The sequence below is a fragment of the Juglans regia genome, chromosome 10, assembly GCF_001411555.2.
Source record: "Juglans regia cultivar Chandler chromosome 10, Walnut 2.0, whole genome shotgun sequence".
Taxonomy (NCBI): domain Eukaryota; kingdom Viridiplantae; phylum Streptophyta; class Magnoliopsida; order Fagales; family Juglandaceae; genus Juglans; species Juglans regia.
Genome location: NC_049910.1, coordinates 29,347,554 through 29,478,552, shown reverse-complemented (window position 1 = coordinate 29,478,552; position 130,999 = coordinate 29,347,554). Strand labels below are relative to the sequence as shown.

Below are 130,999 nucleotides of genomic sequence, written 5' to 3'. Positions count from 1 at the left end.
CAAGTCTATCTCTGCGTAGTTTTCGCTTGGTGTTTGAGAAGGTTACACTCTCTCTCTGAGTGGTGGGTAGGTTTGCATAGAAGAGGCAAAATGGTGTTAAAAAGTCTTGGTATTTGAAAGATTCTGATGGGCTATGTTTCGTTTTTTGAATTTTTTATTCGAGGTGTTTGTAGCATCACATTTCAATTTATGTTCTGTGACTTTTGGTGTATAACATTGTTGTTGTTGTTGTGGTTGTTTTTTTTTATTTTTTTCTTTCTATTTGAAATTTTATATGCCCGTACCTTTTTCTCAAGAGTTACACCTTGCATGCGCATCATTTTAAGCTAGGCTAATCTTTCATAAAGCTTTTGTTTGATGTCTTGCAATATATTGGACACAATCTCAATTAAAACAATAAATTAAATTATCGCTGAGAAAACAGGAGGTTTTATGCTCTGTGAATTAAATGCATTAATTCTTAACAGATTTTTCTTTCGAAACTTTTTAATTGCTATGTACCTCTTAGTCAATATTTAGTCATTGAGTTGCTTTGACATTCATTTAGAAGAGGAACCTTACAAAGATGGTATTGATTCTTATCAAAGAAGGCAATTATTTTCTACTGTGATATATATCAGATATTTGCACACATCACACTCACATATCAGTCATTGCTATGGCTAGTCTTAATATTTTCAAATTGAAGTCTCTATTGTAATATCAGCTTGTTCCTAAGATCTGTAGTTATAGAAAATGTATTTGGAAGTGCAATGAATTAATGGTTTTTATAAACTCTGTGGATACTTATTTATTCTTTAGAAACATTTCTTTGGAATGTATGCATGGTGAATTTGGTGTTCCTTTTTCATGGTTTGTGTTTTTCTCTGCTGAAATACATTTTTTCTCTTCAGTTTGGGTGACTGCAAAGAATATACTAAGAACTCAATGTGGCGGTTGCCTTCAGTTTGGGTGACTACTGAGAATAGACTTGAAGTTGTTATTTGGTGTGATTAAATCATTGATGGAAGACTATGTTATTGATTATTTAACTCATATCTTATAATTTTTTTTATTTTGTAATGTAATGTATATAATACAAAATAATATAATATGTAGTGGATTGCATTGTGTGTTGCATGCATATTACATGATGAATATTATATTTTTTTACATGCATTTAGATAAAAAGGTAATTAGTTTTTCTTTCTAATAAAAAAAAAGGTAACTAGTTGTTTCCAGGTTTATTTATTTTTGACATAAAATTTTGTTTTTTATTTTTTAATATATTTTTATTATTCTAGACAATGTTCAATATATTAGTATTATGGTTTTCAACATGACTTCTTGAAAATCTTTTAATAAAATATAGGCTTTCATGTAAAAATAATTATGCTTTTCAACTATATTTTGTAATGAAATATAGGCTTTTAGATAAAAATAAAATAAAAATTATGCCTTCAACATTTTTTTTTTAAAATAACATAGAGGTTTTTGGTAAAAAAAAAAAAAAAAGGGGTCATAACTAGGTTAACCCGATCCGGGTTTTGGCCCGGATTTGAAACCTGGGTTCTTGGCCGAGTATACTCGGGTACCCAGTCCGAAACCTGGATGAATAGTCTTAATGAACATGCACCTTTTTAGAGATAAATAGGAACACCCATATATTACAGATATGTAAACACTAAAGTCATCAAATAAAAAATCAAATACTGCACTTCATGCCCTTAAATTATCAAGGATTTTGCATTTTACATTTCAAATTATCAGATTTGAGGTAATGCATCCTTAAACTATAAATAATGACACTTTGTACACTTAATTACACCCGTCAAGAAAAATGAAAAATAGGTGACCTAACACGATCTTGATGATCAGATCATAATAGAAGGTCTAAAGTGTCAACTTTTAGTACTTTGAGGATATCATGTGTTAGTTTTTGTAATTTGGTATGCAAAGTCCGCAAAGAATAATGATAGCCTTCCCACTGGTTGACAACCAATTTAAAATTAGGTAATAAAAAATCTAAAAAAATAATAAAAAGTGATATTAAATTGAAAAAGAAACTTAATCAGTTGAACATAGATATTAAAGATCAAGAAGAACTATTTCCCTAGGAACTCATTCTTCTTCATTTGATAACTAAGAATTTAGTTATGATGATTCAGAATATCACTCAGAAACTGAATCTCTTAGTTCTCCTGAAATAAAGCTTGGTTGTAATTGTATTGATTCTTGTTGTAAACCATTGAGTAAAACAATCAATGTTTTAACCAAGGCTGAAGAACAAGAAAATCTTTTATTAAGTTTAATTTTCTAAATTACAAATCCTGAGCTTAAAGAAGAATATCTTCTTAAATTAAAGAAGATAATCATTCGTCAAGAACCAGAAACTTCTAAGAAAATGATTAGTTTTCAAGACACCTTGGTAAGATTTCAAAAGAAAAAACACAATGATGTTTCTACTTCTGATTTGCAACACGAAATAAATTTTGTTAAAAAAGAGATTGTTGAGCTCAGATCTAAGATTAACAATCTTAAGTCTGAAAATGAGATTTTGAAACAAGAATTTTTGTGTTTAAAGATTGACAAACAACTTGATCAGGATATTCTTTCTGACAATGAGCAAACGAATAAATCTAATTCTAGCCAAAATGACAAGGTTGGTGATAATCAGATATGTTTGATCCGTCATACTATTAATCTCAAATGGTTTTCACGAGTTACTATTGTTGTTTCTCGAGATTTTCAATTATCTGTTATTTCTATGATTGATTTTGAATCAGACTTGAATTGTATTAAAAAATGATTAATCCCTAGCAAATATTTTGAAAAATCCATCGAAAGATTATTTTCGGCAAATGGATCTCAAATGAAGATCAATTATGAGCTCAACAATGCTCATGTTTTAAAATTCCTTTTGTTTTAGTCAGAAACATGTCTAACAAAGTGATTTTAGGGATTCTTTTTATTTTATCTTTATATCCTTTTTTGACTGAAAAAGACGGTATCACTACTGATCATTTTGGTCAAAAAGTTAAATTCAAGTTTGCTTCTCGTCTTGAGATTGATATGGATAAATGTTTGAAATATTTGTTTTTTACAAAAACAAAACATTTGAATTTCCTTAACAGGAAATCAGATACAAAAAGATTTTTGAATAATTATCTAATGATTTGCTTCAATCCAAAATTGAAGACTTTAACAAACGACTTATTACTGATGTTTGTTCTGAATTACTCAATATTTTTTGGTATAGGAAAAAATTAATCGCTAATGCGATTAGTGATATTAGATGGTATAAAGATGTTTTCATTTCCAGAGTAATGCTTTGGGATGATAGCCAAAAGCCTTACTGGAAGGAAAAATTTATTGATGGTCTACCTCGTTTGTTTGCTTACAAAGTGAAGGAAGAACCTACTGATATTTCGGGATTTCTTAATTACGAAAATTACACATATGGTGATATTTTCAGTGTAATAAAGAAACTTGGTATTAGTATGTGCAATGATCAAATAATGCTTCGTGAACAGATGAAAAATAGTAAGAAAGCTAAATATGAAATGACATTTTTTTGTGAATAATTTGGCCTTCCCTTTATCGCTCCATCTAAAAGAAAGTATAAGCTTTTTACTAAGTTTTCTAAACCTCATGGAGGAACAATGAGAAAACCCCATGATTTTTATAAGAAAACTTCTAAAAAATATTTTCCTAAGAAAAAACGTTTTCAAAAACCTTCTAAAGGAAAATGTTTCAATTGTGCCAAGACTGGGCATTCTGCTGATAAATGTCCCAAGAAGCCTAATAAATTGAAAAAGAAACTTAATCAGTTGAACATAGATATTAAAGATCAAGAAGAACTGTTTCGACTCCTAGGAACTCATTCTTCTTCATTTGATAACCAAGAATTTAGTTCTGATGATTCAGAATATCATTCAGAAACTGAATCTTTTAGTTCTCCTGAAATAAAATTTCGTTGTAATTGTAATGATTCTTGTTATAAACCCTTGAGTAAAATCATAACAATATCAGGTTGTCTGATATTGTTGTTAATATAAGTATTTGCAACTAAAGACATTTTACTCATGGTATTGATGATTTCTTGTTCAGATAATCTATCAATATTCCATTTGTAAACTTTGTCAGCAGAGTAAGAGGATTAGTTTTGAAAACCTTTTTCTTCAAATTGCAAATCAGGAGGAGTAGGCCTTGAATACCAGTTATTCGTTAGACTCATTGGTTTGGGTCCATTTAAAGAAAATTTGGCAATTTAAAGTTTTAAATCAAAATCTTGAAAATTGTTTTCAAGTAAATCTATATCCTTTTCATCAGATGAATCATTGTCAGATGATTCTTCTGTGGTTTCTGTAGGAACCTCTTCTTTTTCATTGCTCGTCAGAGCACTAGTAGAAGATTGTTCTTTTTTGAGATCAGCTAGCATTTGATCGATTTTATCCAGTGTCTTGGCCTGTGAATCTTTAAAATCAATTTTAGGCCGATTATCTGGTAAAATAATCAAAGGTTTTTCAATATTTTTCAAACTTTTCTTTGGCTGATCTTTGGGAGGAACCAAAGGATTTTCAATTTTGAAAACATGATTTGAAATAAAAATAGGCTTTTCAACATTTCTTCTATCCTATCTAACTGTTGTCCGATCGTATGAAGAGCAATGTTTACAAAATTATTCTGATGAATAATCTTTTTTGTTTCTTTTATAACCTTGTCTTTCTCAGGGTTTCTGGAAACAGTTTCAGGGATTTTGAAAGTGGAAGCAGCTAGTTCATATCCTTTAAAAGGAATAAGTATTGTCTTTAAAAGCGGATGGCTAGATTGAATAACCAATTTTCCTTATTCCTTGACAAAATCAGTTTTAACAACATTTAAAATATTTTTAGAAACATAATAATTTTCAACAAAGTCGAAGAAAAGAATGTGCCTTTGTAGAACATTAATTTTTCTTTCCATTTTCGTTTAACACGTAATTTTTCAGCATCAGAAAACTTTGCATGGTAGGCTTTACGCCTATCACGATTTTCTTTTGAACCATACTCATTCACAAGAGCAACTAAATCAAACTTAAAAGGTTTGTTTAAAACAGTCAAATTATGATGAATGGAAGCAACAAGAGCAACCATATCCAAAGCTGTTGGTGATAAAGATGAATTATCTTCTTCTTTATCGGCTTCTTCATTTACGGATTTATTCTTAGAGGATTCAACTTTCTTGGCAGAATAAAAAGCAGAGGTAACTTGAGAGGATGTAGACAATCCTTTCAGTTTTAAAACAGGGTTATCAGGCTTGGCTATCTTGACTGAATCTTCAAGAAATTGTTTGAGATGTTGGTCTCGTCTTACTGGATTTTCAGAAATAGAACCAGTAAAAGAAGATCTAGATCCGGCAAAAGAATTTATTCTTAGGCTAGGAGTACTAGTCTGATCAAAACTAATTTTAACAGTCTCACCTAAATATTGTCTAATGTAATCAAGATTACATTCTGTGGGAATATTTCGAACATGAGGAGTTTCTTGTTCCAAGGTCCATTCATTGGGAAGGGAAATATCTTTCCAATAAATCATTTTTAGAACTTGAATATTAGCATCTGGGGTCGAACTCTGGATCAAGAGAGTTTTTCCACCAGCAAGTTTTGGAATGGCTTTTGGATTTAAATTCGTTTTTAAAAGACGATAATAAATCTGAAAAATAAGTGCAAGAGGTTTACTTTCCTCAAGCATGTCATAACCGAATGTTAAAATATTCAAAGTCAAAACTTTAAGAATATTTTTATCATCCAAAGCAAGAGTAAAATCTGGAGAACAATCAAAATGAACCGGTTTTTCCGAATGGGAGGATTGGATCATTTCAAGGATCCTAATTTCAAAATGATTGAATTTAGCATCACATAAACAAAATAGAACATATGCGTTAATGCCTTTCCTAGTTGAAGGTTTGACAGCAATCTGAACTGAACCAATGTGTAAATATTTGTAACCATTTTTTACAAAATCATTAATATTATCTTTTTTAAAAATGTAACATTTTTCTTGTGATTTTGAAAGAGAATAAATTTGTTCAACAATTTTAACATTAAAAGCAGTTTTGAAAGTAGTTTGCACCCAAGAGGTTCGGTAAATAGAATTAAAATCAATTTTTAGAATCTTCCATTATTCCAGAGCCGGAAAAATTGCCTATTCGAAAGAGCAATCTTTTTCATTAACAATGTATGGTGGCATAGTCGACCTGGAACTAATGGTTGAATTAGATCTAAACATTCTATTCATTTTGTTAATAAACAACGCCGACCTTCGCACTTTAGGGTCCTGCGAATACCATCCTTATCCCGACCAGACAACCTATACTGCCCTATACGCTCTCCGGCAAACTGGATCTTACCGAGGTACTAGACGAACAATAAGGAGATAAACCAGATAAAGTAAGAACTCAGAGTGGGGGTTGTGAACCAACAAAACTAATGAAATGAAGAGAAAATAAAAGCAACAATTAGATACCAGAATGGCTCTGATACCAAAACTAGACACGGCTTACGTGGGCAGTCATACCACGTTTAAGGCGCCGCCACCCCACATGGGCCGCCATCAGCACTGCCTTTAGAGCACATGCCAACAGAGGATCTAGCCTTGTACCAACTTATACACGCCTCTGCGCCCGCCATACAAGAGCCATTCCTTAATCCCCGTTAGGGACGTGAGAACTCTGGCCACGAGATTAACCCGGTATAAGTTTGAGAGCAGAACAAGAAAAGGGAGGATAGAAGGTGGAATGAGTTATGTCTAATTTCGAAGATAAGTTCTCCTTTTATAGATCAAGGAGTTTCTGTTTATAATTATTAAAATAAAATAGTAAAATAGTCCGTGAGTAAATAGTGATAGATACTGTACAATCACATGAAGCAAAGTCATCATTATGTCTCTGGCTTTTTTGCTTTTGACATAAGGTGACAAAATAAATATCATCATTGTGTCTTCCGTAGATCCTGTAGGTAACTGCTTTCGGCACAAGGTGACAAATGACAAGGAAAGGCTCGATCAGTCATTTTGAGACGGTCAGTCCTCTCAGAATTGCATCACTTCTTCGACGAGTTGGGTCCCCTCTTCTTGCCGAATCCAACCACTACAATCACCCGAAAAAATGAAATTTTTCCAATCAGAATCATAATGAAAAAAAGACCTCCCAAATCACAATATGTCTCGAAACCTAAACATTATATCCAGGTTGTTGCAAGACCCATATGTTAGAAAAAAAAGAGTATCAAGACTGAAAATTCATACTAACTAGCTAGTTTAAAGAACTACACTTGAGAAAAAAGATGAGAATGAGAGACAAACCGGCGGTGACGAATCGACGATTGTATTGCATGTGCTTGTGGGCGCGTCCACGAGGTTTCTTCTTCTTGTCCTGCTTGGCCACTTTGGGAGTTTGGCCTCTCACTTTTCCAGCCCGAGCCAGAGATCCATGTACCTTACCTGAAGAATAATTACCGATAGTTGATTGCTAGAGAGAGCTTTGGCCACTAGGAAATCGTCTGCAACTATATAGGGTTTTGAGAAGAAACTATACAGGGGAAGTTCGATTGTTCGAGTGATCTGGACCGGGCTTTTGAAGGCACATGGTACGAGCTTTCAATCTTTTATTTGAACCATCAATTTTATAGTTTTTTTTTTTTTCGTTCTTCCTTCAACATAAGATAATGGGCTTATTGATAATCAATAAGCTAGACCTTAGTTCATTTTATACTCAACAGTTATGCTTTGTTTAGGAATACAAATATTCTTAATTATTCTCATATATTTCCTTCCCAAACATTACTTAAATATAACACTTTTCAATTTCAAACATTCAATTTTTTCATCTAATTATTACTTAATTATTACAGTTTTTCTAAACTCTCAAACAAAACATAAGAAGCAACACAACTTTTTCAGATTTTAAAATAAAAATTATATTCAAATAATTTTTTAATATTTTTATTCAATGTTTACTCTGCTTTTTCAAAACCCAATAAACATCTTAATCAAACTATTTTATTACTATTTATAAATCATTTTATTATTATTTACAGGTATTATAAAATATTCTAAGTATCCAAATGAATTCTAAATTTAGGCAAATAATTTTACACTGACAGTCATATTTTTTGCTAGCCAAAATAAAAATATTATAAAGTTTATATTATTAGAGTATAATTTTTTAATATTATTTTTGTTTTGAGGTTTTAAAAAGTTGAATTATTTTTTGTATTTTGTTTATAAGCTTGATAAAATTGTAATGATTAGATAAAAAAGTTGAAAATTTGAAATTGAAAGTATTTGTGTTTGAATATTGACATAAAATAAAATGAGATGAGAGACTGTTGCTATTCAAACCAGACACTTTTCTGACAGAGAACTGCTAGGTATAGTCCCAGATAAAGGCTTGTGTGCGCACTATTATGGGGAAATGTCAAAAAAGTCCCTAGAGCTCAAATTTCCTGATTCAGCTTCATTCCTTCTCTCCAGTGAATCCTTCCCTCCCTCTACAACGATTCTGCCCGAGACCAGTTTCGAATCATCCTGGGTGTTCGAACATCAAGTGAGCATTTCTCCTCTTCTCCTTTTGGATTTATAATTGATTTTACATTGATATCTATTTTTTTTTTCTTTTGGCATTTATTTTTCTAAAGAAATGGTATAAACTAACGGTTGAGAGAAGCCAGAGAGATAGAAAAAAGAGGACTTTAAACAAAGATAAGCTTAGAGGGGGGTTTCGTATGCTCAAGATTTTAATCTCTCCTTTCCCACATTTTTATCGGCAACCAATGACAACTCACTCAATCTCGAGCCCTATACTTCCTATGTCCTTAATCAACTCTGTAAAGGGTCAGACTTTGCCTCTTTGGTCCAAAGGGAATGAATGGGTCAAAGTTTTAGACCATTCTTAACGTCTTGTATTGGTCCTCCTTACAAAAATAAAAAATTGAATTTAGAATTTTTAAAATATAACTGAATTATTTTGTGTAATTTTGATAATCTTGAACACCTAGTAAGTTCTAGTGTTATACGAAACTTATTTGCTTTTCTAGCTTAATATTGCCATATAGTGGGGAAGAACTATAATTCAAGATTTTTTTTTTTTTTTTAAATTTTTATGAACAAGATGGAGGAAAGTAGCAAAAGTAATTAGGCTGAACCCACCTCATATACTTGGCAAACGTTGTTTTCTGAAGATAAGTTTTTAGAACCGATGACGGGCTCTAATGCTGAAAATGAGGTGTTAGAGTCAACGTAGGGATGTAATGCTGATGATAATGTTTTAGAGCCAACGTTGGGCTCTAATGTTGATGAGGAAGTGTTAGAGCCAACGTCGGGCTCTAATGTTGATGAGGAGATTTCAGAGCCAACGATTGGGACGATTTTTAAAACTAAGGTAGAACTCATTGAGTACTACAAGAAATATGGAAAACAGGCTGGGTTTGGAATAATAACCCAACGAAATAAAATGGATCAAGATGGGAGTGTTAGATATGTAACACTTGGCTATGTGCATGGTGGGAAGGCAAGGAATCATAATACTAATCTCGCTAACCCACGTCTGACAACTAAGACTAATTGTAAGGCGATAATTAATGCAATCTTGGTTGGTGAGTTGTTGCACATTAATGCTGCTAAAAATGCACACAACCATGATTTAAGTCTAAGAAATGCAAGATTCTTTAGATGTAATCGAGCTATTGATGATTCTGTTAAGAGGCAGCTAGACATTAACGACAAGGCAGACATAGATATGGCAAAAAGTTTCAACGCTTTGGTTGTCGAGGCTGGTGGATTCGATAAACTACCATTTATTGAGAAATATGAACGAAATTATATTGACAAAGTCCGTCACTTTAGACTTGTCAAAGGGAGTGCTGCAACATTGAGGGATTATTTCATGAGAATGCAATATAAGAATGAGGACTTTTACTTATTGATGGATTTAGATGACGATGGAAGATTAAAAATATTTTTTGGGCTGATGCATGTAGCAGAGCATCATATGGATATTTTGGGGACGTTGTGGCATTTTATACAACTTACCTAACAAATTGATATGGTATGTCATTTGCCCCTTTTTTCGGTGTTAATCATCATGGAAAATCCATATTGTTGGGCACATGTTTGATATCAAGTGAAAATATTGAAATGTTCGTCTGGTTATTTGAAACTTGGTTAAAATGCATAGATGAGAGAACGCCAAAAACTATCATTACTGATCAAGACAAGGCCATGAAAAATGCTATTAAAATAGTTTTTCCAAACACTCGGCACATATATTGTTTGTAACATATTATGCGAAAACTACCTGAGAAGTTGGGTTCACATTTCCAATAAAACTGTGGTTTGAAGACTACCTTGCACAAATATGTTTATGATAATGCAACGGATATGACATAAAAGTTACGAGCAATGAATTTGCAATACACAAAAATGAAGACCCAGCCCGCACATGCACAAGCGAATATTGAGGGACATGATGTTGAGGTTGTAAGTTCAAAAAATGTTTTGAGTTCTCAAGTTGTTAGAGGCAAAGGGAGACCCCCATCAAAGAGAAGAGCACAACCAATTGAGAAGATTATGGGAAAGCGACGTACTAAAAAGAACCAATATGATGCCGGTGACAATAGAAAGAGAAGAAATGTATTCCATTCTTATCTCTTTTTTATTTTAATAGTATTTCATTTGTATTTAATATGTCGTGTTTTATTTCATTTGATTTTTAAGAAAATGTATATATTCAAATATAGGCAAAGAAACAAATGGAAGATGAAAAAATTACGAGTGACCCTACAGTTTTTATAGAGGCAGTGTTAGTGTTTGGCTCACAACAAAGTGTCATTTTACAAGTACACAATTTTTAAGTAAGTACATGTTTTTTTAAAAGTATTTCGAGTTTTATATTTGTGGTTGTGATTTTTACAGATGGATGAGGTGTTACAGATGGATCCTCAACATCATGACCAACGTGCTCAATTGATGAATTAAATCCTAATTGATGTTTGGGATTTTGAGTTTCTGATAATGTATTCTTAAATCAATTCATCCATTGTATAGTTTTGTATTTTGAGTTTTTTATGATGTATTCTCAGAGATGTTACTCTATGTTGGTTTCGAGTTTTTGATGATGTATTCTTAGAGTTGCTACTATATATTGGTTTCAAGATTTTAATGAATGAAGTGCAATTTTTACTATGTCTAGATTAATTGAAGACTGAAATTTTGAAGCATGGGCGACTAAGTTTGGAAACTAGTCAAATTTGAAACTGCATGTCAGGAACATTACCGATCATTATAGAAGCCGATCATATCCTTCTAAAATCATTATCCTAAGCATTTAAGTATATAAAGAAGCTGTTATATATAATCATACATTTAAGTATGCTTAGAAGCTGATTTTAACATGAGCATTATACATTTAACTATGTTTATTTCAATTTTCATGCAAGATCGCGTGCAAAGAATTTGCTTATGAAATATGGCTGCTGGACAGTGTAGCACATAAAATTTGGAAAACTCCAATTATTTATTGTAATATCACAAGTCTGGTACAGTGTAGCACATAAAATGATTTTAGACGCTTACAACAACTTTACAATTGACCAGTCTAACTTGACAACGCTTACAACACTTTACAATTTTACAAAGTTGGCAAAGGAGCTAAATCCCAACACAATATAACAATATTAAGAATAACCAATACTTTCTTTTGGATGTCCTCTACTCTTTTGTATACATCTCTATGCATTTATGTGTTTCCGTCCTCCCACCTCTACCCTGTTTTCTTATCACCACATTTAACAGGTGCATGTGCATGCCCAGAAATGTTTTACTCTTCTTAATCCAATTGATTATTTCTCATTAAAGGTGCCTCTGTCTTTGGCCATAAGGGTAGCATCCTTTCAAGAAATATTGCCGTTTACATTGCAATCATTATGGAAAAACTAACAATATATTTCCAAAATCACATAAACCAAAAAAGCAGAATGCCTGAAAAACTAACCAGTAATTAGGGGTGTAAATTCAAACCGGAAAGACAGGACCAGTTGATAAAAATTATATATAAAAAATAATATTTGTATTATTGTAAATATAAGTTTTATACAAAATATTATATATATTAATATATATAAGTTTTATATATTATGTATAATTATAAATTTTTATGTGAAATTTTTATATATAATATATATAATTATATATATTTACATATGAAATAATTTCTTATTATAATTTATAAATTATTACATAAAATGTTAATAATAAATCACTAAAAGTTTATAACTAATACTAATAGTTTAATATATATAGACTAATGACTATAGTTATACTTATAATTAATACTACAAGTTTTTACTAAAAGTTTATAACTAATACTAATATTAAATATATAGTTTATAATTAATTCTAATATATAACTTATAACTATACCAATAGTCTAATATTAATACTATTATATAGTCTAATATATTAATAAAAGTATAAAACAGTTTTTTTTTTTTAAATCAATTTTTTTTAAACAAATTTTTATTGACAAATTGTGAAACTTACATTTTAAAAACTGGAAAACCAAACCGGACTAGAAATCGGTAAAACCGGAAGTACCGGTTTAGGAGGGTAATCGGTGTGAAATCGGTTTTGAAAAATAAAAAACCGGTACATACTGGTTCGGTCCTACATTTTGTCCAAAACCGGCCCGAACCGGACCGGTTACACCCCTACCAGTAATGATGCTTAAAAATTATTTTTAGAAATTCCATATTATCTCCAAGTAAAATAACATGAAAATTAAGAGGAAATGGATTCATGTAAATTCACCAACCAGTCGAATGCAACATATTGTAGAATATAAATAGCAAAAAAAAAAAAAAAAAACAAGCATCTTAAAATTGCAAAAGAAAAAATGTAGGAAAAAAATCATAAGAGCAAGAAGATTCATAGAAACAAATGAAATAACGACATTGCTTTTTCGGACCTTCTTATAGGTGAGAGGTGATGCAAGGAAGTACACGCAATTAGTGTTCCTTTTTAGCAGTTCTTCTTCCAATTCCGACGAGAAAAGAGAATATTTGAGAAGTGAAACGTGAGAAAGAAATCGTAAGCTAGAGAGAGAGAGAGAGAGAGAGAGATTCCCAATGAAAAAGTCTCTAGGGTTTTCAAAGGAAGGGAGAGGGGGGAGGGCATGAAAGTTTGGGGATGAAATGAATCGTTTCAATTCGTGCCTGGGTAGTCCTCCCCTTGGGACTATACCCCAAATTATTCTTTTTGACAAATGAGATTCGAGCATAGCGGGGAAATGAACAAAATAATTAAAAAACAATATGGCATAGAATCCAAAAAATAATAATAAAAAAAAAATTATGTCATAGAATCTCGCTTTTGAAATCTCCTATTAACCAGCGATAAATGATACCCCACTTCACTTTACACAACAACCCTACGTGGCATTTACTTTTTATTTTTTAATAACTTTAAGGCGCTGGACTAAAAAGCCTGAAATTTTCATACCCACCCCGGGTCATTAACCTCGCCCTGTCTCCACCAAAATCCCGAACCCAAATCCGGTCACCACTGCCACTTCTTGCATAGGGACTTCTGGAATTATAGACAATGACAGGCCTCTATCAAGTATTTGCACAATTAGAAGGGCAATGACATAAGGAACTACAATACACACAGAAGGAACACATAAAAAACAAGTCACATATCTTTCATGTTCAGATGCTAAATCAATCCCCCATTCCACTTTATTCTCAAACTTCCTGTCGCTTTTCACTGCCTCTTCTAGAAGTTCCACAGCCTCCGTATATGAAATCCACTCAAAAGGGGTTGAACAAACCATTCATATACGCTCAATAATGAGAATGCAATATAAGAATGAGGGTTTTTACTTATTAATGGATTTATATGACGATGGAAGATTAAAAAATATTTTTTGGACTGATGCACGTAGCATAGCATCATATGGATATTTTGGGGACGTTGTGGCATTTTATACAACTTACCTAACAAATTGATATGGTATGTCATTTGCCCATTTTTTCGGTGTTAATCATCATGGAAAATCCATATTGTTGGGCGCATGTTTGATATCAAGTGAAAATATTGAAACGTTCGTCTAGTTATTTGAAACTTGGTTAAAATGCATGAAAAAGAGAGTGGCAAAAACTATCATTACTGATTAAGACAAGGCCATGAAAAATACTATTGAAATAGTTTTTCCAAACACTTGGCACATATATTATTTGTGGCATATTATGCGAAAACTACATGAGAAGTTGGGTTCACATTTCCAATAAAGTTGTGGTTTGAAGACAATCCTGCACAAATATGTTTATGATAATGCAACGGATATGACATAAAAGTTACGAGCAATGAATTTGCAGTATACAAAAATGAAGACCCAGCCCGCACAGCACAAGCGAATACTGAGGGACATGATGTTGAGGTTGTAAGTTCAAAAAATGTTTTGAGTTCTCAAGTTGTTAGAGGCAAAGGGAGACCCCCATCAAAGAGAAGAGCACAACCAATTGAGAAGATTATGGGAAAGCGACGTACTAAAAATAATCAATATGATGCTGGTGACAATAGAAAGAGAAGAAATGTATTCCATTTTTTATTTTAATAGTATTTCATTTGTATTTAATATGTCGAGTTTTATTTAATTTTATTTTTAAGAAAATATAGGCAAAGAAACAAATGGAAGATGACAAAATTACGAGTGACCCCACAGTTTTTATAGAGGCAGTGTTAGTGTTTGGCTCACAACAAAGTGTCATTTTACAAGTACGCAATTTTTAAGTAAGTACATGTTTTTTTAAAAGTATTTCGAGTTTTATATTTGTGGTTGTGATTTTTACAAATGGATGAGGTGTTACAAATGGATCCTCAACATCATGACCAACGTGCTCAGTTGATGAATTAAATCCTAATTGATGTTTGGGATTTTGAGTTTCTGATAATGTATTCTTAAATCAATTCATCCATTGTATAGTTTTGTATTTTGAGTTTTTTATGATGTATTCTCAGAGATGTTACTCTATGTTGATTTCGAGTTTTTGATGATGTATTCTCAGAGTTGCTACTATATATTGGTTTCAAGATTTTAATGAATGAAGTGCAATTTTTACTATGTCTAGATTAATTGAAGACTGAAATTTTGAAGCATGAGTGACTGAGTTTGGAAACTAGTCAAATTTGAAACTGCATGTCAGGAACATTACCGATCATTATAGAAGCCGATCATATCCTTCTAAAATCATTATCCTAAGCATTTAAGTATATAAAGAAGCTGTTATATATAATCATACATTTAAGTATGCTTAGAAGCTGATTTTAACATGAGCATTATACATTTAACTATGGTTTTTTCAATTTTCATGCAAGATCGCGTGCAAAGAATTTGCTTATGAAGTATGGCTGCTGGACAGTGTAGCACATAAAATCTAAAAATCTCCAATTATTTATTGTAACATCACAAGTCTAGTACAGTGTAGCACATAAAATGATATTAGACGCTTACAACAACTTTACAAGTGACCAGTCTAACTTGACAACGCTTACAACACTTTACAATTTTACAAACTTGGCAAAGGAGCTAAGTCCCAACACAACATAACAACATTAATAATAACCAACACTTTCTTTTGGATGTCCTCTACTCTTTTGTATACATCTCTATGCATTTATGTGTTTCCGTCCTCCACCCTTACCCTGTTTTCTTATCACCACATTTCACAGGTGCATATGCATGCCCAGAAATGTTTTTACTCTTCTTAATCCAACTGATTATTTCTCATTAAAGGTGCCTCTGTCTTTGGCCATAAGGGTAGCATCCCTTCAAGAAACATTGATGTTTACATTGCAATCATTATGGAAAAACCAACAATATATTTCCAAAATCACATAAACCAAAAAAGCAAAATGCTTGAAAAACTAACCAGTAATGATGCTTAAAAATTTTTAGAAATTCCATATTATCTCCAAGTAAAATAACATGAAAATTAAGAGGAAATTGATTCATGTAAATTCACCATCCAGTCGAATGCAACGTATTGTAGAATATAAATCGCAAAAAAAAAAAAAAAAAAAAAGCAGCTTAAAATTGCAAAAGAAAAAATGTAGGAAAAAAAATCATAAGAGCAAGAAGATTCATAGAAACAAATGAAACGACAACATTGCTTTTTCGGACCTTCTTATAGGTGAGAGGTGATGCAAGGAAGTACATGCAGTTAGTGTTCCTTTTTAGCAGTTCTTCCTCCAATTCCGAAGAGAAAAGAGAATATTTGAGAAGTGAAACGTGAGAAAGAGATCGTACGCCAGAGAGAGAGAGAGAGATTCCCAGTGAAAAAGTCTCTAGGGTTTTCAAAGGAACGGGGAGGGGGGAGGGCAGAAAAGTTTGAGGATGAAATGAATCGTTTCAATTCGTGCCTGGGTAGTCCTCCACCTGGGACTGTACCCAGAATTATTCTTTTTGACAAATGAAATTCGAGCATAGGCGGGGAAATAAACAAAATAATTAAAAAACAATATGGCATAGAATCCAAAAAATAATAATAAAAAAAAAGATTATGTCATAGTATCTCGCTTTTAGAATCTCCTATTAACTAGCGAGAAATGATACCCCACTTCACTTTACACAACAGCCCTACGTGGCATTTACTTTTTATTTTTTAATAACTTTAAGGTGTTGGACTAAAAAGTCTGAAATTTTCATACCCACCCCAGGTCATTAACCTCGCCCTGTCTCCACCAAAATCCCAAACCCAAATCCGGTCACCACTGCCACTTCTTGCATAGGGACTTCTGGAATTGTAGACAATGACAGGCCTCTATCAAGTATTTGCACAATTAGAAGGGCAAGGACATAAGGAACTACAATACACACAGAAGGAACACATAAAAAACAAGTCACATACCTTTCATGTTCAGATGCTAAATCAATCCCCCATTCCACTTTATTCTCAAACTTCCTGCCGCTTTTCACTGCCTCTTCTAGAAGTTCCACAGCCTCCGTATATGAAATCCACTCAAAAGGGGTTGAACAAACCATTCATATACGCTCAACGCAAGTCTTGGCAAACTTATCAGCCATGAAACTTCACATATGCCTCGGCACAATTCATATCATCCTACAAAAATAGACACTCAGATGTTACCTCTATCTGTAATATTTCTTACCATTCTATCACATAATTGCATATTCACTCTGAATGCTAAGTATATTTCAAGGGAAATTGAGCAAATGCGTTCAATTCATTGGAACAAATCGCATAATTTTGGAATTTCATTGCTCAGACAAGACTACTGACATGATTGGTATCATTGCAAAAATTATTTTATTAAATTATTAAAGGCAACTGGCCACGCCAAGATTTTCCACACAACAAACACCTATGCAGATATTCACTTGTAGGACATACCTTCAGTTCTGCAAATGCAATTTCAGGCTCCACCATCCATAACTCAGCCAAATGCCTTGAAGTTAGGCTTTGTTTACGAATACAAATATTCATAAATATTCTCATATATTTTCAAACCAAAAAATCACTTAAATATAAAATATTTTTCAATTTCAAACCTTCAAATATTTCATCTAATCATTACTTAATCATTATATTTTTCCTAAACTCTCAAACAAAACATAAGAAGTAATACAACTTTTTCAGATTTTAAAATAAAAATTATATTAAAACAATTTTTTAATATTTTTATTCAATGTTTTCCTATTTTTTCAAAACCCAATAAACATCTTAATTAAACTATTTTATTACTTTTTATAAATCATTTTATTATTATTTATAGGTATTATGAAATATTCTAACTATCCAAACGAGTTCTAAATTTAGGCAAATAATTTTGCACTGACAGTAAGTTTTCTACTGAAATTTCAAATTATTTTTTGTTAGCCGAAAACTTGACCAAGTAAGCTTGTTAATTTTTGTAAGATGTCATTGGTTTTCTCATTTAGGCCTCATTTGGATAGTGAGATGAGATGAGATGAGATCATATGTGAATAATAGTGAAATAGTTTGTAAATAATAGTGAAACGGTTTAAGTTAAGATATTTTATGAAATTGTGGGAAATGAAAGAAAAAAAAGTTAAAATAAAATATTATAAAGTTTATATTTTTTTAGGATAATTTTTTAATATTATTTTTGTTTTAGGATTTTAAAAAGTTGAATTACTTTTTGTTTTTTATTTATATGTTTGATAAAATTGTAATGATTAAATAAAAAAAATTAAAAAATTGAAATTGAAAAGTGTTTGTATTTAAATATTGACATGAAATAAGATGAGATGAGACATTCTTGCTATTCAGACCAAACCAGTCACTTTTCTGACAAATGAGATTCGAGCATAGGCCGGGAAATGAAAAAAGTAATTAAAAAAGATTATGGCATAGAATCCAAAACATAATAAAGAAAAAAGATTCTGTCATAGTATCTTGCTTTTGGAATCTCTTACTGACCAGCGAGAAATGATACCCCACTTCACTTTACACAATAGCCTTACGTGACATTTACTTGTTTTTTAATAACTTTAAGGCTCTAGACTAAAAAGTCTGAAATTTTCATACCTACCTCGGGTCATTAACCTCGCCCCGTCTCCCTCAAAAACTCAAACCCAAATCCGGTCACCACCATCAACACCAGTGTCGTAGGTAAGTCTCTCTAAAAATCCGGCCATCACTGTCTGCCCTCACCATGGGTACGTCTCTCTGCTCTCATTGTTCTCTCTCTCTTCCTCAAAATCCCAGTTTCTGCTCTCAATCATTGATCATTTTGTGTCTTTCTTCAAAAGTCCCATTTTGGAACTTGAGAGCTAGCCGAACAGAGGCATTTTGCACTACATTGCAGGTCTCTCCATCACTCCCACTTCTTTTTTGGTTTTTCATTTTTTTGCCGATAAACCATATATTCTAAGTATCCTTGGACTAAAGGTAATATTAGTTATTTTCTCTCAAATCATATATTTATGCTCATTTTGCCTTATTAGTAAATATTTAGTTTCAACGTTTAGAAGTGATTCTAATTTTGATTTTGGCCAAATTTTTTGTAGGATTCTTGTTTATTTATGTATTTATTTCTCATACAATAATTTATATTTTTTCACTTTTGGAAAAATCTTTATAATTTTGAATTTTGCAGCTATTTAAGTCCGGCTTATGGGCTTTATAAAATAATTTTGAATTTTACTGTTAATCAATATTTTTCAGAGTTTTATCTTTATTTGGGCGAATATTTTGTCTTCTCTGTGTTGACCATCTATTGAAACTAGCTGTCATAATTAATCTAAATTATGTTCGGCGTCAGTTGGCATCAGTGCTTCGCATCTTTTCTGAGGTGATATCTCATCACTTTCCATGGCTGGTGGTTGTGGTCGTGGTCGTCGTGGGCAGGTTCCGAACGAGGAAGTCTTGCACTATGATCATAGCGTTTAGGATGTGATGATTGAGGATTTCTAGAGACATGTTGCAGAGTTAACCCAGCGTCTAGCGGCGCAAGATATCGAGGATCGTGAGATGGAAGATCACGATTTTGATTCCAGTTTTATGAACCCGTATCACAATTGTGTTTTATTCTGAGAGTACTGTGGTAGGGAAGAGCGTCATGGGGACCTCGATTTCATAGTTGATTTATTAGAATTTCCTGATACTTTTCAAGTTGAAGGTTTCGTTGATTTATTGCATGAGATTGAGTGAATTTACTACCCTAAGGAGGAAGAGTTTGTGGATAGATATTCCTCAATAGGATATAACTTTATACTAATCTACGATACCTATCTTGATGATAATAACTTAGTGGATGAGCTAAATATTTTTATTAAAAACATAGATTGGTAAAGAAAATGGTGGTGAAGTTTTGAAGTTTGAATATCATGAAACAACTTTAGAGACAATCAACTATGTTCATTTTCTTGGAGTTTGGGACTTTTTTTTAAATTCTCCTATGCAAAATATTTTTTTGGATTTGAGATGTGAGAAAGAAATTTAATTTTGGAGAATAAGATGTTCAATATTATTTTATTTCAACTCAATCAAATCAATTTTAGTTTTTTCATGATCATCGGGACAATACAACAAAAGGAAAGACATATTCATCTAATTGGAAATCCAAAAATAGAGGCAAGAAAATTTAGAGTTCGATGATGAATTCTCTCCAACCCTATGAGAATGATGCAAACCCAAATCGATATGAGGTATCTAGGTCCAAATTCTACGTTGATTGCATGGAAGTACTACTTTAAGATGATGAATCTATACAAATATGGAAGGAAAAACTTAATATATTCCTTGAACTAAAGGCAATATTAGTTATTTTCCCTCAAATTATATATTTATGCTCATTTTTGCCTTATTATAAATTTTTAGTTTCAAGTTTTGGAAGTGATTTCGGTTTTGATTTTGGCCAAATTTTTGGTAGGATTCTGATTTTGATTTTGGCCAAATTTTTGGTAGGATTCTTGATATGAACCCACGGGAAAGGAATCTCTTGAACCCACAATCAATTTGAAAACTCTCCAAGAAAGCCAAAATCAAGTCAATGGATGGATAACCTAGACTCGATGAGAACTCGTTTCAAGAACCTAGATTATATTAAAATCTAGACCCGTTGAAGAACACGTCCCAAGAACCTAGATTACAAAGGAGGAACGCCACAAAGGTTGTGATTTACCTTTGATAAGTTCAAAAGTTCAATTAAGAACAAGAGTAGTAAAACTCAATCAACAAATAATTTCTTTCTCTTTGTTGTAACTATGTAGCAATTTTGAATACGCCACATTCTCTTTTCTTCTTCTTCTTCTTTCTGTTTTTTTTTTCGAATTTTTTTTCCTTTATTTTTTTAATTTTTTTTTCATTTCATTTCCTTTCTTTTCTTTTCTCTAATTCAACTATAAACATCAATATTCAATTGTGAAAACCAAGCAATTGAATTCAAACACACAAGCATGGACAATGAAGTAGAAGAGAATCAATGGAATGACACTCTAAGCAATTAACAAACTTAGAGATGCAGGAAACCCTAGAATTTTGAAACCCTAGGTGATGCAAATTTCAGCCAAACCCAAAACTCAAAGAATTTCGGTAGCCTACTTTTTGTTTCTATTTTTTTTTGGCAACCCTAGAACAATAAAACCCTAGAATTAAATTTAAGGATGCTAGAATTAAAAAATAGAATCAGACCTGATTGGAAACCTTACTCTGAATACTGAATGATATGAACCCTTAGGAAATGAATCCATTGAACCCACAATCAATTTGAAAACTCCCCAAGAAAGTCAAAATCAAGTTAATTGATGGATAACCTAGACCTGATGATAACTCGTTTCAAGAACCTAGATTATATTAAAATTTAGACCTGTTGAAGAACACGTCTCAAGAACCCAGATTATAAAGGAGGAACGCCACAAAGGTTGTGATTTACTTTTGATAGGTTCAAAAGTTCAATTAAGAACAAGAGTAGTAAAACTCCAACTCACAATGAATAAATTCATCAAATTTCATAAACTTCTTAACATGAGGCAATAAAGAGTATTTAAACTAAACCCTAATGAAAACCCTAGCCAAAATAATGCCCTATCTTCCAAAAATACCCCTGAGTGAACAGTAGTGCGTCTACAGTATGGCGCTACAGTAACTCGGTTATAGTAACCTCTTGAAACCCTAGTTCCTAAAAAGTAACTTTCCAAATAAGCCATTGGCCAAAATACAAGGCCTTCCCAAAAACGTTAGTTCATAAAAAATAATAACTTTCCCAACTTGCCCCTGAATAGGTGCCCCTTTAAGTCTTTCTCATAATAAATATAATTATTCTAAACTAATAAAATATGTCCTTTAAATGAATTAAAGAAGTTGGGCTCTTGCTAGAGTCGTCCCAAGTGGATTGTATCGCTTCGTTGATCCTCTTGGCTCTTGATCTTGTGATTGACCTATCTGGAACTTGCAAAAGATCTTTAAGACTGGACTCACTTTGGTTCCCATCAATTCTGGTTTATTTATATATTTATTTCTCATATAATAATTTAGATTATTTCATTTTTGGAAAAATCTTCATTATTTTGAATTTTGCAGCTATTTAAGTTAAGCTTGTGGGCTTTATAAAATAATTTTGAATATTACTATTAATCAATATTATTTAGAGTTTTCTCTGCGTTTTGGGCGAATCTTCTCTTCTATACAATGTTGAGTTTTGACTCACGTTTTAGCACCTTCTTAATCAGTGCCGACGAGTCCCTCTCTCTCCTCTTTTTCACACATTCCTATAGCCGCTGTTTCACAACTGTCACTTCGGTTGCTTCTCAGCTTGCTACAGTGGCGCCTGCCTTTCTTTCTTCAATGTATGAGTCATGGTTACCTCTTCCACATGCTTCCTAACAGCCATTTTCTAGGAACTTGAGGAGTTTTCATCCCCTTGACTTGTCTTTGTGGCGCCCACCTTTCTTTTTCAAGGTGATTGGTGGTTGTAGCTTCTCTCGCATGCTTCCTAGTATCCACGTGCTGATGATGATTCAAGACAGTTGATAGGTCGGCGTATGTCATCCCTGGCCACCTCTGTCGGTGCCTCATTATTCTTGGGCCCGGCCAAACAGGCCTCTCACTTGGTGGGACAAGCCCACCAAAGGCTGTAATCTTCACTTTACCAAATCGATGAGCCTTCCTTTGAATTGTGGGATCTCGGCCTTTTGGACTGGGTCTTTTTACCCTCTCCAGTGGTGATAAGAAATATTAATGAAGGGTATAATACATTACAAAAAAATTCGAATTATGAGTTTTTTTTTTTTAGCTTGAATTATGGGATTAAGGGAACTTTAATAGTGTTGAAGTTCATAGGGTTGTTCAAGTCGTTTTTTAGCTGAGTTGAGATGAGTTGAGTTATTTATGAATAATAATGAGTTGAGATGATAGAGTGAGTTTTATAGGGCCCAACTAAGATGATTTTAGATGTGTTTGAATGTTAAGATGATGTTAAATATATTTATGAGAAGTTGAAAAATATTATGAGTCCTACATGTAAAGATGTATTGAGTTGAACAAGGTTGTGGGTTTCACGTATAAAGAGGTTTTTAGTTGAAATGAGTTTAGTGATTTGAAAGTTGAGTATTTTAATATTAGACTCAGCTTAAAATTAGACTAAATTGATCTCAGTTTAGTTCAAGTTTTAAACGGGAAATAACCTCCAAAAACGATAGTCATTTTTGTCAATGCGCGGTTTAGTATAAGAGCGGTGCTACTTTGCCGCCTGAGTAGCACCGCTCCAAGTGACCGCTAGGTCAAATTGGCCTTCTTATTTTTTTATTATTTTAATTTTTTTATTATAAAATATAAAAAAATATTAATACATTAATATTCATTTTTTTAATTATTAAATAAAAAAAATAAAATATATGAGATGTTAAAACGAGGGAGAAGGTGAGTGGGAAGCCCATCAATTTCGCTTCGGTGCTAACTTAGAGAGCGAGAGCGAACGAGTTCATTGGCGATAGAGGACGATGAATAAGCTGACCCGAAAATGGCGAAAGTCTCATGATGACAACCTCTCTCTCCCTGCTCTTGACGATTCTCCCGCCATGGACACCCAAGGTCTCTCTCTCTCTCTCTCTCTCTCTCCATATAAATATATATGTATTTTATTCATTTATTTTGTGTGCTTCTCCGTTTTGGTTAATTTTGTGTAAATTTCCGTTTGGTTACGGAGGAAACGGGCTAAAGAAAAGAAAGTACAACTTTTGAATCTGGAGAATCTTGATTTACTCCAAAAATTGAGTGAGAGATTTCTGGGTCGCCGTCAGGTCTAATTCTGTGCACCCAAATGATAAGCTGTATCTAAATTATTCTCGTTGCATAAGGTTCCGAAATCCCACCTATAATTATTATTTCAATTCCTGGAAGCTTCAATTTTTTGGTATGTAATAAATTGCAGAACAGGAGGAGTTGGTTCGAACATTTGAAAAGGCTCAAGCTCAACAGAGTCGTTTGTGGAGGGTATATCTCGCATCATTTTATTCTTTTTTTCACCAGCAAAAAAATTAGCTCAGTTTTTTTTCTTAAATTTAATAGCTTGATTCCAATTTGCGACCTTGTTTTGTTTTTGCTTTTGTTTTATTTAATGGTAGGGTGTGTTCGCGGCAATTCTCTTTTGTTTCGCCATATTTCTTTTGTACTCCATCTTCCAGCAGGCTTCATCTCCATGGGAACTGGTACGAAGTCGTTTCATATTGCTATGATTCCAAGCATTTTTGCTTAGTATGCATTACATTTTTATATAATCCTTCCCAAGCCGTTGATTCTGTTAGCTAGCATGGTATATTTTACTGAATCAGGGAAAGTAAGTATGTTAATCTAAGAACATCATCTAATAAGAGTGCTGGAGAATGCTATGTATTTATTATATCAAAATTTGTAGATATACGGAACTTGTTTGTTTCTCTTCCTCCCCTTCTTCTTCTTCTTCTTCTTGGCAGTACATGAGACTATTGAGTATCACGAAGTTCAAGCAAGGGGAACACTATTGCATAGCGCATCATAATGAATATTTCCTCTCAAAACTGGCATTTCAATTGAATTTTGTTACCCTTTTTTTTTTGTTTTTTATGAACAGCGGTATCATGCTTACTTCATGGAGGAGGTTGACTCATGGATAGTTATATCTGCAGGTTCATTTCTGTGTTTATTGCCATCTTTTTGCATTTGTTTTTGTCTGATTACATGTTATTTATTGTGGACCTCAGGTCTTCAGCTAGTTTTTGCGGGTTTTCTTGGGGGGGGAGGGAATTGTTAGTGTAATTCTGTCCCCTATATGGTTCTTGTGATAGCTTCCTCGACCTTGGTTATCAATCTAACTCTTCATTTCTGGTGGGGAACAGACAATAGTTTGTTTTGTGTTCCTCAACATACTATTTGAGTTCAATTTCTGCATTTTTATTATTCTCCATTCATAGGGAGGAGTTTTGACACCAACTGTTGCGATGTCACATTTTACATTTCAAATTATTTTTCAATATAACCCTGGTTTTAATTTGAACAGATTGGGTAGCTGTTTTAGCATGTTCATTTGCTATCATAGGACTGCTTCGTAACTCAAAATATCACAGGCAATGGATTTGGTACTCCTGCTATGCTGGCATTATACTGGCAGTGTTCTGGTTATATTACATGCTGAGGTATGTCAACTTCTCCGGAATGCCTTTTTGATGCATTCTCTATTCCCCTTACCAATGTTGGATTATATGATGACAAAAGCTCAAACCAGAGAATATTATGAAATTTTGCATAGGGGATTATGTCTATAAAATTTCTGGATTTCTGTCCTCTTTTATTTCTTTTGCTTGGTTGCCTTTCATTTTCTAACCAGGGCATCTTTCAATCTTCATTCAACCTAATATCAGTTAAATTTTCACTTTTCATTTCTGGACTTTGAGCTGCATTCATTGTGTTCAAACTTCTTATACATGGTACAAATGCAATTATCCTTAGTTGCCGAGTACAAATTGTTGCCATCTTGTTTTGCTCTTTGAGCTCTTTTGGCCTAGTGAGTTGCCCCTTTTTCTTTGAAGAAAGTGTGTTCTCGTGTTTTTTCTCATCTTGTTTTGAGAAGTTGAGTTGGAATGACCTGTTTACTTATCTGGTGTTTTCTTGGGTGGTAGATTGCCAAAGTTCCGGTGGGATGTTATCTGGCTTCCATTCGGACCTCTTAGGTATGTTGTCTTGGCATTTTTGTCCATTAAAATACCTTCATTGAGAAATACACTTTAGTGCATTTGAATTGCAGTGGAGCTGGAATCTGCCTCTACGTGGATTATCTGCTATCTGAGTCATCAGACGAAATAAGAAAGCTTCGAGGCTATATGTATTCTTATAAAGCTATTTAAAACGGAATAGTGGTAACCGTAGTGGGGTTGGAGTTTGTTTTCCAAAGAGGTAGAGAGAGAATACAGGAAGGCATGCACGGCCGATTTGGTGGTGCTATCAAATACTCGATGAAGCTTTTACTGTAAATATACAAAGTTGTGAAAGATTGCATAGGAGTGCTGGAATGTGAGGGCCTAGATTGTCCACGTGATCTTTTATTTGTTGTGTCTTATGATTGATGAACCTTTTTCTAACCCCTTACAACGACATTAATGTTAGACACCTTTTGAAAACGACGAGGAGGCAATATTCTAGTTCAGTGCTAACATCTAGTACATTGGTGGATAGACTGTTTCTGGCGCATATTAATAGTTTCATGCCCTTGGAATTTGAAATATGTTGGATGACCATGTTGGAAATAACATGGACATTGAGCATCCAATGCAGTTTCATATTATCTTGCTGCTAACTGCCAATTGAGGCCAGCCCTCTCCAACCTGTACTCAAAAGAAATGAGAGAGAGATGACATATATATATATATATAGGAAAAGTTTTCTTGCAAGTGAGTTTGTGCACCAAACCGCGCATCGATGCTGACATGTAATACATCCGTTTAATGAAACAGTATGAATTGAGATTAAAATAATTTTCGTGAAATAGAAAATCTTTTTATTCTCTCAAAATTTTCTTTCTTTTATTTTTCTTGTCAATAAAAAAAGTCATGTTAGTGTCGGTACGCGATTAGGTGTATCAAACTGCTTGACTTAACAAGACTATATATATATATATATATATAATATATATGTATATTCAAAATCTAACTTTGAGTTTCAAAGTTTAGGCTTGACAAGTTAATTGCCAATAACATGAAATTACAACAAAAGAAGCAAGTTCTATCGGTCACATATAATATGCTTAAAGTTCAAGCAAAGAGGTAGTAAGACACGTAAAACGCTACGAGGCAGATCGACTTTTTTCTATAGAAAAATTCTATAAATTACACCCTTATCCTACTCTTATCCCAATATAATAAGGTGTCATGGTTCTTCAACCATTGAAATTTTCTTTTAAAAAATATAAAAAATAATCCAAGTGTGATTATTCAAAAGTGTCAGTAAAATTTTCTGTATCATATATATACCAGTAACCAATACACGATTAGCTCATTTCAAAAAAAAAAAAAAAAAAAAAAATACACGATTAGCTGCTGATACTGTTCCATCTCGACCCAAATTTGGAGCTGTTTCGGATCATTCCAGATGTTTCGGCTGAATTTCGGGTATCTCAGCTGCAATGAGCCCATGAAGAAAATTCATTTTAGCCCTAATCAAATAAAATCTCATAAGAGCATCCTTTGAGAGGATTAGTTAAAAGTTAAATTTATTAAAAATTTAGTTATTAAATCATAAAATGTGATCGTAATGAAATAGTTAAATTCTAAATAACAGTCACTTTTAAAATAATTTCTAAATTTAAAAGGAACTGTTCATTCATCAAATACATTTTATATCAATTATTTCTCTTCATTTCTTTCTATCAATGTCTTTCTCCATTTCCATAATTTTTTTAACCCATAATTTAATTAGAATATGATTACTAATTAATATATAATATTATGAATAGTAAAATATGATAAAATTAAATAAATTAATAATTAAAAAAATTAAATATTTTTAAAATTATTAATTACTCAATACTATATAATGAATAAATAGATAATCTAATGTGAAGATTTGATGTGAATAACCAAAGTCAAATTCATCTTATGTTATTTTATTGTTATATAATGAAAAAATAGTTATTCCAATATGAAAACTTAAATGAATAGAATAGTCAAAAGTCAAATTTATCTTATATTTATAAAAAAAATATACTTTAGCATTAGCTAATCCATTGAGGATGCTGTAACATTAGCAACATCAAGAACTCGACCATGAAAGAGGCAGGAGGCTAGAGTTCCTTTCTCACCAAATACCATAGACTATCCATTTAGAAACAGAAACGATTTCATCTTATCTCATCTCATTATTATAATTTTTTCAAATTCTCACACAAAATATAATAAACAATTCAACTATTTCAATTTCTAAAATAATAATAATATAATAATATTTTATTTAACTTTCAATTAAAACCCTCTAATCCCATCTTAATATCCAAACTTGACTAATAACAACCAACATCAATCTTAATTCTTATCTGGCATTTACACTGTGAGTCAGTGGCAGCTTTGTAAATTTCTCTAAAAAACTTACAATTAGGTAATTGCGTATCATTATCAGATACTCGTTTTGCAGTCTTCATTTTACACTCCCAAGTCCCAAGTATTTAACCCTAACCTCAGTCCCGACCGCCGCTCCTCCGCAGCTCGCCACCCCCACAGCGGCCAGCTTCTCCCGCAGTCAGGCATCATACAAGGTTAGCCCTCTCTCTCTATCTCTCTCTATGTATATACATATACATATATATGTGTACATCTGTTTACAGCTAACATTGCCCGTTGTTGCAATTTCTCAGCCACCCGTGGCCACTCGGCCGCTCCACTGCCCACCACCGCATCTCAGCATCGCCTCTCCGTTCCTCATCAAATTTTAAGACAAGGTGAAATCCATTTGTTCCTCTCAATGTTTGGAGTCTAATGATTAATGAACACTGTAGTTTGACTTTGGTATTGATCCGGTTGTGATGGGTTTTAGACTTTGTGATGAATTCCGAATTTTGGGATTAAATGTGTATCAAGGAATGTACAACCTAACAACCTAAAATGTGCTCTGTTATTTCTGTAAAATGTGTGTATCAAGGAATTTTGGGATTAAATGTGCTCTGTTATTTCTGTAAAATGTGTGTATCAAGGAATGTACAGCAGGTCCTCTTATACATGGTTTTCCCTAACAACCTAACAGAATTGCCTTTTCCTAAAAATAGAATACAGCTCATTTATCTAAAGGTATTTACAATAAATGAAATAAAACAATAAGGGATACAAATGTAATCATCCCTTTTCTCTTTTATGCAATGTGTCTGGACGACTTGTATTGGTAAGGTGGAGGCAGTTTGCATCTTGATCATGGGCTTTGATATCTTGATCATGGGCTTTTGGAGCTGGGAGTTGGGCCTTGTGTACACTATCTAATAGCCCCCCGCAAGATGGAGAGTAGAGATTTACTACTCCCATCTTGGATAAGTGCAGCTGTAGGACATGGGCTGGTAAAGCTTTGGTGAAGATGTCTGCCAGTTGAGCGTGTGAGGGAACATGAGAGGTAATGATACTGCCCTCTTGAATCTTGTCTCTGATGAGATGACAATCCAGCTCTATATGTTTTGTTCTTTCGTGAAATACGGAATTGGCGGCGATGTGTAAAGCCGCTTGATTGTCACAATAGAGCAGGGCACCCTGGGGATGTGAGACCTGCAAATCAGTTAGTAAAAATCTGATCCAAGTAATTTCAGAACAAGTGGAAGCCATGGAACGATACTCAGCTTCAGCGGAAGAGCGGGAAACCACTGTTTGTTTCTTGGTTTTCCAAGAAATAAGAGAGTCTCCAAGAAAAATACAATAACCCGTGACGGATCGACGTGTGTTGGGGCATGAGGCCCAGTCTGAATCACAATATGCTCTAAGTTGTAACTGAGATGTGGAGGGCAATAATATTCCTTGACCAGGAGCTGTCTTGAGATATCGAAGGAGCTTGTGTGCTGTGGACAGGTGTGCAGTTGTGGGGTGATCCATGAATTGGCTCAAAAGCTGGACAGTGAAGCTTATATCGGGTCTTGTGATTGTGAGATATAATAAACGTCCAACAAGTCTACGATATGGAGTGGGGTCTGAAAGAGGCTGCCCAGAATCTTTACTCAGCTTAAAATTTTGTTCAAGAGGCAGTTTGAGTGGCTTACATCCAAGAGAACCCGAACCTGAAAGTATGTCTAATGCATACTTTCTTTGACACAAATGTATTCCTTTAGAGGATTGTGCAACTTCTAAACCAAGAAAGTAACGTAAGTAACCAAGATCTTTAATCTTAAATTGGGTGTGCAGAAATTTTTTCAAAGATGCAATGGAAGTTGGACAGTTTCCAGCCACAATAATATCATCAACATACACTAATAAGGCAGTAAAAGAGGTACCATCTGCTTTAGTGAAGAGACTATAGTCTGCCCTAGATTGCTTGAACCCAAAAGCAATAAGAGAAGAAGAAAACTTGGAGTGCCATTGCCTTGAAGCTTGTTTAAGGCCATAAAGGCTTTTAACAAGTTTACAAACTTGATGAGGTTCACTTTTAGTGTAACCCGGGGGTTTTCTCATGTAAATCTCCTCATCTAAATCACCATGGAGAAAAGCATTGTGGACATCAAATTGATGTAAGGACCAGCCTTGTATTGCTGCCACAGAAAGTAGAACCCGGACAGTTACCAATTTGGCAACGGGAGAAAAGGTTTCTGTGTAATCTATCCCTTCTAGTTGTGTAAAACCTTTGGCAACAAGTCTTGCTTTTAGCCTTTCAATTGACCCGTCAGAGTTGAACTTAATTTTGTATACATACTTGCAATCAATGGCTTGTTTTCCAGGGGGTAAATCAGTGAGAAGCCAAGTTTGGTTTTGTTCTAAGGCATGTAATTCAGCTTCCATAGCTTGGCACCAACCAGGGTGTTTTATTGCTTGTTTATAAGTGGCTGGTTCAGAAATAGTAGAAATGGAGGTTGAAAAAGTTCTAAAAGAAGGACTAAATTTCTGATAAGATATATATTTAGCTAGAGGGTGAGATGTACCAGTTATGTCTGTGCAGGAATTGGACAATGATTGGGCTGGCTCGTGGAGGGAGGCCTGCTTGCAGTGAAAATCTTGCAAGTATTGAGGTGCTTTCCGTAGTCTAGTGGACCTGCGAAGAAGAGGAGTGGGAGTGGAAACTGAAATTGGGGAAGTATGAATATGGGGGTCTTGGTGGGAGGGGAAATCAGATTGTGAAATGGGAGATGAAGGAGCATCAGGATTTGCATGTGCTGTGAGGTCAGAAGTAGAATGTGAAGCTGGAAAATCTAGAAAGTCAGATAAAGGCTTGGTGAAAACCAGATTTGAAGGGTCAGTGGTGGAAGTAGTGAGTGAGGGTAATGAATGGAAAGGGAAGATGGATTCATGAAACACAACATCCCTAGAAATGAAGGTAGTTTTGGTTTTAAGGTCAAGGAGTTTGTAACCCTTAATACCGAATGGGTAGCCAAGAAAAATGCATATGCGACCACGAGGATCAAACTTCTTCCTACCATGAGAAAGGGTAGAAGCAAAACATAGGGATCCAAAAATTTTCATATGAGCATAAGTTGGTGGAGAGTTAAATAAAAGCTCATATGGTGTTTTGTTTTGAAGAAGTGGACTAGGTGTTCTATTAATCAAATAAGTGGCTGTTAAAACGCAGTCATTCCAATATTCAAGTGGAAGACCGGCTTGAAACTTCAATGCACGAGCCACATTTAACAAGTGTTGATGTTTTCTTTCTACAATCCCATTTTGTTGGGGGGTGGCAACACAACTTTTCTGGTGAATGATGTCCTTGGTGTTAAAAAATTCAGTCATTTGAAATTCACCCCCATTGTCACTTCTTAAAATTTTAATTTTAAGATTAAATTGAGTTTGAACAAGATTGTAAAAGGTTTCAATACATTTTCTGGTTTCAGATTTATTTTGAAGGAGGTATAACCATGTACATCTAGTAAGGTCATCTACTATAGTTAAAAAATATTTGGATCCATCATATGCGGTTGTTGAGCATGGTCCCCATAAATCACAATGTATTATCTCAAAAGAATGGGATGTTTTATGTTGACTAGTAGGGAAAGGAAGACGACGCATTTTAGCCATTGGACAAATGTAGCAAGGCTTACCATTAAGAGAAGAGGTATTGTTCTTTACAATAGGATCAGTAATTAAACTAAGACAAGAAGAAGATAGATGACCTATGCGACAGTGCCAAAGGTCAAGGACACCAACATTGTTTAAAACAGATGCTGAAACAGTGGAAATGTTGTTGGAAAACTGTGAAAGTGTGGAGGCTAGACTTGAAGGAGAGACTTTAGTTTGGAGCAAGTGGTAGAGGCCATCCCTTACTTCACCCTTCCCAATCGTTGTCCAAGAGAGAAGGTCCTGGATAAAGCAGAAATCAGAAAAAAATATGAGGCAGCAAGTGTGAGAAGTAGCAAGTTTCTTTGCTGAAAGAAGATTAAAGGTGAAGGAAGGAATGCATAAAACCTCAGTAAGGCATATGGAATCTGTGACCTGAACATGACCAATGTGTGAGACAGGAACTTCAGTTCCATTGGGTAATTTCACAGATTGAGAAACAAGTGTTGTGGCAGAAGTGAGCATGGAGGGGCAGCAGACCATGTGGTCTGTTGCACCCGTGTCTATTATCCAAGGAAAAATGTTGGATGGTAGTGCATTGTGTGTGTATGTAGAGAGGGAAAAAGATATACCAGAGAAGGTGGAAGTAAGAGGTAACTTGGACTGAATCTGGTTAGCCGAATGATGAGTAGCAATGGAAGACTCCTTTGGTTGAAGCAAAGCTATTAGTTGCTGAAATTGTGCCTTAGTGAAACCCACTTTTTCATCACTGGTTTCCTCATGCTGTGGGAAAGGAGATATGGAGGATTGAGCAGAAAAAACAGCATTGTGGGAAGGTTTGTTGGAAAGTTTGTGGCCTTGAGGGTAGCCATGTAATTTGTAGCATTTGTCGGCTGTGTGACCAAACAAATGGCAGTGAGCACACAGAGGTGCTTCAGCATTGCCAGCTTTAAAGCAAGTTTCAAGTGTATGGCCTGTAATTTTGCAGTGAGTGCAAAATGGTCGGTCTCTTTTCTGGTTAGGCCATGGTTGGGGTGAGAATTTTTTAGGGTAAAGAGGCTTCTTAATGGCGAGGGCCATTGAATCAGGGGATGGTGGATGGTGGGTAAGTTGATGCTGTCTTTCTTGCTGTTGTATCAGTGAAAAAACCTTAGTAACAGGAGGTATGGGATCTAATAGCATGATCTGGTCACGGGCATTAGAATAACTATCATGCAAACCCATTAAGAATTGGAAAACACAGTCACGTTGGTAACGATCCAGAAGAGTTGACATTGTACCACAGTTGCAAACGGGAATAGGATCATAAATGGACAGCTCATCCCATAATGTTTTGAGTTTACTATAGTAAACACTTACAGATTCTTGTTCTTGAAGGAGGCTAGCAAGAGTCTTCTTGAGTTGAAATATGCGTGGTCCATTCTGTTGAGAGAAGCGGTGCTGGAGATCAATCCAGATATCGCGTGCATCATCAACGAACACAACACTTGATTTAATGGAAGAACTGATAGAATTTTGAATCCAGGAAACGACCATGTCGTTGCAACGTTCCCAAAGGGCAAGCAAGGGGTCATCTGGGTCGTGGGGTCGTGGGATATCACCGGTGATGAAACCCACCTTATTTTTGGCACGAAGAGCGCGACGCATGGCGCGCGACCAGGTGGCGTAGTTGTCTGCGGTGAGCAGGTCAGTCACAAGAATGACGGCAGGGTTATCGCCATTGTCAAGGCGGAATGGGTTGCCGTGGTCACTGAGGTTCAAGAAACGAGCCATATTGTTGGCATGAAAGGTGTTTGCATTTTGGTTTGAGTGAATTGAGTGAGAATCAGAGTGATGGGAGGTAGTATCGGCAGAGTGTTCAGAAAGTTTGGCCATGAAATTGTGCTCTCAGGCTCTAATACCATGTAAGTAAATGAATAAAATGGAGAAGAAGGCACTAACGTGCAGAGAGCAAGTGCACAGCAGGTGTAAGTAAATGAATATTCTCAGTGCTCTGTTATTTCTGTAAAATGTGTGTATCAAGGAATGTACAGCAAGTCCTCTTATACATGGTTTTCCCTAACAACCTAACAGAATTGCCTTTTCCTAAAAATAGAATACAGCTCATTTATCTAAAGGTATTTACAATAAATGAAATAAAACAATAAGGGATACAAATGTAATCATCCCTTTTCTCTTTTATGCAATGTGTCTGGACGACTTGTATTGGTAAGGTGGAGGCAGTTTGCATCTTGATCATGGGCTTTGATATCTTGATCATGGGCTTTTGGAGCTGGGAGTTGGGCCTTGTGTACACTATCTAATAAGCTTGCCCACAGCCCTTTGTAGATCAGTTTGTGTTACATAAAACTGATTAAATGAGAATCAAAATGGGGCCTGTTTGTGTTACATAAATCTGATTATTGCTGTGTACTTATTTGGACCAAGGTAAACAAAGATGGGGGCATGTGCTTGCTCTTAATTATTGTTTTTATTTTATTAAAAGATAAACTTTATATATATATATATGTATATATGTATTGTGTAATCCCGAAAAGGTACACCACTACAGATTGGTACTGAAATATTCCATTTCAGTATCTAAACTGTAGCAGCTCCCAGAACAGAGTTCAAAGAATAGAGTTAGTCAAGCTTTAAATATTTGGGTTTGAAGTAGGTAGTCTTAATCTTCTAAAAGCACATGCTGAGAATAGTAAATGACTCTGATATTCAATGAAATATCCAAAATTTCACTGCTTTGTAAATCCATATTCACTGAATGCAATGTGCCTGCCGACATTGGGGTTTAGGGTTCACGAAGCACAAAAGGAAATGGGGAGGAGGATATTGAATGAAGCTTTGAGAGCAATGGTGAATGCAGAGCGGAGAGGAAAAGCATCAGTGGAATTGAAGCCCATCTCCACAGTCATGTCTTCTTTTCTCAATATCATGAAAGATCGAGGTAAAGCTATAGCTTTATACTTTTATTGCCGATCTGGGTCTTGTTTTTTTGCTTTATATGGTTCTAATTCATGGATTCATTAGTTTTTTGGGAAAAAATTGCCTGGACTCTGTTTAAAGGGCTGATATGGTATCAATTCTCTACTTTGACAAAATGGTTGAGTTTTGGTATCAAAAAGAAAAAAAAAAAAAACTGATAAAAAAAATTTTTGTTGACCATCGATGCAACTTCAGTCTTTTTTTTCCCTATCCGGTGGTTGAATGGGAATCATAGCATATCCTTTCTTTAGTTTAGATCCATTTCAGTAAAGATAATTAACACAGTGTTTACTGTTTATTTTATACCGAACTGTTGTTGTTGTTCCTTGAGCCAAGCATGTAAGGTTTAGGAACTATGTTTCCATTGATCTTGAAATTATCTTTACTGAAATGGATCTAAACTAAGCTTCCACTTGAATTGTTATAATTTTTCTGAACTCATGACTTTCGTCATTATTTTCAATATCTTTGACGGAGGGGACATTGAAGTGGTTTGTATAAAGTGCCAAGGTAGGCATTCAGTCTTTAGAAATCTCTGGAAGCTTTTCTGGAAATTAGAGACTCTAGCTTAGCAGAAACTCAATAAATAAACAAATTAAATTATGGACGAATGGTTAAGAGTCTGTAACTACTTATAAAAAAAAATAGTCTGTAACTATAATAGAATTCATGAAACATCTTGGGTCAGGGTAAGTGGCATAGTGCAATTCCAAAGTTTGTACTTCTCATTGTATTCTACAATTTGGGCATCAGTGCTAGCTTTGCAAGGATATAAAAGGGGAAGATACCAGGAGTTGTTTCTTTGAAGGTCAAACTTTTAATTGTCTATTTTTGATAAAGGTGGGTGATTTTCTTCCCAAGATGTTATTTTTATAATTTGTAGATTTCTGGTTGTCCCAAGGGTCTCAACATATGATTTCTACATATAATTTTCTCTCATGTGCACAAATCTCTGTTGGGCGTATATGTCAAACAGCATCTCTAGCTGCTAAGGGCGGGTTGGGACACTTGGGAAATTTTTGAGCCGAACCATCTTACACTAGATAAGTGAACCTTTACCACGCATGGTTCAGAGCAGTTGCTATAGATTTTCATTTTTCTCCTCGAAGTTTGCTGAAGAACTACAAATTATTCCTGTTCCTCCATTTTTTTAGCCTATTGGTTTATCTTTTGCATGTTATAGAATGACTAGTTTGTTTTTTATGGGCCTATCCAGTTTCTTTAAGTTGTACAATTACTTGCAGGGTACATAAAGAATTTTCAGGTTTACGATCCACATAGAGTGGGGAGGATAACAGTTGAACTACAAGGCAGGATTAAGGATTGCCGAGCTCTCACTTACAGGCAGGATATCAAGGCGAGGGATCTTGAAGGTTACAGATTGCGTATGCTTCCAACACATCAGGTTCGTTAACATTGATATCCAAGAACCTGATTTTATTTTTTGTTATCATTTGACTGTTATAGCTTGCAAAAGGTTTGTGGAAGAAGGGCTGTCTATATGTTTTGTTTAATAGATCTTCTTTGCCAAAGGATGAAATTTTACTTTCTTCAAACTCGTTTCATTGTCTTCTCTCTCTCTCTCTGTGTGTGTGCAGTGGGGTTATGTTGTGATCACGACTCCAGATGGCGTTTTGGATCATGAAGAGGCCATTAAAAGGAATGTGGGCGGACAGGTCCTGGGTTATTTTCATTAGACTCCAACCTCGTCGCTTCGATGAAAATGGAAAGAGTTGCTCCAATATGATCGCAGCTTGCCTACACCAGCAAGAATTTGTCATGCCGGCTTCTTACTTCATTGCAATTTTGTATGTACCGATTAATGAGATGATGAACACAAACATGTTCCTTTCTTTCTTAATTTACTGGTGATTCAGTTACTAAACTGTCATAAAGCATGATCAAATTGGATCCACGCAAAGACCTGGTCCTATAATATGGAACAATATCATTTTCCCAAAGAGAGATGTGGCGTCTGGTACAATAGATTCCTATAGCAAATTGGTTGAAAAAAAAAAAAAGGAAAGAAAAGAATTTTAAGTTCAACAATTACCAACTGATATCCTGTACTTCCTTGAATTTAGTGGGGTCTGCTGTTGAAAAATCATGTAATTTAGACCCCAAATAAGAAATATGACTAATTTTTAGTTATTTTGACAATAAAACTGGCTTTGACATTAGCAATGCTAAACACAGAAATGGGTGAACCCATCTGTTTTATTAAAACCTCTGCTTATTCTGGTTTCTTAACCACAAAACAGTTCTTCATGATAAGTAAATGCTTACAAGTAAAAATGCAGAGAGGTTTGGAGAAAAAGTTCAGTAGAGACGAGTGCAGATTGCCATGCCATCACCTACGGAAGCATGTGACATTTGGACACGAGGATCAGCTGCCACTAATTTGTTGAACTCAATTATCGGCTGCTTCCCCAGTTTCAAGTGCTCTGGAGTCAACTCATCAGACATTATAACTGTTCCTAACCAGAGTGTGTTATCGTAGACAGCCACCCCACCCACTTTCAGTAGTTTCATCATTCTCTCATGGTAGTTCCAATTATTACCCTTGTCCGCATCAACAAAAGCAAAGTCGAAAGTCCCTTCATTCTCAGGCTGCAATACCAAATCCCCCCAAAATAGGGAAAACTATGATAGTGAAGAACTTACTGTGGGAAGTAAACCAACAAGCACAAAAGAAGATTAAATCCCGTTTAGATAGTGAGATGAAATGAGATGGTTTTAGATAAAAGTTAAAAATTAAATAAAATATTGGTAGAATATTATTTTTTAATATTATTATTGTTTTAGGATTTGAAAAAGTTGAATTATTTATTATATTTTGTGTGAGAATTTGAAAAACTTGTAATGATGAGATGAGATGAGATAAAACCATTTTTGTATTCAAACGGGGTCTAAACTGAAAAAAGGATCTCATCCCAAAGAATGGATCTGAAGAACCATGTCTTGACGAGGTTCCATGTTAAAAAATGCAAGAAAGAAGAAGATGAAGAAAGAAGCTCATGCTCACATTTTGTAATAGTTGATCAAGAGCTGGTACAGCCTCGGACTCGATGAAATCAATTTTATCTGCAACACCAGCTTTCTTAATAATTGGCAATCCAATTTCAAATGTCTCCCGATTTACATCTATGGCTATGATCTGTAAAAATACTGCAAATTGTAAGTACCTTGATAGTTTAGTAAAAGATACTGAAAATGATAAATTCAAACCTTGCCATCCTCTGGAATTGTAAGAGCAGTCAGGAGAAGAGAGTATCCTGTGAAAACTCCAACTTCAATAGTCTTTTTTGCATTCACCAACTTTAACAGCATAGCCACCAATTGACCTGCATCTGGTGAAGTAGCAAACCTAGCACTAGAAAATGACAATCGAATAATCTTTATGGATTATGAGAGATGAAGAAAAGGCCAATTGATGATTTGATGCTTTAAACAAGTATGACTGTTGGATCGGATGTCAGCCTGTGGAGGCACCATATGTGAGTATTGAATAAATTTCCCCTCGTTTTCTTCTTGTTTTTTGCCATAATACTCATTTTAGGACAAGTTGGACAATGAATTCCTAATTCTTACATTGATCGATGAGACTCATCACACCTAATCAGTGAAGAATTCAAGCACAAGTATGACTAAACCGGCGATCGAGCACATTTATTTTGCACTCTCAAACTATGATCACCCTTTTCGAATTGCAATCACATTTATTTTACAAGGCAAGCAGTTTATAATTGAAATCATCTTATCAGGAGTATGAAGTACTCCTAATTCTCTCATCATTTTTGGTTTTTCTTTATCAAGGGAATATTAGATCAATTGCTCTGAGGGGTCAGCAAGGAGAAAGAAGTAGCACCAAGTTAGATAGAAACGAGAACAATTACCGAGGGTGGCCAGCAGTGACATGCCTTAGCTCCTTGAGAGGTTCTGGTTCACGTGGGTACACACTCGTCTCCAAGATATACTGTGATATCATTGAGGAATGAGATGATAATTTTAAACAACAAAAGCAGACCAAGAAGATTATATAATTAGGAGAATGGTAGGTACCCGGTACAAATCTTCACTCTGCAATAAACCCTTTGAAAGTAATTCTTCTGTATATTGCTCCATTACTTCGATAGAGGTCTCTGAAATTTTATAAAAAAATATTAGGATTTAGGACTTTTGGGTTCGGGTTGGATCATGCTAACTCGATTGGCTGCAATTAATAAATGGGACAATATAATATAGGTCAATTTGCTATTTAACCTGAACAACTCGTAAACTAAAATTATGTTTCTACCAATCTAACCTTAAAACTTGAAAAGTACCCTTGTACTGCTGTGTGTTTGATGTTGAGATGAGATGAGTTGAGTTGAGTTGTGAGCAGTAATATTTTGTGGGTTTTATTGAGATGAGTTTAACTTTTTAAGGTTGATATGGGTTTAACTTTTTAGGTTGAAATATATGAAGTATGTTGATATGAGTTTAACTTTTTTATAGGAAATTAAAAAAGTGGAGGGTTTCATCAATGATTGGTTTAAGATTAGTTGAGTTTGGTTCAACAACCAAACATAAAATGAAGGAAAAATATTTACATCAGCCTACTGTTTACATCAGCCTCAACACACTTAGTGTATTGAGTTAAAAAAAAAAAAAATTGAAATCATGGTGTGTGGAGAGTGTAGGCTGATGTATATCATATCTCTAAAATGAAAAGTATTGCAGTAAAATGAATCAGATTTTAATATTATTTAAATGTAGATGTGAAATGAAAAGTAAGTTTATATTTATTAGTTATTATTATTGATTTTGTCAATAATCTTAATATAACTGTACATGATTGGCAACAATTTATGCTTATAAGATATGACTCGAGTCAATAATCTGGATTGATTTAACCCCTTCACATTACAAAAATCAAAATAGGTTAAAATAGGTGTTTTCGAGTCAACCCCACGTCAACAATTTATTAAAGGAGTTTTATGGCATGTTTGGAAATAATTTTTATTTTATTTCATCTCATCTTATTTCATTTTCTTCTCAAACATCATTTAAACACAAACTTTTTCATGTAGAATTATGAAGAACAAATAGAAAATGAGATTTGACAATATGGTGACACTCCCATGAGGATATTTATCCCGTAAGTTGGTGATGTGCAAATAGAATTGAGTGAATGAATTTATGCAACAATGACTCCTATTTATAAGCCAGCATACACCGGTTGACAAATGAGACAACCTTAAGAAGTGACACAACCTTTTGACTAAATCAAAAGGTTCTGTCTTTTAACACTTCACAAGTCATGCACAACCTTTCGACTAAATAAAAAAGTTGTCTCTTGACATTTCCTTAACCATCATCTCCCATAGGAACCATCACCATGGAAAGTGTGTCATTCCAAGGAATACATCGTTTGGTGATCACACCTCTTAAAATTACATTTCAAACTAATCGATTATTACAACTTTCCCAAACACAAAACAATTCAATTTTTTCAAATCTTAAAACAAAAATAATAATATAATAATATTTTAACTTTATAATATTTTATATTTAACTTTTTTTTCTCTACTTTTTCAAAATCCAATAAATACTTAACTCAAACGTCTATCTCATTACTATTAACAAAACATCTTACTACTACTCACATAATTCTCATTTCATTCCCAAGCATCACAAGGACATGACACAAACAATAAAACTAATGGATCAAATTAAGGTCGAACCAAAGCCCTATTAACCTTGCAAATGTCCAAATCTATGGTATAACTCAGTCACTTTTCAAAGTTATCATCTAGTCCACAACTATCTCATGCAGTTAGTCCATTCCAACCTAATGTTTTGCATATGGAAAGCCTTGCGAATTCTTCTTTCAATATAGTCAAAGTGGAAAACCTCAAGGCCGACTCGTGATGATTTACTCGATCTACATGTCATTATTTTGGTATTAGATTTCTGATCATGAATGTATCACTTTTCACTCGGCAAAACCTTATGCCCTTTTACAGAGCAAATTACCCTTGACATGGGGATGGACCGGATTAGCCATATCAAATATGTAATATGCAAAGTTTCCAGATGAAGTGAATGCTTGCCGAGATTATACATAGAAGTTAACAAAGTTTGAACCCACATGCAGATCTCTTTGTGAAAATGTCCTAAAACGAGAGAGAGAAAGAGAGAGAGAGAGAGAGAGTACCAATGTATTGTGGAGGGAGGAAATGGTGTAAAGTTAGCTAGGACGCTGAAATTGAGTAGGAGTTCGACCAGCACTAAGATTTGTTCATACACCTTCGGAACGAACAAGACGGATCCGTCCAGGTACGGGTGACAGGTACTGATAAGATTTGTTCATTAATATGGTACCCCCTACAACTACCCTTCTTAATTCTCACCTCTATCACCAACCAAACCTTCTTTTAAATTTTCTTTATCCTTCTTTTAAAAGCATATATTAATGAATGTATTAAAAATACACGTAATATATTTTTATAATATATTTCATAATAATATTATAAAATAAAGATATTTTTATAAAATAATGTTCTTTTTATAAGATAAAAATGCTCTTTATTTAAAATAGAATTATATAAAATATTGTGAAAAATATTATCCTTACATCATTTTCCAAAACAAAAAGGGTAGAGGATACAGGTGATGTGAAATCATTCAAAACGCTACTCTTTCTTGTAGCGTTTGCAGATTCCATGCTTGCCAGCGAAAAGGGGAAGATACGGCAGGTGGAACCTGATGATAATGACAGAACACCAAGACAAAGCTGGGCCTTGGATGAGTTGATGGCATGCAATTCAAATTACCATCCCTTTGGATAAACAACGTGGATGACTCGATCGGTAGCATGGATGTCGTCTACTGCGGGTGGATCCATGCAAAAAGATTTCTTGCCTCAAATCATTTCACCAAAAGATCTTCTACTAGCAAGCACGGAACCATGATTTTTTATGGAAAATACTAAACCCATCGAGGGTTTGTCCCCCTTTTTTTTTTCATAATAATTAAATAAGTATTTTTTTAATGATGATGTAATTTTGTTTTCAATATTTCAGGGTATAAAAATATATGTATAAAATAAATAAAAGCCAAATAACCTTCTCGAAAATATTTGTCAGGCTACCTTTGATAAGTGTAACACGACTCAATTTTTATTAGGGGCTAATGAATGTAAACCATAGAACATGTTTTATGGAACTGCCATGCAACAATGGATGTATGGGGGGAGATTAAAAGCCCTGTTTATAAGTGGCCAATAGGTGGTGGGGACTTTATACATTTGTGGATAGAAATGTGTAAAAAGATACAAACAGAAAAGTTAGAATAAATAGTGATGATAATGAAGAGTATATGGCATAGAAGGAATAATTTTGTGTTTGAAAACAAATTTACTAGCCCTGGTAGAGTTGTACAATTAGCAATTGGGGGGCTTGAAGAGTTTCGTAGTGCAAACTAGATAAGGGGGAAAAGTTTGAAACAGACTACAGTGGGTGTTAGGGGGAGAGTTGGAAGAGACCTGAAGGGAAATAGTTTAAAGCCAATTTCGATGGGGCTATTAATAAGGAACAACAGAAGATGGGGATGGGTATTGTGGTCAGGGATAGCAAGTGGGAGGTAGTAGCATCACTGTGTGGTTCAAGAGGGTCTGTAGATTCCCCTTTCATTGCAGAGTTTAATGCCCTTTGGAGAACAATGGATCTTTGTTCTGAAATGGATATCCAGGATGTGATAATTGAGGGGGATGCAAAGGAGCTAATAGATGCTGTCAAAGCTGAAAGTGAAGATGAATTGTGGAAGGGACAACTTTTGGAAGATATAAAGCACAGGTGGAAGAACAAGAAGCACTGGGATTTGAAGTTTATGTACAGGGAAGGGAACAAGTTGGCACACCATCTTGCAAAATTGGCTTTCAAGTTAAATGAAGAAAGGTGTTGGATAGAAGAAGTTCCTGAGCATATAAACCATTTAGTTCAAAAAGACAAGGTTTGTAGTGAAAATAATTTGATGAAGTGAAAACAAGTCAGTTCTTATTTCTAAAAAAAAAAAAAAAAAAGATGTGATTTTGTTTTTCTAATTTTCCTTTATATGGAGTTGGGATCAGCACCGATAGTCTCAATTTTTATTGGGGGCCAATCAATGTAAACTCAATAGGATGTGATTTTTTTTTTCTAATTTTCCTTTATATGGAGTTGGGATTAGCATCGACAGTCTTGGAGCCGGTATTCCCTAAATTCGATAGAATTTTGCTACAAGCAATCGGGGTGGGCAACCCCTAGGAAATTGGCTGCCATGTCAGATGAGAAAGCAAAGACAGAAAACTGGTTCATATCTCTTTTCGTCTCCTTCAATTTCAAGACAAAGAAAACTCTCTCTGAGAGGGTGCGTGACGCTCTGAGTGCGAAGGTAAATACAGATCGGGGGAATGAAAGAGTTGGTCAAGAGGTCTGGGAGAGTGACCATTAACCTGTGAGTCATGCGAGTGATGTTAGGGTCTTGGTGTAGACAAAGAAGAATTTTGGACATGTTGAGCCAGAGAAAAGAAAAGGGTATGGACGAGGCGCTGCTGAACAATGAACAATGACACCACATCTACTTTTTTACCAACCTCGAAATCTTGGTCTCTGCCTTCCCTGTCATTTTTTCCCACCATTTTTAGACTCGGCCTCTAGATTGTTGTCATTAACAGGTTTGTATTGCACGAAATTTTTTACTATTTTTATCTTTTAAGAGACTTGAATGCATTGTGTTTGGGTTTGGATCTTGTTCTTTTTCAACGTGTTTCAAGATTTCTTGAAAGCCCGTTCATGTTTCATGTGGTTTCAGGGCAAAATTTCGAGTCAATTTTATGTGGTTTTGTGTGGTTTCAGGGCAAAACCCATCTATGTTTGTAGGGAGGGGCCATTTCATTTTCCACATGGGCAACGGTTCCCCCGCGATTCCCTCTCCCGGTTGTATATAGTATTTTTCAATTTGATAACTACTTTATCGGAATTTGAATACGGATTCCAATTTCAATTTCGACTTTCGTAAGCTCTGATCCAACTTCAGCTCTAACTTATCGGAATGGAATCGGATTTAGACTTTTCTTTTAGCTTCATATTTAGTCAAATTTAAACAAAAATTTATATATAATAGATTACTTTTTTTGTTGGCTTTCAAATTTCAAGTTTACTAAAAACATAAAAAAATAAAAAATAAACATATTTCTCATATAAAAAACAAAAAATATATTTCTATGCTAGACTTATACTATAGTATCTAATTACATGTTATTATTTTATACTAGTATATAACTTATTTATAACTTATTTTTATATTAGAATTATTTATAGTGTCTAATTACATGTTATTATACTTTAGTGAATTAATAATATGTATTATTAGCTTATTATACTAGACTTATTTATATACTAGTGTATAATTTATTTCTATACTACACTTATATTATAGTGTCTAATCACATGTTATTTTACATTAGTATGGTAGTAATACTGTGATGTTTACATATATTAAGTTATTAGTCTATTTATATTATAGTATAAGTATATTATTTTATAATAATTAGTTCATACTAGTATAGTATTGAATTTTACTATATAAGTTCTAGTTATATAACTATACTAATAAATATGATCAATATATAGATAATACATATTTTTATAGCATATGTACAATATCAGAGTTAGAGTTGAAGTCGGAGGATAAAGTTAGAGTCAGATCGAAGCAGAGTCATGGGATAATGTCAGAGTTGGGGTCAGTTAGACAACACCTCCGACTCTGACTAGAAAATTAAAAAAAAAAAAAATATCTGGCTTTGACTCCAATGGTGCGAGTCAAAGCGGATTTGGATTCATAGTTGGTCAATTAACAATACTGCCAACTTCGACTCCAACTAGAAAACTAAAAAAAAATCCGACTCCGACTTCGACTGTATGGAGTCTAAGTAGAGTTAGATTTGGAGTATGATTTTCAACTTTTTGCACAAGTCTTAAGTAAAAAAATTATTAATGAACTCATTTAAAGTTGATTAAATTAATAAAAAAATCTATTAATGTTCCGCAAATCCATCACAATGCATAAATGAACATAAAAATTAAGAGAACAAAAAATAAATTTCTTTATTAATTTTGAGATTGAATGTTATAAAGCCTATATATAGACCAAGAATAGCCATATTACCCACTAGAGATTTGTTGCCTTCACCAAAATTGTTGTGTAAGACTATCTAGGTCCTTCTAGATCATAGTAACCCATCCCTCAATCTCTTACTGTCGAACCATGATGGGATCAATAATCCTCTCTATGTCCTGGATCAAAAGTGTATGGTACTCCTCAAGCAGAGATCGCATATTCGTGGTAGTAGCCCATGCAGTCTGTCTATCAACATCGGCATCAGTAGAAGCTGGATCACGCTCTGTGCCACTGTCTTGTGCCGCTGGAACATTAATGCGAGCCTTCCACAAGTGGCTCTCGCTCTTGCTAAAACTGATCTTGTTAAGGGACCTGATCTGCAATTGTCTTCGCTCTGTCATTAGCACACAACCCCCAATTGGACTAGGAGGTTAGAGATTATTAATGCATATGGTAGACTACCTCCACTTGAATACTATAGATCGGATACAGATGGAGAAGTATAAAGGCAGATCAATTGACTCTCCTCGTGCTATCCGTAACATAAATTGAGCTCATTCAATGCTAAAGTTAGTCTTGTGTTTCCTCGGATCAATATTATAGGATACAATCAAATTCAACATTCACAAAAATGCAATATAATCAACATGTTTGATCACCTTGCTGCCATCATATGGAGGAACCGAATCGTCATGCATAAATTAACAAATCTCATCGAGTGTGGGATCGTCATTTGCTGGAGCCTCATCCTCGATGGCATCTTCACCATCTGTCCCTGCAGCCAGTTGTTGTGCAAGGTATGCACCAAGCTCACAGGGGATCCCAAGAAAGTCAGCGATAATGTTTGCTGAGGTAGTAATACTCACTCCCCGAATAACAAACGAGAAGAACTCCTCGTTAGCCTTTATCTTACCCATGGCCTGATACAACTCACTAACCATGTCATGATAGACCACCCCCTCTACTGACAAATTGAGCCCCATCCTCTATCGCTAATAACAGAAAACAGGATTTGTCCATCCCAGAAAAAATCACAGAAGTCTTCTATAATGATCTCCCGCTTTACCAATATCGGCCTCCTAGTTTGATCACTAGCTTCACCGCTAGGTTGGCCCTCTCTCCCATGTTTTCTTACAATGTATGTCATTTAGTTCATTGTTCATAAAATAAATACACAATGAATATAAATAAAATGGAAAGTTCTAATTATATTATATATTGTGATGTTCGAATAGAAACTACCACATTCGAACATGAACTTCTTCATTGGAACTACCAGGTATTTAATTCGAACGCCAAATAATACCATTCGAACAATATCGATCGATGTTTGAATGGTTTATACCCATTCGAACAAAATCGGGACTTGTTCGAACGGTTAATACGGATTTGAGCGGATAAATATGTAGTTCAAACAACACAAATGTTCCGTTTGAATGGAGAGCAAAAACTATTCGAACGATTCGTTAGCTCAATTTTTAACATTCAAACATGTTGTTTCACGACCGAAGACAAAAATGTCTATTTGGAAAATTCTCATTCGAACAGCTTTGAAGTCATTTGAACGAGATCATCCATGAAGATCCATGGCTAAGTCGACTCATAACCGAATGTGGAAACCAACTATTCATCAATAATTGTTGGTTTTAAGCAAAAAAATTAACATGGAGTGAAGCCTAAACTTCACTCCAATTCTATGGCCAAATGCCATGTATGACGGCCGGAAAACATAAAAAAGGAGTCGGATTGGATTTGAAATCCGACCCTATTTCAACTCGTTTTATCCAAATTTTAAGCACATAGAGACGTTGTGTGATGGGCCATACCTCTTAGACGGCAGCAAATGGTTGATATATGGCGGAGTTGGTGGCATAAGACGGAGAATGGGCTTTGAACGACGGTTTGTGTGAATGGTTCGACATTTGAACTGGGTATTTTGTATCAAGTAGTCACGTTCGAATGCATGTTTTCCTGTTCGAATGAGATATATGTTTTAATTGACTTGTTTGAACATAAATTTGGATGTTCGAACAGAGAATTTAGTTGTTCAAACTATGTATGATCCCGTTTGAACACATAGATTCGTGAAACTTCTAGAATAAAATATAATGATTCATTTGTGTTGAGGATCCCAGTCCGTTCGAACAAACCTGTACTCGGTTTGAATGCCTATATAAGTATACTATATAATATAGTACTTAACTATATACTATACTACTATAAACTACTATATACTATACTACCATTAAACATATATATATATATATATTAGTCTACTATATATATAGTATAATATTTAACTATATATTATACTACTATATACTACTAGTACTATATACTAAACTACTACATACTACTATGTACTATACTATATAGTATATTACCATCAAACAAATATATAATATACTACATACTACATTATATACTACTATGTAACTATATACAATACTATATACTACTATATAGTATACTATCTAACTATGTACTATGTAACTATATATATAGTATATAGTTATTTTATTCTTGTCAAATTAATTGAGTTGTTCTACTTACCAATTATAAGATGTCAACTTATATGTTACTAGCTAGTGCTTATACTAGTGTTATCATACTATAGTAATTAAAATACTAGTTATATTATAGTACTATAGCACTAGTTATAATATTATATTATAATTAGTACTAGTCATATTATACTAGTTATAGTATAGTATAGTATAGTATAGTATTAGTTATATACTAACACTCATAATGTGTTATAACACTTACACTAACCAATTATATGATACTAATGTCCATTATACTATAATATAATAGTACTAGTTATAATAATTTATCTCGAAATTATTACTAGTCATATTATACTACTGCTAATATTATACTATACTGTTAGTAGTATACTAGCAAAAATATAATATCGTATATAGTGCATACAGGTGCACAAGTTATTTATTGGAAGGAAAATATTCCATTGAAATGGAATATTATCATATTCGAATAGTTTGGTAATGTGTTTGAAGAGAGACTCTATTGCATGATAAGTGTATTCGAATGAAAATGATTTGGCACATTTTTGGTGGGAAAATTACCGCCAAATCCATGGAATCTATCCCAATTCGAATGCAATTTTACGACATTCGAACGAAATTGAATAGGCGATGTCACATACGCAAACCAAAGTTTAAGGAATATGCTGAGGTATATTCTTTTCAATTTGTTCGAACAGAGTATAACTCATTCGAATTGTTCTTTGTTGAAATTAAGTGCGCGGAATATGGTGCCATTCTTAAGATTTCTCATTCAAACGGGAACATTAAACTTAAATCGCCCAGACTTCCTTTGACTTCAAAATTACACAAGGGTTTTCGTGGGCCTCGAACAGAGTTGGGGGAAAGATTTTTGCCTCTTAGTGTGTGTTTCAATCTTAGTGAGAGTGAGAGGTAGAGAGAGAGAGAGAGATTTCATTCTAGAGAGGGAGTGTGTTTTTCATTTGAAAGGTTTTTGTGTTGATAGTGTGCAAATCTAGTGAGATTTGTATATTTTCTTTTATCCAAATAGGACATTTCAACTTATATGTTTTTGTAGATTTATTTGTTAAGTTATTTGTATTGTGATTACCCTAATTTAAATAGAAACCAACTACGAATTTTCCTATTAGATTTTAACTGAAATAAAATATTAGTGTTATTTCCATAAATTACCTAATTGAAATAATATGAATTTACCTAAAACTTTTTAAATAGAAACAAACTTACCTAATATCGTATAAGTTTTTATGGAGTATTTTTGTTATTGTGTTTGCATGATTGAGTTCTTGTCTAATTGAACCTTAGACTCATTCAAGAGTTGTATCCTATTGTTCGTGAAAAATGTTTGGGTACAACTCTTGAATTGTCTAAAGTAAACAGTTTGGAATTCTATCATCTATATGATAGATATATTCAGTCTAAACTCTTAGGTTATTTTTGAGAATTTGGTTCAGTGTTTCCTTGCATTCTTCGGGTGTGTGATCCGAAAGTGTCTCACTTATGGATAGGGCTGAGCACTTTATGCTATTAGTACACTTGGAGAATTGTAGAGAAATGCTGTCGAAATTTCGACTGACATGAGAGTTTTGGAATGAGTATATATGCGATATAAATGATAGTGTCTCGAATGTACCTTACAAGCAGTGAATATGGAAAGACCCATAATTTTGTCTGTTACTTTGATTTGACTTTGAGTTTTTTTTGTAACGGTAGTCGAGTAATAGAAATACAATGGATAAGAGTTGGATGCTACTAGGTGATAGACTTGGTAGAGACTAAAATGAATATGCACAAGGGGTGAAGTTGTTTATAGAATTTGCTCATGGGGGTGCTCTCGAGATTTTATAAGATGTCCGTGCAAGAAGTGCAAGAACTTTAGTTCTTATAATTTGGTGACAGTGGAAGGGCATTTATATGTCAACGAAATCGACCATATATACTCACCGTAGGAGTTACTTGGCAAACCATTTTCGAATGGAATTAGATTTGGCACCTAGGCAAATCAAATCGTGGAAGACAATGACATCAACGTAAATGAGATAAATGTTGGTGTATCTGTTGATAGTAATGATAATTGAGAGGATATGGCGGAGATGTTAGGTGATCTTGGTGCTGGAATGTTTGGGGTGAGGGATGTAGAAGGGGTGCACTCGTCATCTGAGTCTAGCGCAGAATTTGGAAGATTGTGGAAAGATGCACAGCGAAAACTATATGAGGGGTGCACTCATCATGGCGTCATGGTAAGTTGTCTTTCACAGTGAGGTTGCTTCTTATTAAGTCTCTATGTCATATTTCTGTGAAGGTCATTTACATGTTGCTCGATTTATATAAAGAGGCTCTTCCAATGGATATCGTATTACCCCATAATTTTTATGAAGTGAAGCAATTGAAGCGAGAGTTAGGATTCAATTATAATACCATTCACACATGTAAGAATGACTGTATTCTCTTCTGGCAGCAGTATGCATAATGTAATGAATGCCCAGTGTGTTATAAATCAAGATGAACATTCGATAAGCGTAATGTACCCCAAAAAGTGTTAAGACATTTTTTGTTGATTCCTAGACTTCAAAGATTGTTTATGTCCTGCTTGATTGCGAAAGATATGTATTAGCATCACACAGAAAGAGTTAGAAATGAAAACTTTTTTTCGCATGCTGCAGATTCTTTAGAATGGAAAAAACTTGATACTGCGTACCCATGGTTTGCCAAAGAACCTCAAAATGTATGTCTTGGGTTAGCAACAGGTAGTTTTAATCCATTTAGCATCATGAGCACTTCTTATAGTACTTGGCCAGTCATATTAATGCCCCATTATTTGCCACCTTGGAAGTGCATAAAGGATCCATACTTTATGATGACTCTACTTATATCATGACCAAGATCACTAGGGAATGAAATAGACGTATATCTTCAGCCACTGATTGCAGAGTTGAAAAAGTTGTGAGATCATGGTGTCAGTACATATGATTCGGCCTCATCAAGGGAGTTCAAGATGCATGTTGTAGTGTTGTGGATAATAAATGATTTTCCAGCATATTGAAACTTGTCTGAGTGGAGCACAAAAAATAAAATGGCTTGTCCTATATATAATAAAGATGTTCAATCTCAATGATTGACAAATGGTAGAAAATTATGTTACATGTGACATCGTCAATATTTACCCCATGATGATAGATGACATTTAAATAAAGCGATATTTGATGGAAAGCTTGAGCGCAGGTCATCACCGCCAGAGTTGTCTGGGCTAGATATTATCACGCAATTGATGGATGTTTCAGAAAACAGATTTGTCAAGAATGCAAGAGCTCGAAAGAGGAAATGACAAGCAGTGGAGTTGAATTGGAAAAAAAAAACATATTCTTTGAGTTGTCATATTGTTCTACCTTGACACTGCGCCATAATCTAGATGTTATACATATTGAGAAAAATATATGTGAGAATATATTAGGTACTCTGATGTCAATAGCAGGGAAGACGAAAGATATAACTAATTTTCGTAAAGATTTAAAGGAGTTGGGGATAAAGAGGGAGTTGCATTTGTAAGATATTAGGTCGTCATATTATATGCTCCTTGGTTGGTATACACTGTCAAATTATGAGAGAGAATTTCTTTTTGAGTGGTTCATGAGAATCAAATTACCTGATGGCTATGCTTCAAACATGTCAAGATGTGTGCGAGCCTATGATTGGAAGATAACTAGCTTTAAAAATCATGACCATCATGTATTTTTGCAGCGTTTGTTGCTAGTTGGGGTGCTTGGAAAGTTTACTCGAGATGTTTGTGAGCTCTAACATAATTATGGGGTTTTTCAAGGACATTTGCAACAGAACGTTGAAAGTTGTTGCATTAATAATGATGAAAGCTGACATTGCAGTGATATTGTGCAAATTGGAGAGTTTGTATCCACTATCATTCTTTGATGTAATGGTTCACTTAGCTGTACACCTGTCTTGTAAGGTTTTAGTTGCTGACCTGGTCCAGTATAGATGGATGTATCCTATTCAAGGGTTTTCGAAAAAACTTAATCGATCCATAGGGAAAAGGCTCGTCCAAAAGGTTCAATTGCAGAGTCATACATTAATAATGAATGACATACATTTTGTTCTATGCATTTCAGTGGGATTGATACCAGATTCACGCGACTGGACCGAAATTATGAAGGTGGGCATTTGGGAGTTAATTCATCATTCTCCATATTTTCTCAAACCGTATGTCCCATAGACGCACAAGGAGGCTATAATCTATGTGGACGAGAGTTTGATAGAGCCTGATGGTATGTATTGAATAACTATGCAGAGATTGACAACTACTTGAGGTTACTGATCTGTGCGTATAAAATAAATTAAAAGTCCTAGAATATAATATAACTGATAGAAATTAACTTGAGCATGTGTAGCAAATATATTCAATTACTTTGAATGGATGGTGTAACTGACTCAGAAAAGAAGTACGAAGAAGAGTTTGTCTCATGGTTTGAACATACGATATTAGTAAATAATGTCCAACTCTCTAGAATTTCATACCACTAAAATAGATTTTTTCCTATCTAATACTGATATAACTAGAATAAAATTTATTGAAATAGGTTGTATCGAAATATAGTGATAATTCAAAAGAAATCTCTAGTGAATTGTATGGTTTGGCACGTGATCCGTCTAAGCAGGGTCATTCAATACTTAGCATGTTTGGTGCATAGATATAGATTTCATACACCTACCAGAGAACGATATATAAAAACTCAAAATTGTGAGGTCGTAGTTGAATGAAGCCACGAGGAGGAGAACATTAACTTCTATGGAGTTGTCAAAGATATCAATGGGTTAAAGTGTTTGGGAGGACATATGGTCTGATTGTTTAAATGTAATTGGTGGGATGTCTAAAACCCTAGGTTGGGAGTGCGTAAAAATAAATATTTTGTGAGTATCAATACATCTCACACTTGGTATGAGGAGGATCATTTCGTTCTAACTTGCCAAGCAAATCAAGTTTTTTATTTAGATAATTTGGAGTACGGAAAGTCGAAAATCCATGGCGAGTAGTACATAAATTTTCACCAAGAAATATATATGATTACATTCTAAAGGCAGATGAACAACATGAAGAATTTGATGGTCCAACAAATAAAGAAGCATATCAAGAAAACAAATTAGGCATCAATTTATTTGTTGATCTCAGCCAATATGACATGGTTCCATTGCGTAGAGAAGATATTGAAGTAGAAGTAATTGAGGGCAGCTTGTTAGAAGAACATGAGTCAACTGAAGTGTCTAGTGAGGATGAGATTTCATCCGTGTTCTGGCCCAGGCTAACCAGGGGTTCCAGTCCGGGTAAACCCGAGTTCCTGGGCCAGAACCGGATGAACAGTTCCAACACTACTTGCTTTGCAGCGTCTGTTACAATAAATTCCTACAACAATAAATTGATTTTTTTTTAAAAAAAAGAAAAATAAAATTTTAAGTTCAACAATTACCAAATGATATCTTCTAATTCGATGATCGGAAATGGCACGAAATTAGTCATTAACATGGCTTACCAGAAAGTGTTTGACCTTTCAATCTTTTAAGCGACCTGATAATAATCATATATATTCGTTTCACTGAGTTTTAAACATCGTTTTTCTGACTTTTGGACCAAACATCTTTTTAATACCAAACCAGCTTTTCATCTTTATTTGCCTGGTTTCCCTGAAAAGGGAAAGATGTAAATGAAACTAATTTTCAAAAGACTAAAAAATAATACACCTAAGTGCACTAGCATTAGGATGTGCATATGTAAAGGCAAATCTAAAATTTGGCTAATAATACATGTTTTGTCTTTTATCTATTCTATTTAAAACCTATTTACATATTGGATTATCCATCTATTAGTTAAATAATAATAAAATATTATTAATTTAATAATTTTTTTTATCTAATTCATTTTTATTATATTTTATAACTCTACCAATCATATATTAATAATAATCAAATTACAATTAAATTATTATTTAAACAATCATATTTTCAATGGTATGAATGGTTATCAAGCACATTGCTTTGCATAAAAATCCTCAGCTAACAACAAACCATTGATGAGGTGTTTGAGCCTTTCAGCAATTGGACCTGTTGGGTTTGTGGAGCCTGGCTTAGTTCGTTGTAGCCTCACTCGACAGATGGCTCGCGCCGAGACTAGGCAAAGAGTTCGCTCGTTAGTCGCTTAACAGATGGCTCGAGCCAAGACCAGGCAGAGAGTGTCGGTTAATAGATGGCCCGAGCAAAGGCCAGGCAGAGAGTTCGCTCGTTAGTTGCTCAACAGATGGCCCGAGCGAAGGCCAGGTAGAGAGTTCGCTTGTTAGTTGATCGACAGATGGCTAAAGAAAAGGCTAGACATATAGTTTGCTCGATGCGCGCTCGGCACGTTGCTAGAGCAAATATTGCAGAAAATTTAAAATTAGAGTTTTCGCCGTGTAACCCTATAAATATGTTTTTTGAACATTGTGGCCGTACGGGTTGCACAATAAAATCGCCTTAAACAGTGTACCTTATGATTCCTCAATATAATAAAGTTCACTGTAACTCTATGGATGTAGGCACATTATCAAATCACGTAAATTCGTGTTGTGTGATTGATTGCTTGATTATTTCTCACTTATATTTGCTTTGTTGACTTCGTTTTACCCAACAATTGGTATCAAGAGCCAATGTTGGGTCTAACAGAAAGGGATGGCTGGGAAGAAGTGAAGGTATCTAGGATTGAGAAATTTGATGGCACAAACTTTGGATGCTAGAGAATGTAGATAGAGGAAACCTCTATGGGAAGAAACTATATCTTTCGCTATCGGGGAAGAAGCCAGACAACATGAAAGATGCTGATTGGAGCTTGTTAGATCGACAGGTTCTGGGGGTTATTTGGCTAACATTGTCGAGATCTTTGCACATAATGTTATCAAGGAGAAGACTATAGCATATCTCATTACGACTTTGTCAGGTATGTATGAAAAACCAACTGCTAATAACAAGGTGTACTTAATGAAGAAGTTATTCAATTTGAAGATGGCAAAATGTACGTCTATTGCCTAACATCTAAATGAGTTTAATACTATCACCAACCAATTATCTTCTGTTAAAATTGAGTTTGATTATGAGATTTGTGCATTGATACTGCTGGCATCACTTCCAAGTAGTTGGGAAACCATGAGAATGGTTGTTAGTAATTCTGCCGGAAAGATGAAATTAAAATATGATGATATTCGTGATTTTATTTTGGCTGAGGAGGTGCACAGAAGAGATTTCGGTGAGACCTCGGGGTCGAGTTCCACACTAAATGTTGATGCTTGGGGGAGACCACATGACAGGAACTCAAACAGAGGTAGATCAAAATCAAAGAATAGGAGCAAGAGTAAGCCAAGGCCTGGACAACAGGCAACTTACTGGAATTGTGGCAAGACTAATCACATAAAAAGGAACTGTAAAAATCTGAGGAAAACGGAGAATGATAGTGCAAACATGGTAATTGAAGAAGTAGGGGATACACTACTACTTGCAGTTCAAAATTCGGTCGATGATTGGATATTGGATTCGGGGGCTTCCTTTCACACCTCTTCACATCGAGAGATCATGTAGAACTATGTTGCTAGTGAATTCGGGAAGGTGTACTTGGTTGATGAAGAGGCACTGAACATGGTGGGAATGAGAGATGTTGACATTGTACTCCCTAACAAAATCGTATGGACTTTGCAAAAGGTCAGACACATTCCCGAGTTGAAGCAAAATCTCATCTCTATTGGACAGCTCGACGATTGTGGCCATTCAGTAGTGTTCTCAGATAGCACTTGGAAGGTCACTAGAAGAGCAATGGTGCTGGCTCAGGGTAAGAAGACTGGTACTCTGTACATGACAACTGATTTGAGTGACACTATTGCTACCACTGTTGTAGAGAGCATCGTAGAGTTGTGGCATTGTAGGCGTGGCCATAAGAGTCAGAAATGCATGAAAGAAGTACTGTCAAAAGGCAAACTACCAGAATTAAAGTCAGTTGATTTGAGCATATGTGAGAGCTATATACTATGGAAGCAAAAAAATGTTAGTTTCTTGAAGAGTGGTAGAGCACTGAGATCAAGAAAGCTGGAACTTGTACACACAGACTTGTGGGGGCCTTCTCTAGTGTTGTCTCTTGGAGGCTCTCGGTACTACGTCACATTCATCGACGATCACAGTAAGAAGGTATGAGTCTATTTTTTGAAATTAAAACCTGATGTGTTTGATGTGTTCAAAAAAGGAAAGCTCTAGTTGAGACAGAGATAGACCTAAAGCTGAAATGCTTGAGGTCTAAGAACGGTGGAGAATACTTTCTCATCTAAAAACCTTTGGTTGTGTTTCTTATGTTCATGTTGACTCTGATGCTCGTAGCAAGTTTAAGGCAAAGTCAAAAAAATGTTATTTTATTAGCTTTGGAGATAAGACATTTGGCTATCATTTCTAAGATGAGCAGATTCGGAAAATCATCAAGAGCAAGAACGTGATATTTGATGAGAAAGTTATGTACAAGAACAAGTCCAGTATAGTAGCTGATACAACTCCTCAGGAATCTGAGTTCTTGAGTCTGGATGACCTTTTTGAGGTTACAGTGCAATGCAAGGACGTGAGTGATGGAGAGAGTGGGCTTAGTGCTATCATTCCTATTATTTCGCAGTCAGATCTCGAGCAATCCATATCTGCAGTTGCAACTCGCAGGTCTAGTAGGACTATCCGACCTTCGCAATCATTCGCACCACCTTGAACTATATTCTATTAACAGATGGTGCGGAACTGAAGAACTATGAGGAAACCTTACAAGATGAAAATCCAAGTAAGTGGGAGCTAGCCATGAAGGATGAGATTGATTCCTTGTTAGAGAATCAGACATGGGAGTTAACAGAACTTCCATCAGGGAAGAAGACGTTGCACAATAAGTGGGTGTATTGGGTGAAGACTGAGCATGATGACAGTAAAAGATACAAGGCAAGACTTGCTGTAAAATGTTTTCAACAAAAAAAGGCATTGACTACTCTGAGATCTTCTCTCCTGTGGTGAAGATCACGACCATCAGGTTAGTACTGGCAATGGTGGCTACTGAAGATTTGCATCTTGAGTAGTTAGATGTGAAAATAACTTTTCTTCATGAGGATATAGAAGAAGACATCTATATGCACCAACCTGAGGGGTTCATAGTACAGGGGAAGGAGAGTTCAGTGTGTAAATTGAAGAAGAGTTTGTATGGCATGAAACAAGCTCCTAGACAATGGTACAAGAAGTTTGAAAGTTTCATGAGCAGTTCAGTGTACATCAGATGTCAAGTAGACTATTGTTGCTATGTTAGGCACTTTGACAGCTCCTATATTATTCTAGTATTGTATGTGCATGATATGCTCATTGTGAGGTCTAGCATTGAGGAGATCAATAATCTGAAGAATCAAATGTCAAAGCAATTTGCAATGAAGAATTTTGGAGCCACAAAACAAATCATTGGCATGAGAATTGTTAGAGATAGAGTTAAAGGCATGTTGAGACTTTCACAGGCACAATATGTAAAAAATGTACTTGGCAGATTTAATATGTATAAGGCCAAATCAGTTGGTACGCCCTTGGGTAGTCACTTTAGATTTAGTATGGATTAGTCACCCAAGTAAGAAGTGGAACACAACTATCTGAGTAAGGCTTCTTATGCCTCAGTTATTGGTTCACTTATGTATGCTATGGTTTGCACAAGACCAAATATTGCCCATGCAGCGGGAGTTGTGAGTAGATACATGAGCAACCCATGAAGACAACATTGGAAGGCTGTGAAATGGATTCTAAGGTACTTGAAAGGCTCTCAGAAGCGTGCTTGTGTTTCACTGGAGAGAGTCTGGAGGTATAGGGTTATGTTGATGCTGATTTGGCTGGAGACACCGATAGTAGAAAGAGTACCACATGTTTTGTATACACTCTAGGTGGTACTTCCGTGTCTTGTCTTGGGGTTCTAACTTGCAGAAGACAGTCTATTTATCTACTACAGAAGTTGAGTATGATGCCGTGTTATAAGCTTCAAATGAGATGATTTTGCTGCAAGGTTTCTTGGAGGAGTTGGGTAAGAAGAATCAGAAGGGCACTCTCTACAGCAATAGTCTGAGGGTATGTTTGGGTGCCAAACTACTCTCAACACTTTCCAAGTATTTTTGTACTTTTGAAAATATTTCACATTCCAAACAACTTAAAATACTCTCAATGGGACCCACAAACCCACTTCAATCTCTACTCATAACTATTCACAAACATTCTATAATACTTATCACTATTATATATAAATAAAAAATAAAATCATTATAATATTTATCACTATTAAATATAAATAAAATAAAATCACAATAATATATAAATAAAAAAATATTTATCACTATTATATATAAATAAAAAATAAAATCACTATAATATATAAATAAAAAATAAAATCACTATAATATATAAATAAAAAATAAAATCACTTTAAATATATAAAATAAAATAAAATCATATTATAAATATAAAAATAAAATCATTAAATATATGAATAAAAAATAAAATCACTATAATATATAAATAAAAAATAAAATCACTATAATATATAAATAAAAAATAAAATCACTATAATATATAAATAAAAAATAAAATCACTATAATATTTATCACTATTAAATATAAATAAAATAAAATCACTATAATATATAAATAAAAAATATTTATCACTATATATATAAATAAAAAATAAAATCGCTATAATATATAAATAAAAAATAAAATCACTATAATATATAAATAAAAAATAAAATCACTATAATATTTATCACTATTAAATATAAATAAAAAAATCATTATAATATATAAATAATAAAAAATCACTATAATATATAAATAAAAAATATTTATCACTATAATATATAAATAAAAAATAAAATCACTATAATATATAAATAAAAAATAAAATCACTATAATATATAAATAAAAAATAAAATCACTATAATATTTATCACTATTAAATATAAATAAATAAATAAAATCATTATAATATATAAATAAAAATAAAATCACTATAATATATAAATAAAAAATAAAATCACTATAATAAAATAACTATAATATATAAATAAAAAATAAAATCACTATTATATATAAATAAAAAATAAAATCACTAAAATATATAAATAAAAATAAAATCACTGTTATATATAAATAAAAAATAAAATACTATAATATTTATCACTTTTATATATAAATTAAAAATAAAATCACTATAATATATAAATAAATAATAACATTACTATAATATTTATTACTATTATATATATATATAAATAAAATCATTATAATATTTATCATTATTATATATAAAAGTAAAATAAAATCACTACAATATTTATTAATATTAAAAAATCACTATAATAAAATCATTATAATATTTATTACTAAAAATAAAATCACTATAATATTTATGGGACCCACACATTTTTCAACTACCTACTCAAAAGTCAACAACTCAACATAATTCACACATTCAAACAACTCAAAATACTCTCAATGGGACCCACAAACTCACTCCAATCTCTACTCATAACTATTCACAAACATTCTCAACACTTCTCAACACCCAAACGTACCCTGAGTGTCATATTCCTTGCCAAAAATCTTTTATTTCATTCCAGGACTAAGCATATTCAAATTAGGTATCATTTCATTCAGTCCCTACTTGATGATGGCCAGTTGACATTTGAGACGATTTGTGGAAGCAAGAACCCTGTTGATATGTTGACAAATGGCGTTACACTTGAGAAATTGAAATTGTGAGCAACTTCAGTTGGTCTTCTAACTTAAAGACAGGGGCTATGAGTTGCAGAGGTGAAGAATATCAATTTTTTAGGCAGATGGTGATGTATTGGCTGTACCAGTCTCCAAGTTGGAGAATTGTTGGGTTTGTGGAGCCTGGCTCAGTTCGCTCGAACCTCGTTCGACAGATGGCTAGAGTAAAGATCAGACAAAGAGTTCGCTCGACAGATAGCTCGAGCGAAGGCCAGGCGGAGAGTTTGCTTGTTAGTCGATCGACAGACGGCTCGAGCAAAGGCCAGATAGAGAGTTCACTTGATACACGCTTGACATGTCACTCGAGTGAATATCGCAAGAAATTGAAAATTAGGGTTTCCATCGCGTAACCCTATAAATATATTTTTTGAACATTGTGGCCGTACGGGTTACACAGTAAAAACTCCCCAAACAGTGTACCTTGTAATTCTTCGGTATAATAAAATCCTCTACAGCTCCATGGATGTAGGCACATTGCTGAACCACGTAAATTCGTGTTATGTGATTGATTGTTTGATTATTTCTCACTTATATTTGTTTTATTATCATCGTTTTACACAACAGGACCTGGCCTGAGTTTAGTGGTGTTTGCTATGATTTGTTGTGGAACAATCATGCATACATTTCATTGGGGATTAAACCATCCATCCACCAGGCACAAATCCATCAACATTGCGACCCAAAAGCTTAGAATCAATCTTTTCAAGAATAGGCTCATTCATGTCAAATTTCCGCGCAACAAGGCATTGTTGTCTACCATCCTTTGATAGTCATCATTAGTAAGAAAACATGGGTGTTGTTTGGGAGGATTGTCCAACAATATGAAGTGGAGGTCATAACTTACAGTAGTATTTAGGAACTCAGGGGCATTGCAGATAACATTATGGAAATACCCTTAAGGTGAAGGAAGAAAGTTGGCATAGTACATGAGGACTACCCTTAGGTTGTCCCATCCCATAAACAAAACTCTCCAAAAGGTCGGGAGCGCATCATCCAAGTGGAACTTGAAGAAATCAATGACCATACCCCCATGATTAACTACAGGGTAAAAACTAAGATCTGGTTATGAGTGTAACCGATCCTGTTCGGTCTGGTTTTGTATGTTTTTTAGAACCGAACCGGTATACACCAGTTTTGAAATTTTAAGAACTAATACCAGACTAATTCACTATCGAAACCGAACCTTCTTGTTTTTTCGATTTTAGCCCAGTCCGGTCTGATTTTTTCCATTTTACGGATTATCTATATTAGTAATAATATAATATTTACATATACTAAACTATTAGTATATTTATATTATAGTACAAATACATTATTTTATAATAATTAATACATATTAGTATAGTATTAAATTTAACTATAGTCTATATAAGTTCTAGACTCTTTATGTGAGTATATATGATCAAACATGTAAAAATATATTTACAAAAATAATATATATTATAATTTTTTATGCCAAAAATGTATTTATCATTGATATATATATCTATCAAAAATAAGTTTATATTAATAACCTAATACTAATGTTTATGTTTAAGATTAAAATTTTATGTCATATTAATTTCATATTATAAGATTAAAATTTATAAGTTATATCATGTTATATTAAAAAATATAAGATTAATTTCATATTATATCACATGTTATATTAATCTTATGTTATAATATTAATATACTTGAATACTAAAATTAGAATTTCATGTTATATTAATTAGTAATTTAGCATATACTATATATAATATAATATAAAAAATTATAAATATATACTGGTCCGGTTTAGTTTAAACAGATTTTCAAAATATGAAAACTGGTACAACACTGGTTTTGGTTCTTAAGAGCCGATACCGCACCGAACCGCTTAAAAACCGGACTAAATTCATTGGTTCGGTCCAGTCTGGTCTAGTTCAACCGATTTTCTAATTTTTTTTACACCCTAGATCTGGTATACAAAAAAAGTAGGATAATCGTTTAAAAATCCGAAGGAAAAGCATTTGTATCAAATTCTAATATCACGTTTGCATTCTCATAAGAATAGAGCTCACATTTGGAGCGTAATGTTGCATGGAAGTAACTGCTAGGGGCCCTTAAACACATAAAAATAGGTCTTGAACTAAAGGCAGCATGCTCTAAATTGTCAGAATGATTGGGTCCTTAAATGCACATTATGCCTCTCTGAAATGCAGAAATAACTACGATTATGTAAGAGAATTGTTATAGATATAACGAGATTAAACAAAAGTAAACCTACAAACTGACATGGTTTTATGGAATCCATTATATCTACTTTACATAAAAGTAATTTTACGATCCGGCATATCACATCAAGTCATGTTAGTTTGTGGATATATTTTTGTATAATCTCTTTGTAGCTAAAGTAATTTCCTTCATATAATAGTATATAATCATTTCGAATTACGCATGCTATACAAACCTAGATCGATTAGAACAGGCTTGGCTCTCTGATACTTGTGGATTTCAAAGGATTTGCACTTTTTAAGCAGAGATTTATTCAATTATGCAAATAATTCTTGTGCTACTTTTGAACTAATTCAACCAAAATTAAAAACAATTGTTTGCTCAATAAAATTAAGGTTTCTTGGAATAGCTGACAATGTACGAAGCAGATCTGTCATACAGAAAAGAAGTCACAAATTGAATGCATTAGAAAGTGGCAATGGAGAGTAATTCCTAGACTAGTATATTTTTTTTAAAACAATTTTTCAAATACATTAGTCAAATTAATAAAAAAAATGCTATAATTAGACACAATCGACTCAGCTTTTGGGAAAATGAAATTGACAAATTAATCACACTAGTAGTGGGTAGGGGTGGGGCCTTGCACCCCACTGCCCTACCCCCGCATAGGTGGGGTTGACCCCCGTTTGCTGGATGTGGGTGGCTGGACCACCCACCCGCATCTGGCGCCCCTAGAGGGGGGGGGGGGGGGGGGTTGTGCCCAACCTTGGCCTGCATTTCCCCCACCCCGCCCTTGTATCTTATATATATATATATGTATATGTATATATATATGTATGTATGTATGTATGTATATATTATATAAAAAAACCCATATATCAAAACAACGTCATTTTGATTAGTGATGTTAACCAACCCACCCCCCCACCCCACCCCACACCCCACGCGCGTGACCCCCTCCCACCCTCAGTTCAGTCTTCAGTTTTAGATCTCCCTCTCTCATCTCTCTCTCATTTATGTGAAACCCTAGTCTCTCTCTCACGGTCCATCCATCACACGTTGTCAGCTCGTCACCGTCGCCATCTTCGTTGCACGCCTAGTCCTTCGCCGAAGGTATTTTTTTCAATTCAAAGTGAAATGTACTTATTCTTTTCATTCTTTTTATTTTTTTATTTTTTTTAGTTATGAAGGATGGGATTAAATTGAGGAGTTGGAGGATGAGATTGTGAATTGTGTGTTGTGGAGTGTGAAGATTGGTTTTTTTGTTAATTGTTGTGTGTAAAAACAAAATTGTGCATGTGAAATTGTGACTTTAGGGTTTCATTCTGAAACCCTTAATTACGTTAGAGGTTTTAATATTGAAACCCGTATATTAATTTAGAGGTTTCCTAAATTAAGTTAGGAGTTTCAATATCAAAACCCATTCTATTTTGGGGTTAGGGTTTTGATATGAAACCCGTTTTGATTTGGGGTTCCGATATCGAAACTCAATTATGTTTTGAGTGATTTTTGCATGGTTTTAATTGTTGCAATGATATTTGCTTCATTTCAAACTTTTGTGAGTTTTGGAGAATGGATACTTAGATTTTTGTGATTTTAGTGCTAGCTCCCCTACCCCTACCCTTACCCCAACACCTAACCCTACCCCTACACCTGCCCTTACCCCTACCCTTAACCCTATAGGCCTTTCTCCTGCCCTTGTCCCTTACTCCAACACCTAACCCTACCCCTACACCTACCCCTACCCCTACCCTTACCCCTATAGGCCTTACCCCTGCCCTTGTCCCCACAGAGCAAGAAACTTGTTTCAATAGTTTGGACTCACTTCACTAAAATAGAGGGTAGTGACCCCAATAACCAATAAGCTAAATGTAACCATTGTGGTAAAGTGTATGAATGACACTATAGAAGACATGGTACATCCTAATTAAAGGTCCACTTAGATGAATAGTGTAAAAAGAATCCAATATTAAAATCTTTACAAGTGGATGGTCAATCTATACTAGAAATTGGACTTAAAAAAATAGCAAATGAGAGTAGTGGGGACTGCAACGTTGAAGGGGTATACTAAGTATGATTTGAAAGAGTGTAGAAGATACCTAACTCTTATGGTCATCTTGGACAAGCTATCATTTCAATTTGTGGAGGAGAAAGGGTTCCAAGCATATTCTAAGTACTTGGAACCTAGGTTTAACCTTCCTTCTCGCCACACGGTTGCAAAGGATATAAAAAAACATTACATAACAGAAAAAGATTTGTTGAGGGGCCAATTGGTGGGTAAGAGTTTGCCTCACTGCCGATATATGGAAATCCATTCGAAATTATAATTATTTGTCTTTGATTGTGTATTTTATTGTTTGATTGAAAATTAAACAAAAAAAAAATTTAAAATTTTGTCAAATTCTCGATCACAAGGGTGAGATGGTTGTGAAGGCCTTGGAGGCTGCAATAAAGGAGTGGGTGTTGGAATGGGGTGTGACAATTACAGTTGACAATACCTCATCTAACGATGTTACATTGGTGCATCTTAAGACCTATCTTAGAGAGGTAAATAAGAAAATCTTGGATGGTGAGTGTTTGCATGCGAGATGTGCTGCACATATTCTAAATATAATTGTCAGTGATGGTTTGAAAGATCTTGATGACTCGATTGCACGAGTTAGAACTACTGTGAGATTTGTAAGATCTTTACCTACTAGATTGGAGAAATTTAAGGTTGTTGCAAGGGTTGCAGGTATAACATCCTAGAATAACCTTTGTCAAGATGTTCCTACAAGATCTACTAATAATTAGGATTAAAAAAAATCGATAATCTACTTATGGTAAAAACATTTACCGTATCAAGCACTAATATATTTTTAATGTTGAATTAGATCTGGTAATTATTTAAATTAAGAACATAAACTCGTTGCTTTTTTTTGTTTCCCTAGAATTGGAGCCAAGGGGCTCTATCCATTTATTCACTTAATCCAACTTTAATCTTTTTTTTTTTTTTTTCGCGTCAAGAATTCAAACAAGATTTTGTATCGATCCGATAAGATACGAATAAAATATTCTCAAAATTCTCCATTAACCATTTTAATGTTGGAGGCGGCCCAAGAATATAAGTAGGCATTTGAGTTAATGGGTGATGAAGACATTCAATATGTCAAATATTTTGATGAGCATGGGGGATTAGGCAAGCCTATTGATGATGATTGAGAGGTTGTTGCTATTTTTGTTGACTTTTTTAGACTTTTCTACAAGATCACAACAAGACTATCTCGTTCTTTGTACCCTACATTCAATGATTTCTATCAGCATATATGTAATGTGAAAAAAGAATTAGATGACATGTGCGTGAGTGACCAAATTAGGATGCGAGAGCTAGCATTGATAATGAGGGTTAAGTATGAAAAGTATTGGGGAGATTTGTGTAAGCTGAATATTTTGTTATATGTGGTTATTGCTCTTGACTTCCATTACAAGATTGGTGGCATAGAATTTGGCTTGAGATTAGCGTACGAAAATGCATGAGTGAATCATATTGTGGCAAAGGTTAGGCAAACCTTTGCTAGATTGTTTGATGAGTTTATCGTGTTCAGGGGTGGTAAAATATTAGCACCTACACCTTCACCTTGGCCTCCTCTAGAAGACAGGGTTGGGAAAAGGCGCAGATTGGAGTGGGGTGAGAGGTTAGAGCAGACCCCTTAGTCTGTCATCCTATAGAGACTTAGTCAGAAGTAGATAGATACTTGGCAGTGGATCTTCACCCATTTACACGTGGCTTCGATATATTATCTTGGTGGAAGACCAATATTGTGAGGTATCTCGTCCTTGTAGAGATAGCTTGTAATATTTTGGTGAATCTCTATTAGCACCGTAGCCTCAAAGTCGGCATTTAGCATCGGAGGGTGCATATTGGATCCATTCAAGAGTTCATTGTCTCCTACGACTGTGGAAACATTGATTTGCATGTAGAATTGGGTCAACGAGACCCTAATTCATGTTCTAGATGTTCTTGATTTTGAGGAGGCCGACGAGAAGGAAGGTGGTAATCAGCCTAGATCTGGTAATCGTGGATTTATTTTATTATTTTAATTTATTTATATTGATTTAACCGGTATTAATTTCAAATTTAATTGTTGTAGCGATACGTGAGACAATGTCTACCTCCACTGTAATATGACTTCGTGTGTATTGGACCCACCATTTCCATTTGCTATTGGTTTATACAATTTATCCCTTAATAATTTTTATTTATTTATATAATTTGTGGTAATTTTAATTTTTCTTTCTTGTGTTTTTTTTAGCTTTTATAGTCCCACAGTCATATGCCCAATCCTAATACCAATGACCCAATAATCTCATTCTCATCTTCATCCCAATATCATCTATGTTAGTACTTTTAATGTTTGTAATTTTTACATTTCTAATATATGTTTTTGCTTTTTGTTTTTGTTTCTAGTTTGTAATTATATTTTTTTCTATTAATGTTTCAGGTTTTATGATCTTACAGGCTCACTGCAAAGCTCACTAAATTTTCCACTATCATGACCACCTCAAATTCCAATGTCAAAGTCAATTCAAAAATTGAAATGATATTCTTGCGTTAATTGTAATCTTACTATAATTTTTCCCTTAATAGTTAATTGTGTTATCATTATTTATTTAATTATGTGACAACTTGTAATATTTTTTAGATGAATTTGTAATTTTGTAATAGTTTTCACTTAATTTGTATTATTGTAATAGCTTAGTTATAATTATTAGTTGCAACTTAGTCATATATAATTTGTATTATTGTAAATTATTATTATTTTATTTGTATTTTGTACTCAACCCATCAGTTTTAGTTAATTTTTTGACTCAAAATGACCCAGAAACAGGTTCTAGGCCAGTTGCCACCAAATAGTTTTGGCAACTACTTGACTCCCACAAAAATGCACAAACACCAAATCAAGAAAAACCATCACCCACATATAATTGTATTTTTTTCTACCCTCAAAGACATGCACTCTGTTTGTTAGAAAAAAAATACTCATAGTCATACCCAGCAGACCTACATTGATGCTTGGGGGGCTATCCCCCACCCCCCCAAATTTTTAAAAACTTGTTTTAGTATATGGTTTTTTAAAAATGTCCTGATATAAAGATAATTTGCCCTCCCCCAAATATTTTCAAAAATCTTACTTAGTACTTAGTTGTCTACTCACACCTATTTTTTGTCATTAATAAAATCTCACATTCTCATTTTTTCACATCTCATAAGAGGCAAGAAAATCTCTTGGTCTCTTTTTATAAGCTATTAGGTAAATCTATGACCTCATTTTTTCTATTTATTTACATTTTTATTTTCAAGTCTTCCACTAGCTAATTTTTTATTTTGGATTAGTTTTGTTAGTAAGTACATATGTACTACTATCGAATTAACAATTAAGAGTGAAGACAAAGATAAAATCATATAACTAATTTTAGTTATCTAAGGATAACTACCATATAAGGTAGCAAATTTTTAAGTTCCCTTACCATCTTGGGTCACCAAGGGATAATCCGAAGCACTCAAGTTAATGAACCAATCCTAGTCTCCCTCATCCCTCAACAAGATTGCCGCCACATGAAATTTTACAAGGAATTCAACAAGATTGAGTGAATTAGTCAACAAGATTGCCGCCACATGAAATTCATTGCCGCCACATGAACCGATCAGTGTATTCCTCTCTTCATGTTGAATGAGATTTTTCAAGTTTTGAGGAATGTCACAATGACAATCAGCCACCACCTTCTGCCTTTGCACCTACTAATGCAAATTTCCCTCAAAATGATATTGAACCTCAATCCTCAACTCAGCAAGTATCAAGTAGTTCTCCTTCTCCAATTTCATCTCACAATATTCATCAAGCAGGTTCCGCATCACAGTCTATTGCTGAACAAGTGTTGCAGGTTCCACCATTGCAACATCAAATGCAAACCAGGGCCAGAAGTGGGCGCACAGGTCCTGGGTTATTTTCATTAGACTCCAACCTCGTCGCTTTGATGAAAATGGAAAGAGTTGCTCCAATATGATCGCAGCTTGCCTACACCAGCAAGAATTTGTCATGCCAACTTCGTACTTCATTGCAATTTTGTATGTACCGATTAATGAGATGATGAACACAAACATGCTCCTTTCTCTTCTAAATTTATTGGTGATTCAGTCACTGAACTGTGTCATAAAGCATGATCAAATGGGATCCACACAAAGATCTGGTCCTATATTATGGAACAATATCATTTTCCCAAAGAGAGATGTGGCGTCTGGTACAATAGATCGTATGACAAATTGGTTGAAAAAAAAAAAGGAAAGAAAAGAAAAGAATGTTAAGTCCAACAATTACCAAATGATATCCTGTAATTCCTTGAATTTAGTCGGGTCTGCTGTTGAAAAATCATGTAATTTAGACCCCAAATAAGAAATATGACTTAACTTTTAGTTATTTTGACAATAACTTGGCTTTGACATTAGAAAAGGTAAACACAGAAATGGGTGAACCCATCTGTTTTATTAAAACCTCTGCTTATTCTGGTTTCTTAACCACAAAACAGTTGTTCATGATAAGTTAATGCTTACAAGTAAAAATGCAGAGAGGTTTGGAGAAAAAGTTCAGTAGAGTCGAGTGCAGATTGCCATGCCATCACCTACGGAAGCATGTGACAATTGGACACGAGGATCAGCTGCCACTAATTTGTTAAACTCAATTGTCGGCTCCTTCCACCGTTTCAAGTTCTCTGGAAGCAACTCATCAGGCATTACAACTGTTCCTAACCAGAGTGTGTTATCGTAGACAGCCACCCCACCCACTTTCAGTAGTTTCATGATTCTCTCGTGGTAGTTCGAATAATTACCCTTGTCCGCATCAACAAAAGCAAAGTCGAAACTCCCTTCATTCTCAGGCTGCAAATCCCAATCCCCCCCAAAATAAGGAAAAATATGATAGTGAAGAACTTATTGTGGGAAGTAAACCAACAAGCACGACAGAAGATTAAACTGAAAAAGGATCTCATCCCAAAGAAATGGATCTGAAGAACCATGTCTTGGCGAGGTTCTGTAAGAAAGAAGACAATGAAGAAAGAAGCTCATGCTCACATTTTGTAATAGTTGATCAAGAGCTGGTAAAGCCTCGGACTCGATGAAATCAATTTTATCTGCAACACCAGCTTTCTTAATAATTGGCAATCCAATTTCAAATGTCTCCCGATCTACATCTATGGCTATGATCTGTAATAGTACTGCAAATTGTAAGTACCTTGATAGTTTAGTAAAAGATACTGAAAATAATCAATTCAAACCTTGCTATCCTCTGGAATTGTAAGAGCAGTTAGGAGAAGAGAGTATCCTGTGAAAACGCCAACTTCAATAGTCTTTTTTGCATTCACCAGCTTTAACAGCATGGCCATCAACTGACCTGCATCTGGTGAAGTAGAAAACCTAGCACTAGAAAATGGCAACCCAATAATCTTTATGGATTATGAGAGATGAATAAAAGGCCAATTGATGATTTGATGCTTTAAACAAGTACGAATACTGTTGGATCGGATGTCAGCCTGTGGAGGCACCATATGTGAGTATTGAACAAATTTCCCCTCGTTTTCTTCTTGTTTTTTGCCATAATACTCATTTTGGGACAAGTTGGACAATGAATTCCTAATTTTTACACCGATCGATGAGACTCATCACACCTAATCAGTGAAGAATTCAAGCACAAGTATGACTAAATTGGCGATCGAGCACATTTGTTTTGCACTCTCAAACTATGATCACCCTTTTCGAATTGCAATCATCTTATCTGGAGTATGAAGTACTCCAAATTACTCTGAGGGGTCAGCAAGGAGAAAGAATTAGCACCAAGTTAGATAGAAATGAGAACAATTACCGAGGGTGGCCAGCAGTGACATGCCTTAGCTCCTAGAGAGGTTTTGGTTCAAGTGGGTACACACTCGTCTCCAAGATATACTGTGATATCATTGAGGAATGATATGATAAATTTAAATAGCAAAAGCAGATCAAGAAGATTATATAATTAGGAGAATGGTAGGTACCCGGTACAAATCTTCACTCTGCAATAAACCCTTTGAAAGTAATTCTTTTGTATATTGCTCCATTACTTCAATAGAGGTCTCTGAAATTTTATCAAAAAATATTAGGATTTAGGGCTATTGGGTTCGGGTCGGATCATGCTAACTCGATTGGCTACAATTAATAAATGGGACAATATATAGGTCAATTTGCAAAACTTACAATATTTAACCTGAACAACTCATGTAAACTAAAATTATGTTTCTACCAATCTAACCTTGAAACTTGTACTGCTATGTGTTTGATGTTCAGATGAGATGAGGTTAGTTGTAAATAGTAATCTTTTGTAGGTCCCGTTGAGATGAATTTAACTTTTTAAAGTTGAGATGTATGAAATAGGTTGATATGAGCTGAACTTTTTGACAGGAAATTGAAAAATCTCAAGGCCGACTCGTGATGATTTGATGATTTACTCGATCTACATGTCATTATTTTGGTTTTAGATTTCTGATCCTGAATGTATCACTATTGACTCGGCAAAACCTTATGCCCACAAACAAATTAGAAAAGGCATAGCTGGCCATTTTAGAGAGCAAATTACCTTTGACATGGGGAGGGAGTCAGGGGCCGGATTAGCCATTATCAAATATGTACGTAATATGCAAAGTTTCCATGTGAAGTGAATGCTTGCCGAGATTATACATAGAAGTTAACTAATTAAGTTTGAACCCGCATGCAGATCTATATGTGAAAACGTCCTAAAACGAGAGAGAGAGAAAGAGAGAGAGAGAGTACTAAGCACCCAGTTTTTCCTGGGGTACAGTATACACCTTCGGAACGAACAAGACGGATCCGTCCGGGTGCGGGTGACAGGCCTGGCTGATTAAATAATCAGTTTTAGGCTGAGAATTAATATATATATATATATATATGATTTTGCTGAGTTATTATTTGTTCATTAATATGTTACTCCCTACAACTATCCTTCTTAATCAGAAAATATTCATAGCAGCTTACTGTGCACTGCAGCCACAGCACACTTAACATTATAAGTTAAAAAAATAAAAAAAAAAGTGATGTTACGTAAAGTGTGTGGAGAGTATTAACTGATGTGTAATTAATCTCTTTCTTAATTCTCACCTATATCACCTATCAAACCTTCTTTTAAATTTTCTTTATCCTTCTTTTAATAACTTATATTGTATGTATTAAAAATAAACGAATAATGATATACATGTCACTCATTTTTATTATTATAATTTTTTTAAATTTTTATATAAAATATAATAAATAATATTTTAAAAAAATTTTAAAATAATAATAATATTAAAAAATAATATTTTATATTATAAAAGCCAACTAGATCTACGTAACAACGTGGAGGACTCGGTAGCATGGATGTCGTCTACTGCGGGTGGGTCCATGCAAAAAGATTTCTTGCCTCAAAGGATGATGCTACAGCCCGCTGGAGCTCCCGTTGCTATCTGATGAGAGCACGCGGTACCGGCTTTAGTCCTGCTTTTTATGCTTTGAAATCTTTTTTTTTTTTTTTTTGAATGAAACATACTTATGTCATTAATAAATCGAAGTTACAAATATGACTTATCAATATCAGAAGTTTTAATACATAGAAAATCTAGTCTATAAGCCAACTAACGCAACAGCTCTGGAGCTTCCCTACACACAAATACATTTGCGGCGGACATTGTCTTAACTTCGAATCAAACTTTCTCGTAACAGAGAAAGCGCTCTAAAAAAATAGAGCTTAATAGTCCCCTCTATCCTCCCATGGAAGAAGAGTACATGACACTGCTATAGACATCAAATCCTATAGCCTATTCCTATTTTATTAAAACTAAACTAACAAACAACTACACATAACCACATTAACAAACTACAAGACCACAAGCGTTGGTGAGACCCTAGACGTCACGCCCACCGCAAGCATCGTCATCTCGAGCTTTGGTTGAACGAGCACCCAGCGTATATACGGACCACAACAGCCCGGCCGTATAACCACCAGACGTAGCATCGCCCAACACTCTCGAAAGCCTTGCCCCAGATTACGTCCGATCTAAAGACCCAAACCTCACTCGGGTCAACAAAAGCAACTCCAACATCAGAAACAAGACAACTAAAAAACACTAAAATGGACAACAACAAATAAACGAAACAAAAAAACAGTACAAAAAATACATAACAGCTGAACAGTACACCATGGTCGGCATTGTTTTGTGCAGAAACTGTTCACGCTAGGAGGAAAGCCGACGTTCAGACTTGGAAGACCCGGAGTCAGAGGTTCCACAGCAACCGAGCGTGGTGTCGGGAGAGGGCTCCTCGGTGGCGCGTGGAGTCCACGAGCCATCACTGTCCGGAATTTCGTCCCGCGCGTGCGGGCTACGCGCCACTCCGATGGACACCGGATTTGGAGGTCTTGAAGATCGGTGGCTGGGCGTCATGCCGGTGGGGCACGTGTATAGATGTGGTGGCCGGAAAGACTCGAACGGCGATCCTCCCTTATTCGGCCTAAAAACATAAAATAAAACAAAAACATTACACAGAAGTTAAAAGGACAGAGAAAAGGAAGAGGGCCTGGGGGAGGGGGCGAGGAGTCGAAGCTCCCACCCCCTTTCAAAAGATCTGAGGGTTTGGACGAGCTAGGGGGATTTTTCGTCAGAGGAAATGCTCAGGAAGAGCAATTCTCCTTCGTGCCTCATGCTTTGAAATCTTTGATTAAACATACATAGAACTACTCCAAATCGTAATTGGATCGAGGAAGCTTCCCCCAACAAATGGCTCCTAGCTAGCGTTATATAATCTAACACTCTGCTCTAATGTATAGTATTATTTTACATATATTTTATTTATGTAATTTTTTTATATAGATCTTTTAATATTTGAAAAAATAAAATAAATTTAAAACATAATTAAGAAAATATTTTTTTAATCAGAAAGTAAAAAAAAATATTAAAAAATACTTTCTTAATCACAAAGTAAAATAAAAGATTATAAAAAATATTTTTTTTATAATATTTTATTTTACTTCATGATTAAGAAAATATTTTTTAATAATAGTATGATTTTTTTTTAAAAAAAATATTTAAAATGGTCATGCTACAGTCCCGTTAGGGGCTCCTGCTAGGCTTAACATGTACTTTTCTATGTGTATTTTTTTAATTTATTTTTTATATAGATTTTTTTACACTTTTAAATATTTTTAAAAAATAAAATAAATTTAAAATATTATTAAAAAACACTTCCTCAATCAGAAAGTAAAAAAAAAATATTAAAAAATACTTCATTAATCACGAAGTAGAATAAATATTATTTTTTATTCTACTTTGTGATTAAAAATTATTTTTTAATAATATTGTAATTTTTATTTTATTTTTTTAAAATATTTAAAATTATTAAAAATATCTATATATAAAAAAAAAAACTAAAAAAAACACTAAACCCAGCGGGAGCCCCAGCGGGGCATCTAGCATTTTCCAAATACTAAAGCCACCGAGGGTTTGTCTCCTTTTTTTTCATAATGATTAAGCTCAGTATTTTTTTTAAAGATGATATGATTTTTTTTTTAATATTGCAAGATATATATATATATATATTTATATTTATATATATATATATATAAAATAAATAAAGGCAATAACCTTCTCGAAAAAATTTGTCAGGCTACCTTTGATAAGTGTAACACAACTCAATTTTTATTGGGGGCTAACAAACGTTAACTCAACATCCATTTTTTTTTTCTAATTTTCCTTTATATGGAGTTGGGATCAACACCGTCTCGGAGCCGGTATTCCCTAAATTCGATAGAATTTTGCTACAGGCAATTGGGGTGGGCAACCCCTGGAAAATCGACTGCCATGTCAGATGAGATATATATATATATATATAAAAATGAAAAAGCAAAGACAGAAAACTGGTTCATATCTCCTTTCGTGTTCTTCAATTTCAAGACAAAGAAAACTCTGTCTGAGAGGGTGTGTGAGGCTCTGAGTGTGAAGGTAAATGCAAATTGGGTGAATGAAAGAGTTGGTCAAGAGGTCTGGGAGAGTGAACATTAACCTGTGAGCCATGCGAGTGATGTTGGGGTCTTAGTATAGACAAAGAAGAATCCTGAACATGTTGAGCCAGAGAAAAGAAATGGGTATGGACGAGGCGCTGCTAGACAATGAACAATGATAACACCACATCTGCTTCTTTACCAACCTCGAAATCTTGGTCTCTGCCTTCCCTGTCATTTTTTCCCACCATTTTCAAACTCGGCCTCTAGATTGTTGTCATCTATAGGTTTGTATTGCATGAATTTTTTACTATTTTTATCTTTCAAAATACTTGAATGCGTTGTGTTTGGGTTTGGATCTTGTTCTTTTTCAACGTGTTTCGGGATTTCTCGAAAGCCCATCCGTGTTTCATGTGGTTTCAGGTCAAAATTCTGAGGAAATTTCATGTGGTTTCATATGGTTTCAGGGCAAAATCCATCTATGTTTCGGGGAAGCAGAGGGTCTTCACTGCTCGAGAAAGACGAATGAGAGATTTCGGCTTCGATTTTGTAGGGAGCTTGGAGTGTTGAAGACGACGGTAGGGAGACGAGTGTTGAAGGGGTTGAAGATGAATCGAGGCAGGAGTGCTGAAGGGGTTGAAGACAAATGGAAGGAGACGAGTTCAGGGGTTGAAAACGTAGGGAAGAAAAATACAAAACGAGGCCGTTTCATTTTCCACGGGGGCAACGGTTCCCCTGCAATTCCCTCTCCCTGTTGTTTATAGTATTTTTCAATTCGATAACTACTTTATTGGAATTTGAATATGGATTCCAATTTCAATTCCGACTTTTGTAAGCTCTGATCCAACTTCGGCTCTAACTTATCAGAATGGAATCAGATTTAAACTTTTCTTTTAGCTTCATATTTAGTCAAATTTAAACAAAACTTTATATATAATAGATTACTTTTTTTGTTGGCTTTCAAATTTCAAGTTTACTAAAAACATAAAAAAATAAAAAAATAAACAGATTTCTCATATAAAAAACAAAAAATATGACTTATTTCTATGCTAGGCTTATACTATAGTATCTAATTACATGTTATTATATTATACTAGTGTATAACTTATTATAGACTTATTTATAGTGTCTAATTACATGTTATTATACTTTAGTAAATTAATAATATGTGTTATTAACTTATTATACTAGACATATTTATATACTAGTGTCTAATTTATTTCTATATTACACTTATATTATAGTGTCTAATCACATGTTATTTTACATTAATATGGTAGTAATATTATGTTGTTTACATATACTAAATAATTAGTCTATTTATATTATAATATAAGTATATTATTTTATAATAATTAGTTCATACTAGTATAGTATTGAATTTTACTATATAAGTTCTAGTTATATAACTATACTAGTAAATATGATCAACGTATAGATAATACATATTTTTATAGCATATGTACAATATCAGAGTTGGAGTCGAAGCGGAGGATAAAGTTAGAGTCAGATCGAAGCATAGTCATAGGATAAAGTCAAAGCCGGGGTCGGCTAGACAGCACCTCCGACTCCGACTTCGACTAGAAAATTAAAAAAAAAAAATCTAGCTCCGCGAGTTGAAGCGGAGTTGTATTCATAGTTGTTCAATTAAAATCACCGCCAACTTTGACTCCAACTAGAAAACTAAAAAAAAGATCTGACTCCGACTCTAACTGTATGGAGTCTAAGTAGAGTTGGATTTGGAGTATGATTTTCAACTTTTTGCTCATCCCTCCCTATATACGAATATGTGTGCAACACTAGAGATTTATTTGAAAGTCTTAAGTAAAAAAATTATTAATGAACTCTTTTAAAGTTGATTAAATTAATAAAAAAAATCTATTAATGTTATGCAAATCCATCATAATGCACAAATGAAGATAAAAATTAAGAGAACACAAAATAAATTTCTTTATTAATTTTGAGATTGAATGTTATAGTGCCTATATATAGACCAAGAGTAGCCATATTAGCCACCAGAGATTTGTTGCCTTCCCCAAAATTGTTGTGTAAGACTATCTAGGTCCTCCTAGATCAAAGTAACCCGTCCCTCAATCTCTTGCAATCGAACCATGATGGGCACAGTGATCCTCTCCATGTCCTGGATCAAAAATGTGTGGTACTCCTCGAATAGAGATCACATCTCTGTGGTAGTAGCCCCTGCAGTCTGTCTATCAATACCGGCATCAGTAGAAGTTGGATCACGCTTTGCGCCACTATCTTGTGCCACTGGAACATTAATGCGAGCCTTCCACACGTGGCTCTCGTTCTTTCTAAAATTGATCTTGTTAAGGAGCCTGATATGTGGTTGTCATTAGCACATCAACCCACAACTGGACTAGGAGATTAGAGATCATCAATGCATATGGTAGACTACCTCCACTCGAATACCGTAAATCGGATACGGATGAAGAAGTATAAAGGCAAATCAATCGACTCTCCTTGTGCTATCCATAGCATAAATTGAACCTGTTCGATGCTGAAGTTAGTCTTGTGTTTCCTCGGGTATGACCCGGGCTAACCGAGGGTTCCGATCCGGGCAAACCCAAGTTCCTGGGTAGGAACTGGATGAACAGTTCCAACACTACTTGCCTTGCAGCGTCTGTTACAATAGATTCCTGCAACAACAAATTGGTTTTTTTTTTAAAAAAAAAAAAGAAAAAGAAAAGAAAAACAGACTGTTAAGTTTAACAATTACCAAATGATATCTTCTAATTCGATGATCGAAATTGGTACGAAATTAGTCATTAACACGGCTTACCAGAAAGTGTTTGACCTTTCAATCTTTTAAGTGGCCCGATAATAATCATATATTTTCGTTTCAAAAACTTCATTTTTCTGACTCTCTGACCAAACATCTTTTTAACACCAAACCAGTTTTTCATCTTTATTTGCATGTTTCCCTAAAAAGGGAAAGATATAAATGAAACTAATTTTCAAAAAACTAAAAAATAATAGACACCTAAGTGCGCTAGCATTAGGATTTGCATATGTAAAGGCAAATCTAAAATTTGCTAATATTACATGTTTTGTCTTTTATCTATTCTATTTAAAACCTATTTACATATTGGATTATCCATCTATTAGCTAAATAATAATAAAATATTATTAATTTAATAATTTTGTTATCTAATTCAGTTTTATTATATTTTACAACTCTACCAATCATATGTTAATTAATAATCAAATTACATTAAATTATTATTTAAACAATCACATTTTCAATGGTGTGAAGGGTTATCAATTGCATTGCTTTGCACAAAAATCCTCAACTGACAACAAACCATTGATGAGGCATTTGAGCCTTTCAGCAACTAGACCTGTTATGTTTTTGGAGCCTGGCTCAGTTCGCTCGAGCCTCGCTCGACAGATGGCTTGAGCCAAGACCAAGCAGAGAGTTCGCTCGCTAGTCGCTCGACAGATGGCTCGGGCGCAGGCCAGGCAGAGAGTTCGCTCGTTAGTCGATCGAAAGATGGCTAGAGCAAAGGCCAGACATAGAGCTTGCTCGATGCACGCTTGACACGTCACTCGAGCAAATATAGCAGAAAACTGAAAATTAGGGTTCCCATCTTGTAACCCTATAAATATGTTTTTTTAACATTGTGGCCATATAGGTTGCACAATAAAATCGCCCTAAATAGTGTACCTTGTGATTTCTCAATATAATAAAGTCTTCTGCAACTCTATGGATGTAGGCACGTTGCTGAACCACGTAAATTCGTGTTATGTGATTGATTCCTTGATTATTTCTCACTTGTATTTGCTTTGTTGACATCATTTTACACAACAATTGGTATCAAGAGCCAATATTCGAGTCCAAGGGAAAGTGATGGCTGGAGAAGAAGTGAAGGTATATGGGATTGAGAAGTTTGATAGCACAGACTTTGGATACTGGATGATGCAAATAGAGGAAACCTTTATGGGAAGAAACTAAATCTTCCACTATCGGGGAAGAAGGCGGACAACATGAAAGATGCTGATTGGAGCATGTTAGATCGACAGGTTCTGAGGGTTATTTGACTAATACTGTCGAGGTTTGTTGCATATAATGTTATCAAGGAGAAGACTGCAACATATCTCATGACGGCTTTGTCAAGTATGTATGAAAAGCCATCTGCTAATAACAAAGTGCACTTAGTAAAGAAGTTATTAAATCTGAAGATGGCAGAAGATACGTCTGTTGCCCAACATCTAAATGAGTTTAATACTATCAGCAACCAATTATCTTATGTTAAAATTGAGTTTGATTATGAGATTCATGCACTGATACTGCTGGCATCACTGCCAAGCAGTTGGGAAACCATGAGAATGGTTGTTAGTAATTCTGCTGGAAATATGAAATTAAAATATAATGATATTCGTGATTTGATTTTGGCTAGGGAGGTGCGCAGGAGGGATTCCAGGGAGACCTCGGGGTCGAGTTCCGCATTAAATGTTGATGCTCGAGGGAGACCACACGGAAAAAATTCAAACAAAGGTAGATCAAAATCAAAGGATAGGGGCAAGAGCAAGCCAAGGCCTAAACAACAAGAAATTTGCTGGAACTGTGGCAAGACTAGTCACATCAAAAGGAACTGTAAAAATATGAAGAAAACGGGGAATGACAGTGCAAACATGGTAATTGAAGAAGTACAGGATGCAGTACTATTAGCAGTTCAAAATTCGGTCGATGACTAGATACTAGATTCAGGGGCTTCCTTTCACACATCTTCACATTGAGAGATCATGTAGAACTATGTTGCTGATGACTTCGGGAAGGTGTACTTAGCTGATGAAGAGGCACTGAACATGGTGAGAATGAGAGACGTTGACATTGTACTCCCTAACAAAAGCATGTGGACCCCGCAAAAGGTCAAACACATTCTAGAGTTGAAGAAAAATCTCATCTTTATAGGACAACTCGACGATTGTGGTCATTCAGTAGTGTTCTCAGATAGCACTTGGAAGGTTACTAGAGGAGCAATGGTGCTGGCTCGGGGAAAGAAGATTGGTACTCTGTACATAACAATCAGTTTGAGTGACACTATTGCTAGCACTGTTGTAGAGAGCATCGCAGAATTGTGGCACCACAAACTTGGCCATATGAGTTAGAAATGCATAAAAGAACTACTGTCAAAAGGTAAACTACCAGAACTAAAGTCAGTTGATCTGAGCATATGTGAAAGTTGTATGCTGGGGAAGCAGAAAAAGGTCAGTTTCTTAAAAAGTAGTAGAGCACTAAGATCAAGAAAGCTGGAATTTATACACACAGACTTGCGGGGGCCTTCTCTAGTGTTGTCTCTTGGAGGCTCTCGGTACTACATCACGTTCATCGACGACCACATCAGGAAGGTATGAGTCTATTTTTTGAAATTAAAATCTAATGTGTTTGATGTGTTCAAAAAAGGAAAGCTCTAGTTGAGATAGAGATAGACCTAAAGCTTAAATGCTTGAGGTGTAACAATGGTGGAGAATACATTGATGGAGGGTTCAAAGAGTCCTGCACAGCTCACGGTATCAGAATGGAGAAAACCATCATCGGGACCCCACAACAGAATGGTGTTGCTGAATGCATGAACAAAATCATCAATGGGCGTGCTAGAAGCATGAGGTTGCATGCTGGGCTACCACCTACATTCTGGGCAGATGCAATTAGCACTGTTGTTTACACCTGATAAATCGAGGGCCATCAGTCCCATTAGAGTGCGGAATGCTTGAGGAGGATTGAAGTTGAAAAGAGGTTAAACTTTCTCATCTAAAAACATTTAGTTGTGTTTCTTATGTTCATGTCGACTCTGATGCTCGTAGCAAGTTTAAGGCAAAGTCAAAAAAATGTTGTTTTTGGCTTTGGAGATGAGGCATTTGGCTATCATTTTTGGGATGAGCAGATTTGGAAAATCATCAAGAGCAAGAACGTGATATTTAATGAGGAAGTTATATACAAAAACAAGTCCAATATAGTAGCTAATACAACTCCTCAGGAATCTGAGTCCTCAAGAATCTGAGTTCTTGAGTCTGGATGACCTACCAGAGGTTACAGTGCAGTGCAGGGACATGAGTGACGGAGAGAGTGGGCTCAGTGCTCCCATTCCTATTATTTCGCAGTTAGATTCAAAGCCATACATACTTGCAGTTGCAGTTCGCAGGTCTACTAGGACTGTCCGACCTCCACAGGGATTCTCACCCACCTTGAACTATATGCTATTAACAGATGGTGCGGAACAGCAAAGCTATGATGAAACCTTGCAAGATGAAAATTCAATCAAGTGGGAGCTAGCCATGAAGGATGAGATGGATTCCTTGTTAGGGAATCAGACATGGGAGTTAACAGAACTTCTATCTGGGAAGAAGGCGTTGCACAACAAGTGGGTATACCGGGTGAAGACTAAGCATGATGACAGTAAAAGATACAAGGCAAGACTTGTTGTAAAATGTTTTTAGCAAAAAAAGGCATTGACTACTCTGAGATTTTCTCTCTTATGGTGAAGATCACGATCATTAGGTTAGTACTAGCAATGGTGGCTACTGAAGATTTGCAACTTGAGCAGTTAAATGTGAAAACAACTTTTCTTCATGAGGATCTAGAAGAAGACATCTATATGCACTAGCCTGAAGGGTTCATAGTATAGGGGAAGGAGAGTTCAGCTTGCAAATTGAAGAAGAGCTTGTATGGCCTGAAACAAGCTCCTAGACAATGGTACAAGAAGTTTGAAAGTTTCATGTGCAGTTCAGTGTACGTCAAATATCAGGTAGACTATTGTTGCTATGTCAGACACTTTGACAGCTCCTATATTATTCTAGTATTGTATGTGGATGATATGCTCATTGCAGGGTCCAGCATTTAAGAGATCAATAATCTGAACAATCAGATGTCAAAGCAATTTGAATTGAAGAATTTGGGAGCCACAAAACAAATCATTGGCATGAGAATTGTTAGAGACAGATTTAAGGCATGTTGAGACTTTCATAGGCACAGTATGTAAAAAATGTACTTAGCAGATTCAATATGGATAAGGCCAAACCAGTTGGTGCACCCTTGGGCAATCACTTCAGACTTAGCAGGGATTAGTCACCCAAGTCAGAAGAGGAACACAACTACATGAGTAAGGTTCCTTATACCTCAGCTATTGGTTCACTTATGTATGCTATGTTTGCACAAGACCAGATATTGCCCATGCAGCTGGAGTTGTGAGTAGATACTTGAGCAACCCAGGAAGACAACATTGGAAGGTTGTGAAATGGATTCTGAGGTACCTGAAAGGCTCTCAGAAGCATGCTTGTGTTTCACTGGAGAGAGTCTGGAGGTACAGGGTTATGTTGATGTTGATTTGGCTGGAGAACTGATAGTAGAAAGAGTACCACATGTTTTGTATACACTCTGGGTGGTACTGCCGTGTCTTTGGGTTCTAACTTGCATAAGATAATCTCTTTGTCTACTACAGAAGCTGAGTATGATGTCGTGTTAGAAGCTTCAAATGAGATGATTTTGCTACAAGGTTTCTTGAAGGAGTTGGGTAAGAAGAATTAGAAGGGCACTCTCTACAACGATAGTCAGAGTGTCATATTCCTTGCCAAGAATCTTGTATTTCATTCCAAGACTAAGCATATTCAAATCATGTATCATTTCATTCAATCCCTTCTTGATGATGGCCAGTTGACACTTGAGAAGATTTGTGGAAGCAAGAACCCTGTTGATATGTCAACAAAGGGCATTACACTTGAGAAACTAAAGTTGTGCACAACTTCAGTTGGTCTTCTAGTTTGAAGATAGGGGCTATGAGTTGCAGAGGTGAAGGATATAAGTTTTTTAGGCAGATGGTGATGTATTGGTTGCACCAGTCTCGAAGTGGGAGAATTGTTGGGTTTGTGGAGACTAGCTCAGTTTACTCGAGCCTTACTCGACGGATGGCTCGAGTGAAGACCAGACAGAGAGTTCGCTCGTTAGTCGCTTGACAGATAGCTCGAGCAAAGGCTAGGTGGAGAGTTCGCTCGTTAGTCGCTCGATAGATGGCTCGAGTAAAGGTCAGACAAAGAGTTTGCTTGATGCACGCTTGACACGCCGTTCGAGTGAATATCGTAGGAAATTAGAAATTAGGATTTTCGTCATGTAACCCTATAAATATGTTTTTTGAACATTGTGGCCGTATGGGTTGCACAGTGAAATCTCTCCAAACAATGTACCTTGTGATTCCTCAATATAACAAAATCCTCTGCAACCCGTGGATGTAGGCACGCTGCCAAACCACGTAAATTTGTTTTGTGTGATTGATAGTTTGATTATTTCTCACTTATAATTGTTTTATTATCATCGTTTTACACAACAGGACCTGGCCTGAGTTCAGTGGTGTTTGCTATGATCTGTTGTGGAACAGTCATGTTTACATTTCATTGGGGATTAAACCATCCATCCACCAGGCACAAATCCATCAACATTGTGACCCAAAAGCTTAGAATCAATCTTTTCCAGAACAGGTTCATTCTTGTCAAGTTTCATCGCAACAGGGCATTGTTGTCTACCATCCTTTGATAGTCATCGTCGATAAGAAAATATGGGTGTTGTTTGGGAGGATTGTCCAACAATATGAAGTGGAGGCCATGATTTACAGTAGTATTTAGGAACTCAAGGGCATTGCAGACAACCGTATGGAAATACGCTTCAGGTGAAGAAAGAAAGTTGGCATAATACATGAGGACTACCCTTAGGTTGTCGGACTATCCTTATGTTGTCCCATCCCATAAACAAAACTCTCCAAAAGGTCGGGAGTGCATCATCCAAGCGGAACATGAAGAAATCAATGACCATACCCCCATGATTAACTACAATGTAAAAACTAAGATTTGGTTAGGAGTGTAACTGGTGCAATTGGGTCTGGTTTTGTACTTTTTTAGAACCGAACCGCTATACACCAGTTTTGAGATTTTAAGAACTGATACTGGATTCACTATCGAAACCGGACCTTCCTGTTTTTCAGATTTTGGTCCAATTCGGTTTGATTTTTCGATTTTACGGATTATCTATGTTAGTAATAATATAATATTTACATATAATAAACTATTAGTATATTTATATCATATTACAAGTACATTATTTTATAATAATTAATACATATTCGTATAGTATTAAATTTAACTATAGTCTATAAGTTCTAGACTCTTTATGTAAGTATATATGATCAAATATGTAAAAACATATTTACAAAAAAATATATATTTATTATAATTTATTATGCCATAAAGATATTTATTATTGATATATATATATATATATAATAAGTTTATATTAATAACCTAATACTAATGTTTATGTTTAAGATTAAAATTTTACTTGATATAATTTTATATTATAAGATTAAAATTTATAAGTTATATCATGTTATATTAAAAAATCTAATATTAATTTCATATTATATCACATGTTAGATTAATCTTATGTTATAATATTATTATACTTGAATAATAAAATTAGAATTTCATGTTATATTAATTAGTAATTTAGCATATACTATATATAATATAATATAAAAAATTGTAAATATATATACCGGTCCGGTTCAGAATAAACTAATTTTCAAAATATGAAAGTCGGTACCGCACCGGTTTTGGTTCTTAAGAACCGATACCGCACCGAACCGCTTAAAAACTGGACCAACCCACTGGTTCGGTCCAGTCTGGTTTGGTTCAACCGATTTTCTGATTTTTTTTTTTTTACATCCTAGATCTGGTATGCAAAAAAAAGTAGGATAACCGTTTAAAAATCCGAAGGACAAGCATTTGTATCAAATTCTAATATCATGTTTGCATTCTCATAAGAATGAAGCTCACATTTGGAGCCTAATGTAGCATGGGAGTAACTGCTAGGAGCCCTTAAACACATAAAAATAGGTCTTGAACTAAAGGCAGCATGCTCTAAATTGTTAGAATGATTGGGTCTCTAAACGTACATTATGCCTCTCTGAAATGCAGAAATAACTAAGATTATATAAGAGAACTGTTATAGACACAACGAAATTACACAAAAGTAAACTTACAAACTGACATGATTTTATGGGATCCGTTAGATCTACTTTACAGTAAAAATAATTTTACGATCCGACGTATCACATTAAGTCATGTTAGTTTGTGGATATATTTTTGAATAATCTTTTTGTAGCTGAAGTATTTTCCTTCATATAATAGTACATAATCATTTTGATTTACGCAGACTATACAAACCTGGATCAATTAAAACAGGCTTGGCTCTCTAATACTTGTGGATTTCAAAGGATTTGCACTTTTTAAGTAGAGTTTTTTTCAATTATGCAAATAATTCTTGTGCTAGTTTTGAACTAATTCAACCAAAATTAAAAACAATTGTATGCTTAATAAAATTAAGGTTTCTTGGAATAGCTGACAATGTATGAAGCAGATCTGTGATATAGAAAAGAAGTCACAAATTGAATGCATTAGAAAGTGGCGATGGAGAGTAAATCCTAGACTAGTATATTTTTTAAAAAAACAAATTTTCAAATACATTAGTCAAATTAATAAATAAAAAAATGCTATAATTAGACACAATCGACTCAGCTTTTGGAAAATGAAATCAACAAATTAAACACACCTGTAGTGGGTAGGGGTGGGCCCTGCACCCCGCTGCCCCACCCCTGCATGGGTGGGGCAGACCCCCCGTCCACCAAATGTGGGTGGTGGGACCACCCACACGCATTCGGCCCCCCCAGCGGGGGCGGGGGCAGGCTGTACCCAACCTCGGCCCGCATTTCCCCCACCCCACCCTGCCCTTGTATCTTTTATACATATATACATATATATGTATGTATGTGTATGTATATTGTGTAAAAAAAAATCATTTATCAAAACAACATCATTTTGATTAGTGACGTTAACCAACCCACACCCCACCCTCGCGCGCGCGACCCCCTCCTACCCTCAGTTCAGTCTTCACTTTTAGATTTCCCTCTCTCATCTGTCTCTCATTTATGTGAAACCCTAGCCTCTCTCTCTCTCTTACTCTCCGTCCATCACACATTGTCAGTCTGTCACTGTCGCCATCTTCATTGCATGCCTAGTCCGTTGCCAAAGATATTTTTTCGATTCAGAGTGAAATGTACTTATTCTTTTCACTTTTTTTGATTTTTTTTAGTTATGAAGGATGAGATTAAATTGAGGAGTTGGAGGATGGGATTGTGAATTGTGTGTTGTGGAGTGTGGAGATTGGTTTTTTTGTTGATTGCTGTGTATAAAAACAACATTGTGCATGTGAAATTGTGACTTTAGGGTTTCAATCTGAAACCCTTAATTATGTTAGAGGTTTCAATATTGAAACTGGTATATGAATTTAGAGGTTTCCTAAATTAAGTTAGGGGTTTCAATATCAAAACCCCGTCTCATTTTGGGGTTGGGGTTTCAATATGAAACTCGTTCTATTTTGGGGTTTCGAGATTCAAAACTCCATTTTGTTTTCAGTGATTTTTGCATGGTTTTAATTGTTGCAGTGATCTTTGCTTCATTTCAGATTTTTGTGAGTTTTGGATAATGGATACTTAGATTTTTGGGATTTTAGTGCTAGCTCCTCTACCCCAACACCTAACCGTACCCTTACACCTGCCCCTATCCCTACAGGCCCTACCCCTGCCCCTTGTCCCCACAAAGCAAGAAACTAGTTTCAATAGTTTGGAATCACTTCATTAAACTAGAGGGAGGTGACCCCAATAACCAACAAACTAAATGTAACCATGGTGGTAAAGTGTATGAATGACACTATAGGAGACATGGTACATCCTAATTAAAGGTCCACTTAGAAGAACAATGCAAAAAGAATCCAATATTAAAATCTTTACAAGTGAATGGTCAATCTATACTAGAGATTGGACTTAAAAAAATAGCAGATGAGAGTAGTGGGAGTTGCAACATTGAAGGGGTATACTAAGTATGATTCGGAAGAGTGTAGAAGACACCTAACTCTTATTGTCATCATGGACAAGCTACCGTTTCAGTTTGTGGAGGACAAAGGGTTCCAAGCATATTCTAAGTACTTGGAATCTAGGTTTAGAATATGCTTGGAACCTAGGTTTAACCTTTCTCCTCGCCACACGGTTGCAAAAGATATAAAAAAACATTACAGAACAGGAAAAGATTTGTTAAGGGGCCAATTGGTGGGTCAAAGAGTTTGCCTCACCACTGATACATGGAGATCCTTTCAAAATTATAATTATTTATCTTGGATTGTCCATTTTATTGTTTGTTTGGAAATTAAACAAAAAAAATTAAAATTTTGTCAAATATTGATCACAAGGATGAGATGGTTGTGAATGCCTTGGAGGCAGCAATAAAGGAGTGAAGATTGGCATGGGGTGTGATAGTTACAGTTGACAATGCCTCATCTAACGATGTCACATTAGTGCATCTTAAGACCTATCTTCGAGAGGTAAATAAGAAAATCTTGGATGATGAGTGTTTGCATGTGAGATGTACTACACATATTCTAAATATAATTGTCAATGATGGTTTGAAAGATCTTGATGACTCGATTGCACAAGTTAGTGCTGTTGTGAGATTTGTGAGATCTTCACCTGCTAGATTGGAGAAATTCAAGGTTGTTGTGACGGCTGCATGTATAACATCCTAGAATGACCTTTGTCAAGATGTTCCTACAGGATAGAACTCAACCTTCTTGATGTTGGAGGTAGCCCAAGAATATAAGTGGGCATTTGCGTTATTGGGTGATGAAGACATTCAATATGTCAAATAATTTGATGAGCATGGGGGATTAGGCAAGTTTACTGATGATGATTGATAGGTTGTTGCTACTTTTGTTGACCTTTTTAGACTTTTCTAAGAGATCACAACAATGCTATCTCGTTCTTTGTACCTTACATTCAATGATTTCTATTAACAAATATGTAATGTGAAAGAAGAATTGGATAAAATGTGCATGAGTGACCAAATTAGGATGCAAGAGCTAGAATTGATTATGAGGGTTAAGTATGGAAAGTATTGGGGAGATTTGAGTAAGGTGAATATTTTGTTATATGTGGTTATTGTTCTTGACTTCCATTACAAGATTGATGGCATGGTATATGGCTTAGGATTGGCGCACGAAAATGCATGGGCAGATCATATTGCTGTAAAGGTTAGGCAAACCGTTGCTAGATTATTTGATGAGTTTGACATGTTCAGGGGTGGTAATATATCTTCACCTACACCTTCCCTTTGGCCTCCTCCAGGAGCTAGGGTTGGGAGAAGGCGCAGGTTGGAAGACCAATGTCGTAAAGTGTCCCATCCTTGTAGAGATAGCCCGTAATATTTTGGTCAATCCCTATTAGCACCGTAGCCTCAGAGTCAGCATTTAGTACCGGAGGGTGCATATTGGATCCATTCAAGAGTTCATTACCTCCTACCACTGTGGAGGCATTGATTTACATGTAGAATTGGGTCAACGAGACCCCAATTCATCTTCCAGATGTTCTTGATTTTGAGGAGGCCGACGAGAAGGAAGATGGTAATTAGCCTAAATCTGGTAATCGTGGATTTCATTTTGTTATTTTAATTATTTATATTGATTTCACCAGTATTAATTTTAAATTTAATTGTTGTAGCGATACGTGAGACAACGTTTATCTCCATTGCAATATGACTTCATATGTATTCGATCCACCATTTCCATTTGCTATTGGTTTGTACAATTTGTCTCTTAATAATTTTTTGTTATTTATATAATTTGTGGTAATTTTAATTTTTCTTTCGTGTTTTTTTTAGCTTTTATAGCCCCACCATCATATGCCCAATCCTAATCCCAATGACCCAATGATCTCATTCTCATCTTCATCCCAATATCATCTTGGTTAATACTTTTAATGTTTGTAATTTTTACATTTCTAATATATGTTTTTGTTTTTTGTTTGTAATTCTAATTTTTTTTTTCTATAAATGTTTCAGGTTTTATGATCTTACAGTCTCACTGCAAAGCTCACTAAATTTTCCACCACCATGACTACCCAAATTCTAATGTCAAAGTCAATTCAAAAATTGAAATGATATTCTTGTGTTACATGTAATCTTACTATAAATTGTCCCTTAATAGTTAATTGTGTTATCATTATTTTTTTAATTATGTGACAACTTGTAATATTTTTTAGATGAATTTGTAATTTTGTAACAGTTTTCGCTTAATTTGAATTATTGTAATAGCTTAGTTATAATTATTAGTTGCAACTTAGTCATATATAATTTGTATTATTGTAAATTATTATTATTTTATTTGTATTTTGTACTCAACCAAGCTGTTTTAGTTAATTTCTAGGCTCAAAATGGCCCAGAAACAGGTTCTAGGCTAGTTGCCACCAAATAGTTTTGGCAACTACTTGACTCCCACAAAAATGCACAAACACCAAATCAAGAAAAATCATCACCCACATATAACTGTATTTTTTCTACTCTCTAAGACATGCGCTCTGTTTTTTAGAAACAATACTCAAAGTAATACCCAGGGGCGGACCTACATTGATGCTTGCCCCCCCCCCCCCCCCCCCCCCAAAAAAAAAAAAAATTAAAAACTTGTTTTAGTATATGGTTGTTTAAAGATGTCCTAATATAAAGATAAATTGCCCCCCCAAAATATTTTCAAAAATCTTACTTAGTACTTAGTTGTCTAGGTTTCTTTTAGTTTTTCTACAATTTTTCATACTCACACCTATTTTTTGTCATTAATAAATTTCACATTCTCATTTTTTTCACATCTCATAAGAGGCAAGAAAATCTCTTGGTCTCTTTTTATAAGCTATTTGGTAAATCTACGACCTCATTTTTCCTATTTATTTACACTTTTATTTTCAAGTCTTCCACTAGCTAATTTATTAATTTGGATTAGTTTTGTTAGTAAGTACATATGTACTACCATCGAATTAACAATTAGGAGTGAAGACAAAGATAAAACCACATAACTAATTTTTATCGTTTGTTTACTTAATTTTTATCGTTTGTTTCAACAGGTCTCACATATATATTTCTATCTTAATTTTTATCATTCACTTAAGTTCGATGGAGCTCAAGTGAGAGGTTCAGATTTGCGGCTTGAATAATTAGTTGTCCCTATATAACTACCTTATATGGTTAATGTTAAATGTTAGTGACACACTTTGCTACCTTAAATGTTGGTTATCGTTCACCTTACATACGATACACTTTGCTAATTGCCCCACACACCAAATCCTAGTTCTGGCCCTGGTCATACCTATTTTACAAGTTAAAGTGCCAATACAAAGCAACTTGATTTATATCCAAGAGCCTATCGGTAGTGGAAAAATCCAAAATTCAACTAGTATCAAGTTTCCAAGTTCCCTTATTGTCTTGGGTCACCAAGGGATAATCCGAAGCACTCAAGTTAATGAACCAATCCCAGTCTCCCTCATCCCTCAACAAGATTGCCGCCACATGAAGCGTATTGCTCACCATCGCGAGCCCCTAATACCTAACGAAATTCACTCTAACAACCATCCTCACATTCATGAACTCCTTAAGCAGCAGCTTGTTCCTAAAAAAGCTAGCCAGCAACAGCCATGCAAAGGAAACCCAAATCGAGAGAGTGTTGCCGAATGTTTTTAAGCCAAGCCGAGAGAAAGAAGAAATCACACAACCTTGGGACGACATGAACCGGCAAGAAAAGGGACTCAAGAATTTTTGGACTCAAGAACATATAAGGAATACATGCATCAAATCAGCAAGTATCAAGCCAAGTAGCAAGTCAGATTGCTAAATCATAGTACATATGTATATAGTCAATTGTTAGTCCATTATAGGAAAGTCTAGGCTGGTTTATTTTTCTACTTGATTTTAGCTCATTCTTAATTCCTTTACTTGTGTATAGTTTCCTTAAATACTAGATTATAATTTCCTATATATGTTAATAATATACACCCTCTCTATCTTAATGTGTGAGATAGTTTTCATCTCAATATTTCTTCAGAGTATCAGAGCCACAAATTATTGACAGAGAGTGGTGTTTTTTCTTTCCGAAAATGACTTCATCATCATCATTTGTGTCTTCTGATAATTTAGATCCCTCCCCATACCCAGTTTCACAAAATGTTTCATACTATGTCTCTCTCAAACTTAACTCCAACAATTTTCTACTATGGAAAACCCAAATGCTAAACATACTTGAGAGTTATGATCTCCAAGGATTCATCAATGGTGAAATTCAAGCTCCACCACAAATCATCCTTGATGAGTCATCCACTTCACAGCCACATCCACTCTATTAGAAATGGTGCAGGTCTGATAGGCTGGTCAAAGGTTGGCTCACAGCAACACTTTCTGAAGAGGTCTTAGGCATTGTAGTTGGATTAAACACTGCCTTAGAAGTCTGGAATGCTCTTGTTCATGCCTTTGCAAGAGTATCCTCAGATCGAAGTCTTGCTCTTAAGCAAAGACTCACCTCTATCACCAAAGGATTTGATTCCTTAAGTGATTATCACAAAAAATTCAAGACTATTTGTGATGAGCTTGCAGCTATTGGCAAACCAGTTTCTGACCATAAAAAGTCTTGTTGCTCCTCAATGGTCTTGGCAAGGATTTTGAGGTCTTCACAGCCACAATGAGGCCTCTTGTCCATTCATACTCTGAGGTAGTAACCTTACTTGAATGTTATGCTGACAGGTACAAACTTGATGCTCCTCTTGCATCAATGGTGTTCTATGGACAGAAGTCTTACAAAAATAGGAAACAAACTGGTTCTTTCACTTCCAAGGGACGAGGTTTTGCTCAAGGAAATTCAAATGGATCCAAAGCATCAAATCAGGGCCAAGCCTCCAACAATCCCTCTCGAGGCTTCAATCAGGGCCAAGCTTCCCACAACAACTCTCGAGGCTCCAACAATAACAAACCTGCACCAAGAGAAGAACTTGTTTGTAAAATCTGTCATAAAAGAAACCGCATAGCCTTGAAGTGTTTTGATAGATTTAATCATTCCTTTACAAATGATAATCTTCCTCAAAGTTTGGCAGCAATGAAGTTGGAAGAACCAGCAGAAGCCTCTTGTCATCCAGACAATGGTGCCACTGATCACATGACAACAAATCAAGGTACCCTCCATTCTGTGATTCCATATACTGGTCATGATTGTATAATGGTTGGAAATGGAAAAATCTTGCCTATTACTCATACTGGTCTGGCCATGATTGGTTCTACCCCATCTAAACTTCAGTTAAATAATGTTCTTGTGGTACCTGACATCAAGAAAAATTTGCTATCAGTTAGTAGGTTAACATCAGATTATCCATTAAAGTTTGAGTTTGATGGCAATGGTTTTGTGATAAAGGTCCATAGGACAAAGAGGACAGTGGCAACAGGGAGGAAATAGAAGGGCCTATATTTTTTTAATGTTGCAGCATCAACTCTTCCAGGAAAACAAACCTACTTCTCCTCTAGATTTCGAACAACAAATAAGGAGAGCTAGGAGAGCTGGCACTTGAGGCTGGGACATCCAAACTTTACAGTTATTGATTATCTTTGCAGTAATAAGTTTATTTCAGTTGATTCAAAACAAAATTCCATAGGAATTTATACAAGTTGTCAAATGGGGAAAGCATCAAAATTGCCTTTTCTTCCTAGAACAAATAATATCAATGTTCATTTCTCAAAGATAAATTGTGATCTATGGGGACCAGCTCTCACTCCTTCTAGAGAGAAATTCAGATTTTATGTTATTTTCATTGATGAGGCTACCAACTTTTCTTGGTTAATTCCATTAAAGCATAAATTTAAACTGTTTCAAGCTTTTATTCAATTCCACAAACTGGTTACTTGTTAGTTTAATGCCAAAATACAATTTTTTCAAAGTGATGAAGGTGGTGAGTTTAACAACAAATACCTTATCACTTATTTTCAAAACCATGGCATCATCCATCAATCTACCTGCCCTAAAACACTAAAACAAAATGGAAAAGCTGAGAGGAAACATCGAAGCATTACAAATTTAGGCTTAATATTGATGTTTCATGCTAAACTCCCAAACAGATTCTGGTTAGATTGCTTTTCTACTTGTTTTTCTTCTAAACAAGCTACCTTCTTCTCTGCTTAACATGGACTCTCATTTTCTTAGACTCTATGACAAGCATCCAGATTATATAGTTCTTAGAATACTTGGTTCTAGATGTTGTCCATATCTTGGAGACTATTGATCCAATAAACTAGAACCAAAGTCACTACCTTGTGTTTTCATTGGGTACAACAGCAAGCATAAATGCTACAAGCGCCTTTATCAACCTATTGGTAGGATTTATATTTCAAGGCATGTTGTCTTCGATGAGTCTGTCTTGCCATACTCACAACCTACTCAGTTGTATGCCTCTTCTGCCGTTGAAGGAGATTTTTCAAGTTTTGAGGAATGACACAATGACAATTAGCCACCACCTTCTGCCTTTGCACCTCCTAATGCAAATTTCCCTCAAAATGATGTTGAACCTCCATCCTCAACTCAGCAAGTATCAAGTAGTTCTCCTTCTCCAACTTCATCTCACAATGTTCCTTAAGCAGGTTCCCCATCACAGTCTGTTGCTGAACCAGTGTTGCAGGTTCTACCATTGCAACATCAGATGCAAACCAGGGCCAGAAGTGGTATTCATAAGCCAAATCCAAGATATGCAAATTTGCATAATCTGGTGAAAATACTAGCTGAACCCATCAAAGCTGCAAGAAATCACCTGGGATGGTCTGCTGTAATGGAAGAAGAATTGAAAGCTCTTGTTGCGAACAACACTTGGGAATTAATTCCACGAACACCTGAGATGAATGTAATTGGATGCAAGTGGGTGTACAAGGCTAAACTTAGAGCATATAACACACTGGAAAGGCTCAAAGCTCAACTGGTTGCAAAAGGGTTCAGTCAAGTGGATGGTGTGGATTTTTTATAATCTTTCTCCCATGTTGTAAGGCCTGCTAGCATTCGAGTTGTTCTTACAATTGCTACTGTTAAAAATTGGCCACTTCATCAACTAGATGTTAAGAATGCCTTTCTACATGCCTATCTTAAGAAACCTGTTTTTATGCATCAACCTCCAAGGTATATCAATAAAGATAATCCACTGCATGTATGCAAATTACAACGAGCTTTGTATGGTCTCAAACAGGCCACTAGAGCCTGGTTTGATAGGCTTAGTGATTATCTCCTTCAACTTGGATTTTACTCGAGTGCAGCAGATCCTAGTCTCTTTGTTTCACACTCAGAATATGGGGTACTAATTCTACTACTTTATGTAGATGATATGGTGGTGACAGGTGATAATCCACAAAGAATTCAGTGACTAATTACACAGCTTAGTACTCAATTCTCAATTAAAGACCTTGGGTTTCTTCATCATTTTCTGGGCATTGAGGTTCATAAATATGGTTCTAATCTCTTTCTCTCACGGCACAGGTACATTGTGGATCTCCTCACTCGAGCTAGTATGCATGAGAGCAAGCACAACAGAAATCTGGTTCCAGTAATTATTTACTAATGTCAAAACCTATAGAAGTCTCGTGGGAGGTCTACAATATCTCACCTTTACAAGACCAAATATTTCCTACAGAGTGAACTGTGTTTGCCAGTTTATGCAAGCTCCAACAACAACCCATTTTCAGCTGGTTAAGAGGATCTTAAGATGCCTATAAGGCACTGCTACTCTTGGTATTCAAATTCTGTCCAATAGTTCATTTGATCTATATGGTTTTTCAGATGCAGATTGGGTTGGCTACTCAACTACACGAAGGTCTACAACAGGTTTTTGCACCTTTCTTGGAGGTAATTGTATATCTTGTAGTGCAAAGAAACAACCTACAGTGTCAAGATCAAGTGCAGAAACTTAGTATAGGGCTAGGGCCTCTACTGCAGCAGAGTTAACATGGTTGTCCCTACTTCTCAAAGATCTTAGTGTTCCATTGACCAAGGTTCCTTCACTGCATTGTGATAGTTTGAGTTCATTAGATATGACCATTAATCCTGTTCTACATGCTCTATCCAAGCATATAGAGCTTGATTATCATTATGTTGGGGAAAAGGGTAGCTCTCGAGTCATTGGAAACGAAATTTGTTTCCTCAACTAACCAGTTGGCTGACATCTTCACCAAGCCTCTTCTTAAGCCACAATTTAAGCAGTTGCGAAACAAACTAGGACTATGCTTTCAACCACAGCCAAGTTTAAGGGGGAATATAAGGAATACATGTGTTAAATCAGCAAGTATCAAGTCAGATTGCTAAATCATAGTACATATGTATATAGTCAACTGTTAGTCCATTATAGGAAAGTCTAGGTTGTTTTATTTTTATCCTTGATTTTAGCTCATTCTTAATTCATTTACTTGTGTATAGTTTCCTTAGATAACATATTGTAATTTCCTATATATGTTAATAATATACACCCTTTCTATCTCAATATTTTTTCAGAACGAAGAGACAATTGTTCGAGGGAAGAAAGAAAACAGAGAGAAGGGGGAGAGAAAAACCAGGGTCAGGTCTGAAACAAAGAAGAGAAATATGAGGAAAATGAGAGAGAAGGTAGTTGGACGATACTTTATTCAAATAAAATACTGATTTGGTCCTTTTACAGTGTATCGCTAATTATGACCTATGAGAATAACTTATTGTAGCTCAAAGTAAAATATATATATATATATATATATACACCTTCGGCTAATTCAATGCAGGAGTTTTAGGAGTTATTTGGATTGAGAGAACCTTACAATTCAACTCATCTCATTTAATCATTATAATTTTCTCAAACTCTTACACAAAATATAATAAACAATTCAACTTTTTCAAATCCTAAATAAAAAAAAATATTAAAAAAAAATATTCTAACATATTGTTAGAATATTATTTTTTAATATTATTCTAACAATTTATTCAATCTCATCTCATCTTAACTTATTATCCAAACCTCCAGTATAAAATGAGGCAAATATTAGAGTTCAGCTAAGCCAATGACAGTTCTCTAAGCAATTCTTATCAACACAACTGTTCAATTCTACCTGCATAATTCTATTATTATTGATACAAAATACGTTTAAACTGTTCAACACAGTGGCAGGATTGCATTACATGCTTTGTGAATCAGAATACATAGTCCCTAAACACAAAAAGAAAAGAAAAAGAAAAAAGACAGTTGCAAGGATTGGTTCAGATAATTTCAGGTCCTGAAAAATAAATATAGCTTCCTTGACTTTGAATTCGTACGAGAACATGTAATCCTAAAGATTAAAAGTGGTGAAATCCTGAGAATGAACCCTATGCTCATCAGGGATTTATAGCAGCAGCCTCTGCTTCTTCTGATTTCTCAACCACAAACAGTTCTTCATAATAGTTTATGATACAAGTAAAAATGCAGAGAGGTTTCAAGAAGATGTTCAGTAGAGACGCCTGCATATCGTGATCCCGTCACCTATGGAAGCATGTGACAACTGGACACGAGGATCAGCTGCAAGTAATTTGTTAAGCTCGATTGTCAACTGTTTGCCTGGTTTCATGAACTCCGGAACCAACCCATCAGGCATTACAACTGTTCCAGCCCAGAGTGTGTTATCATAGACAACCAACCCACCCACCTTTATCAGTTTCATCAGCCTCTCATGGTAGTTCCAATAATTAACCTTGTCTGCATCAACAAAAGCAAAGTCGAAACTCCCTTCGTTCTCAGACTGCAATGCCATAAATAAAAGATAAGAGTGAAGACCTTATTGCGGAAAGTAAAATCAAGACGAGCAGAATAAAATGTTAAATGAGAGGATCTTGAGAAAATGAGATCCTACTGTGTCAAGCATGACGGAAAAATTAAGATGAAAAAGAAACTCATCCCCATGGATGGATTTGTTTCCATGTCATGGAAGAAGAAGAAGAAGAAAGAAAGAAGCTCATTCTCACATTTTGCAAGAGTTGATCAAGAACTGGTAAAGCCTCAGACTCGATGAAATCAATTTTTTCTGCAACACCAGCTTTCTTAATTATAGGCAATCCAATTTCAAATGTCTCCCGACTTACATCTATAGCCATGATCTGCAATAGTACTGCAAATTGTACGTAACTTGATAGATTGAGCATAATATACCCACTGAAGATTATCAATTCAAACCTTGCCATCCTCTGGAATGGTAAGAGCAGTCAGGAGAAGAGAGTATCCTGTGAAAACGCCAACTTCAATAGTCTTTTTTGCATTCACCAGCTTTAATAGCATGGCCATCAACTGACCTGCATCTGGTGCAGTAGCCATCCTAGCACTAGAAAATGACATGCCAATTGTCTTTATGAACGATGAGAGATGAAGTAAAATACTTTTAAGTCTTACACTGACCCATTTTAAAAGCCTAGCGATCAATTGTTGCTATAAACAACTACTACTGCACCGGTGAGGTCATTTTTATGAGTAATGTCAGGTACAAACCTCAAATAGACAAGTCACATACAAACCATATGTAAAAAATTGAGTCTCACTAAATAAAGAATAGTTTTTTTTTACACTTTTTAGGTGTGGTCCACTTTTTTACAAAAGCTTGTATGAAACTTGTCTATTTGAGGCTTGTACAAATCATTTCTCCATTTTTAGTTTGCACTCTCAAACTATCAAGTCTATTACCCATTTCTCAAATTTCACTCCAAAGTCCAAACTACTAAAAATCAATAGTTTGGACCCCAACCTATCACATTTTTTCATTTTGTATCCCTCGGTCCATCAGACAAGTTAAATCCAATGGAACCCTGCAGTCATCAGGTGAATTGTCTGAACTACCCTTACTACAATGTTAAAGTCATCTAACTACCTTTAGTTTAATATTAAAAAAATAAATTAGAGAATAATAAATTATATTTATATCTAAAGAATGGGCCAACCCTAGTGGCCCTAGTGGGTGGCCACCACATTATGGCTTGGCTAGTCATCAACCACACAAAAATTTTATGTTTTCATTAGATTAACTATGGAGGTGGACACGGGGTGCAAGTTGAAAGAAATTGGAAGTTTGTGTTGCACATTGTTGAATGAGAAATACTCTAGCTACAAAGTGATTACACAAAAATAATCCCACAAACTGACGTGGCTTAATATGATTTGTCAAATTGTAAAGTTATTTTTATTATAAAGTAGATCTAACAGATCAGACAAAACCACGTCAATTTGTAATATTATTTTTATGTAATTCTTTTATGGATGTAGCAATACTTTTGTTGAATATAGTAGTTTAAGTTGCAGTTCGAATAAAAAAAGGCGAACAAAACCAAATTTCTAATTTGTTTGATTTCATTTCCACAGAGTTTCATGGTTAATGATGTTCTAAGTGGTTCAATAATTTACAAGGCAACCAGTTATAACTAAATCATATCAGGATTATGAACTCCTAATTGTCTCATCATGTTTTGCAGTTTTCTTTATGAAGGGAACATTAGAATTGCTTTCTCCCAGGGGTGTGTAAACAGCTATTAGATTACTCTGAGGGGTTCCAGCAACTATAGTTGGCGAAAGAAGTAGCACCAAGTTAAATAGAAAGGAGAACGATTACCGAGGGTGGCCAGCAGTGACATGCCTTAGCTCCTTGAGAGGTTCTGGTTCACGTGGGTAAACACTCGTCTCCAAGATATACTGTGATATCATTGAGGAATGAGATTGAAAATCTAAACAGCAAAAGCAGACCAAGAAGATTATAGGAGAATAATAGAGTACCTGGCACAAATCTTCACTCTGCAATAAACCCTTGGTAAGTAATTTTTTAGTATTTTGCTCCATTGCTTCAATAAAGGTAACTGACTTAAAAAGAAAAAAAAAACCTTTATTTTCCTTCCATTATCCTATATATTCAAACAACATAAAATAATACTTATAAATCTCAGCTCTTTTCCTTTGTCCTCTTTCTTTTCTCCAATAGAAAGTTCAATAATACTTATAAACTTATGTGTTTACCAATTTAACGTTAAAACTTGAAAACCCTTGTATTGGTATGTGTTTGTTTGTTGAGTCAAATTGTATCTGATTTTAATATTATATAATCCAAAGTGAGATGAAAAGCTAGTTTACAAATATTAATTATTTTTTATTTTTGTCAAGAATCTTGATATAAATGCACTAACTAACTCAAATCAATAATTTGGACTGAATTAACTCATTTAAACAGATCAAAATAAGTTAAGACGGGCTATTTTTTAGTCAATCCAGCATAACCAGTCTATTAAACAAGTTATATCAGTGACAAGACCCGACTTGTAAAACGAAATTAAATAGATCAGATTAGGGTCGAACCATATATGAGCATATAACCCGATCCATAAATCCCAAATTGCCAAGCCCTACTTAAGAGGGGAACGATTCCTTATCTTTGCGAATATCCAAATCTTCGGTACCCATTAACTTAATTTCAAAGTTATCATTTAGGCTACAACTATCTTATGCAGTTAGTCTCTTCCAATCTAATGTTTTGCATATGGTCAGTCTTGGGAATTTTTCTTTCAATATTATAAAAAATGCAGAACCTCAAGTCCTTGCGATTTTCGATCTCTCATGAATGTATCACTTTTTCACTAGGGAAAACAATCAGAGCAGCCAACTTAAACCAACGGGCTCCAACAAAATCAAAGAAAACGACAGTGTATCAGTCAGAACAATCTTATGCCCAAATAACAAAGAAAAAGCATAGCTGGCCATTTTAGAAGGGAAGCCTTTAACATGGGGAGGGGCTGGATTAGCCATATCAAACGTTTAATATGCAAACATTCTAGAAAATCATAGCACCTATCTAGCAAGTAAAAACTATAAAAGGGGGTGGGTGGGGCAAATTATAGTTCCCAGATGAAGCGAATGCCTGCCCCAATTATACATAGAGGTTAACAAAGTTTGAACCCAACTGCAGATTTTTCTATGGAAAGGTCCTAAAACGAGAGAGAGAGAGAGAGAGAGAGAGAGAGTACCAAATATATTGTGGTGTGAGGAAATGTTAGAATTAGGACCCCGAAATTAAATATGGGTTCCACCACCAACACCAAGCAAGCAGTTTTTCCTGGGAGTCTACACCTTCGGAGAAGATCAACGTCGGAGTCGTTTGTCTGCCAGTGTGATACATCGATGATATACTATATACCGCCAAAGAACCCTTCTACTCATCGTTCTACTGGATTTTTTATTTTTGAACCAGCCCGAGCCGGTCTAGACCGGTTGGTTCGGTCCTATTCTGGACCGGTTCGGTTTGGGACTTGTTTCCTCCCTTTCAAAAACCAGTCAAAATTGATCCGGACCCAGTTTTAGATTTTCTTGCGCCGAATCAGATTGAACCGGACCGGACTGGTTCGTATATATATATTTTAATTAATTTTTAATATTATATGTAATTATATATGAAATAATTTTATATTATAATTTAAATATTAAACATGAACATTTGTTTGATTATATGTTTTAAATATAAACTATATATATTAATTATATTTTATGGTCTAATGAATTCTCAACATATTTCTTTTGATAAATATATTAGTAAAATTAATACTAAAACCGAATCGAAACCGGTAAAACTAAAAGTACCGATTTTGGAGGGTAATCGGGATCGTATCGGTTCTTGAAAATACAAAATTGATGTATATCAATTCGCTCCCAAAATTTATCTAAAATCGGATTAAACCGGATCGGTTATACTTCTATATATATATCACATATTTAGTAAGAAAAAAAAATAATATATAATATGTAGTATAAAAATGATAAGTGAAATTTTTTCTATGAAAACGTAGAAATTTCCTTTTTTTTTTTTTTTTTCCTTCTTGAGAATAAAGTTCTATTTATTCATGAATAAGCACGTTCTAGACTCTAGAAATCCATTTTAATACTCTGAAATCCAGTCAACAATGATCAAATTTCGTTTGCAGAAGGTATAATAATGCCGGACTGATGCCAACCACTATAATTCTTTATTTATTTTTCTCTATTTCTTTTTGCCTTTTAACTATATATAAGTAGCAGATGAAGTGGACAGATCACCCGTTCGTCTTGTGAAGATAGCAATCTCCGAATATCAGTCTAGGCATATAGAATCATAGATTGACGACATTCAAGAGATTGTTGGGTTCTCTAAACGCTGAAGAAGGATCAGTAAAGACTTCTTATTTTAGAGAAATGACTTATAATCGTGAGTATGCAAGCGCTGTATAATCATTTTAAAAAAAGTGAATAAATACAAGACCTATATAAAAATAAATTAGTTTTTTAATAGTAAATCCTACTCTTTTTTAAAATGACTACATGACGTTTGCACACTTTACGACTGTACATAACATTACTCTATTACATTACACCAATGTTCAAACAGATCATGTGCCCTTTGCTTAGGAAAGAAGGGAATTATTCAAAAAATGATCATAATAATTTAACAATCGGCTCGTTTTGGATAGGAAACATTCATCTTACACATCCTATAACCAAGTTCATTTAAGTCTCAGATAAAGAAGGTAATTACAACACCACCAATTCTATAATAATAATAATAATCACGTAAAAATAGCCTATATTTTATGTGCAAGTAACTAAATTCATTCGCGACTCCGTCGGAGAGACTGGAATTGTGCAGCTAGGGCATCATAGTCAGGAAGCTTCGGGTGAACATGACTAGCCTTTTCTGTAGGTGGAGTCTCCGTACTCGGACTTGCAGATTCTGAAATTTCAGAGCTACCTGATGCTCGTATCTTTGGAAGAGAACTGGCGGAGTATTTCCTTGTGGATGACTTCAAACTTTCCTCATTCAAGGACCTTTTGGATGCTGGCATTGGCTTAGAAGTTGACTGCTCTGCTGTCACACGCCGCTCATAACTTCCCAAATGATCCGAGCTCTTGGTCTGAGACAAGGGCTTTGCTGGAACTTCAGTAGCATAGGAGCTTCTTGAAGAGGATTTCCTTCTCGCTCCATAGTCAGGAGTCAATGACGCCTCAGAACCATCCGTAGGCTTCAAATAAGAACTCCTTGTACTTGAAGAAGCAGCTTTTGTCCTTCGCGAAAACCCAGTAATTGGGCGAATATTGCTGGTGGAAGTCTTTTTAGGAAGATCTTCCTCGGAATCACTGGTATCTGCATCAAAAAATGGAATTCGGATATTAGAGCTTGAATTCTCATTGACTTCAGTTCCTACTTTCCGATTGTATGGCTCTTGATTGATACTAATATTCTGTGGTGAGAGTTGCTCCGAATCGTCATTATCAGAATCAGAAGAGGAGACCAAATCTTTTGAGCTCGGTCCTTTACTTTGTTTTGAAGTCACTTTCTGATTGTGTGGCTCTTGATTGTGAGCATCAGGATTAATTGTAGTCCTGACCATTACTGAAGGAGAAAATTGCTCAATCTTGGAAGAAGAATCGCCCGATGCTTGTTTGAATAATGAGGCATGGCCTGATGGATCCCTAGAATATGGTGGACGCCTGAGACCCTTATTCCGAAGGCCTCCTGTTAACTTTCCAAACTTCAACTCATTACCACTTTCTAAACTAGACTCTTTCAGAAGTTCATTATCTTTCCAAGTATCTGGTAACTGTGGCATGTGCTCCTTGTCCTCAATGCTCGAATCTGATCCAGATATCTCATATTTTGAAGATGGCAGGTCACTATTACCAAACTTTCTATCAGATAAAGCATGAAACTCTTTCCCTTGGTTTGTTTCAAGGCGTACTTCCATGGGATCCGAATCAACTGAAGAGGGTGGCAATGATGGCTTTCTCTTATATGCCACATGTTCCTTCTCTGCAGATGAGGATCCTATTAACCCATGACTTGCACTCTTGTTCAACTCAGAATTTCTTTCGTAAACATCCTGTTTGCTTGGATATATACCAGGCTCCGTATTCGCAACGAACTTTGATTTCTCTAGATTCTCATTATCATCCGAACTTTGGTCATCTGAATTGTCAAATGTTGCATCCAATGAGTCATGTGGTTCTGTAGGAACCGAAGAACTTTCAGGAAATACATGTGAAGAATGCCGCCCACCGAAAGAATGTGACTGAGAAATGGACTTTTCAAATGGTTCGTCCATGTTTTTCCCGTGTCTCCAAGCATCTGTATTTTCTAAGAGATTTACAGCTGATTTTCTACCTGGAGATGAAAAATACAAACTCGATTCTTGTCCCTTGAACTCATTTTCTACATCGAATTTATAGTCATCACCATCATCTGAACCATATTCATCAAAAACTACAGAACCCTTGTCATAAGAAGTTGTCTTCTCATTGTCACTATGGGTGTTTCCTTCATCAATAACAAAAGGTCTCTGACCAGCACCACTCCCTAACTTCGGGTGGTTCAAATTCAAAATATCATTGCGGTCATTAATAAAAGTGCGAGAATAAGAATCAGAGGAAGCTCTGCTGGATTGCCTTCTGGTCCCTAAATCTCCAATATAATTAACATTCTCAGATTCTGTACCATCATTCAACTCACCAACAAATTCTATCTCATTGTGGGTGTTTCCTTCATCAATAACAAAAGGTCTCTGACCAGCACCACTCCCTAACTTCGGGTGGTTCAAATTCAAAATATCATTGTGGTCATTAATAAAAGTGCGAGAATAAGAATCAGAGGAAGCTCTGCTGGATTGCCTTCTGGTCCCTAAATCTCCAATATAATTAACATTCTCAAATTCTGTACCATCATTTAACTCACCAACAAATTCTATCTCATTGTTGCTGTTCTCAGATTCTGTACCATCATTCAGTTCACCTAAAATTTCTATCTCATTGTTGCTGGATTGTTTCTTCAAGCTTACTCGACCTAAAGATTCTCTGTTCTTCAGCTCAGACAAAGTCTTTTGAGGATATCTATCTGTCTGTTGGGAACTATTAGCCAATGGATTCTTATCAATGGAAGCTGTAGTTGACTTCAAGGAAGCTGACCAGGTAGATGTAGCACTGTCCTTATGCCCATCCCTGTAAAAACTTTCAGTTGCTCCTGCCACGATATCTCGTTCAGCATGATCAATTTCATCATGGATTGAAGAATTTCTTCCAGGAAAGGCATTACTAACTGGACGTTTGGCAAGGTGTTCACCTCGAGATTCTGAAGAAGAATGTTTTTGAGACCCTTCACCACTTAGCACATCAGTAGAAGACTTATGTGATTTCATAGAATATTGCTTAATGACCTTCGCACGGCTAGAAAGCTCTGCAGCTGCTCTGGCAGCCATACTTGCACGCTCTGCAGATTCAGCAGCTGCCTGTGCAGCAGCAGTAGCATCCTTAAATTCCATATTCCAATTCTGCCTACCCATTGAAAGAGCATTGCCACTGCCAGAATATGAATGCCTAGACTCTGTCTCTTCAGTTTCATTTCCTAAATGACAGAGAGCACCATAAATCCACTTTGAGAGATAATAGATATATAAAATTGGCTCTATGTGACACCTTAAAGGAATAAGCATTTACCATCTTTAAATGAACACTCACATACCTGAAGATCCCATATCTGCTTGAAATGTGCCAAATGTTGCACCTCCTTTGGCCCCAATATCTGAATCAGGATTTCGTAAGTGAGGTGATGATCGAACATTAGGAGGTCCCTTGTCATCATGACTAGGTGGAACTTGGACATGAGGCTCCACATATATTTTACTGGCCTTCTCAAAAGTGTTTGGTCCATTCTGATTAAAAATTTCAAAATTGTATTAATAGACAAAGCACACACTTCCTAACCTTTATATTAGCTATGCTCCATGATGATGCCACAGCAAGTAACGTATGGACTAATTGAAATGATCAAATCTTACCAGAATATCCTCAGGGGGTCTGGTATCTTGCTCCTCTAAGGAGTTAGGATCCCATTTGACATTATGTTCCTCAGCAATGGTACTCAAGATTTTGATCTTGGTCTGGATATCAGGTGCCTTGGCCGATAATTTCTCAACCAACTGAATAAGACAACATTTTAAATAAGCAGTAACATCAAAGAAAGAAAAAAACAGTAACACCAACTGCCATTGATCTTTGACAGATTATACGGCTGTATCAGTAATTTCAATCATCCAATAATATTCACACACACTGTCTGAAAACTTACCATGCGGCCTACACCACAATCTGGACGTAATTCAATGGCAGCAGAGACAAAATCTTTTCCATATTTAGCAGTAAACTGTTTGCGAATATCCATTAGCTCGGGAACATCTGCACATCTTGGAGCTGCAAATATTACACTTGAAATTGCTTCCTTCAGATCAATGGGACAGTTTCTGGAAATATACGAAATTAGTCACTACAATGCGAGCTCTCAAAACCCAAGAAAAAGAAAGTATGACCAATAAAGACTACATTATTTTGACAGAATTATCTTCCTAAGCACAGGCAAGAGAAAATTCCATACACCCTACCCTTCATGGATAAGATCATAATGTTGACATTTACTACTAATGGCTTTATAAGTCAAATGTCAACCTAAGTCCAAAATGCTAGACTGAATCTAACATGGGAGCACCTAAAGACTGTAATTCATGTCTCACACAGCAGGACAGAACTTAAATTGTATTGGCACATAAATACTTTAAAGCCACATGATTAGACAGGACTTTAAACAAGAGCATACATCTCCAATATGAAAACTCCAACAAAATGTAAGATTATTTGAGATAATAATTATGTTTTGCCACACATTTACATACTTTTGTGACTCAATGATTGGTAGACGTGCCACGATAAGTTCGCAGTATATCTCAATAAGTTCATATGCTGCTGTTGTCTTCTCCTCCCTGACAACATGTTCAACCTGAGATGCAGCACAAAGTTAAATCACCATGAAAAGAGAACAAGAAGAAGAATGGGACAAAAGGCATACAGGTCCTTTAAATGAAAACCTTAACAAAAGGAGAACCACAAAAACCAAGATACAATTTACCATTAATGTGTAACGTCCCAATAGAAGGCCTAAGCTGTATGACCTATACCCCAAAAGGACTAGTCAATGATACAACTGAAGCCCCATTGGAACATTATAAAGTGCAAGAACTTCTCCTTCCCAAGCAATGTGGGATCTCATACACCACCTACCCTCACTTATCATATGGAGTATCACAATCTCCCCCCTTAAATTCCGATGTCCTCGTCGCGTCAATCCATCGTAGGTGGCGTGGCTCAAGTCCCACATTTCTGATTGGGATAGACTCTAATACCATTTGTAACGCCCAAATGGAAGGCCCAAGTCACTTGGCTTTTACTCCAAAATGACTAGTCAATGATACAATTGAAGTCCCATTGGAACATTATAAAGTACAAGAACTTCTCATTCCCAAATAATGTGGAATCTCATACACCACCTACCCTCACTTATCATTTGGGATATCACATAATGTAAGACGTCATATGTGGTTAATCTTTGTTAATTTGCTACTAAAACCCAATAAAAGCCAAAATGATGGCCTCAAATATACCACTATAGAAAAGTGGAAAGATCTTGGTCTTGGTAGATTTAAGACCACTGGAGCTGCCAAAACCAGGAAATTGTTCACTTCATGTCCATCACATATTTCTTTCCAAAAAGCAGCTTTAGATTAAGATATCCTTGTCTTAATTGAAATTGTGCATATGAAATATGTTATGGCTGAAAGACACTTTTGGTCCTTGAAAATCTAGATTCGATTTTCATCCCTGAAACTTAAAAAATTCCAATTTCGTCCTTGAAAATTTTAATTGGTAGCAATATAGCCCTTTTGTCCATCAAATAGGAGAAAATTACTGATGAGGAAAATGAAGAGACAAGGCGACACATTAAAAGTATGTGACATGTGAAATGAATGAGTGGCAGATGCCATTATAGGATTTATAAAAATTGTATTCACAAAAACAATTTAATTTACTCCATAACTTTTAATTAGTATAAATATAGTGCAACTAGAGTAGTCAGTTATTTTGTTTAGTTTTTGTTGACTCTCACTTCCCAGTCGACCTCTCCTCCTCCACCTCTAACCCACCAGAGCACTTCCATCATCAGTTCTTCATTGCTATCATCACCACCACAGAGGTTGGACTCTCAGTGGTGATTCCAGGATAAAATATATTTCAGGCAATAATGAAAAGACTCAAGCCCATTCTTGTTTCAAATTTCTAATCCTACCATGAAAGCTTCTTTTAGACCTTTAAGGCTGCTTAATTTTTCTTCTTTCTTCAACCACTTCAAATGTAAGTCTAGCATAAAACATTACCAAGCATACTCCGCCACAAATTATTATAATCATTGATACCTTTAGATATGACGCTAAAATGGCTCAACTATCTTATCATAGACAATACCAATGTTACTGAAACAATAATATCCGTACGAATAGTCAACAAACCAAAACTAATACCTCCACAGATGACTCGAAAACGTTCAAATGATTATCAAACTATAATAAGCATACTATAATCAAACTGTCATAACAAACCCGAATTCTGGCAGTCCGGTCTTGCCCAGACTCGAGCAACTGAGCTACTTCCCTCTTCAGCTGCTTTAGCTGTACATCCCTCTTATTCTTCAACAGCTTTATGCGCGACACCGCAAGCTTCAACGCAGTTTTGCTGCAACAGAAACCAGCGATCCAAATCCAACAAATTCAAATTTATTCCGTCAATCAAATAGTAGAATTCGCCGCCGGGAGGGAGTGGAAGGGACAAACATTGCAATGATTCAAAAGAAAGAAGTACGCAACAGAGAATCTGTTTGGTTTCAGAGAAAGCTTCGGATCTGACGACAGCCAAGTCAACCGGAACCCGATTCATTAACCCCAAAATTTGTTTCATTTCCAAAGATTTCTCAGAACCCAAACAGAGACTGAAAATTAATATCCAAAAAAAAAAAAACAGAGAATGAAAGCATAGGAGAAATTACCATTTGGCGGGCTTGAAACTCCTATGTAGCATAGACATAGCTACACAAAGTAGAGACCAAAAAATCCAGATCCTTCAAGTTGCAGAGCAAACGTCGCAAAATTAGGTATGGGACACGAAAGGAACCGATACGCGGTTTAGATTATTCGTAATTGAAGTTTGATAGCGAGATTCAAATCAGAGAGAGAGAAGAAGAGGATTCGTCGAGGCGACGAAAGTGGAAAACGGAATCGAATGGGACTTTGCGGTACCCGATTATTACAGTGCCAACGAAATTACGTTTTATACTTGTTAGCTACCCGGCAATCTCTAATGTTTTGGTAAGGAAGGTACAATGCACCACCAATCGTGGACTTGACTTTTTTCCACTTAGACCATAATATCCCTCTCAAATTATTTTCTCGTCTTATCGACAAATGCTATTTGATAAAAATAAAAATAAAAATTTATAAATTTTTTTCACATAAATCTTATATATATTTATATTTTAAAAAAATACCAAAAATTGATATAATATATGACTGTATAAACCAATTTTTTTAGAAAATTTTAAAAACATCTAAATTAAAGTACTGTTAGGGTGCTGCTTAGCAGTGATCGATAGGCGTGCCCTTAGGTAAAATTTTATTTTTTTAATTTTTCTTATTCATATTTTTAAATATTTTTAAAAAATATAAAAAAAAATATCAATATATTAATATTCACTTCTTTATTCTGTAAGTAAAATAAAATAAAAAATTAAATGCATGAACGATCAAAATAGAGCGGCATAGTGACATTATTTTTTAAGAGAATAGATCAGAGGAGTTGTGTAACGTATAGAACTGTGCAATCACATTTTGTGAGAATGTTTCATTCTTAAACGCGTCGGGCGCATGAGGGTTTCTTTGCATGTTGGTTTTCATTTTCCTTGCTAGATTGGTGAAAGAGAAACCATTAATTTATATTGTGGCTTTTTCTTCACATCAATAATTACAAATTCTTTTTGATTTATCTGGAATTGAAAATAACTTGTTACCCACTTTCTTCTTGTTTGATTCTTCCGACCCCATCAAAATGTTTGTTTTTTTTTGTTGTTTTTTTTCATTTTTTTCAACATTTTCTTCTTTCCTATCAATGAGCAAAAGAGAAAAGATGCACTCGGAAACGATGACCATTATTACGTACACGTTATCTCTAATTTATCAAATTTTTTTGGAATTATAATCTTCAAGTTATTAAAATTATCAGTAACAACTTAATTTAAAACATAAATTACGGAGTACACTTTTTGCTAAAATTAACTTTAAGATCATGTCACCTCACACGTTATTTATTTATTTATTTATTTTTATTATCTCTATAACTTACAACTTTAATGTTTCAAATTTATAAAACTGGGTAGAAGTTGTAGGAGGGTCCAAAATGGCTGGGCAGAGGAAATGTTCTTATTTTAGGGTACTCATCGAAACAGATTCAGTGGAGACCGGGTAAGGCCTGTAGCTCAAAGAATTAGAGCACATGGCTACGAACCACGGTGTCCATATAATTTCGGAAAGAGTGACTTATCATTTTGTTCTCTCAAAATTACCACTAGAACAATTGCAATTTTTTTCTTTTTTTTTTTAAATATTTTTTAAACATCTTTAAATATTTAAAAAAAATACACAAATTCACTAATAGTCAATTTCTTGACTATTAAAAAAAATAAAAAATTAAATACACAAATAGTCAAAATAAAAGGACAAAACTATGGTCATTTAGCATTTTTCTTTCTAGAAACAAACAAGGAAAAGGATAGGTACATCCACAAAGTTACCTATCATTTGTGCTGATGAGTTTTTTTTTTTTCAAAATTTGTGTTTGTTTATTTTTTAATATTGTATTTTTTCTTTATTTTTTAAAAAAAATATATAAAAAAATACTTTAAAAATAGAAAAAAAAAATATACTTGGATAGATATCTTTTATGGCTAATCTAGCAACCCAGACTTGGGGTGGGCAGCAGGAGCAAGCACCTTGACCTCACTACCCCGCCTCCGCATGGTGGGATGGGCAACCTCGTCCCATAGGGAGGAACTCCTATGGAAGCAGGGGACGAGAATCCCTAGGCCCCGCTCTGTCTACTTACATATATTTTATATAAATATATGTAAAAAAAAGTCACATTATGCCACACCAAAGCTTGCAAAAATATGCACTAAAAAATTTGAAAATTATGTTGATAGTTTTTAAATTATAGTTATATTTACAAGTTTAAATTTATAATTTGAATAAAAAAAAATTATCACTTTTGAACCTATGAATAATTTTTTGACCTATTTGACCTAATAAACTATAGGCACTATTGAAATGGGTAGGGAGGGGGACGGAACCCCCATCCGTCCCATTCCAAAAGCGGCGTGCGGGATGAAACCCGGTGAGGGGAAGGGGATACCCCACGCGGTAGCACCCCAACTTGTGCCCTAACAAACAATTAGCGTGTTTTTTTTTGGATTCTCTTTTCTTCCCAGAGGTACACGCGGCTCCATGGGTATGAACTGTAAAACGACTGCGGTCAAATCGAAAGAGGTGACTCTGACTAAACAAAAAGAAAGACTGCAACGGGATTATTACCGGTCTTCTTTCTCGTCGCCTTCTTCCCTCGTAATGAATTTCTCACACATGGGCCCAACACAAAAATAAAAAATATATCACCTTGTCTTAGAAAAACATACTAATTCAATCTATGGTTATGACGTGATATGCCCATCTCAACAACCCAAACCAGCTCCCAAACATACATCTTGAAGAAAAAAACTGGTTTCTTTTGCTACAAATTCTATCCATCAGGCGTAACGGAAGAAAAGAAGAGGAAGAGAAATTGACATGATTTTTTTATCTCAGAACTGGGGACACGACCCAAACCAGATTGGACCATCGGATCCACCTATTGATAATTAACAAAGTCCTATATCTGTAAAATCAGATTCAACCATTTTTTTTCCCTGATATTTGATAAATGATTTCGGATTTGAGTAGCCCTCAATTTGGCAAGTCAGAGTTCAAACTTCGAATTAGTTAACTGGCTCATTAAGATGGCCAAATCCATACCCTGGACCATGGTAGCCACAGCTGTCTCATAAGGACACTCCCGAGAGAATCCGACCTTCCCAGATTTCTGTACTTTCTTTATGCAGCTCTTAAACTTCTCATGACATTTCACATTGTTCAAACCTGCAAAACCCATGTTTTATTTATCACATGTTAGAAAACAACACAATCACTTGGGGAAGATCTATAATCACCAGAACCAGAATAATTTCCTATTCCAATTATTGACAAACAAACAGACCAATAATTTCTATAACAATTTCTATAATAATTATTGATCACGTGTAAAAAAAACATCTTGGATTCTTCAAAGAGATCAATTTTTGTTTTCCTTGACAAGTTATCCAATGCTTTCTCACCCTATGAAATTCCCTAGGCATTGCAGTCTTCCTCACCCCACATGTAAAAGCAGGGGCAGAACCATGAATTTTTTTATGGGAGCCAACTCACATATGCAGATAAGCACCTAAATAACTGTAGTCTTGTTTTGTGTGTATATGCGTGCTTGTCAAAGCAAGTCGTAAGTCTTGTTTCTTGTAACATTATAAGTATCAGCACTGCTGGACTAAATCTAACACTAACAAAACCTATTCAAAAACAGAATGCATAGTGTTTAGATGGAGAAAAAGGTTTTTCTTAGGTTGTAGTGTTTGTTTCATACAGTCATACACGCTTAAGCTTTGATATACGATACTTTAAGAGCTTTGGGGATTCGTTTTAAGAAGCCCATAATTCCACATACATCTCAAATGAACACTCTTATTAGCAGCAAATTAAATTAATTTGGACTTCAATATATATTTTTTGTCCGATTCAATGGAACTTGCCTAAGATCAAAATAATTAACTTTGAGGGAAATTTATACAAACTGACAGCACTAGTTTTTATATTTTTTTAGAAACCTTTGCAGGCCATGGCCCCCCAAAAGGCTAATGTAGGTCTGCCCTTGCATACAGGGCGATTATACTGGAGCATGCTGGATCTTGGAGGTGGCCTCAAGATAATTATTGTGCAAGCAGGATTCAGAAATACAATTTTCAGCCGTAAAAATATGATCCTTAATATAATGTCATCGTATTCACATTTCTACTATTTTTGTGTTAAATGCAATCAACCATTTCTAAGCTGGTACAATAGTGCAGATATCAGTTTATGCTGGTCACAAAGTGCTACCCTTTGTCCTTTCCTCACTGGATAATAAACCAAAAAAGCAAATGTGTTCTCGAAATAACGCGAATCTGTCTTGAAAAAAAAAACATGTAATCATAGTAACTTCCATCTTTCAAAATCCATCGAGATTAAAAGAAAATCAACAATGACACCAATCCAGCATGAAGTCCCCCAACTATAACTACAGAGTTTATTCGTTTTTCAGTTGAAACAACATGCAAAGAAAATGGCATGAAAAGGACCCAATTGCTTTCCAGAAGCCAACATCCCCTTGAATCAATTAAACCAAAGTCAGGCATATGAATATTAATCTTCTGAACCATCTTTCTGCAACGTCTTCTTCATACTAAACATTTCAGCTTTTGTCAACTTCTATATATAACATAGACCAGATATATGTGAATCAATTTTTTCTTTTTCTTTTTTTGTTTCTCCCTTTCATTTGACAACGAAGATTTAAAATTATTATAGCTATACCAATAAACACATTGAACAGTTATGATAAAGCAATCTAGAGCTTAAATTCTACTCTAAATATCATCCTTTTACCATGCTTATGACCATATAACATGCAACGGACATGTGTTAATTTCCTCTTTCAGCAGAACTACTCAAATTTATCTGTAGGAAATTCAATACAAAAATACCTATAAAAAAGAATGTCTCAAACATTTGCAAAGCCGATGTTTATGAATACAAATCCACTAGATATGTAGAAATGTACCATGTTTTCCGACGCATTCGTCGTGAATTTTGCAACAAGCATCGACATCATCGCACGGTTTTTCTCCGGGACAACCGGTCCACCCTACTCCGCAGTACTTTCCGTACCGTATCCCAGCATCTAGCATTCCAACAATTATAAAAAACCAAACGAAAAGAGAAAACAAACTTTCGTAGTCGAATGAACAAATAAACAGGTAATGAGAGATTTTAGATAATTTAATAAACGTAGTAGAAGGATCTGGATCGGGCTTACTATCGCAATTCTTGGCAACACAGGTTCTGCTGCACGTTACCTGTCGCTCAGGAGTCGGAAATTAATGTTTTCAGGAATGAGTTTTTAAGATCCGAAAATTCTCAAAGGAGTAGTTACGTTTTCGCTGTAAACAGAGAGAGAGAGAGAGAGAGAGAGAGTTACCTCGGAGTTATTGATAGAGCACTCGGCGACGAAGGTGAGAAAGGTGAAAACGAGGGCCAATGCCACGGGCACAAGGGAGAATCCGGCACCACGCAGCATTTCCGCTGGCAAAATTGAGTCGTCTGTGACCTTCCCCTTACGATTCACTCCTATTGAGGTCGTCGTTGATATCTTCTTCGGTTCCTAATTCCTATTCTATAGACTATTCCAAGATCTTTTCTTAACGAACCAAGGAAAGTGGCGAAATTACAAAAACAACCTTCAGTTAAATAAAATTATAATAAGTAAATATTTTGTGAATACAAAATTATAATTGATATTCATCATAAACCATATCTGCTTTTAACTGCAAAGGAAGTAACTACCATGCTTGAAATTGCAGTGAACCCTCCAAATCCATCTGTTCTAGCAGATAATCCTTCTATTGATTCCGATCCCATTACTAATGGTGGGATGGCAGGTGACTTGTTGAAGACCTCAGTGGATAAAGGCAAACATGCAGGATCTTCTTCCCTAAGAAAATTGAAGAATAAGTTCAGAGTGTGTTGAACTTAACGAGAAACACCCTTCTGATTTTAATACTGCCACTCGAAAAATGAAGTTCATGCTTATTGGTAAACCAACTAGTAATCACAAGATAAAGTTGACTAGGCAACAGAAATCTTTGATTTTATCGACAGAGGCTGGAAGACAGCCTCGTGGGCAAAAATGAAGCTTTTAAATTAGAACTGTCAAGGGCTTGGCAACCCTGGAACAGTTCATGATCTTAACCTTATAGTTAAGGATAAAAAGTCTAGTATTTTATTTCTTATGGAAACTATAATTCATAAAACAAAGTTGGGAAAGTTGAAGTATGGTTTGGATTTTCAAAACTTATATACTGTGGATGGCTTTGGATGTGGGGGTGGTCTTGCTATTTTATGGAAAGATGACATAGAGTTAGAAGTTCATAGCTTCTCACGTAGACACATCAACTGCTGGATTGCTAATAACCCCAACCCTCCTTGGATGCTCACTTGTTTTTATGGTCATGTTGTTACTGAAAAAAGAATGGAAGGTTATAGTATCATAAGGCATCTTCATCCCTTAAATCCTAGAAAGTGGTTATGCATTGGTGATTTTAGTGAAATATTATTCCATAGTGAAAAGGAGGGTGGTGCTCGAAGGAATGACAAGCAGATTAATTTGTTCAGTAATGTTTTAAATGACTGTGGACTTCATGATTTGGGTTTCCCTTATGGGAACTTTACTTGGTCTAATAATAGGATAAATGACTATTTTACTAGAGAAAGGCTTGACAAAGCAGTAGCCTCTACTAGCTGGTGTGAGGAGTTTAGAGAGAGGGATATAAGGGTACTACCTTCTGTTGCTTCTGATCACTGTTCTATTTTACCATATGTGGTACAACATCATAGTCACTCAGCCCCTACCAAGAAGTTGTGCAGATTTGAAGCTAGTTGGTCTTCTTATGAGGATTGTGGCGAGGTTATTGAAAATTCCTAGCAGCAAGCAGGTGACTCTTATGGTTGTCTTAACTCCCTTTCACAGAAGCTTGATTCCTGCATGAGAACCTTAAAAAGATGGGCACAAGGCAAAGGTCTAGTTTCTTATAAGGCATTGCAAGAGAAGACTCAAAGATTACAGGTTCTGCAAAATAATTTGACAGCATCATCTGTTGAGGAGGTACAACAACTACAAAGGGACATAAGCAAGATTCAGGAGAGCCTTCATCTGAAGTGGAATCAGAGGGCTAAAGTCCATTGGTTACAACATGGAGATAGAAACACAGTTTTTTCATCTATGTGCAAGTCAAAGAAAAAAGAGAAACAAGATTTTGCAGATAGAAGATGAACATGGACTATTGCATAATACCTCCGCTGAGATAGGTAGTGCCTTTACACAGTTCTATCAATCCCTTTTTCAATCGATACAACCTAATCAGATTGGTGTTTGTTTACAAGATTTGAGCCCAAGGGTGACTCCATAAATGAATGCAGCCTTTTTACAACAATTTATTGAGGAGGAAGTCAGAGTTGCTGTTTTCCAGATGGGAACTCACAAAACACTTGGTCCAGATGGATATGGAGCATGTTTTTATCAAGATCACTGGTCAGTAGTTGGTAGTGAGGTTTGTCATGTTGTTTTGTCCTTCTTAAATTCCAATGCTAATATTGAATCTATCAATCTCACTTATTTGGTTCTGATTCCAAAGTCTAATAACCAAAACATGTTTCTGAATATAGACTAATTAGTCTTTGTAATGTTTTGTACAAAATCATTACAAAGATGATCACTAACAGATTCAAACCCATCTTGTCTACACTAATTTCACAAAATCAGTGTGCATTTGGGCCTAGTAGACCCATTACAGATAATATTTTGGCTGCTTACGAGACTCTTCACACCATGCATACCCAACTCCATGGTGGGCAAGGTTATATGGCTGTAAAGCTGGATATGAGCAAAGCCTATGACAGGCTGGAATGGCCATTTAAAAGGATTGTGATGTTCAAGATGGGGTTTGCATCACAATGGGTTGAACTGATTATGAATTGTATCACTACCAGTTCCCTTTCTATTTTGGTTAATGGATCTCCTCAACAAAAGTTTAAGTTACAGAGAGGTTTGAGGCAAGGTTGTCCTTTGTCACCATATCTCTTTATTATATGTGCTGAAGCTTTAAGTTCCCAATTACTTACAGCAGGACAAAAGAAGATACTAACTGGGGTACCAATTGCTAGAGGAAGAATCACAATGAACCACATTTTCTTTGCTAATGATAGTCTCATTTTTTTGTAAAGCAAACATGCAGGAATGGGCTAGTCTGAATCAAATCCTTGGCATTTATGAAGTTGCTTCTAGAAAGCAACTTAACAGAGACAAGACTTCTTTATTTTTTAGTAGAAATACAAGAGCAGCAACTAAGATGTATCTTATGGAGGTGACAAGCTTACAAGCTTCATCTAATCTGGATAAATACCTAGGTCTTCCATCACTTATTGGCAAATCTAGAACAAATGCATTCAGAGGAATCAAGGAAGGAGTGGGTAAAAGGATTGGAAATTGGAGAAATAAGTTCCTTTCTCAAGCTGGAAAATAAATTCTTATTAAAGCTGTTTTGCAAACAATGCCAACATACAATATGAGTGTTTTTATGCTTGCCAAATTCTGGTGAGGGCATCAAGACAATCAATTCAAAATTCATTGGAGGAATTGGAAGTCACTGAGTATCAGTAAAATGAATGGTGGAATAGGCTTTCGTGAATTAAACAGTTTTAATCTTGCTCTTCTGGCCAAGCAAGCATGGAGACTCATTATATATCCTAATTCCTTATCCAACAGGATTTTTAAAGCCAAATATTTCCCACATCAGAATTTATTTCAAGCCGACTTAGGCCTCAGACCCTCAAACATATGGAGGAGCATCTTCTAGTCTATTCCTTTGTTGAGTGAAGGCATCATGTGGAAAGTTGGGGATGACTCACAAATTAGAATTTGGAAAGACAGATGAATTAATAGGGACTTTTCTTGCAAAATTCAGTCTCCTGTTTGTGTTCTCAATGAGGATTCTATGGTTGTTGAATTAATTGACTCTAACACAAGGAGGTGGAACTTGGAACTAGTTTATACTATTTTTAATGAGAGTGATATTAAAGAAATATTGAAGATACCCATTAGCATCATGCCTATTGTAGATAAACTGATATGGAGGGGGACTACAACTGGGCATTTTTATGTTAAGAGTGGTTACCTTCTGCATAGGCAATTCTTAACATGGTCAGTTGGTGCATATTCTACTCAAGGGGTACATGAGAAGATCTAGAAGAGGTTGTGGTCTCTACAAACATCAAATGGAGTGAAGATGTTCATGTGGCATGCATGCATTGATGTTCTGCCTCCTAGAGTGAACTTACAAAAAAGAAAAGTGATCTCTGAATCTATATGCCATGTTTGCTTAAATGAAGATGAGACACCAGGTCATATCTTATGGGCATGCCCTTCAACAAGGGATGTGTGGTTGCTAGGTTCCAGATCAATACAAAAGGCCTCAATAACAGCAACTGACTTTTTTACTATTTTTGAGCAACTGTTAGATCGACTATCAGGACAGGATTTGGTGTTCTTTGCCATCTTGGCCAGGTTCATTTGGTTCAGAAGAAATACTCTCATACATTATGGTTCTTTCCAGGCACCAGCCATGGTTTACAAGCAAGTTGTCACAACTTTTGAGAATTTCCAAACTGCAATGCAGCAACCATCAGTGACCAGAATTCCTCATCAACAGACAACAGTTCATTGGGAAACTCCTCCACCACATTGGATTTAAATTAATTGGGATGTGGCAATTAGAAATGAATGTATTAAAATTGGTATTGGTGTCATCATTAGAGATGATGAGGGTTCTGTTCTTGCTAGTTTAACGCAACCCAAGTTCTATTGTGTTGATCCAACTATTGCAGAAGCTAAAGGTCTACTTACTGTTGCTAATTTTTGTAAAGAGCTGGGTTTGAATTTTGTGCTTTTTGAAGGGGACTCATGTCAAGTGGTGCAAGCAATAACTGGCCTAAGGCATCAAACTGCAGAAAAGCTTCAATGTTTTGTTTCAGATATGCAGCAACTAATGGCTAACACTATATGGCAAATTCGACATGTCAAGAGGGAACTTAATGGTGCTACTCACCAACTGGCACAACAGGCTATTAATATGGAGCATGAATTAATTGATGTTGAATGTGTAGCTGATTGTATTAAGGTAATTGTAATGGTTGAAGGCCATATTCTATGATTAATGCAAATGTTGGTTTTGATGTCAAAACAAAAAAATTATAATTCATATTCTATTTTTTAAAACATAATACTATTAATCTAATTTTTTTGGGACCCTATTAATCTACTTTTGATAATTACGATAAACAACAAATGAGTATTAACCGCTAGTATACATGGTGAACTTTAATAATTCAATAATAATAATACACGTTGAACTTTAGTTAGTCCAAGTCTCGGATTGGAAGGGGTTTAATCCTTTTCCGAGAACCTGCCGAGTTGTACCATGGGCATGAATTTTAGCTCAACCCGATAACCCTTGAATCAGGGACCTGGCCCATTTAAAGCATATAAGAGGTTAACACTCAAAGAATAACCATCCAAGAGCCTCGAGAGGAAGGCTATCAGCTTATCTGAAATAAGCTAAGCCCAAATATCTCGTGGCTTGAATTTTAAATAATGAATGAAAGAGTTATCACATAAAACATAAAGCATTGTGGGTTCTATTTATACTATCCAGGTATGACAACGAGACCCATCTGGGTCAATTGCTAGAGAGATCTCCATTATTTTTATTGACTGGGCTGGTTTGGGGGTTCAGACCAGACATGAAATTTTCATCCCATTTTATCCATGAGATGAGATCAAATATCCAAACGGCCATTCATGCAAAAACCCAACCGATATATCTGTGTTTTGAAATTTTATTATACTGTTCATCGACATGAAAATATACAAAAAGTTGTTGTCCCTCCTCTGATCGTACTTTCCCCTAAGCCATTACTTTTCTTCCCTCTTTCAACCACCCTCCTCCATTTGTAATGAAGCTCCAGTTCCCTTCATGCTAACAACTCTTCGTAATCTCAGAAAAATTTATGTCCTTTTATGGTTCTTTGAAGACGCAGTATTCTGGTGGATTTTCTTTCGCCCCAAACCGATAATTCCTTCATGCTCTAACTACTGGTATCGGCTCATCTAACCTGCGAATCGCACCTCTGCCCCTGTATTAACTCTGTTTGTGTTCCCGTTCCCTTGAAGGCATTGTGCTTGAAGCCTTGCCAACTTCAAATCATCCTGACCTGCGAATCTCTGGCCCTAATCTATGCATTGCCAGTGTAATGTTGACCCCCACCCAGCCGAATCTCTAGCCCTAAAGCATAGCTTGCGTTGTGCAGCCTTTAGATGAAAACAATAGTGACCCCCATAAAGACAACTGGGTTTGCGTGGTTTGAAATAGTACCAAGGTAGTCTTGTGTATTGAGCTCGGGTGTCTCATTGTCCTACAAAATGGTCTATAAAGGCGCATTGCCCAACCCGACCGAAGACACCCCAATGAAACGCTGCAAGTCTCACAACGCCATCCCCAAATATCGCAATATATGGCAAACCCTTCATAACTCAACCACCAGGGGTCCTAAGACATGCTCCTACCAGGTATATTTGCAGATTATTTCAATTTCGAGTCACTGGAGTCAAGAAATTTATATTTTCTTAAATATTGATTATTATCCATGCGTGTTGTGTCTGGAAGAACTTTGTGCTACTAGTTGGTAGTTTCTTGATTAATGTATTTATCTTCTTTTCACATGATTAGGCTTGAGTTCTACAGGTTATAGCCCTCAAATTTGCATCACTAGTTTTTTTATTCTAAGAAAAGTATGGACAATGATAAGGGCTTGCTAGATATGCCCTTCAGAGACGAACTCAGAGAGTTTCATGAATTTCTTTAAATGTTTTGAGGCCTTGCAGAAGGTACTATAAAGGCCTAACACCTCGGATTGGCTAGTTAAGTGGTCCATCGAATTAAGCGAATATAACATTAATTATGTTCCTAGAACTGCTGTCAAGGGACAAGTTATAGCTAACTTTGTTGCAGAATTCACAAACTCCCAAGAACAAGTACCAAAAGCTCCTGCTGGGAAGCCATGGCAGGTGTACGTGGACGAATCATCTTGTTGAATAGGAGGCAGCGTAGGGGTGCACATGATAACAGGCGATGAGGTTGAGACAAACCATGCGATAAGGCTGAACTTCAAAATGATGAACAATGAAGTCGAATATTAAGCAATACTCACTGGGTTGGCCATAGCAAAAGACTCAGGTGGGAAAGAAGTTGAAATGAAGGCAGACTCATAAGTTGTGGTCGGCCAAGTCACATGGGAGTATTTAGCAAAGGGAGAAAAATTAATAAACTACCTCCATTAGGTACAAGAAGGGTGCAGTTGCCTTCCATATTTCTGGATCAAGCGCATCCCTCAGGCTGACAACTGGAAAGCCGATCGATTAGCACGAGCAACCTTAGCAAAGCAGGAAGAAACTTTGTTGTGGGAGGTCAGCATTCGGGCATGTAACGACATAGCCCAATAATTTTAAAGTCAGAATATTGATAATTTTATCAGACCTAAATTATATTTAATGGGCCTTATTGGATAAGCCCACAAGCGATAATTATTTTTAGCTTTATTACGAGTTTTAATTAGGCTCAATAACTAAATTAAATCTCATTTATTATTTATTGAATGAATTAGACTTATTTTAGAATTTAAATATCGGTCATTAGAAATTTATTTCAATTTAAAATCATCACTTATTGAAGTCCCCTACGCAATCTCAGCCACTGTCAATCCTACATTGAATGAACTACTAGATCATATTTTTAAATTCAAACTCTCTTCATAATGATCACAACCAAGTCCAACTCGAACTCGAACTTGTCGGCACCCTCTCCCAAATCTCTCTATAAATACCTCATTTTCGTGTGTTATTTGGAAAAAATCATAAACTTCCATAAGCGCAGCAGCCGAACCCAAGATACTCAGTCGAGCACCGTGATCTATTTTGTGTCAAAAATTTTAGAAAGCAACACTATAAGGTAATTATTTTGATCATAAACTAGGATTAGCATAAGTTAGCTAGTTGTATATATTATTATTAAAGTCAATTCTTTCGAGGCCAATGTTTACGTACCATGTATGTCATGATATTTGTAAGCACGTCATTCAACATGTTTCATTCCCCATATTATAGTTATATATGTATTATGCATCTCATGCATGTCACGTTACATAAAACACGTAAGCTTTCATAAGATCAAGTGTAAGCTAAGTTTAGAATAGTTAATTAGATGGCTATCCAGATTCATGGTACCAATGCAGTTTCATGGTAGATGTGCAAGCCACAGATTCAAGTATGGTCCACCATAGTATGCCAAAATACTATCAGTAACTCCCCTTGCGGTGGCGGAACGTGGGGTCAGTGCACAGCCTTGCACGAGTACTGGATAATTGAAAATAGATAAACACATAGAATCTCGTTCTCTCTCTAGACCAAAACTCTCTCCCTTCTCTCTAAACTTTCTCCACAAATTCGGCTAGAGGGGGTGGGAGCTTTGGCTCCCTTCCCCCGCCCTCCCTCCCTCCCCTTCTCCCTCTCCCTCCTCTTTTTGTAGTGTTTTGTGTTTTTTTTAGGCCAAATAAGGGAGAATCGCAGATTTGGGTCCTTCCGTCGAGCATAGGCCAGCACGTGCCCCTCCATGGTGTTGTCCAAGCGTCGATCTTCAAGACTACCGAATGCGGCGCCAAACGAAGCGGCGAGTAGGCCGCACGCGTGGGTTGAAGTTCCTAGAGACTTTCGGCACGTGGCTCTCATGCGCCACTAGAGCCCTTTGCCAACACCACGAGTGGCATTTCTTGGGCTTGTGAGTCCGGGACTTCCAAGATTGACCGTCGGTTTTCCTCCCAGAATGGCGCATGTACAGCACTCACCACAACAGCCTCTTTGTGCACTGCTTTTCCATTTTTGTAGTGCTTTTCCATTGTAATTTAATTTTCCTATATTTACTTTTTAGAAAAATAAAATTCCAAAAAATAGTGCCTTTGGACCTTAGTCCGAATGGAGGAACCTCTCTCCCTCCCAACTTTGTCGGTGCTTTGGTGGGGTTTGGTGAACCCTACCCTGCTTAGTTGGGGTATGGGGTTTTGTAACATCTGTCACAACAGAGGTGTGCTATCTCTTAGACCTAGGTCTTTAGAGATTTGCCGTTTGGATTAGAGCATGTCAGTCACGAAAGTGTGTTAGGAAGCTATTAACGTTTGTAATTGACTTGTTTTCAAGTCAACTCTGTAATGTCCTCTCTTAATGAAAGTTTATGATCTGTTTATCAAAAAAAAAAAGTGCACAACATTGCACAGAGGGTTAAGTGTATTGGCAAGTCAGATCAATCAAATAAATTAAATGAGTCAATTAATTCAGATAAATCAATTATACGTAGCATAAGCATCAGTATGATCAATCATGATTTTAAATTCTCAATATGAAACATTTTATGAAAAACCTTATGTTAAATATATTTATGTTATGATGGGTTTTTTACTGAGTCATCGACTCATTTTAGTTTATTTTTATGTTTTCAAATCATCCCAGGTCAGAATATTTATGAAGGTAGAGCTGCAGTATGAGACTTATTTCAGGGAGGCATGACAGTGACCTAGATCTTGTACACAGATGTTAAGTTATGATTTTTTTATGGCACAAACTTTAAGAAATTTTAATAAATACTTCCATGCACTCTCTTTTGTGATCTCAATATTTTTAATAAAGAATGCTTTTAATTATTATATAGAATCTTTATATCTAGCGTAAGTATAAGAAAATACTTTTTTTAAGTCAAGTTCAGTGGTAGCACTCTGGCTCCCCCAGATCTATAAAAATGACTTTATTAATAATAGTGGGGAGCGGGGTATTATAGGGCAGTTGACACACTGGCTATAATAGTCGAGATCTTGGAGGTAGGAAAGGACACACTAGAATGAGTGGATGACATAATCAGATATTTGGAGAGTGGGAACCTTCCTGCCTCCCTTAAGGAGTCAAGGAAGGTCAAGAGTGTAGCGCAACCCAATTCACTATCACAGAAAGGACGTTATATGGGTGAGGGTTCTCGATGCAATTGTTAAGATGCATATCAAAAGAGGAAGCTGATTACGTCATGAAAGAGGTGCACAAAGGAGTATGCAAAAACCATTCGGGAGGAAAATCCCTCGTCGCGAAGATCATGAGAGCAGGATACTACTGGCCAAAATGCCCTAAAGGATGCAAGAGAGTTTGTAAAAAGATCTGTCCAATGCCAATTGCACACGCCAATCCTGAACAGTCCTCCTGAAGAACTGAAGTCGATAGCCTCCCCTTGGCCGTTCGTTCAATTAGGTGTAGACCTGGTCGGCCCTAGGCCCCCGAGCAAGGGGGCACTAAATTCATCATCGTTGCCATAAATTATTTTACCAAATGGGTGGAAGCTGAAGCAATGGCGATAGTGACTACTCAAAGCGTTACTAGGTTCCTATGGAAAGCGATAATATGTAGATTCGAGAAACCACAAAATATTATCTCCAACAACGGCAAACAACATGACTCCAGGCATTACCACAGGTGGTGTGCCGAGCTTGGGATCAAGGTCAAATACTCGTCCCCAGGGCATCCACAAGCGAACGGGCAGGTTGAAGCAATCAACAAGACCATTGTAGGAATATTAAAGAAGAATGTAGGCGAGAAGAATGGGACTTGGGTGGACGAACTCCCTAGAATCTTGTGGGTGTATAGTACAAAGGCAAAAACATCAATCGGCGAAACACCTTTCACGTTGGCCTATGGAAGCAAAGTAGTGATACCGGTGGAGGTGGGGTTGTCAAGCCATAGGAGGAAAGGCTTCGACGTCGAGTGAAATGACAAAAAGTTGAAAGAAAATCTGGACCTGTTGGAGGAGGTGAGAGCAAACATGGAAATCAGAGTGGCGACTTGCAAAAGGAAGATGGAATAGCACTTCAACAAAAAGGTGAGGCCAAGGTTCTTCAAAGTGGGTGACCTGGTCCTAAAAGAAACCGAAGTAACTACAGCAGAAAAAGAGAAGCTTGGACCACGATGGGAAGGGCCATAGGACGTGGTGGGCAGTCATCACCCTGGAGCCTATCACCTAAGGACACTGCAAGGTGTGAGCTGCCTCACCCTTGGAATGCTAAGCACTTAAGAAGATACTATGTTTAACTCATGATGTATTAATTTTGGTATAATAAATAAATTAGTTTGATTGCAAAGCATTTTATTTCGTTTCATTGCTTTACACACTTTTATCACCAATGTTACGCGAACGAGGTATTCTCCCACTATACCAATTGCCAGAATGTAGCGGGAGGGTGCCAGAGTTATGCAGTCAAGGCACCCTCCCGCTACACTCTTATCACCAAGGTTACGTGGTCGAAGCATCCTCCCGCTACACCGATCATCAAAGGTTACGCGGTCGAGGTATTCTCCCACTATGCCCATTGCCAGAGTGTAGCGGGAGGGTGCCAGAGTTACGCAGTTGATGCCAATGTTTTGAATACTGTACTGGTCAAGACACTGGAACGAAATATTTCGGTACCGGTACCATTTCGTATACCATTTCGGGATAATATTTAGGTCACGATACTGTTTCAGTATCGATACCATTTTGTGTACCGTTTCGAAATAATTTATACCTGGATAAATTATATACAAGTATTAACTGTATTCCAAAATAACAACAAAATAAGTCATAAACTCAATACTTCTCAATACAAGTCTTAAGTTTTAAGTTACAACTAACATAAAGTTATAAATACCAACATTATCATGATAAAATCATTAACGTCACCACGTCATAAAAAATACTAATCTTCATCAAAAAGACAATAAGGATCAGGATTCGATATGTTAATCAAAATATTTTCATCAACGTCATCACTATCATCAACATCAATATCAACACCAACATTATCATTGTCTTCCTCATTTAGTGAGGCTAATGACTCCTCAATACTTGTCCAATCAAAATCTTCTTCATCAAGAAGCTCAGATTCTTCACCCACCCATTCTTCCATCAAATCAATGTTTCAAGATTGATTGGATCTAAAACATCTCTTCCCTTTTTTATCTCCTGTCAAAATAAAATCAAATATAAGTGAAAATGTTATATATTTTTCAACAGTGAAAACATTAGAATTAAAAAAATTTACCTCTCTCTCAGCTTCAAGTTATAACGAACAAATACTAAGTCATTCAAACGTTTATGCACTAATCTATTTCTCTTCTTTGAATGAATAAAATCAAATGTGCTCTAGTTTCTCTCACATCCAGTTGCACTACAATATTGACTTAGTACTCGAACAACAAACATTTGAAGCGTTGGAACCTCGCAACCAAATTAGCTCCACCATGCAACTATAACAATAATGCAATTATAAATTATTAATTAAATACAAGTAAAAAAAATAAGATAAAATTTAAAGTACAAAGTCACATTATTTAACAAATGATATTGATAAATGATAATACCTGGATTAATCTTATCACGATGGCGGATTGCTAAAGAATGTCCAAACTCACCTACTACATTCTTATACAAGTCATGTTCTGCAATGATCTTGTCTTGATTATCGGGATCAAGTTCCATCTTCATAACACAACTGTTGAAATCTCTTACAACATCATTTTTATTTTTAAAATTGGGGCTATAGTAAATTCCAGGGTTAAGAAAACAACCCGTCGTATGTAATGGACTGTGAAGCTGCCTATCCCATCTAGAATCAATGATCCTGGTGTCATATGGCACTATATAATCATTTGGCACATATATATATATATATATATTATATATATATGAACATATATACCTATTTACATGAAATTCTAGGTTGCCCAACATGCACACAGTTTTTGTCAAACAGGTGCATCGACCAACTTACACCCAAATATTTTTAATTCAACATACATCTCATGATGGAACATATTAAAACTAGAAACTAAAAAGGTCTAAATTTCTAATTCCATCAAAGAAAATAAAATATAAAAAAATATTTATTTTACCAAATATTTTTAAGAAAATAAAAAACTTTATCAAGCTCCAAAGTCCCACAAATTACATATCCCAGAAGGTGTCAAGAACAAACTTGAATAAGAAATGAAAGCCTAATCAAATCGATTTTTAGAGAAATTTAAACCAGTTAAAATATAATAATTATGGAGGAAAAACAGAAAAAGAGCTTACCTTTGTGCGATATAGTTTTAGACAAGCTGCTTGAATTGGAATTTGGAAATCGCACTATCGCAGGGCTTGAGAGAAGAGAGGACTCAGAGGAGAGCTTGAGAGTTGAGAGAGTTACGGCTTAAATCGATTTGGGCAAAGAAGAAAAGCCAAAAGAGTGTTGTCAAAACCCTAAGTTATGTGAAAGTATAAATTCTGAAATTGCCCCTAAGTGCTTAATCAAATTACGAAACTGCCATCCAAAATTCAAACCAAACGGCAAATTGGCTATAGATTTTTGTACCGGCCAAAATATGTGTTTCGGCCGGAAAATCAAATACCGGCCGGTACAGGCCAGTACACCTGGTATTTTGGGCGGTACAGAACGCATATATAAACTGTACCGACCAAGTGGCCAGTATGGAAAATATCGGTCGTACCGGCCGGTATGGTACGGTATCAAAAATACTAGTCGATGCACCCTCCCGCTACACTCTTATCTCCAAAGTTACACGGTCGACGCATCTTCCCGCTACACCAATCACCAGAGTTACGCGGTTAAGGCATCCTCCCACTACACTAATCACCAAAATTACGCGGTCAAGGCACCCACCCGCTACACTCTTATCATTCAGGTTATGACTACACTCTCCTTGCCAAATGTATAACAAAGCACCAGTGGGAAAAAAATCCAAGTGAAGAACATTCCAAAAAGAAAAAACAGGAGAAAAAAAACATCACAATCAATAAAAGTCAAAGGCCACAAAACCAAAGGCACATCAAAACAGAATATGCCCTTCCATTAAAACAAAATGTACATTTCATATGTAATGTCCCATCAAAATACAAATGTTCAAAACTTAAAGATAAAGTGGTATCTAGATAGGGTTTCAGGGGTGATGGGGAGGAGGAAAGGCATCTGGCATTGTATTTGGCCCAAAGGAGTTGAAGACATGGTAAGCAGCAAAGCTAGCTCGAATCAACTTCCAATTCAAAGTACGAAGATCTGTCTCCGAATGGGCGAGAAGGTGTTCTCTCGGTTGTTTAATCCTGAGCTTGAATCAAAGGCCCCAAGCTCGATTTCGAAGGGAGTAGGTAGCTGTAAGTTAGGGAGGATGTGGGCAACCTCACTTTGTCAGTTGGACTCTAGCATCTCGCTCAATTGCAGATAGTGGCAGTCATTTTCCTTAAGCACTTTCTTCGCCGCCAATAAATCCTGTTCTGCTTTGCATTTCTCACCTTTGGCCACACCGAGTCAAATGGCTGCCTCCCGATGCTTTCCCTCACAATCTGTGAGGCGAGTGGCATATTCGGCATTTTTCTTCTCGAGCTCCTTAGCCTTTTTCCTGCACTCCTCGCCGTCTCTCTCTCTCTCTATTTGGATAAGGCAGGCGAGCAAATCATCCCGTTCTACTCCTAGGGTCTCTGCCTCGTATCGGCGTTGGCGAGCTTCTTCAATAGAACTCGCCATCTCAAACCTAAGCAAATTGACTTGCCCACGCATGGATACAATTTGATCCTCAAGTTGATGAGAGTAGGTCTCAGCTCGGGATAATCCCTCAGCCATCTCTTCCTTCTCGGCTCGTGCGACGAGGACAACACTTTGAGCACGACCAATGAAGGATCTCATGGATTGATTCTCTTCCTCCAAGTCCAAGCGGTCCTCCACCAAAGTAGCCGCCAGTCGATTGACCCTCTGAAAACCCAGCCAAGTCAAGAACAACATGGTAAGGAAAATAGAAAATTTGAAAGTAAAAGGAACTTATTGGCAAAAGGATGCTCCAAAGATTACAAACAGTGGCATGAAATGCCTCTTCTTGACATGCACTTGAAGGCCGGGAACCATCTGGGAGAGAGCCCAATGAACCATGGAAATTAGGGACTCTAAAAGACATGCCAACAAAGCCATCTGGGATAGTGGTGTCTTGGACAAGCGTGGGCGAAGCGGTGGAAGGATTAGAAAAAGCAGGAGGAGGAGTACTTGTGTTCACTTGAGCAGATGCTTTGCCTCATGACCAGGAGGGACCACTGCATCATCCTCCTGAACAAGTGATGCCCAAGAAGGTTCGGCAAGAGGGTTATCCACCGAGAAAGTTGGAGAGGGCTCACCACCCCCGGTTTGGGAGATGCTAAAAGGCGAGGAAGGGATTGACACCCTACTTCCACTTGTGGGGAAAAGAGTGGAAAAAATGAAAGGCATCTCAGGCATCTCAAGAAGGATATTAGAGGGGTTAGAATAACATCTGACCAGGTGGACTTACTGTTTTAATCTACCTAAGCTTGTACAACTGGATGCGAGCCTCCTCTCTGTCAGAAATGATGATCTCAAAACCACACTCATCAAGAACTAGATTCCATGAAGCCCTAATGAAGAACTCCTGATTCGCTGCCTCATTTGCAGGAAACTCCCAACCATCACCAGATATGAAGAAAAATTTCCTCAGCCAATCCTTGGCGTAGGAATATTTGCGCTCTAGTTGGACCAATTTTTTATGAGCCTTAAAACTACAAATATTCCCTTCCAAGCATCTAAAACCGTGCAAAGAAATGAATTCACGAGTCGTGAGGTCAAGATACTCATCACCCATGGGTTCCAACACTCACCACCAGAGAATGCAGTAGGCAATCATAATCCACCAAGCATTGGGCACAAGCTGGGCCAGAGCAAGACCCAAGACATCTAGCACATCGCGAACGGGTCGTAAAAAGAGCAAACAGAGCCCCATCACGAACATGGCCAAATAAAAAGCAACAAAAACGACCATACCTCTCATAATGATGGCTCCACGACGATGGTTAGGCAGACCCAGAGCCACCAAGTCTGGGATGTTGAAGCTATCCTTCGCAGGGTCCAACTCGTGATGGGAAACAGTTGATGACCAATGATGGCCTTCAAAAATCAAGTGAGGAGCAAGTGCCCCCTCAATAGTAGGGTTAACGGCCACCTCCTTAGAGTGAGGAGGGGCTCGCAGTGTCGCAGTGTCGTGAAGACCCAGCTCCACGAGAGGAGGATGAGAGGTTACCTTTAGAGGAAACCATGGATTCACAAGGGAGATTGTAAGGAAATGCAGGGAAACAGAGTGCTTGAAGAGGAAGGAAGAGTACCAAAAGAGAAGAAGTGGGGAAAATGGATGTCTGAAAATAATAAATAACCAAAATGAAAAGTAGGATATGCGAAGGGGTGCGAAGACGAAATGACATCCTGACAAAGGGGAACAAAATGACGGGAAGGAAGAGGAAGGAAGAGTACCAAAAGAGAAAAAGTGGGGGAAATGGATGTCTGAAAATAATAAATAACCAAAATGATGAGACTTCGCCGGGTAATTAGAAGGGGTTTAATCCTCTTCCGGGGACATACTGGGTCGTACCTTGGGCCTGAACTTTAGCTCTGCCCGATAACTCTTGAATCAGGGACCTGACCCATTTAAAGTATATAAGAGGTTAACACTTAAAGAATAGCCGCCCAAGAGCCTCTGGAGGAAGGCTATCAACTTATCAGAAATAAGCTAAGCCCCAATATCCCATGGGTTGAATTTCAAATAATAGATGAAACAGTTATCACATAAAATAGAAAACATCGTGGGTTCTAATTATACCATCTAGGTATGACTATGAGACCCATCTGAATCAATTGCTAGAGAGATCTCCATTATCTTTACTGACTTAGGTATCAAAGGCATTCCCTTGAACCCCCAAGCCTCATTCATTTTTTGTTGCAGGTGATCGTGTGTGTGAAACCGTGAAACACGTCCATAACACGGACATTTTCTGGGTAAAGAGGGAAATCCTTGCGCCCAAGTTTTTGTCACCTTTGCTCAAGGGGATTATCATGCAAGAATGGATTTTTTTCCTTTTTTAATTTTTTATTATCATAAATAGTTTTTTGAGTTATATTATATATTAAATTTATATTTTGCCTCCATTCTGTTGCATTAATATGGCATAAACATACAACCGCTTTCCTCCAGCAATTTTGGAATTCATTTAGCCTTCGTTTGGTTACACAAATCATCTCATCTCATCTAATTATTACAACTTTCTCAAACTCTCACATAAAATACAATAAACAATTCAATTTTTCAATTCTCAAAATAAAAATAATATTAAAAAAATTATATTCTAACAATATTTTATTCAATTTTCATTTCATTCCATCTCATCTATGTAACCAATCGAGGCCAAGTAACTGCTTTTTAGTTTTTGGGTTCTCTTAGTCAGTGATATTTACTATTCCTGTACTTGGGAGTTTGATTCTTGTTTCCATACAAGTTCTTCAATATAGTAAGGGTTTGGCATGGACTTATCCACCTCATGATTGATGATGATCTTTGAGAGTAGTGGAGAAAACTCTCCCTGCTTGAAGTTGAAAATTATGAGGTTATGCTGCAATATACTATCCTGGACTCTATAATGAATTCATCGGATTATTATCTTTTATTTAAGTTATTTACAAGGAAATTCTTTAATAAAAAGTTGTTTAAGACAATGATGCGTAATGTCTGGAATTCGGTTAAGGGTGTGAAGTTTTTTTATTTGGGAGATAATTTGTTCTTGGCTCAATTCTTAGAACACAGGGATAAGGAGGGAGTTTTTCGCTCAAGTCTGTGGGTCTTTTGACAAGCATCTGGTACTTCTGAAGGAATATGATAGGAATCTCCAACCCTCAAGCATTTCTATGATGTATGCTTCGTTTTGGGTCCGTTTATATGATTTTCCTTTGAAATGAATGAATAGTTATACTTATAGACCTATTGGTGAATCTATTGGTGTATCCCTTGGGTGGGGTGTTTTCTCACGAATGCGAGTTCGCTTAGATATTTGCCAACCACTACCTCGACTCGAACATATTTTTTTATTGGATGAAGAAGCTATTTGGGTTTGTTTTAAATATGAAAGACTCCCAAATTCTTGTTATTGTTGTAGACAGTTGGGACATGCTGATAAGTGATAGGGATTGTGATTTATGGTTGACACAGCAGGATGCCTTTTTAAAGGAATGGGTTTCCCTATGGAGCATGGATGCGAGCGGATGGAGGCATTTTTGGTTCACGTAACCGTAAGCCTTCCTTGTCTGACCAAGTGTAGGTTGCTTCGGAGAAACCTTCAGTTGTGGAACATCAAATGGACGGTGAAGCTATGCTGCAGAAGAGGACTATTTTTATCCCAGATGCTATGCGACAGGGATCGATGGATGCAGGGATTTCATTTCTTGGTAATAATGTGGATTGGGTCTTAGTGGGCCTAGGCTAAGTAAGAATCATGGGTACGGTGAAGTGGGCTTCAATACGGGAGTTTTCCCTCAAACAATTCAGATTGTCTATCTCCAGTTTCTTGTCGGGTTGAGTCTTCGACAAAGGGAAACCAACGTAAAAAATGGATTGCATCTTCATCATTTACATCATATCAGTGCTCCAAACTAATTCCTTCTAAATGCATCTTTGATGAATGTTCGGATGCTGGGCAGTCTCAATATACGTACTTGAAAAGGATTAAATTGTTAGATACCTATTGTAATTGTTGTTGTGAATGTTGTGGTGTAACAAGAACTTTTGAACTTATCAAAGGTAAATCACAACCTTTGTGGCGTTCCTCCTTTGTAATCTGGGTTCTTAAGACGGGTTATTCAACGGGTCTAGATTTTAATATAATCTAGGTTCTTGAAACGAGTTCTCATTGGGTCTAGGTTCTCCATCCGTTGACTTGATTTTGGCTTTCTTGGGGTATTTTCAAATTGACTGTGGGTTCAAGGGATTCCTTTCCCGCGGGTTCATATCATTTGGTATTCAGAGCAAGGTTTCCAATCAGGTTTGATTCTATCTTTTAATTCTAGCATCCTTAAATTTAATTCTAGGGCTTCATTGTTCTAGGGTTGCCCAAAAAAAAAAAAAATAGAAACAAAAAGTAGGCTGCCGAAATTCTTAGGATTTTGGGTTTGGCTGAAATTTGCATCACCTAGGGTTTCAAAATTCTAGGATTTCCTGCATCTCTAAGTTTGTCAATTGCTTGGAGTGTCGTTCCATTGATTCTCTTCTACTTCATTGTCCATGCTTGTGTGTTTGAATTCAATTGGTTGGTTTTCACAAATGACTATTGCTGTTTGTGGATGAATTAGAGAAAAGAAAAGAAAGGAAAGGAAAAGAAAAGAAAAGAAAAGAAAAGAAAATTCGAAAAAAAAAAAGAAGAAGAGGATGAAGAAAAGAGAAGGTAGCATATTCAAAGTTGCTACATAGTTACAACAAAGAGAAAGAAAGAAATTTGTTGATTAAACCTTATGATCAAAGGGGCTGCTGCATACATCACTCAAGTTGGTATCTTGTCTTATTGTTACTCTTTCATTCGTATAACTTTATTGATTCTCGTGTCATTTTTATTCCTTCATGTTTCTCTTGTTCTTGTTTCCTAGATCTAATTACTAGTTGGGATAATACAAGGTTGTATTGTCTTGATTTAGTTCAACTAGTTCTTAAAGAACTTGAGTGGGAAAACTCTTGAGGTAAAAGGTAAGAGAGTGTGAGATTATTATCGAGTAAAAAGCCAATTCAGAGTTA

At 35.6% G+C, this 130,999-nt stretch overlaps 6 protein-coding genes and 3 pseudogenes across 8 annotated transcripts; 2 read left to right on the top strand and 7 right to left on the bottom strand.

Moving 5' to 3' along the window:
• Positions 1–23,422: 23,422 nt before the first annotated feature.
• On the top strand, positions 23,423–26,205 carry LOC108989767. The gene is made up of 7 exons (XM_018963500.2): positions 23,423–23,590; positions 23,931–23,992; positions 24,124–24,207; positions 24,609–24,663; positions 25,035–25,170; positions 25,654–25,704; positions 25,779–26,205. Exons 1-7 carry the CDS (start codon positions 23,500–23,502, stop codon positions 25,876–25,878), a joined length of 579 nt encoding a protein of 192 aa, XP_018819045.1. The 5' UTR covers positions 23,423–23,499; the 3' UTR covers positions 25,879–26,205.
• Positions 26,206–28,139: 1,934 nt separating this feature from the next.
• LOC108989768 (40S ribosomal protein S15a-5) lies at positions 28,140–36,532 on the top strand. Its single transcript, XM_018963501.2, has 5 exons — positions 28,140–28,277; positions 28,377–28,460; positions 34,482–34,633; positions 35,916–36,076; positions 36,270–36,532. The coding sequence occupies exons 3-5, from the start codon at positions 34,504–34,506 to the stop codon at positions 36,366–36,368; spliced, it is 390 nt and encodes a 129-aa protein (XP_018819046.1). The 5' UTR covers positions 28,140–28,277; positions 28,377–28,460; positions 34,482–34,503; the 3' UTR covers positions 36,369–36,532.
• A 326-nt stretch (positions 36,533–36,858) lies between these two features.
• On the bottom strand, positions 36,859–41,058 carry LOC108989769 (probable caffeoyl-CoA O-methyltransferase At4g26220). 2 transcript variants are annotated; one of them, XM_035694982.1, is made up of 6 exons: positions 40,871–41,058; positions 38,734–38,813; positions 38,568–38,647; positions 37,900–38,038; positions 37,697–37,828; positions 36,859–37,281 (listed from the first exon to the last, which is right to left on the bottom strand). In XM_035694982.1, exons 2-6 carry the CDS (start codon positions 38,794–38,796, stop codon positions 36,991–36,993), a joined length of 705 nt encoding a protein of 234 aa, XP_035550875.1. In that variant the 5' UTR covers positions 38,797–38,813; positions 40,871–41,058; the 3' UTR covers positions 36,859–36,990. The 2 variants fall into 2 exon arrangements, with proteins under 2 accessions (XP_035550875.1, XP_018819048.1); XM_018963503.2 differs by having other exon boundaries at positions 37,900–38,044; positions 40,871–41,056.
• Positions 41,059–53,367: 12,309 nt separating this feature from the next.
• LOC108989753 lies at positions 53,368–62,093 on the bottom strand (annotated as a pseudogene).
• A 5,770-nt stretch (positions 62,094–67,863) lies between these two features.
• On the bottom strand, positions 67,864–70,225 carry LOC108989772 (annotated as a pseudogene).
• A 6,472-nt stretch (positions 70,226–76,697) lies between these two features.
• Positions 76,698–88,937, bottom strand: LOC108989754 (annotated as a pseudogene).
• Positions 88,938–94,425: 5,488 nt separating this feature from the next.
• LOC108989770 (probable caffeoyl-CoA O-methyltransferase At4g26220) lies at positions 94,426–98,517 on the bottom strand. 2 transcript variants are annotated; one of them, XM_018963506.2, is made up of 6 exons: positions 98,353–98,517; positions 97,115–97,198; positions 96,954–97,033; positions 95,534–95,678; positions 95,326–95,457; positions 94,426–95,102 (listed from the first exon to the last, which is right to left on the bottom strand). In XM_018963506.2, exons 2-6 carry the CDS (start codon positions 97,175–97,177, stop codon positions 94,812–94,814), a joined length of 711 nt encoding a protein of 236 aa, XP_018819051.2. In that variant the 5' UTR covers positions 97,178–97,198; positions 98,353–98,517; the 3' UTR covers positions 94,426–94,811. The 2 variants fall into 2 exon arrangements, with proteins under 2 accessions (XP_018819051.2, XP_018819050.2); XM_018963505.2 differs by having other exon boundaries at positions 97,115–97,194.
• A 1,258-nt stretch (positions 98,518–99,775) lies between these two features.
• LOC108989762 lies at positions 99,776–106,545 on the bottom strand. Its single transcript, XM_018963485.2, has 7 exons — positions 106,269–106,545; positions 105,826–105,958; positions 104,068–104,171; positions 103,470–103,641; positions 103,180–103,320; positions 102,864–103,053; positions 99,776–102,746 (listed from the first exon to the last, which is right to left on the bottom strand). Exons 1-7 carry the CDS (start codon positions 106,304–106,306, stop codon positions 99,964–99,966), a joined length of 3,561 nt encoding a protein of 1,186 aa, XP_018819030.2. The 5' UTR covers positions 106,307–106,545; the 3' UTR covers positions 99,776–99,963.
• A 2,382-nt stretch (positions 106,546–108,927) lies between these two features.
• Positions 108,928–111,841, bottom strand: LOC108989752 (probable phospholipase A2 homolog 1). The gene is made up of 4 exons (XM_018963479.2): positions 111,650–111,841; positions 111,488–111,527; positions 111,233–111,352; positions 108,928–109,461 (listed from the first exon to the last, which is right to left on the bottom strand). The coding sequence occupies exons 1-4, from the start codon at positions 111,746–111,748 to the stop codon at positions 109,283–109,285; spliced, it is 438 nt and encodes a 145-aa protein (XP_018819024.1). The 5' UTR covers positions 111,749–111,841; the 3' UTR covers positions 108,928–109,282.
• Positions 111,842–130,999: the final 19,158 nt, after the last annotated feature.

Bases quoted from the DNA above. Each gene is read 5' to 3' on its own strand.
- LOC108989762 (XM_018963485.2), bottom strand. From the start codon at position 106,306: ATGTCTATGCTACATAGGAGTTTCAAGCCCGCCAAATG. The intron at 104,172-105,825 runs GTTTGTTATGAC...GCTGCATCTCAG, and splicing joins ACCGGACTGCCAGAATTCGG to GTTGAACATGTTGTCAGGGA. The intron at 103,321-103,469 runs GTAAGTTTTCAG...TGTCTTATTCAG, and splicing joins ATTGTGGTGTAGGCCGCATG to TTGGTTGAGAAATTATCGGC.
- LOC108989769 (XM_018963503.2), bottom strand. From the start codon at position 38,796: ATGGAGCAATATACAGAAGAATTACTTTCAAAGGGTTTATTGCAGAGT. The intron at 38,045-38,567 runs GTAATTGTTCTC...GTCATTTTCTAG, and splicing joins GTCACTGCTGGCCACCCTCG to TGCTAGGTTTGCTACTTCAC. The intron at 37,829-37,899 runs GTTTGAATTTAT...GTATTTTTACAG, and splicing joins CAATTCCAGAGGATGGCAAG to ATCATAGCCATAGATGTAAA.
- LOC108989752 (XM_018963479.2), bottom strand. From the start codon at position 111,748: ATGCTGCGTGGTGCCGGATTCTCCCTTGTGCCCGTGGCATTGGCCCTC. The intron at 111,528-111,649 runs GTAACTCTCTCT...CCTGAGCGACAG, and splicing joins GCTCTATCAATAACTCCGAG to GTAACGTGCAGCAGAACCTG. The intron at 111,353-111,487 runs GTAAGCCCGATC...TTGGAATGCTAG, and splicing joins TGTTGCCAAGAATTGCGATA to ATGCTGGGATACGGTACGGA.
- LOC108989770 (XM_018963506.2), bottom strand. From the start codon at position 97,177: ATGGAGCAAAATACTAAAAAATTACTTACCAAGGGTTTATTGCAGAGT. The intron at 95,679-96,953 runs GTAATCGTTCTC...GTCATTTTCTAG, and splicing joins GTCACTGCTGGCCACCCTCG to TGCTAGGATGGCTACTGCAC. The intron at 95,103-95,325 runs GTGAGAATGAGC...ATGGCATTGCAG, and splicing joins TTGATCAACTCTTGCAAAAT to TCTGAGAACGAAGGGAGTTT.
- LOC108989768 (XM_018963501.2), top strand. From the start codon at position 34,504: ATGGGGAGGAGGATATTGAATGAAGCTTTGAGAGCAATGGTGAATGCA. The intron at 34,634-35,915 runs GTAAAGCTATAG...AATTACTTGCAG, and splicing joins CAATATCATGAAAGATCGAG to GGTACATAAAGAATTTTCAG. The intron at 36,077-36,269 runs GTTCGTTAACAT...GTGTGTGTGCAG, and splicing joins GTATGCTTCCAACACATCAG to TGGGGTTATGTTGTGATCAC.
- LOC108989767 (XM_018963500.2), top strand. From the start codon at position 23,500: ATGAATAAGCTGACCCGAAAATGGCGAAAGTCTCATGATGACAACCTC. The intron at 24,664-25,034 runs GTTCATTTCTGT...TAATTTGAACAG, and splicing joins ATGGATAGTTATATCTGCAG to ATTGGGTAGCTGTTTTAGCA. The intron at 25,171-25,653 runs GTATGTCAACTT...CTTGGGTGGTAG, and splicing joins TGGTTATATTACATGCTGAG to ATTGCCAAAGTTCCGGTGGG.